Consider the following 144,179-nt stretch of genomic DNA (forward strand, 5'->3'; position numbering starts at 1 on the left):
CAGCAGAATCAGTGCCCTATCCTCCCATCCCAGGGATGCTCCACACAGGCCTGCATGCGCCCTCCGCTACCTCTCTCATCTGCTCTGTCCACCGTAATGAAAAACCAGGGCCGTGCAAAATGCCTTTCTTCTCACTATGGCTCGGTGCGGTGTGTGTGTGTGTGTGTTATGGCTTGGTGCGGTGATCTCATCCTCCACTTTTTTAATCAATGTGAAACAGAGCGTTGCATGTCTTGGTTCAGAGAATTGTTGTAGTTTTGTGAATTATGTTAATTCTGATCAAACATATTTAGAATATTTGTACTACTCTCACTTTGAATTCAGTTATTAGAATGCTGCAATAATTTGAAATATCTCAAAGTGTGTTGCACCTGAGAGGACCTGCTTTTCTCTTGTGTTATGCATTTATACGCTTCAATACCAGCATTTAAATATCTTATCCTCTTGTGGATGACACGCATCAAGCCATGAAGCTCAGAAAACATGGAATGATTATATAATGATATGTATGTGTTGGGTGTTTCTCTACTGTGACTGTGTTCTGTCTGGGTGTTTTTCTACTGTGACTGTGTTGTGTCCTGGTGTTTTTCTACCGTGACTGTGTTGTGTGGGTGTTTCTCTGCTGTGACTGTGTTGTGTCCTGGTGTTTTTCTACCGTGACTGTGTTGTGTGTGAGTGTTTCTCTATTTTGTTGTATTTTTCCCCAGTGCCCTTAATAGCTGTAATAACCCCCTTTTCACCAATATGGCATGTTGTTGATTCCCAATTACAGCAGGGAAAATCAGTGGATTGACGGACAATATAATCCCTCAATGGAGATTTATTTGCATCTTAATTCCGGAAAGGAGATGGATGGTGGCCCGTTGCCAATGGAGAAGAGGGAATGACCTAATAAGACTACCAGCAATCTTGGTTGTGTCACGTTCTGACCTTTGTTTCCTTTGTTTTGTATTTATTTAGTATGGTCGGGGCGTGAGTTGGGGTGGGCAGTCTATGTTTGTTTTTCTATGATTTGGGGATTTGTATGTTTCGACCTGCTATGGTTCTCAACCAGAGACAGGTGTCATTAGTTGTCTCTGATTGAGAATCATACTTAGGTAGCCTGGGTTGCACTGTTTGTTTGTGGGTGATTGTCTATGTTAGTTGCTTGTGTCAGCACAGGTCTCATTTATAGCTTCACGGCCGTTATTTGTTTATTGTTTTTGTATAGTTTGTATTCAGTGTTCAGTGCTTTCTTTTATTAAATACTCATCATGAACACATACCACAAACAAACAGGTCCTCCGATCCTTCTCGCCTCTCCTCTTCAGATGAAGAGGAGTTCGACCGTGACAGAATCACCCACCACAACAGGACCAAGCAGCGTGGTAACGGGCAACAGCAACAGCGGCGCAAAGAGGAATGGACATGGGACGATGTATTGGACGGCAAGGGTTGCTACACATGGGAGGAGATCCTGGCGGGAAAGGATCGCCTTCCATGGGAACAGGTGGAGGCAGCTAGGAGAGCAGAGGCAGCCGGAGAGAGGAGCCGGCGATATGAGGGAACACGGCTGGCAAGGAAGCCCGAGAGGCAGCCCCAAAAATGTATTGGGGGGGCACACAGGAAGTATGGCGAAGCCAGGTAGGAGACCTGAGCCAACTTACTGTGCTTACCGGAGGGCGAGAGAGACCGGGCAGGCAGCGTGTTATGCTGTGGAGCGCACGGTGTCCCCAGTGCGGTGCATAGCCCGGTGCGGTACATACCAGCTCCGCGTATCGGCCGGGCTAGAGTGGGCATCGATCCAAGTGCCATGAAGCTGGCTCTACGCATCTGGTCTCCAGTGCGTCTCCTTGGGCCGGCTTACATGGCACCTGCCTTGCACATGGTGTCCCCGGTTTGCCTGCATAGCCCAGTACGGGCTATTCCACCTCGCCGCACTGGCAGGGTGACCGGGAGCATTCAACCAGGTAAGGTTGGGCAGGCTCGGTGCTCAAGAGCTCCAGTGCGCCTGCACGGTCCGGTGGCAGCCCCCCGCACCAGGCTGTCTCTCCGTCTCATCCTTACAGGTGCTCCCGCCTGTCCAGCGCTGCCGGAGCCTTCCTCCTCTCCAGCGCTGCTGGAGTCTCCCGCCTCTCCAGCGTGCCAGAGCTTTCCTCCTCTCCAGCGCTGCTGGAGTCTCCAGTCTGCCCAGCGCCGCCTGAGCTACCCGTCTGCCCAGCGCCATCAGAGTCGCCAGTCTGCCCAGTGCCGCTTGAGCTACCCGTCTGCCCAGCGCCATCAGAGTCGCCAGTCTGCCCAGCGCCGCCTGAGCCACCCGTCTGCCCAGCGCCGCCAGTCTGCAAGGAGCCGCCAGTGCCGCCAGTCAGCCAGGAGCCGCCAGTCAGCCAGGAGCCGCCAGTGCCGCCAGTCAGCCAGGAGCCGCCAGTGCCGCCAGTCAGCCAGGATCCGCCAGAGCCGCCCGTCAGCCAGGATCCGCCAGAGCCGCCAGTCAGCCAGGATCCGCCAGAGCCGCCAGTCAGCCAGGATCTGCCAGAGCCGCCAGTCAGCCAGGATCTGCCAGAGCCGCCAGTCAGCCAGGTTCTGCCAGGATCTGCCAGAGTCGTCAGCCAGTACAGAGCTGCCCCTCTGTCCCGAGCTGCCCCTCTGTCCCGAGCTGCCCCTCTGTCCCGAGCTGCCCCTCTGTCCCGAGCTGCCGCTTTGTCCCAAGCTGCCCCTCAGTCCAGTGAGTTAATTTAGAAGGGTCACCGTGGTTAGGAGGCCACGGAAGCGGACAATGGGGCGGACTAAGACTATGGTGAAGTGGGGGCCACGTCCAGCACCAGAGCCGCCACCGCGGACAGATGCCCACCCAGACCCTCCCCAATAGGTTCAGGTTTTGCGGCCGGAGTCCGCACCTTGGGGGGGGGGGGGGGGGGGGGGGGGGGGGGGGGTACTGTCACACCCTGACCATAGTTTGCTTTGTATGATTCTATGTTTTGTTTGGTCAGGGTGTGATCTGAGTGGGCATTCTATGTTGGATGTCTTGTTTGTCTGTTTCTGTGTTTGGGCCTGATATGGTTCTCAATCAGAGGCAGGTGTTAGTCATTGTCTCTGATTGGGAACCATATTTAGGTAGCCTGTTTGGTGTTGGGTTTCGTGGGTGATTGTTCCTGTCTTTGTGTTTGTTACACCAGATAGGGCTGTTTTCGGTTTTTCACGTTTCTTGTTTTTGTATATTGTTCATTTATCATCTTCATTAAAGATGTATCAAAATAACCACGCTGCGTTTTGGTCCGCCTCTCCTTCAACAGAAGAAAGCCGTGACAGGTTGGGACTGGGAAAGCTACAATGAGTGGGTGGTGTTTTCCATTTCCAACAGGGTTGGGGAACCACAATGCAATGCTTCAAGACAATTCTCATTCTAATCATCATTATTCTCTGAACATCAATGGAATGTGGAGTGAGTGACTGTTTCTGCTTGACAGGACTGAGCTCTAAGTATGTTGGAGGATCAGTGGGGGCTTTTCTCTCTCCCCTAGTCCCCTACAACAGGCTCCTCAACTTTGTGTTGTGTATGTGAGCGCAGAGCGCTGCTTGTTCTGTTTGTCTGCTGCGGCCCCCTGGGGCCTTGGTATGATTGGAGTGTAGGCAGCTGTTGGTCACAGGAAGCCAAGTAATTTATCAGTGGGTAAGAGCCCAGACAGTTCTGTCCTGGGCCCCTCCCCAGAGGCCAGTAGGGCTAAGGGATGAGGCTGAGGTGCCGTTATCTGCTCATGGCTGTGGCCACATCCCAAATGGCACCCTATTTACTGTATAGTGCACTACGCTTGATCAAGGCCCATAGGGATCTGTTCAAAAGTAGTGCACTATGTAGGGAATAGGGTAACATTTGGGATTGAACCAGGGTGTAATTTGCCTGGAAGAGAGGATCCTCAGGTCTTCTGTGCTGGGAGGGAGTAGATAAGCATTGTAATGGCGCTACGATGGGACCCTCTGCCAGAACAGCCATCTTCCCATCCGGGTGACTGCCTCCAAACAATCCTCCTGTCTGCCTTCTCCACAGTCCACAGTGTTGGGGTTCTGATTCACCCCTCTGCATATTTCATTGGGTTTTGAGTGCCACTTTAATTGTGCACTTTCAAAGCTGTTAGAAATCATGAGCTTCATATGTAAAAAGGGAATTAATACATGACTTCAAGACTTGTCTGTCCTGTCTGTCCTCTGGTCTGTAGGTAGTGATGAGAAGGGATGGTATATTGTCTGTCCTAGTGTTACTGTAAGTGCGGGTTGATGGATGGATGTTACTGCTGTCCTGATTGAAAGGTGGTGGATTAAGGAGGTTTTGACCTCGGTTGTTTGAGGTTCAGCTTCCCTTGCTGCTGGGATCCATAGCTCTATGGGGGCCCTCACTCACCACAGCAGTCATCACCACAGCCATCTCCTGGCACAGATCAATCTCCACAATCACCACCAACCCCACAGCAGGAGCCTCCGCCTGGGGCTTTTAGCTGGAATTATGGGGTGGCAGCAGTGGTGGTAGAGAGATAACTAGACACAGTCCTCAGCCGGAGAGAGAAGTAATGCACTGTGCACTTCAGGGCTTTCTCGTAGTGTTGAAATGTTGTTGGTATTGATGGTGCTGCTGCAAGGCCATCACTCCTCCAGGCAGAGGGCAAGGCTTTTACCATCACCATCAAAGCCCTGTCTGTGGCCATGGCGGATCAGGATGGGTCTCACTAAGTGAGATTGGTTGTGATAATAGCCTCATAGAGAGAGAGAGTGGGTTTTACCATTCTGGTGTTGGGAGGACCATTAAGTCCCAATGTGTTTGAACCACCTCTACTGTAGGAGTGCACTGTCTTTAATTTACGGTAGGGGAAAAGAGGGGAGGGGTGTGTAGGACATTCATGGGCTGTGTCGTAGTGCATTATGTAGGGAATAGGGTACCATTTGGGATGCTGCCTGAATAACAGCACAGAACAACATCTCTATTATGTTTGTAGCTGGATCATTAGGGATTGGGGGAGAGCAGGCACAGGCTCTGAGTCTTAGTGTAACCACCTCCCAGAGGTTTAGCATCCCAATACAACAGCACAACAGTTCTTCCAAGGTGCTGCTTCTACCCAAGTCATCCAATGATCACATGGAGGACCTGTGGTGACTAGGTAATTGAGCCTTGGACATTCTCTCACTCTACATCAGCATTCGCTCTTTACTAAGCTACATGTTTAATGGCATGTCATTTCAGACAATATTTGCATTGAGATTTTCCAATGACATTTTATTCCTATTGTCTGTATTCACATTTAGATTATTCTTTCAAAGTGATTCTATTACCATACAAGAGCTGCTCTTTCTAGTAAAAAGTATCAAGAACAGTATATTGTCTCCTTCTGTTTGTGCTATAAAGCAATGCTCAGCACATGTCATGGCTGCAGAACCTATTTGGGGCATTAGACAGACACAAAGATCAAGGGCCTTGAAGAGTGCTGTGACCAACCAACCCACTGTCCTCTCTTGGATGGGTATGATGCTATCACAACCTGGCACTGCCTAAGAGAGACAACCAGGGGGAATCGCCCATGTCTGCCACCCAGACGGCCCACCCTGCTCCCTCCGGTGGCTAGGCTAATTGGCCCTGGTCTCTACTAGCCTCAACGGAGATCCATGCCATGCCAATGTGCCCCCTTTGCCACCCTTGCTCCTGGCACGGGGCAACACTAACTCACTCATCTCATCTGACTGGTTTCGTAAATAAATAACAACAACAAACAGCAACAAGAGAGGCAACACCCGGCAGACTATGTCTGCCATATGGGACCTGCTAGTTTTCAGGCATCCCATTATGATAAACAGGCGCCAGATGACGACACAGTGCCCTGCCCTAATTTGCAGGGCTATCAAAGAGCTGCTGTGGCTGTGTATTCAAATGAGCCCACTCCCCATGTTACAAGACCTCTCCTTTCAATTTCCATTGAGTCGTTGACGGCTGACACGGGCTCAGATGTGTAAAACACAATGGCCGACAATTAACCAAACTAGTGTTAGCAAAAAGGGCTGAATTAAGGAAAAAAGGTTGTGGATGACTCAGCCTACATTCTGCTTTGAAGGCGTCCCTGGACAGTGGCTGGCAGTGGGTTGGTTTAACATTAAAAGCCTGACCTCACAGAGAAAAGCAGTGGTTTGATCCCTACTGCATTAGTGCTAAGCCTTTGTTCTCCTAAGTATGGGCAAACGGACTGACAGACCACTTCCTGAAAAATGTAATGTGCGTTCCAAATGCCACCGTCTTCCCTATATCGAGCCCTATGGGCCCTGGTCAAAAGTAGTGCACTATATAGGGAATAGCTTCACCTCCGAACCTTCACCTCCGATACAGCAAGGCTGAAGACTGGACAGCTAGATATGGGCTGACAGACAAGCCTTTCATAACTCAATACTGAGCCTTAATACATTCAATCACTAACTTATTGTGAACGTAAATTAATGGATTTCATTTTCTCTTTCTCTTGGAATGCCGAAAGCAGACATGGCTCTCAAGAGAAGACAGGCTATGTGCACACTGCCCACAAAATGAGGTGGAAACTAAGCTGCACGTCCTAACCTCCTGCCCAATGTAGGACCAAATTAGAGGAACATATTTCCCTCAGATTACACAGACCCACAAAGAATTCAAAAACAAATCTAATTTTTATAAACTCCCATATCTATTGGGTGAAATACCACAGTGTGCCATCACTGCAGCACAATTTGTGATCTGTTGCCACAAGAAAAGGGCAACCATTGAAGAACAAACACCATTGTAAATGCAACCTATATTTATGTTTATTTATTTTCCCTTTTGTACTTCAACTATCTGCACATCATTACAACACTTGCAAAACTATTCACCCCCCTTGATGTTTTTCCTATTTTGTTGCATTACAACCTGTAATTTAAATAGATTTTTATTTGGATTTTATGTAATGGATTTACACAAAATAGTCCAAATTGGTAAAAAATAAAAAGTGGTGCGTGCATATGTATTCACCCCCTTTGCTATGAAGCAAATAAGATATGGTGCAAAGAATTACCTTCAGAAGTCACATAATTAATCTAAGTGTCACATGATCTGTCACATGATCTCAGTACATATACACCTGTTCTGTAAGGCCCCAGAATCTGCAACAGCAAGGGGCACCACCAAGCAAGCGGCATCATGAAAGACCAAGGATCTCTCCAAATAGGTCAGGGACAAAGTTGTGGAGAAGTACAGATCAGGGTTGGATTATAAACAAATATCCAAAACTTTGAACATCCCACAGAGCACCATTAAATCCATTATTAAAAATGGAACGAATATGGCAACACAACAAACCTGCCAAAAGAGGGCGCCCACCAAAACTCATGGACCAGGCAAGGAGGGCATTAATCAGAGAGGCAACAAAGAGACCAAAGATAACCCTGAAGGAGTTGCAAACCTCCAAAGTGGAGATTGGAGTATCTGTCCATAGGACCACATTAAGCCATACCCTCCACAGAGCTGGGCTTTACGGAAGAGTGGCCAGAAGAAAAGCCATTGCTTAAAGACAAAAATAAGCAAACACATTTGGTGTTCACCAAAAGGCATGTTGGAGACTCTCCAAACATATGGAAGAGGTACTCTGGTCAGATGAGACTCAAATTTAGCTTTTTGGCCATCAAGGAATGTCTAGCGCAAACCCAACACCTCTCATCACCCCGAGAATACCATCCCCACAGTGAAGCATGGTGGCGGCAGCATCATGCTGTGGGTGTGTTTTCCATCGGCAGGGACTGGGAAACTGGTCAGAATTTAAGGAATGATGGATGGTGCTAAATACAGGGAAATTATTGAGGGAAACCTGTTTCAGTCTTCTAGAGATTTGAGACTGGGAGGGAGGTTCGCCTTCCAGCAGGACAATGACCTTAAGCATACTGCTAAAGCAACACACACGTGGTTTAAGGGGAAACATTAAATGTCTTGGAATGGCCTAGTCAAAGCCCAGACCTCAATCCAATTGAGAATCTGTGTTATGACCTAAAGATTGCTGTACACCAGCGGAACCCATCCAACTTGAAGGAGCTGGAGCAGTTTGGCCTTGAAGAATATGCAAAAATCTCAGTGGTTAGATTTGCCAAGCTTATAGAGACATACCCCAAGAGACTTGCAGCTGTAATTGGTGCAAAAGGTGGCTATACGGCCTCCCGGGTGGCGCAGTGGTTAAGGGCGCTGTACTGCAGTGCCAGCTGTGCCACCAGAGACTCTGGGTTCACGCCCAGGGACTGTCGTAACCGGCCGCGACTCCTGCGGCGGGCCGGGCGCAGTGCGCGCTAACCAAGGTTGCACTGTGTTTCCTCCGACACATTGGTGTGGCTGGCTTCCGGGTTGGATGGTGCTGTGTTAAGAAACAGTGCGGTTGGTTGGGTTGTGTATCGGAGGATGCATGACTTTCAACCTTCATCTCTCCCAAGACCGTACGGGAGTTATAGCGATGAGACAAGATAGTAGCTACTAAACAATTGGATACCACGAAATTGGGGAGATAAAGGGGTCAAATTCAAAAAAGAAAAATTGGTGGCTATACAAAGTATTGGCTTTGGGGTGGTGAATAGTTATGCACGCTCAGATTCTCTGTTTTGTCTTATTTCTTGTTTGTTTCACAAGAAAAAATATTTTGCATCTTCAAAGTGGTATGTTGTGTAAATCAAATGATACAACCCCCCCCCCCCCCCCCCCCCCCCCCCCAAATCCATTTTCATTCCAGGTTGTAAGGCAACAAAATAGTAAAAATGTCAAGGGAGGTGAATACTTTCACAAGCCACTGTATATAGACATAATATGACATTTCAAATGTCTTTATTCTTTTGGAACTTTTGTAAGTGTAATGTTTACCGCAAATATTGTATTGTTTATTTCACTTTTGTTTATTGTCTATTTCACTTGCTTTGGCTATATAAACATATGTTTCCCATGCCAATGAAGTCCCTTAAATTGAATTGAATTGAGAGAGAGAGACCACAAAAATGACCACCTCAATCTACAATAAAAAAACACTACTTCCAGGCTTCTTTCTTTCGCTCCTTTCCTTCCTCTTAATTTCATCATCACTGGGAGAGGGGAGAGGCTATAGGGCTAGGAACTGAGAGAGAAAAGAAAATGGCCTCCTGTGTGTTAGCAACAGCGTTTTTAATCCTAGCCCCAAGCCGCACTGTGCAGTCAAGCGACCTATTACATGGCAACAATTTAGAGGGCTGGAGCCCAGCACCTGGTCTCTCCCCATTTGTTGATTTCAGTGGCAGCTGACTGTGCACTGTCCCCTGCCAGGTGGTTCCACTTCAATCACATTAGCTAGTCACTCTAGGGTTAATAAAGAGGTTGTCCCGGCCCAATCTGCCTGCCTGCCTGCTCACAGCCCCACAACACACCCAGCCTTCCCACCCACAGCAGACACACTAGGTCTTTTTTATGGGCTCTGTAGACAATACATTTTAAAACTCGTTAAAATGAAGATCCCTCCATAGAGCTGGATAATTAAACTAGTGGGGTGGGGCTCCTTGGAATCCGAGGGGATAATGTTTTTCGGGGGGCCCGGCCCTATCCGCATAGCCAGTCCATTTGTACTGAGAGCAGAGGATCATAATAGACCTTTTCATAGACACACAAAACAGATGGAGGCCAATTGAAATGAGACAGCGGGGCACTGTACATATTTGCTTGGATGCGGACAATGTGGAGAGATGTGCAAAAACAAGTGGGAATAGCAAGGACAGCCACTGTGGCATTTTAGTAATTCAACAGATGCTCTTATCCAGAGCGACTATGGCTAAGTGCCTTGCTCAAGGGCATATTGAAGAATCTGTCGCAAAAGTTGGCTCAGCTCAGATTCAAACCAGCGACTTTTTGGTTACTGGCTCAGCACTCTTAACCGCTAGGCTATCTCCCGGCAGAGTGCTGTTGATGTTTGTTTCATAGTTTGTTCACACTGTTTCATAGTTCCACAGTCTTTTATTTTAGTAAATAGCTCAAAAAACAATGAAAATACATCAATAATTCTGGACAAATCTGTCAGGATTCCAATAAATAGTCATTAGTAACCACAAATTCTATGACAAATAATGACATATGTCCTGCAAGCTAATGCATTGTTTTCCTTTTACAAAACCATTTAGTACATACGTTTTCCAACCTGTTATGATGCCTGTTGCCCTCCGCATTTACATTGTGGTTGTTGGGGGTTTTGATGGTAGGTGTTGTGTGTTTATCCATTTTTATCAAATCATGAAATGTGGCTAGTGTACAATGCTTGGTTATGAAAAGCCCACTGACATTTACTCTTGAGGTGCTAACCTGTTGCACCCTCTACAACCACTGTGATTATTATTATTTGAACCTGCTGGTCATCTATGAACGTTTGAACATCTTTGCCATGTACTGTTATAATCTCAACCTGGCACAGCCAGAAGAGGACTGGCCACCCTTCAGAGCCTGGATCCTCTCTAGGTTTCTTTCTAAGATCCTGCCTTTCTATGTAGTTTTTCCAAGCCACAGTGCTTCTACATCTGTATTGTTTGTTGCTGTTTAGGGTTTTAGGCTTTTGATTGATTTGATTGGTTGATTAATTGGTGTGATCCACATGTGATGACTTTCAAGCTTCATTCATATTTTCACATGGCCCCATTTTTCATTCCTTCCACAGGTAAAACTAAAGTAATTCATGCCTCCCTGCTTTAGAAGCACCATTAAGCTCAACACATCAATCACCAAAGGCTGGATTCCAGATCGTAGAGAAAAGAGAAGAAAGGAAAGTCAAGAGTGGAGAGAGAAGAGAAGGGAGGAGAGAAGAGCGAGGAGAGCAAATCAAATCCAATTTTATTTGTCACAGGCGCCGAATACCACAGGTGTAGACCTTACAGTGAAATGCTTACTTACAAGCCCTTAACCAACATTGCAGTTTTAAGAAAATACCCATAAAAAATAACATGTCTTTTTTTTTAAACAAAAAATTGACCAAAAAATTTTAAGAAATAAAGTAACAAATAATTAAAGAGAAGCAGTAAAATAACAATAGCTAGGCTATATGCAGCGGGCACAGGAGGCACCGGTGTCGAGGTAATACAGGTAATACAGTTGAAGTTGAAGTTTGCATACACCTTAGCCAAATACATTTAAATTCAGTTTTTCACAATTCCTGACATTTAATCCTAGTAAAAATTCCCTGTTTTAGGTCAGTTAAGATCACCACTTTAATGTAAGACTGTGAAACGCCAGAATAATAATAGAGAGTGATTTATTTCAGCTTTTGTTTCATTCATCACATTCCCAGTGGGTCAGAGGTTTACATACACTCAATTAGTATTTGGTAGCTTTGCATTTAAATTGTTTAACTTAGGTCAAATGTTTTAGGTAGCCTTCCACAAGCTTCCCACAATAGGTTGGCTGAATTTTGTCCAATTCCTCCTGACAGAGCTGGTGTACCTGAGTCAGGTTTGTAGGCTTCCTTGCTCGCACAAGCTTTCTCAGTTCTGCCCACAAATTTTCTATAGGATTGAGGTCAGGGCTTTGTGATGGCCACTCCAATACATTGACTTTGTTGTCCTTAAGCCATTTTGCCACAACTTTGGAAGTATGCTTGGGGTCATTGTCCATTTGGAAGACCAATTTGCAACCAAGCTTTACCTTCCTGACTGATGTCTTGAGATGTTGCTTCAATATATCAACATAATTTTCCTACCTCGTGATGCCATCTATTTTGTGAAGTGCACCAGTCGCTTCCGCAAGAAAGCACCCCCACAACATGATGCTGCCACACCCGTGCTTCACGGTTGGGATGGTGTTCTTCGGCTTGCAAGCCTCCGCCTTTTTCCTCCAAACATAACGATGGTCATTATGGCCAAACAGTTCTATTTGTGTTTCATCAGACCAGAGGACATTTCTCCAAAAAGTATGATCTTTGTCCCCATGTGCAGTTGCAGACCGTAGTCTGGCTTTTTATGGCAGTTTTGGAGCAGTGGCTTCTTATTTGCTCAGCGGCCTTTCAGGTTATGTCGATAGAGGACTTGTTTTACTGTGGATATAGATACTTTTGTACCTGTTTCCTCCAGCATCTTCACAAGGTCCTTTGCTGTTGTTCAGGGATTGATTTGCACTTTTTGCACCAAAGTACGTTCATCTCTCGGAGACAGAACGAGAGATTTCCGCTCCTTCCTGAGTGGTAAAACGGCTGCGTGATCCCATGGTGTTTATACTTGCGTACTATTGTTTATACAGATGAACGTGGTACCTTCAAGAATTTGGAAATGGATGCTCCCAAGGATAAACCAGACTTGTGGAGGTCTACAATTTCTTTCTGAGGTCTTGGCTGATTTCTTTTGATTTTCCAATCATGTCAAGCAAAGAGGCACTGAGTTTGAAGGTAGGCCTTGAAATACATCCACAGGTACACATCCAATTGACTCAAATGATGTCAATTAGCCTATCAGAAGCTTCTAAAGCCATCACATACTTTTCTGGAATTTTCCAAGCTGTTTAAAAGGCACAGTTATCTTAGTGTATGTAAAATTCTGACCCACTGGAATTGTGATACAGTGAATTATAAGTGAAATAATCTGTCTGTAAACAATTGTTGAAAAAAATGACTTGTGTCATCTACAAAGTAGATGGCCTGACCCACTTGCCAAAACTATAGTTTGTTAACAAGAAATTTGTGGAGTGGTTGAAAAGCGGGTTTTAATGACTCCAACCTAAGTGTATGTAAACTTCTGACTTCAACTGTATACATGTAGGTAGAGTAATTAAAGTGACTATGCATAAATAATAACTGAGAGTCGTAGCAGCGTAGAAGAGTGGGTGGGGGGGGGGGGGCATTTGATTAGATGGCCAGGAGTCTTATGGCTTGGGGGTAGAAGCTGTTTAGAAGCCTCTTGGACCTAGACTTGGCGTGCGGTAGCAGAGAGAACAGTCTATGACTAGGGTGGCTGGAATCATTGACAATTTTTAGGGCCTTCCTCTGACACCGCCTGGTATAGAGGTCATGGATGGCAGGAAGCTTGGCCCCGGGTGATGTACTGGGCTGTATACACTACCCTCTGAAGTGCCTTGTTGTTGGAGGCTGAGCAGTTGCCATACCAGGCAGTGACGCAATCCGTCAGGATGCTCTCGATGCAGCTGTACAACCTTCTGAGAATCTGAGGACCCGTTTCAAATATTTTCAGTCTCCTGACGGGGAATAGGTTTTGTTGTGCCCTCTTTATGACTGTCTTGGTGTGCTTGGAACATGTTAATTTGTTGGGGATGTGGACGACAAGGAACTTGAAGCTCTAAACCCGATCCACTACAGCCCCGTCGATGAGAATGGGGGCGTGCTCTGTCCTCCTTTTCCTGTAGTCCACGAACATCTCCTTTGTCTTGATCATGTTGAGGGAGAGATTGTTGTCCTTGCACCACACGGTCATGTCTCTGACCTCCCCCCTATAGGCTGTCACACCGTTGTCGGTGATCAGGGCTACCACTGTTGTTTCATTAGCAAACTTAATGATGGTGTTGGAATCGTGCCACGCCGTGCAGTCATGAGTGAACAGGGAGTACAGGAGGGGACTGAGCACGCACCCCTGAGGGGCCCCCGTGTTGAGGATCAGTGTAGCGGATGTGTTGCTACCTACCCTTACCACCTGGGGATGACCCGTCGGGAAGTTCAGGATCCAGTTGCAGAGGGAGGTCTTTAGTCCCAGGGTCCTTAGCTTAGTGATGAGCTGTGAGGGCACTATGGTGTTGAACGTTGAGCTGTAGTCAATGAATAGCATTCTCACATAGGTGTTCCTTATGTCCAAGTGTGAAAGGGCAATGTGGAGTGCAATAGAGATTGCATAATCTGGGGATCTGTTGGTGCGGTATGCAAATTGGAGTGGGTCTAGTGTTTCTGGTATAATGGTGTTGATGTGAGCCATGACCAGCCTTCCAAAGCATTTCATGGCTACAGACGTGAGTGCTACGGGTCTGTAGTCATTTAGGCAGGATACCTTTGTGTTATTGGGCACAGGGACTATGGTAGTCTACTTGAAACATGTTGGTATTACAGACTCAGACAGGGAGAGATTGAAAATGTCAGTGAAGACACTTGCCAGTTGATCAGCGCATGCTCGCAGTACAAGTCCTGGTAATCCGTAAGGCCCTGTGGCCTTGTGAATGTTGACCTGTTTAAAGGTCTTACTCACATCGTCTTTGGAGAGCGTGATCACACAGTCGTCCGGAACAGCTGATACTCTCATGCATGTTTTAGTGTTATTTTCCTCGAAGCGAGCATAGATGTTATTTTGCTAGTCTGGTAGGCTTGTATCACCGGGCAGCTCTCAGCTGTGCTGTCTGTAGTAGTTTGCAAGCCCTGCCGCTCCATTGAGCGTCGGGGGGCCGGTGTTGTACGATTCGATCTTAGTCCTGTGTTGATGGTTTGTTAGAGGGGATAGCAGGATTTCTTATAAGCTTCCGGGTTAGAGTCCTGTTCCTTGAAAGCTGCAGCTCTACTCTTTAGGTCAGTGCGAATGTTGCCTGTAATCCATGGCTTCTGGTTGGAGTATGTACAGGCTTGCGAAAGTATTCAGCCCCTTGCCATTTTTACTATTTTGTTGCCTTACAATCTCAAATTAAATTAGATTTTTTGGGGGGTTCGTATCATTTGATTTAACAAAATGCCTACCACTTTGAAGAAGCAAAATATTTTTTATTTTGAAACAAACAAGAAATAAGACAAATAAACGTAAATCTTAAGCGTGCATAACTATTCAACCCCCCCAAAGTCAATACTTTGTAGAGCCACCTTTGCAGCAATTACAGCTGCAAGTCTCTTGGGGTATGTCTCTATAAGCTTGGCACATCAAGTCACTGGGATTTTTGCCCATTCTTCAAGGCAAACTGCTCCATCTCCTTCAAGTTGGATGAGTTCCGCTGGTGTACAGCAATCTTTAGGTCATTCCACAGATTCTCAATTGGATTGAGGTCTGGGCTTTGACAAGGCATTTAAATGTATCCCCTTAAACCACTCAAGTGTTGCTTTAGCAGTATGCTTAGGGTCATTGTCGTGCTGGAAGGTGAACCTCCGTCCCAGTCTCAAATTTCTGGAAGACTGAAACTGGTTTCCTTCAAGAATTTCCTTATATTTTGCAATATCATTCCTTCAATTCTGACCAGTTTCCCAGTCCCTGCCGATGGAAAAACATCCCCACAGCATGATGCTGCCATGGTGTTCTCGGGGTGATGAGAGTTGTTGGGTTTGCGCCAGACACAGGGTTTTCCTTGATGGCCAAAAAGCTCTCAGTATCCCGAGTACCTTCTTCCATATGTTTGGAGAGTCTCCCACATGCCTTTTAGCTTATTTTTTCTTTAAGCAATGGCTTTTTTTCTGGCCACACTTCCATAAAGCCCAGCTGTGTGGAGTGTATGGCTTAAATTGGTCCTGTGGACAGATACTCCAATCTCCGCTGTGGAGGTTTGCAGCTCCTTCAGGGTTATCTTTGGTCTCTTTGTTGCCTCTCTGATTAATGCCATCCTTGCCTGGTCTGTGAGTTTTGGTGGGCGGCCCTCTCTTGGTAGGTTTGTTGTCGTGCCATTTTTTTATAACCCAACCCTGATATGTACTTTTACACAACTTTGTCCCTGACCTGTTTGGAGAGCTCCTTGGTCTTCATGGTTCCGCTTGCTTGGTGGTACCCCTTGTTTAGTGGTGTTGAAGACTCTGGGGCCTTACAGAACAGGTGTATATATACTGAGATCATGTGACAGATCATGTGACACTTAGATTGCCCACAGGTGTACTTTATTTAACTAATTATGTGACTTCTGAAGGTAATTGGTTACACCAGATCTTATTTAGGGGATTCCTAGCAAAGGGGATGAATACATATGCACGCACCACTTTTCTGTTTTTATTTTTTAGAATTCTTTGAAACAAGTAAATTATTTAATTTCACTCTACCAATTTGGACATTTCTGTGTATGTCCATTGCATGAAATCCAAATAAAAATCTATTTAAATTACAGGTTGTAATGCAACAAAGTAGGAAAAACACAAAGGGGATGAATACTTTTGCAAGGCACTGTACGAACAGATATAGCCAGTGACTGATGTGGTGTACTCCTCAATGCCATCGGAAGAATCCCGGAACATATTCCGGTTTGTGATAGCAAAACAGTCCTGTATCTGACCACTTCATCTGACCACTTTTTTATAGACCGAGTCACTGGTGCTTCCTGCTTGAAATTTAGCTTGTAAGAAGGAATCAGGAGGATAGAATTATGGTGAGATTTGCCAAATGGAGGGCGAGGGAGAGCTTTGTATGCGTCTCTGTGTGCGGAGTAAAGGTGGTCTAGAACTCTTTTTCCTCTGGTTGCACATTTAACATTTTGATAGAAATGAAGTAAAACTGATTTAAGTTTCCCTGCATTAAAGTCCCTGGCCACTAGGAGCGCCACCTCTGGATGAGCCTTTTCCTGTTTGCTTATGGTGGTATACCGCTCATTGAGTGCCAGCATTGGTCTGTGTTGGTATGTAGATAGCTACGAAAAATACAGATGAAAACTCTCTAGGTAGATAGTGTGGTCTACAGCTTACCATGAGATACTCTACCTCAGGCAAGCAACGCCTTGAGACTTCCTTAGATATCGTGCACCAGCTGTTGTTTACATATATACATAGGCCCCCGCCCCGTGTCTTACCAGAGGCTGCTGTCCTGTCCTGCAGATAGAAGAGTGTTTACCCCGCCAGCTGTATGTTCTTAATGTCGTCTTTCAGCCACGACTTGGGGAAACATAAGATATTACAGTTTTTAATGTCCCGTTGATAGGATATACACGCTTCAGTTTGTCCCATTTATTTTCCAGCAATTGAACGTTCGCTAGCAGGATGGCAAGGGCAGATTAGCCACTCGTTGCCTGATCCTCACAGGGCATCCTGATCTTTTTCAGAGAAATCTCAGTTTCCTTCTCCAGCTAATGACAGGGATCTAAGCCTGGTCGGGTGTCAGTAGTATATCCCTCTCGTCCGACTCATTGAAGAAAAACTCTTCATCTAAGGTGAGTAATCGCAGTTCTAATGTTCAAAATCTCTTTCCGGTCACAAGAGACGGTAGCAGCAACATTATGTACAAAACAAGTTACGAATATAGCAAAAAAACAAACAAAATAGCATGGTTGGTTAAGAGCCGATAAGACGCCGAGAGGATTGAGGAGAGAGGAGAGAGAAGAGATAAGAGAGAGGAGAGGAGAGATTTAGATGAGAGAGGGGGAAAGAGGAGTCGAGAGGCGAGAAAGAGGAGTCAACTGTAGAGGAGAAGAGAGGGAACTGTAGAGGAGAAGAGAGGGAACTGTAGAGGAGAAGAGAGGGAACTGTAGAGGAGAAGAGAGGGAACTGTAGAGGAGAAGAGAGGGAACTGTAGAGGAGAAGAGACGGAACTGTAGAGGAGAAGAGAGGGAACTGTAGAGGAGGGAAAGGGAGGAAAGGGGAATGCAGGATGCTCACATTTAATCTTCATTATTCACTGATGTGAGGTGGTGGAGACTCCATGTAAAACCAACATGCTAATTCAGATTCAGATCAAAAGCCCCTGAACAGTGTAAAGTGGCATAATGCACTAACTCATCAAATATGAATTATTCCTTCCTGCTGCAAAATAAACAGAGCAGATGGATGATATCATCAGGAGAGACATTTTAACATGGAGAATTGTTGTTGTAACTGATGGAGGCGAAATATGGCCTCCGTCCCAAATGGTACCCTATTCCCTATGTGGTGCACAACTTTTGACCACGGCTCTGTTACCATAGGTTAGCCCTTGCGATGTAATGCAGTCACTGAGGATAAAGACTGTACACTTGTAGAGATCTGACATTTTGCTGACGTTCTCTATGGGCTGGAGTAATACTGAACCCATACTGCAACACTCAATGGAAGACATGGATTTATTGATGGAGAGCCTAATGGTCTTTTCCTGGTTACACGCTCCATGACATTATTCCACAAATAATCACTGTTGTACTTTTCATCATAGATGATTGATTGGTTGCTCCCTATAGAGGTTACAGGATTGTGTCAATGAGCTCAATAATGTCGACCATTATTACTTTGGGGAAAATAGGATGTTTTCACAGAGGCAACACACATCTTAAACAACTATGAATAATAAAGCAATGCATTTTCAAGTTGCCTTCATTACAGCATTGTTGGTTCCCTTGCTCTCTGCTTTAATCTTTAAGACAAATATTTAAGTGCCTTTGAACGGGGTATGGCAGTAGGTGCCAGGCCCCATTTGAGTGTATCAAGAACTGCAACACTGTTGGGTTTTTCACGCTCAACAACTTCCTGTGTTTATCAAGAATGGCCCACCACCCAAAGGGCATCCAGACAACTTGACACAACTGTGGGAAGCATTGGAGTCGACATGGGCCAGCATCCCTGTGGAACGCTTTGGACACCTTGTTAATTAATTGAGGCTGTTCTGAGGTCAGAAGTGGGTGCAACTCAATATTAGGATGGTATTCTTAATGTTTTGTACACTCAGAGTATATGCGTATAGATAGATGCCTTTGTTTAGGACACTGGATTAATGATGCTCTGAGTGACTCAGTGTCATGGAGGGCCGTTATGGAACTCTGAGGCAGTTTGCATGAGGAGGTTCCGATTCCAAACCAATGCCATCCCAGGACTAGAAGACTGGAGCCCCCACTGCCAAGGCAGATAGGCGTGGACAGACACACACACACACACACACACACACACACACACACACACACACACACACACATACACACACATACACACACACACACTAAGAAGGCCCAGGCTATGGGGTTTTGAAGTTACAGTGTCTCTCCAATGCAGGCCAGACTCAGGGGCAGCTGGTCAGTTAGCAGGCCACATCAGCGTCAGGCCGCTTGACTGGTAATGGGATTAGTTTAAGCCATGCAGTGGAGAAAGCAGAATCAGGGGGACAGACAGTGAGTGGACAGGGAGGACAAACCCCTCATCTACCCATCCCTTTCCTCTTGTTCCATCCCCCTTTGGAAACCCATCCCATAACAATACCACCCTGGATCGTATGTCAATCATCACCAAGCCTTTAGTGGGGGTTCTGGGGTTCAGTCATGTAGGGGTGTCAGCATTAGAAGGTGAGCCAAAAGGAATTGGTCATGCAAGATCAGCCTAATGGCATTTTCACTCATCTCAGATTTTCTGGCAGAGAGCTGAGAATAGCTGCCATTTGAACTTCTATTCTGCTGTATTGTGATTTTAGAACCTTTTATCTATATGAAACCATTAATATCTCGAACATTTTAGTGTCAGGTTTCTAGTGACTCCCTTGATTATTAACGAAGTCCCTATTTGACCATACCATGGGCTATTTAGACACAAATGGATTATTCTTGAGGTCTTAAAGTGCAAGGGTTGTGTTTATAGGGTGAAAGGTTAGAGCCATCCCAAACAAAAAGGTCAGCAGACAGACCAGCACCTAACAAAACCATTCCCCCCGACTGCCTTCTGTTCTCCCTCTGATTACTACAGCACCTTCTACAGGTCAATCTGTTGCTTTCATAGTCAGGAAAGGGGTTCTTATGCAATTCAATGAAGTTTCAACAGACAGATTAGACTATTATGTGCTTCCTTTGTGGCCCAAATGGCATCCTATTCCCTTTTTAGTGCAATAAAAGTTCTGAATTAAATAGGGAGTAAGGTTCCATTTGAGACACAAGCTCAGTTCTACAGCCGGGAGGTGCTTGCTCGTCAGACCCTCCCTCTTCCTGCTTGCACAGCATGTGGTGTCTCACTGCCGGCCCCAGCAGGGAGCTAGCCAGCTAACAAGACGCCTGGGCCTTGGCGTGTACAGACAAGGTCAGAACTGAACAGACCAATCAAGGCTGGGTGTTCATACTAAACGGCACCCTATCCCTTTATAGTGCACTACTTTTGACCAGGGTCCATAGGGGTCTGGTTAAAAATAGTGCACAATTTAGGGAATATAGTGCCATTTGGGTTGCATTCTGGATTTTCTGTGGCTATGGGACTATTTCTCACCTCATTTTCATCCTTTTGTCAATGCATTGCAATTATTTGGGGATATGATTACCAAAAATGAATTGTGTGGTGTATACGCACAACAGAGGAATTACACTGATGATGCAACTAGTACTGAAACTGATTTTCAGCAGTGATCAAGCCTTTTCTCAGTTACAGCACCATCTTAACTCCCACATCTCAAAATGCATATGAAAATGTAATCAGCTCACTTACGTATTTAGGTAATGGTGATGAAATTGGATTATGCTTTTCTCTCCTGGCCTGGCTGTCTCCAGTAGTCTCCATGGTGACAGGCTGACGCAGGCTGACGCCTCGCTAACCAAGTTCCTTTTGGCACCTCGTTAGTTGCCGGGAGTTGATGAGGTTAATTGGATGCTTTCAGCCTTCTTAATGATATTCAGTGGTTTCTCTCAGGAGGGGCTTGTGTGCTCCATGGCTGACTGTGTCTGCGCCCCAAAGGGCACCCTATTCTCTACATAGCACACTACCATGTGCACTGGTCAAAAGTAGTGCACTATATAGGGTATAGGGTGCAATTTGGGGCGCAGCCTGTGTTGGTGTGCAGCCTGTGTCGGTTTGCAGCCTGTGTCAGTGTGCCTCTAGCTCGCTAGATGCCGTTTCTGGCCCCTGTTTCTGGCTGGACTTTTACAAGCCAATTATCCCTCTCGGTGAGGGTCGGCGTAGTTGTGGGCCTCTTGAGCACGTCGTGGGGAAGGTCAATGCGATTGACGGGGGTTAATTAACCAACCGTAGCTCAAAAGGCGGTCAGGTGTGAGCAGCCTCTGTCCTCAACCCCAGCCCCACTGCCATCAGGGGAATTTCACATTTCTGCCATTCAAGGAAAAGACTGCTTCTTACAGAAATAAATGGTTTCCTTGGATCATGTTTGGCATTTTTGGTCAATCTTGAGTTTTTACCTGGTAGAAGTGATCAACTAGACATTGAATTGCACGTTGACTGAGGACAACCTTGAGGTGTAATAAGGTAGTGAGTGAATTTCCAGACATTTTCTTGAAATAATTTTAAAAAATGACCAAGGATGAACCTCGAGTCACCTTGAGTGAACTGGGTTAGAACCAAGAATTAATCCCAGTAATTCTAACATTACCTGAATTGAAGGATTGTGTTTCTTTCTTTCTTTCTTTCTTTCTTTCTTTCTTTCTTTCTTTCTTTCTTTCTTTCTTTCTTTCTTTCTTTCTTTCTTTCTTTCTTTCTTTCTTTCTTTCTGTCTGTCTGTCTGTCTGTCTGTCTGTCTGTCTGTCTGTCTGTCTGTCCTGATGCAGTCCACCCTCAGTGACTCCATTAGGCAATGAAAAGCTGTCGTCCCACTGTGGGGTTGAAGGGGGTTGAGCCATCAGCGTCTCTTTAAAAAGCATCAGCTGCCACCACCCCGGTCCTTTGACAACCTGTCAGTTTATGGAGATTCCAGACGACCCCCTCCCATGACCTTTATTGATTGTGGTCTGCACCAAACAGCCCCCTGCAGTCACCAAAGAGCCCTGCCCCTCCAGCTACAACACTGGGGTGCCGTAATGTTTCAATTACTGACCCCTTTCATTGTCTAGCCGTGACAGGGGAGGTCCATCTCTAATTGCTGAGTGGAACCTTTTGTGGTCCATCCGGCATCCGGCCGAAGTAGGATTTGACATACAGCTAGGACATGGTGTCTTAGGACCTGAAGGCCAGAGGAGAGGAACCAGTATTGATACATACGGAGTGATTTTGTTATTTTTTAAATATATTTAATTGTATGTGACTTGAAAGACTGTCTGTCTGGGATCAATATTTGCCAAAGGGAGCGTAATTAAAGTCTGATGGAGTCCTTCATACTCCAGGTAATGGACAGGAAGCCTGCTTGTCAGAGATAAGATCCAATTTATGTTGAGCTGAATCTTCCCTTTACATGATGAAGACTTACTTATACCCTACAATATCAAATTACAAATAATGAGCAACGCAGTTCATTTTTAGAAGACCATTTCATTTCATCAGCAAATATTTAGCAGAATGAAACCTGCTGTTGTGATATGGCCCTGGTTGCCATGGCAGCTAAACCTTTGATGCTCCTCTGGTGTCCTAACTCATCCTGTGAAATCCAGAGTGGCCAGATTATGAGTCCACTTAGGACTGGACCCAACCCTGCACATAAGCATCAACATAAAAAGCCTCTGTTGTTCATTACTGCCAAATTGTGCTTTTTAAATCTCTCCTGTATTTCATATCATGATAGCTCAATACACTGTCTGCTTTTGGATTTCTCTACTGCTCTATCACCTGGATCAGTTATGTAAACAAAACAGTTTGTTTGTATCTTATTTACAGTACACAAAGCCCATTACTTCTAATGCAAAGTGTAGACTGTGCAGGGAACCGGTTTGTCTCTCGGATGGTAGTATGTGCCATGCACCTGAGGGATTCTCTTGAACAGCAGGAGGGTCGTTCTGGAGGTGGACTGTGAAAGGCTTGTTCTCTAGTGGACCAGCTTCATCTGATAGACCACAGGGCCCCCTCTGTGGCCCCCTCTGTGGCGGTCCAGGCTCAGGTGCTCCTCGGCTCAGAGTTGCAGCAACCTCTTTCAGCGATTTGTCATGCCTTGGACCAGGCCTGCTGCGCCGGCACGTGCCAGGCTTTAGCCCGGCTGCGTCTGTTTGCCGGACGGCCACTCAGGCCTGACAGCCTGCTGCTGTCACCCAGGGGCTGAGGAGGAATGAGGAGTCACACACAGGGACCCTGGCAACCGCCCAGCCCGGCAGCCCCACCACCACCTCTACCTTAACCCAGCCCCAGCCCAAGACAAAAACACACAGAGCCCCGAAGGGCATGGAGGGTTTAACTGTGGGGATTAACAGCCAGCCCTGTCAGAAAGGTCACGGTTACATTCACAGGTCACTCTCCTGAGGTGATTAACACAGCCATCTGAATAGAACACTGAGGTGATTAACACAGCCATCTGAATAGAACACTGAGGTGATTAACACAGCCATCTGAGTAGAACACTGAGGTGATTAACACAGCCATCTGAATAGAACACTGAGGTGATTAACACAGCCATCTGAGTAGAACACTGAGGTGATTAAACACAGCCATCTGAGTAGAACACTGAGGTGATTAACACAGCCATCTGAATAGAACACTGAGGTGATTAACACAGCCATCTGAATATAACACTGAGGTGATTAACACAGCCATCTGAATAGAACCCTGAGGTGATTAACACAGCCATCTGAATAGAACACTGAGGTGTTTAACACAGCCATCTGAATAGAACACTGAGGTGATTAACACAGCCATCTGAGTAGAACACTGAGGTGATTAAACACAGCCATCTGAGTAGAACACTGAGGTGATTAAACACAGCCATCTGAGTAGAACACTGAGGTGATTAAACACAGCCATCTGAATAGAACACTGAGGTGATTAACACAGCCATCTGAGTAGAACACTGAGGTGATTAACACAGCCATCTGAATAGAACACTGAGGTGATTAACAAGCCCTCTGAATATAACACTGAGGTGATTAACACAAGCCATCTGAATAGCACACTGAGGTGATTAACACAGCCATCTGAATAGAACACTGAGGTGATTAACACAGCCATCTGAGTAGAACACTGAGGTGATTAACACAGCCATCTGAGTAGAACACTGAGGTGATTAACACAGCCATCTGAATAGAACACTGAGGTGATTAACACAGCCAGCTGAATAGAACACTGAGGTGATTAACACAGCCATCTGAATAGAACACTGAGGTGATTAACACAGCCATCTGAGTAGAACACTGAGGTGATTAACACAGCCATCTGAATAGAACACTGAGGTGATTAACACAGCCAGCTGAATAGAACACTGAGGTGATTAACACAGCCATCTGAATAGAACACTGAGGTGATTAACACAGCCATCTGAATAGAACACTGAGGTGATTAACACAGCCATCTGAATAGAACACTGAGGTGATTAACACAGCCATCTGAATAGAACACTGAGGTGATTAACACAGCCATCTGAGTAGAACACTAAGGTGGATCGGTCACAGCATCAGAGTCTTTCAAATCCTGTCTCTTATCATATCAGTTGGATTAGAGCTTTTCTTTTGGAGGAGGAAATATACAGTGCTTTCAGAGAGTATTCATACCCCTTCACTTATTCCACATTTTGTTGTGTTACAGCCTGAATTCAAAATTGATTACATTGATTTTTTTCCCTCACCCATCTACACACAATACCCCACAATGACAAAGTGAAAACATGTTTTTAGAAATGGTTGCAAATGAATTGAAAATGAAATATAGAAATATCTCATTTAAATAAGTATTCCCACTCTTGAGTCAATACATGTTAGAATCACCTTGGGAAGCGATTACAGTGGTGAGTCTTTCTGGGTAAGGCTCTAAGAGCTTTGCACATCTGGATTGTACAACATTTGCACATTCATATTTGTTTTAAATTTTTCAAGCTCTGTCAAATTGGTTGTTGATCATTACTAGACAGCCATTTTCAAGTCTTGCCATATATTTAAAATCAAATCAAAGTTGATTTGTCACGCGCGCCGAATACAACTGTTTTAGTCCTTACAGTGAAATGCTTACTTACAAGCTCTAACCAATAGTGCAAAAAATGTATTAGGTGAACAATAGGAAAGAAAGAGAGAAAATCAACAGTAAAAAGAGAGTGAAAAACAGTAGCAAGGCTACATACAGACACCGGTTAGTCAGGCTGATTGAGGTAGTATGTACATGTAGATATGGTTGAAGTGACTATGCATATTTTCAAGACGATTTAAGTCAAAACTGTAACTAGGCCACTAAGGAACATTCAATGTTGTCTTGGTAAGCAACACCAGTGTGTATTTGACCTTGTGTTTTAGGTTATTGCCCTGCTGAAATTTGTCTCCCAGTGTCTGTTGGAAAGCAGGCTGAAACAGACTGAGGGACCATACAGATAATTGTGTATGGGGTACAGAGACGGGGTATTAAAAAATCATGTTAAACATAATTATTGCACACGGAGTGAGTCCCTGCAGCTTATTATGTGACAGGTAACCAAATGTTTACTCCTGAACTTATGCTTGAAATAGGGGTTGAATGCTTAATGACTCAAGACATTTCAGCTTTTAATTTTTTATTAATTTGTAAACATTTCTAAGAACATAATTCCACTTTGACATTATGGGGTATTGTGTGTAGGCTAGTGACACAACATCTCAATTGAATCCATTTTAAATGTAAGCTGTAACACAACAACATGTGGACCAAGTCTAGGCGTGTGAATACTAAACTTTCTGAAGGCACTAAGGATTTTACTAGGTCTGACTGTGTTCTTCATCTATTTAGTCCAATCAAAACAATACATGTATTGCATATTTTTTTCAAGATAGCAAATTCGAAACACAAACAACCTCAACAATATAAAAATAATTAAATTAACTAATGCATTTATTTACAGTTTATAGAGAGTAGTAATTTGACTCTTGGCTGAACTGGGTATGGTGTCAGCCTGCGGCATGAGGTGGCATGACGCCCAGCTGGTCTCCTTGTGGTGTACATGCCCGTCCCCCTGTCCGTCTGGCTCTGTGCATAACATCATCATACCCTCCATCGGCTGCCTCCCAAATGGCACCATATTCGTTATGTAGTGCACGACTTTTGATCAGGGCTTGGTCAAAACTAGGGCACTAAATAGGGAATAGGGTAACATTTGGTACTAATCATGGTCTTTGTTCTGCTCTGGTCTAGTCCATTCCACACTGATGTCTGCACCCTTACATAAAAAAACACATGTCAAATTTGTAGTTAAACATGGACAAATCGCATTTTCACATGTTAAATAGCTGTTTTCGCATGTTGAGCTTAAACCATATTTTCACATGCATTAAATGTATAGTTAACACGTTAACACCACCTTTCCACATGTGAAAAGAATAACATGTTTTCACCTCACCTTCGCCTTACAGTTGCACAAGTGAAATTTGATGTTTCACATGTTAAAAACTTTCACATGTGAAATTGGATATGCAGTTTCACATGTGAACTAAGTTCTCTTGTGAAAATCTTACGTTCACATGTGGAATTGCAAGTTCATGTGAAAATCAATCACTTGAAAATCTAATTTGCAGTTTCACATGTAAGAAAACTCCACAAATGAAAATCTAACTTTCAAGTATGGAATTGCATTTTCACATGTGGTGGTAACAAATATCAAATCCACATGTGGTGGTGAAATAGTGTTATTCTCCTCACATGTGAAATGTGGTGTTAACATGTTACATATGGAATTTCAAATTCTGTGATGCCATCTGTAAAAAGGTAACTTAGCCTACATGAGTATAATAAGCCAACTGTGTTAAAAAAGAATATATTTGTTATTTCGGAACCATACATAGGGAAGGTTACTGCTGCCTTTCAGTGTCTCATTATTTGTCCTGTTTAACATGTTCAAATGAACGGAGTAAATCAGCTAACTCAAGTTCAGTTTTTGTCATTTTAGCGCAATTTTTTAAAACACTGTCGGAAAGTACATTTCGTTTTGTTCAAAACACTCTAAATACATAATCTAATACAGGTAAAAACAACAATGCAATGTCAAAATAAGTTGACATTGAGTTTAAAGAAAGTGTGTTAGATTTTGCTAATCATTACTTTGGTCAAAATCAAGATGCCAATATTCTTGTAATTCTTTTTGTATTAATAATCTTAGATTACAGTTCAATAAGAGCGAATTCTGAATTTGTGATTAATTGTGATTAGTGATTTATCCTTTGATAAATTCAATACAATTTTGGAATCGTTTGACAGCCCTAGTTAAAATGTACATTAAAATGTGAAAATGCACATGTGAAAGTGTAGTCGACATGAGTCGGCCATGGTTGCTCTTGGTCACGTGATGAGGGAGCCCTGCCTGGGACTTCAAAATTGGCGTTGGTCTAATGGTCAAGAAATCGGCTTCTCCCATTGGAGAAATGTTGGGAATCCAAGTGTCTGAGTAATGTGAGAAATCCATGTGAAACTCACGTGTCTATTTTTCACATAATTTGTTCACATACAAAAAAATCATGTGAAATGTCACACTTGTCCAATAACCACGTGTCTGACTCGTGAAAAAATAATGTATATATTATAGTTATTTTTCATGTGAAATTTTCACGTGTCAGTCACGTGGTTATTGGACAAGTGTGACATTTCACATTATTTTTTCACATGTGAACAAATATATATATATATATATATATATATATATATATATATATATATACATGATAAAAGTTTAAAATGTGATTCTTTCATGTGATTCTTTGTAAGGGTATCCTGACATTGGACATTGTCCGTCCCCATGTACTCTCACATCACATGACCAAAAAACTGACATCAAAGCCATGAACACTATTAGATTTGTTATTGAGTTATTGAATTTGCACAGATTCAATCAACCAATAATAACATCAGTATTGGTACTGTTGGGTGCTTTGTCATATGATTTGAAATGTTTGTATCGGTAAGTGTTTGTGTGCATGTGCCTTGTCTGTGTGTGTGTACGTATATGTGGGTACTGTATAACTGTGTTCTGTATGCATGTGCCTTGTCTGTGTGTGTGTACGTATATGTGGGTACTGTATAACTGTGTTCTCTATGTGTGTGTGTGTATGAGTGTGAGTACGTATATGTGGGTACTGTATAACTGTGTTCTGTATGCATGTGCCTTGTCTGTGTGTGTGTACGTATATGTGGGTACTGTATAACTGTGTTCTGTATGTGTGTGTGTGTGTGTGTGTGTGTGTGTGTGTGTGTGTGTGTGTGTGTGTGTGTGTGTGTGTGTGTGTGTGTGTGTGTGTACGTATATGTGGGTACTGTATAACTGTGTTCTGTATGCATGTGCCTTGTCTGTGTGTGTGTACGTATATATGTGGGTACTGTATAACTGTGTTCTGTATGTGTGTGTGTGTGTACGTATATGTGGGTACTGTATAACTGTGTTCTGTATTTGTGTGTGTGTATGCATGTGCCTTGTCTGTGTGTGTGTACGTATATGTGGGTACTGTATAACTGTGTTCTGTATGCATGTGCCTTGTCTGTGTGTGTGTACGTATATGTGGGTACTGTATAACTGTGTTCTCTATGTGTGTGTGTGTGTATGAGTGTGTGTACGTATATGTGGGTACTGTATAACTGTGTTCTGTATTTGTGTGTGTGTATGCATGTGCCTTGTCTGTGTGTGTGTACGTATATGTGGGTACTGTATAACTGTGTTCTGTATGTGTGTGTGTGTGTACGTATATGTGGGTACTGTATAACTGTGTTCTGTATTTGTGTGTGTGTATGCATGTGCCTTGTCTGTGTGTGTGTACGTATATGTGGGTACTGTATAACTGTGTTCTGTATGCATGTGCTGTGTATGAGTGTGTGTACGTATATGTGGGTACTGTATAACTGTGTTCTGTATGCATGTGCTGTGTATGAGTGTGTGTACGTATATGTGGGTACTGTATAACTGTGTTCTGTATGCATGTGCCGTGTCTGTGTGTGTGTATGTATACGTGGGTACTGTATAACTGTGTTCTGTATTTGTGTGTGTGTATGCATGTGCCTTGTCTGTGTGTGTGTACGTATACGTGGGTACTGTATAACTGTGTTCTGTATTTGTGTGTGTGTATGAGTGTGTACTGTTTGTATATGAGTGTGTGCTGTGTGTGTGTGCCTGAGAGCGTGTTTGTGCTTGAGTGCGTATTAATGTGTGTGTGTGTGTGTGTGTGTGTGTGTGTGTGTGTGTGTGTGTGTGTGTGTGTGTGTGTGTGTGTGTGTGTGTGTGTGTGTGTGTGTGTGTGTGTGTGTGTGTCAGTGGATCGTCTTCACAGGCTCACAGAGCAGAGGGCCGGCCAGACCAGCAGACCGGCTAGAACCGAGGGGAGCCAGGGACATCTGCATGATTATGCCGCTGCTTCCTGGAGAGGCATTGAGAAACCCTGTTCTAACCTCTATCAGCCTTTCATGAACTGGAATACTAAACAGCACAGAGACAGAGGGAGAACGAGGGGTTACTAAAAACCTCTAGTATTCAGTTGTAATTTGCAAAGTTGTGTGTGTGTGTGTGTGTGTGCGTGTGCATGTGTGTATAGTTGCGGGAAGTAGGGATGCTGAGGGTGCAGCATCCCATGATAAATCGAAATCAAATACAACTTTATTTAAAAATAAATGCAGATATATTGGTCCGCTAATACAGGACAAGCAAAGGCCTAGTGAACTACTTTTGTGAGATTTATTTTCTTAATTTTTTCTGACTTGATGGCTACTACCCAGCCTTCTATTAGTACAAGAATAAACATTTCTCTGCATTGATTCAAAACGGAGGATTGGTCTCCCTCATCTGTCTATAAAGCAGGAACATGTCTTCAACATAATTAGGTTCTAATGTGAGAGGCCTCTTTTGCCACTCTTGGAAATGAATTCTGAACAGCTTGTTATTATCTTGGCCTTTGGATGTGTGAATAGTAGATTTACAAGCATTAGGGCCGGGGTATTGTGAGGGGCAGCATTAGAGGCATGTGTGGGGGAGGTCCAGGGACTTTTGTGTGGGCTGTGGTTGGAATCAGCTGTACCCTACACAAAAGCCTTCTGGTTGGAAGAACACAACAGATAAATGTGTTGCAGTGTTTTCAAGAATCACCAAATAGACATGAGCCAGCTTTAGACCACGGCTCTCTCTGAACAGGCCAGCTGTTAACACGTAGCCTACAGACTCACATACAGTATGTACATGTACATGCTTGAGATTGGGAGGGTTCATATCTGTAGTGAATGGAGGGTTTATATCTGTTGTGAATGGAGGGTTCATATCTGTTGTGAATGGAGGGTTCATATCTGTTGTGAATGGAGGGTTCATATCTGTTGTGAATGGAGGGTTCATATCTGTTGTGAATGGAGGGTTCATATCTGTTGTGAATGGAGGGTTCATATCTGTAGTGAACGGAGGTTTCATATCTGTAGTGAACGGAGGGTTCATATCTGTAGTGAATGGAGGGTTCATATCTGTAGTGAACAGAGGGTTCATATCTGTTGTGAATGGAGGGTTCATATCTGTTGTGAATGGAGGGTTCATATCTGTTGTGAATGGAGGGTTCATATCTGTAGTGAATGGAGGGTTCATATCTGTAGTGAATGGAGGGTTCATATCTGTTGTGAACGGAGGGTTCATATCTGTAGTGAATGGAGGGTTCATATCTGTAGTGAATGGAGGGTTCATATCTGTAGTGAATGGAGGCTTCATATCTGTTGTGAACGGAGGGTTCATATCTGTAGTGAATGGAGGGTTCATATCTGTAGTGAATGGAGGGTTCATATCTGTTGTGAACGGAGGGTTCATATCTGTAGTGAATGGAGGGTTCATATCTGTTGTGAACGGAGGGTTCATATCTGTAGTGAATGGAGGGTTCATATCTGTAGTGAATGGAGGGTTCATATCTGTTGTGAATGGAGGGTTCATATCTGTAGTGAATGGAGGGTTCATATCTGTAGTGAATGGAGGGTTCATATCTGTTGTGAATGGAGGGTTCATATCTGTTGTGAATGGAGGTTTCATATCTGTAGTGAATGGAGGGTTCATATCTGTAGTGAATGGAGGGTTCATATCTGTAGTGAATGGAGGATTCATATCTGTTGTGAATGGAGGGTTCATATCTGTAGTGAATGGAGGGTTCATATCTGTAGTGAATGGAGGGTTCATATCTGTAGTGAATGGAGGTTGAAGGAGGATGTCACAGTTTCTACATTTATGCAAATGTTTTAAAAAATAAGAGTATGTACAAATGTTCCTAAAATGCTATGTGTTGATTACATTAAGTAGATACATTAAAATCGCATAATGGCGGAGTGATGTCACTGAAATGTCCTGGAGGCATTTCTTGTCATTAGGTTCTTGACACCAAATTGTCTCCTCTTTGGTCTGTTGGTTGAAATAATTAGCCTTTGACTTTCAGTGTCAGGTCAACCGAGTGATTAGAGCTTAGAGTGTTGAGCGTGCTAATCACAGAGAGATATGGATATCAGAGGCACCTGTATCCTGTATGCTGCATAGGATCAGTAGCCATCTGCAAGACTAGACTCCAACACCCTAGAGATGTGCCAGGGATCTTTAGCTAGGCTGGAGAAGGGGAGAAGGGAGATGGGCATAGATGTGGTCCTTGAAGTGAACTGAAATAGGTGTTGGTACTCATTTTGTGTGCTGGAACCGTTTATATGTAGGTGCTGGAATGCCACAATATTCTTAAACCAATATTCTACGAGGTGCTGGTGCTCAGCAGGGTCAGAACATGCTGCAGGCTGTTAGTGACACACTAAATACCAGCTTCAAAACAAACGGGGCTCTTATGAGTACACTGTTGTACTCATAACAATGTTTCACTGCGTGGTGGTTTCTTCCTCTGCTTTTATTCCAGCATCCATACTTGTTGACTCTTCGTGGTTGTCTGGCCCTGACACCAACACCTGCTGTAATGGAAAATTCCTGGAGGCTTGTTTGTCTTGCCATGTGTAGCCCAGGGGGAGAGAGCCCAGGGGGAGAGAGCTCAGGGGGAGAGAGCCCATGGGGAGAGAGCCCAGGGGAAGAGAGCCCAGGGGGAGAGAGCCCAGGGGAAAAGAGCCCAGGGGGAGAGAGCCCAGGGGAATAGAGCCCAGGGGGAGAGAGCCCAGGGGGAGAGAGCCCAGTCGGAGAGAGCCCAGTCGGAGAGAGCCCAGGGGAAGAGAGCCCAGGGGGAGAGAGCCCAGGGGGAGAGAGCCCAGGGGAAGAGAGCCCAGGGGGAGAGAGCTCAGTGGGAGAGAGCCCAGGGGGAGAGAGCCCAGGGGGAGAGAGCTCAGTGGGAGAGAGCCCAGGGGGAGAGAGCCCAGGGGAAGAGAGCCCAGGGGAAAAGAGCCCAGGGGGAGAGAGCCCAGGGGGAGAGAGCCCAGGGGGAGAGAGCCCAGGGGGAGTGAGCCCAGGGGGAGAGAGCCCAGTCGGAGAGAGCCCAGGGGAAGAGAGCCCAGGGGGAGAGAGCCCAGGGGAAGAGAGCCCAGGGGGAGAGAGCCCAGGGGAAGAGAGCCCAGGGGGAGAGAGCTCAGTGGGAGAGAGCCCAGGGGGAGAGAGCCCAGGGGGAGAGAGCTCAGTGGGAGAGAGCCCAGGGGGAGAGAGCCCAGGGGAAGAGAGCCCAGGGGGAGAGAGCCCAGGGGGAGAGAGCCCAGGGGGAGTGAGCTCAGGGGGGAGAACCCAAGGGGGGAGAGTTTACTTTTCTTATTTTTTTCTTTGTCTCTGAGTGGTACAGATAAGAGAAGGCATGGGCTGTACTGAACTCTGCTGTGGACTAAGCTGAAAGACTGCCTGTTGACTTGTCTTTTTTTTAAAGAGGGATGGATGGATGGCAGAGTTGATAAGTAGAGGGAGGATGTGAATAGAAAAGAGAAGAGAGGAAATTGGGGTTGTGGGTGTGGCTGACAAGCAAAGGGCAGGTGTAACTTCCACCATCTGTGTGTGTGCACACGTACACCCTCACACAGAGGACAACACGTCCAACCACGTAACATTACTCCCAAGGTCTGGTTAACTGCATTAGACTCTGCTGAATGTCTGATTACATCAGGCAAATTGAATAACTCTGTGTTGCTTTAATGTGAGATATCAAGTCAGCTCACAGGATAAAATGAAGGTGTCTTTGAACCAGACCAGAGAGTAGAACTGCCTTGGGATACTGACTGTGAAGCCTCTGTTATGAACACTTACAGACAACACACACAATGTTATGGCAACCAGACTGCACTATCAGCTCTGTGGCACTGAACCATTCCTAGTTAATTATAGAGTCAGTAGTGCCAAGTTACACTATATATATATATATGAAAGAATGTGGACACCCCTTCAAATGAGTGGATTTGGCTATTTCAGCCACACCCATTGCTGACAGGTGTATAAAATCAAGCACACCACTATGCAATCTCCATAGACAAACATTGGCAGAAGAATGGCCTTATTGAAGAGCTCAGTGACTTTCAACGTGGCACCGTCATAGGATGCCACCTTTCCAACAAGTCAATTCGTAACATTTCTGCCCTGCTGGAGCTGCCACGGTCAACTGTAAGTGCTGTTATTGTGAGGTGGAAACATCTAGGAGCAACAATGGCTCAGCCGCAAAGTTATAGGCCACACAAGCTCACAGAACGGGACCGCCGATTGCTGAAGCGAATATTGCGTAAAATCGTCTGTCCTTGGTTGCAACACTCACTGCTGAGTTCCAAACTGCCTCTGGAAGCAATGTCAGCACAAGAGTTGTTTGTCTGGAGCTTCATGAAATGGGTGTCCAAGCCTAAGATCCCCATGCGCAATGCCAAGTGTTGGCTGGAGTGGTGTTAAGCTCACCGCCATTGGACTCTGGAGCAGTGGAAATGCGTTCTCTGGAGTGATGAATCACACTTCACCATCTGGCAGTCCGACGGACTAATCTGGGTTTGGCGGATGCCAGGAGAACGCTACCTGCCCAAATGCATAGTGCCAACTGTAAAGTTTGGTGGAGCAGGAAAAATGGTCTGGGGCTGTTTTGAATAGTTTGGTCTAGGCCCCTTAGTTCCGGTGAAGATACATCTTAACACTACAGCATACAATGACATTCTTGATGATTCTGTGCTTCCAACTTTGTGACAACAGTTTGGGTAATGCCCTTTCCTGTTTCAGCATGACAATGCCCCCGTGCACAAATCGAGGTCCATACAGAAATGGTTTGTTGAGATCGTTGTGGAAGAACTTGACTGACCTGCACAGAGCCCTGACCTCAACCCCATCGAACACCTTTGGGATGAATTGGAACACTGACTGCGAACCAGGCCTAATCGCCCAACATCAGTGCACGACCTTACTAATGCTCTTGTGGCTGAATGGCTCAAGTGGGAAAGTCTTCCCAGAAGAGTGGAGGCTGTTATAGCAGCAAAGGGGGGACCAACTCCATATTTATGCCCATGAATGAGATGTTCGACAAGCAGGTGTCTGCATACTTTTGGTCATGTAGTGTATATACAGTATACTTTCTATCATATTACCACCCTGCACACTCCCTGCTCTCTCCTTCGATGGAGTTCAGATTGGCTGTCATATTAACACATACTCCCTGCTCTCTCCTTCGATGGAGTTCAGATTGGCTGTCATATTAACACATACTCCCTGCTCTCTCCTTCCATGGAGTTCAGATTGGCTGTCATATTAACACAGACTCCCTGCTCTCTCCTTCCATGGAGTTCAGATTGGCTGTCATATTTGAATGGTACACTATTAAAGCTTCTACCTACTTGCCAACGCTATGCATTTCCCTTTCCCACATTTTTCTTTCTCATTGTGGTGTAGAACTAGACTGCCATAAGCAGCTCCATTATTTTTTATTTATTTTTATTTCACCTTTATTTAACCAGGTAGGCTAGTTGAGAACAAGTTCTCATTTGCAACTGCGACCTGGCCAAGATAAAGCATAGCAGTGTAAGCAGACAACAAAGAGTTACACATGGAGTAAACAATTAACAAGTCAATAACACAGTAGAAAACAAAGGGGGGAGTCTATATACAATGTGTGCAAAAGGCATGAGGAGGTAGGCAAATAATTACAATTTTGCAGATTAACACTGGAGTGAAGAATGATCAGATTATAGTGCAGCAGCGGTCGGTACTGTTGGTGTGAAAGGCTTTATCTGAAACTCTTATCTTTGGCCTGCTCCCCAGCGGCCTGTCTGCCGCACACCTGTCTGGGATACCCGCCGAGAGGAGGTGTGTGTGTCAGGTTTTAATGTCACATGAACAAGTACAGTAAAAGGCCTTTTTTGCAAGCTCCAAACCCAACAATACAGTGATCAATATCAAAGTAGTACTAGAAATAACAAGGTAGAACGGAAACAAATGAGAAATAAAAGACATATACAGGATCAGTTCCAATACCATATTTACAATGTGCAATGTGGATAAGGTGACTAGGCATCAGGGTATTTGATCAACAGAGTAGCAGCAGCGTATACGATGAGTGTATGTGAGTGTGAGTGTGAGTGTGAGTGTGTGTGTGTGTGTGTGTGTGTGCGTGCGCTTTTGTGTAGAGTCAGAATAAATGTGTCTGCATGTTGTGTGTGTTGGAGTGTCAGTGTGTATGAGTTTGTAGATTCCTGTGAGTGTGCATGGAGATAAAACATGAAATACAACGGTAAACTCAGACAGTCCGTGTAGCCATTCTGTTAGCTACTGTATTTATCAGACTTATGGCTTGGGGATAGATGCTGTTCAGGAGCCTGTTAGTGTCAGATTGAGGCACCGGTACCGCCTGCCGTGTGAAAGCGTGATGTGTGTGGTGGTGTGGGCTGGAGGTGCATGAGGACTGTTAGTGTCAGATTGAGGCACCTGCCGTGCGGAAGCGTGATGTGTGTGGTGGTGTGGGCTGGAGGTGCATGAGGACTGTTAGTGTCAGATTGAGGCACCGGTACCGCCTGCCGTGCGGAAGCGTGATGTGCATGGTGGTGTGGGCTGGAGGTGCATGAGGACTGTTAGCCAGGCCATCACCATGTGAGGAGAGGGGTCTGGGGTTCAGGGGAACTGAAGGAATGTGTTGAGGTTAGTGAGGACATGTTTTGTGGTCACCGCAGAGCGTTTGTGAAGTGCAGTTGAGGACACTTCCTCTTCCGTGTAAAATAAAAGTCCAATACAGTCCAAGAATTTCCAACATGTTTTACCATGACTTTCCTCTCTCTAAACCTCTGAATTTTAGGTGCCTTTTTTAAAAACAGAAATCCACCATGTAACATCGGTACAATTTTTTTTGTAAAAGTCAATTGAAAATTCCTAGCGGCCCACCAACGAACTCACATACATCTACCCATTCCAGTTTAGAAACCTTTTCCATTTTCAGTGGTATATCCATACTCATTTCTTACTGTATTCATTTTCTGTTTTTATCATCCAGCTCAATCTGATTATTTACAAGCTTATAGGGCCATGCCTTAGGTTTCTGACCATGTCACTCTTAGTGACAGTGAGCATAATATGTGCAATTGACAGCTTATAGTCCTCTACCACCAGCAGCAGTTACTGTGTAAGGGTGTGGCTGGCACGGCCGTCACATCTTTCTACTCCTCCAGAGATCTGGTTGCCATGGGGAACCAGGTGGAGCCCAGGTGGCTATGAGAGCTTACCCTTAGTAGTAAAAAAAAATCCCTTCATTACTTTATAGCATTATACTCAGCATTGTCACTAAGCCAGTTCCAGTGTAATTAAACACTTAATATTATGTGGATTCTCATTATAGTTGCATGGACTGAAGGATTATTACAACAAACAAAATGTCTTAAACATGTATGTGACTTCAATTGAGCCCTAGAGTGACAGGAACCAGTATTCCCTCCAACTATACTCTGCCCTGTGCTGCACTATGAGATGGGATGCAGTCAGTGGAGGCTGCTGAGGGGAGGACGGCTAATAATAATAACTGGAATGGTGTGGAAAACATGTGTCCATTTCAGCCATTATTATGAGCCATCCTCGCCTCAGCAGCCTCCACTGGATGCAGTGAGAAATAAACACTCTCTGGTGCAGTAGTGCCATCTCTGCTTCTTGTTGGTCTGCTCTGTGCTGCTGAACTATGGGATGTTGCTAATGGAGGCTGCCTCCGGTGTGAGGATGATAGCCTGAGTCAAAGAGTCAATGTGTTGAGGGGGAGCCTTTTAGGAAGACAGACAAAACAAACTCAACCTGCTGAACACCTGCACTACCCTGTACTCCCTCACTGACTGACCATTCAGGGCCAAGACCAGGCCATGTCCACTTACTTTCTGACAATAGTGAAATGCACTATAATAACACCACCACTGTGGCTGAATGATCCTGAAGCTACAAGCTCAGAAAACAGAATTTTCTTGGATCCAAGTTAGTCAAACAATATAGATTTTTTTGCTTTTATTATTTAGACATATAGCTAATAGTTATAAAACAATCAGAGCAAAAAAACAGGATTGCATTTAAGAGCATTGAAGAGAATGTTTTATAAGCTCAGGGTCGATCGATTACTTATACACCATCCTCGGTATCTATGTAAACTTGAAATAAATAAGTCAAAAGGATCATTTGGCTATGGCATGAAAAAATACATGAATAAGTCTCACATAAATCACACAAAACATAATTTACATAAGATCAATTCAATAAATAAATAAATAGAAAATAACCATGATGGTTTTATGTGTAGTATATTGGCAATACACGTGTAAAATAACAATAATGATACAATATCTGGCCAATGATAAATAAGACATTAAAAACAATCATTATTCGACATTTAAATTAAGGCAGTTTTACAGCAGGTGTGTACATGAGCTCTAATCCAAGGCATTGATGGCTACACTAGGGCAAACCTTTCAAATTGTATTATGTTCAGAGACAAAGCTAAAGTTGAATGTCCACAGATTCACAAGCTAATAAAGTGATAGATACATTTCCAGCCTGTGAATTAAAAGACGATTGTATGACAACAGTACAGCTAGGATATGCCTTTCTTAGGTCTAGAAGCTAATGCAAAAGCACTTGTGCAGAGATCCTAGAAAAATAAAGTTAACAGTCTAATGCTTTACGTACTTTAGATAAACTAAGATGAGTCTGAAAAATATATAATTCAAGCTCCAAACGGGATTTGAAATCCCCATTATTAAATGCAGTGGTCGAGGACGGAGACAAACTTCACGCATACTGTATGACGTCCACGCGTAAAGGCACAGGTATCTCTTCAGTTTAACAGGCTGGTCGCACAGGCATCTGAAGGAGTATAACCTGCCTGTTTTCTGAGGGATGACATTTGTTGATGTGCCGTGTAAGTCCCGGAGAACTGTAGAACATGGCAGGGCAGTATTTGCATGGGTAGACCTGCGAGGAGTGGAGGAGACGGATGTGCCTCTCCTGGTTGACTCTGTTGGGAAAGTCCTCTCCACAAACAGGGCACAGGTGGCACCCTGAGGAACTCAGATTCAATGGTGCGTGGCTTGGAGCTTTGTCACTCGGTTTTCCTTCGTTTTGGGATAAGGGATAGGCATCGTGGACCTCACTGCTGGTATTGTGGGAAGCTGTGGCATGTTGAGATATGATGTGCTTTCTTAGGTATGCCTGGCGTTTAAACTTTTTCCCACAGTGATGACAATCATAGAGACCCTCCTCTGATCCAACTGATCCCGACTCTGACAGCCCGGGGCTGGGTGTGTCTCTATCACTCCGGCCCTTTATTTCATCAGACACAGCCTTGTCGAGCGCGCACATCTTATCACTCTCTGATTTAATATGTTGTGCACCAGACATTGACGCGTTACTTTGAGGTTTTGGTTTGTGCCAGCGCCTGTGGGAGGCTAGGTTTGCCGGGCAGCTGAAAACCTTATCACATTCAGGACATCTGTACTCAATCCTCACTATCCTGGAACACTTATGCTGGGCCAACGCGAAGGGGTCGCCATATGCTTCTCTGCACAGTTGACAGACGAACTCACCGAGAGGCTTGTCACCTGCTGCCGGCTGTGGTCTGGGTTTTTGGTCGACGGGAGCCTCTTTAATTTTGAGCCCAAGCACGGGTGATGTGGTCATCTCGTCTTCGAAATGTAGTTTCTTGATAGCTTTGTTTTTTTTTGATGGAGGCTTGTTTTTACGCTCGTTGTCGCTTGAAGGCCTTTTGGTGCCATTCCCGGGGACCGCGGGTAGATTTGGGTTCGTGGTTGTCCCGGTCCGATTGCAGTTACTAGTACCGATTTTTAGGTCCACAGGGGCAAAGAGGGGATCTAAAGTGGTAAGCGATGCGGGTGTGGGAAAGGATTCAGCAGACACCGGTGAGCCGAGATTGAAATGTCTCTCTAAATATCCTTGTTCATGGTCTTTACTGACGGGCCGGGTGGGGCTGTAGAGAACCTGGTACAATGCCTCCGGGTTCCCAAACTGAACAGGTTTAGCATCTTGTCCGGGGGCTGCTGCTGTTGCTGATGCCTCGCAGAACAGGGATGCTGCATCTGCGCGCTCAGGGAAGGATGCGAAAGCTTGTATTTGTTGTCCCTGCTCCACCTCATCAGAGCGGACCCTGTAAGACATAGGGTTTGGTTTCTTGTTCCTTTTCACTAAAAATCCTCTTGGCATTTTTGCGATGGACGGAACAGATTAAGGCACTGTTGACGCACAGATTATGTTGAAATAAAATCCAGGTTCAGGTTATTATTACAGAAACATCGGACACTTTGATTGTTCACCGTTCCCCTGGCTGCTATTGATTCGTTCTCCTCCCGAGATGCTTTCATCACGACATAGCTGCACTCGTTTTAAGGGGAAATTATGATATTGTTCTCGCCCCTTGTTGCCTCATCCCCAACCAATCAGATGGAACTAAGATCCCTATGGATTTGCGGAGTTGGTTTGGGAGGGTGGAGAGAAGGGCTTGGTTTCGGGTGGAAATAAAGGAGGATTTGCAGCTTGCTAAGCAGATGTACCTGAGTTTAAAAAAAACAAATATTACTATGCACGCATTGCCCCCTCATAACCTCGTCCCATCGAAGGCACACGCCGGGACCCTCCTCTTTTTACGGTCTGATGAGTTTGCATAGAAATGCACACGTGCCTCGGCTTTGTGTCCCTCCTTTATGCGGGAGGGGGGGGGGGGGGGGGGGGGGGGCACACAAAGATCTGCCAAAAAGGAGATGTCCATTACTACACAACAACCATTAGAATCTAAAATAAAAATTAGGGAGGGGTGCCTGATTTATCGGACAATGACAAAGATGGTTGGGGTTGGTGTTATTTATTAGTTGGCCTACCCAAAATATTATCTTCTGTGCAGACACACACACACACACACATTGCTGAGTTGCATGTTTTCATCTGCTTCAATTTCATAATTATTAAGCTTTATTCAAGGCTAAAGAAAATCGACAAATTGTTCAACCAATACAAAGTTTAAACTATAGCCTATTCCTTTAAAACACCACATTTAAAAACCCCAAACAAGCAAATATTTATATTGGAGAGAAAGAAAAAAAAGCAAGAAAGAAACATTTCAAGGCATCCATAGCGACATGTGTTGGATACGACAGTTGAACTCTGGACATATGAATCAGTCATTTTACGCATACATAATTAATGAAACAGGGTTCCCTGCTTTGCATTACAATGGCAGCGCTTTTGCAAGCTGTATCCCGCTTGTGATTGAAAAGGAAATTGCACGGTAAAATGTGCAACAAAGCAATCTGGCCAATAGATACTTTCGGCGCGTGCTGTGCGTGATCAGTGTGGTTTGAACAAAGCCGACCGTCTCCAAACGGGCCCTACCATGATTATCTCTCCGTTAAAAACAGTCAAACCCAATTCCTTTAGGGTCATATCCCATCTCTAAAATATAGCCTAAAGGCTATCCACCACCATGGCGAGGAACGAGAAAACTTGTCTAGTTTGGCTAATGCGTCAATATTTCATTCCATAATAATTTGTGCGATAAACCACATGCCAGATGTCTGACCAAGTCTTTTTGTTTCTTTTGACAGAATTTCACCAAATATGAGATTTGAATGGCATAGGCCTCTCCGGTTATTAATAGGTAAATAACTATAAAGTTGTTCAAACTAATCTGAAATAGGGCTACGTGAAATTATTGTAATTAAAGTAATTATCCAAGGCCCAAACAATGATGCAAATAATAATTTAAGATATTTTTCAGTAGGTAAAATCTTTAAAAAGTGTTTGAAAACATGGTATTCTAACATGACCTACAGTATAAGCCTATAATATAGGCCTATAGGTCATGTTAGAATACCATGTTTTCAAACACTTTTTAAATTGCCTTCCTCTGGGAAATTGTTTGCATTAAAATGGCTAATTATTCAATAGCCAGGGTATGACACAATTCATTGGGTGTCATTGAGCCATGTAATTTCATAGATTCATATATTGTACCAATTAACGTTATCTTACCGAGCTATTTGATAATCGCTTGAACGATCCCATACCTTGAGGCGCGTGTGCGGCTATTTGTTCATTGGCGTGTGCTGCGCAAAGAGAGGCAGTGAAGATTTGAGCCTCATTACCATACAGCTGTAGAATATAGAACCCCTCCTCGCACTCACTAAATCCACTTTCATCTAGGCCTAGGTCGTATCAGTCATCCCAATAACCTTTGCAGTTACAATTACAAGTGACCTTTAATGCGAATTTGAGCAAAAACTGTTATGTGAGAAAGCAGAATTTGACAATTCGTTGTGACTTTATTATAACACTTCATGAGGATTGTTTTGTTTTCTCTGTTTTCTCAAATCAGTCAACTTTAACTTCTCATAAAATTAAGACAACTACAAGTTAGTGTTCTTGTTCATGCTAAAAGTGTGTACATAGACAAGAATATTAGGCTATCTAAAATCACAAGTACATTTATTAAAGACATTGGCTACTGTATTTTCTGTTCAAATGAACTCAATTGAATGTCAATGTTTTTACTACAGTTGGATGATTCTACAACGTTTTAATTAAATCAAAACAATGGAATATTTCTTTGTGATGAATATGTCATTTAAAATGTGGGTTGAGGTAAAATAAGATGTCGGAGCAGTTACAGTAGTCCAGGCTGGGCATACATAGTCAGGTGGTACCTGTTGTACCTCAGGTAATTCAGTGTGCTGGTCTTCAGGGAAGCCAATCCCCCACTTGTTTCAAACACCTTCTTGAGAAACACGTTCGGTTCCTCAATAATGTCCAGCTTCTCATCTACCATTCTCTGAACGAGCTCTGAAATGGACACATCATTGTGGTCCTGGAGAAAGAGAGAAGGCCTTCGTTAAAAGCCCCCCCCCTCAAAAAAGACCATAGCAATGACAAATAGTATCGGTAGACAAACATGTGAATGGAGAAAGATGAGACAAATCCAACCTGCACTTTAGTTGATTCCATTATCTGGTGCATTTCCTGCTCAAAGTCTGCAAAGCGATCATGATATATCGCCAGGCACCATTTCTCCCTGAAATAACTACCAACACCCCCCCCCCACACACACACGCAAACACACACACACACGCACACACACGCACGCACATGCACACACATTTAGTGCATTCACCTAAGAACCCCCAACAGAACAGCAACAGCATGGACAATTCATTATTTTAACAGTTGATGATGTGTTCAGTCAGCTCCAATAATGACATTGAGAGTGGCCTCATTCAGAGCCATGACAAGGGCCAGTGATGAATCCAGATGTAGTAAGTGTTAGACAGCTTTATGAACACGGCAGGGTGGCTATGCTTCTCCACAGAGCAGAAGAAGCAGATTGGGGACCTGCATTAATAGATTAGACCCAGGGACAATGGCTCCTATATATGGCGTGTTGAAACATCAGAAACGAGGTCACTCAAACACCAATCTCCAACCGCTGGCCTACCTGCAAACACTGACAGGGAACAGTATCTTGAATACATACTTCTTCTGAGAGAGCTGCCTACTCAAAATGCAGATTTACATAAAGACAGTGTGTTGATTTACTTTTTTCCTTGACCATACTTGTATTGTCTGTAAACATTTGAAATGTAACTATATATTACATGGTCAAGAGTGTGTGGACACCTGCTCGTCAAACATTGTTTCAAAATCATGGGCATTAATATGGAGTTGGTCCCCCCTTTGCTGCTATAACAGCCTCCACTCTTCTGGGAAGGCTTTCCACTAGATGTTGGAACATTGCTGCAGGGACTGGCTTCCATTCAGCCATAAGAGTATTAGTTAGTTTGGGCACTGATGTTGGGCGATTAGGCCTGGCTCGCAGTCGGTGTTCCAATTCATCCCAAAGATGTTTGATGAGGTTGAGTTCAGGGCTCTGTGCAGGCCAGTCAAGTTCTTACGCACCGATCTCGACTAACCATTTATGTATGGACCTCGCTTGTGCACGGGGGCATTATCATGCTGAAACAGTCCAATGTTGGCAAGCTTTATACCACTCCAGCCAACGCTTGTCAATGTGCATGACAATCTTAGGCTTGTGTGCGGCTGCTTGGCCATGGAAACCCATTTCATGAAGCTCCCGACGAACAGTTAATGTGCTGACATGGATTCCAAAGAGTGTTGCAATCGAGGATAGATAATTTTTTACACGCAACGCGCTTCAGCACTAGTCAGTCCTGTTCTGTGAGCTTGTGTGGCCTACCACTTCACAGTTGAGCCATTGTTGCTCCTAGACATTTCCACTTCACAATAACAGCCCTTACAGTTGACCGGGGCAGCTCTAGCAGGTCAGAAATTTGACGAACTGACTTGTTGGAAAGGTGGCATCCTATCCTGGTGCCAAGTTGAAAGTCACTGAGCTCTTCAGTACGGGCCATTCTACTGGCAATGTTTGTCTATGGAGATTGCATGGCTGTGTGCTCGATTTTATACAAGGTGTGGCTGAAATAGCAGAATCCACTAATTTGAAGGTGTGTCCACATGCTTTTGGCCATCTAGTGTATCTTTCCAGAGACCTGAATCTCCCCACTCCCTCCTCTCTGTGGTGTACTGTAATGTAAACCACCCCAGCAGCTACCTACCTGTAGAGGTCGTGAACCAGCCCTTCATCATAACGGGAACACAGGCGGTTGAGCAGCAGCTCATGTTTCCCATAGAGACACAGGTAGTTGGAGACTGGGAAGGGCTTCAGTGACAGACAGGTGATTGTCTCCACCATGCCGTACTGGTTCAGGTGCAGGTGGAAATAGTTGCCAGTCTCAATGCGGCCAGTCAGGATCTCTCTTCCCTGGGGAGAATAGGACAAATCAGACAGGGATTTCAGTATTGTTAACATCACAACTTGTATGAGAAATTGGAAAAATAATCTCTATCTTTTTCAGAACTTGCTTTTCAAAATGAGCAGTCACAAAGAGAAATGCATACTTATGTGACAAAATAATCAAGCCATGCACTTTCTAGTGAGGATTTCAAATGGTACCTACCTCTACAGGGTGAACTGCAGATGGTCTTTGCTCTGGTTTGGTAGCATGGAGATAACTGTATCCTCCTGGCAGTCTACCACCTTGGTAAAAACCGTGTGTACAGATAGAACAGCTGAACTGGGTTTTATGGGTCTACTGATGCCAATAAACAATGAAAACCCAGGCATGACTCCCAAGTCACAGACATGTCTTGCTTACAGTGTCTGAAAATAATGTTTCCAACTGTGGGATGCTTTGAAATACCTAATTAGTGTAATATTTATAAAAACACATGGTAACTTGATGAGCAATAAATAGTTACAGTACTATATTTATGTTCAAATGAACAGAATTGTATATGTGTGGATAACTACCACAGTTTAACAGACAATGCTGTAGAATAATGCCGGGTGATAAGGTATTTCTACCACTAGGAGAAACGTTCAAGGCTTTTCAATTTGTTTGAAACGGACAAAAATAAGTGGTTGTTTTGTGAGCACAGCTCTTCACCTGACCTTGTTTACCCTGTGACTAAACAAATACAGAATCGGCCATTGTTATGGTTCATTGTTGTTTGATGATCAAACAGTAAAATGAGAAAGAAGTGAGTAGCTCAGAGATTCCATTACTAGGGAACAATGTAGCATTACATAAAAATGTGAGATGGAGTACATTGTCCTGAACAGAGAGGATAACAGGACATACAAGGTGCGAACCTTTGGGTTTTGAATAAATCAACAATGATAGAAAAAAATGGCAATTAGTTATAATTAGAATTATGACTCAATCAGTATTATAAACTGGGTGTTTCGGGCCCCGAATGCCAAGGCTAAAGGCTGTATCCATGCACTCCGCGCTGCATCTTCATTAAGAACAGCCCTTAGCCGTGGTATACTGGCCATATTCCACATCCCCTCAGGCCTTATTGCTTAACTATAACACATGGATGAAGATCATTTCTCTGGCTATTTCTGTGTTGGACGGCAGCAGACCTTGGATCTTGGCTTGTGTGTAGATGGGAATGAGGCGGTCCAGGTCGGCTGGAGAGTTGACGGCCGGCTCCAGCGTGGGGTCGAAGAAGGGCAGCAGAGCAGCAGCCAGCTCCTGGCCTACCTCCCTAGAGTTGAAGCTGGAGTGGGACCACTGGTCTGCGAGATAGCGCCGGGCAAACTTGGTGAGGGGCCCGGCTGCGCGGATGGTGGAGTCGTTCGTATGGAATGTGGTGTCTATGACCAGTCGGCCGTCGTACACCAGACAGGCGTCGTTGATGGTCTTAAAGGCATCGTAGTCCACACCTTTGGAGGAGAGGTTCATAAAGACCTACAGAGAAATCAAGGATGGTTAGGCAGTTTTACTACATTAAATGATCCTGCTACCAACTATTTTACTCTGCTCATACGATCATGAAATCCACAATTAAAATGGACAATAAGAGACCAAAAATGATTGAAGCCCACAACACCTCTGATATACATTCCATTTTAGAGACCTGTTACAAATTCACTGAATCAAGTATGAAGCTACTGCACCCTAGTAAGAGTGCCTCTTTTCTCTCAGAGATGGTGATTTGGACTTACAGAGCACTCCAGCCGGAGAGGCTGACTGTCACTGGTGAAGGACAAGGAGGTGATTGGCTCAGGGTTCTGTCCGTCATTCATCTGGGCCAGCAAGCAGTTGTGGTGAACATGGACCCCACTCTTCTCCAAGGCCTTCTTCATGGCCTTCTCCACTGTGGGGTTGCTGAAGCACGATCTGGGGCTGCAGCTGGAGCCCTCTGTGGTGGGCAGATGGACCAGGTGGATGCGATAGCCTTGGACATCCAGGCATAACAGAGTCTCCACACAGGTGTACACGTCAATGGTGTTGCCATACACTATGGCATTACCTGTAGTGCCACAAAAACAAGACATTCCAACAAAAAACAGATTGAGTGAATAGCGAGCTTGATGCAATTTACAATCACAAGAGGATTGGTTGAAATGTATTACAGCCAGCCTTCTCAAATTACTCAGATGCTATGTGGATGGAGAAGATCGGGTCACTTGGCAACAAGGGGGCATGGCAACCACACAAAGACTGCCTAATCTTCTCTTTGTCAGTGAAGAGCTGTGGAGGAGGGATGAGATGAGAGCAGCTATTTGAGTGACCTCTGAATTCTTACAGCTCAGCCTCTCCTGATGATGAAAACTCACTGATGTTAATAATGACGGTAATAGGAGGATCTAAATTAGTTTAGCCTCAGTGAATGTGTCCTTTGATGCACACGTTTCAGAAGTGGCCCTTTTCTCCTCGATCTAGCCATCCCTAACCTTGGGCTTATTATCCTAAATGGGAAGAACAACCATGGCTGCCGCATTCCAGTTGATTTGAGACAGTAATGTAGATATTTTCCCTGAATAAAATAATTTCTAAGGCCTGTATAAAAAAGTATCGTACTCTTTTTTGGGGGATAAAAGGAGAAGAATTGTATAATAGTATACATTCAAGTAAGCATCATTCTGGTCGAAAAACTAGAGATCATCCCAAATTTTGTAATCATCATTTATAAGGACTGCAAGCATGAAGTTGATGCATTTATGTAGAATGAAAGCTGTTCAATGAAGCACCCCACTTTTAGTCAGGGTTTTGCTTTTCTGTCTCTGTCCATGGTGCTGAAGTGGACGGCTACAGCAGTGCCACTACAGAGGACAATGCTGCCAGTACACTTTAAATGCTTTTTATATTTCTATGAAGTATATCATTATTATTCCTCCTTTCTATAATTATTTTGCTGAAATTATAAGGAATAAGGAACAAGATGGCGCCGGAGAGGATGGCAGACGTTTTACGTACCCCCAGCCGATTGTGTTGTTTTGTTTGTTTATTTGCGTTGTTTGTAACTTATTTTTATACTTATTTTGTACATAATGTTGCCGCTACTGTCTCTTATGACCGGAAATAACTTCTAGACATGATTACTTACCACGGACGAGCAGAATCCTCTTTTCCTTTCACAACTCTGACAAGGCCGACGCGAACGATACACTACTTCCTCGGAAACAAGCCCTGATTCCCGTGATCTGCGTGAAGAGGAGGCAGAGAAAGAGGGGGCGAAGGTCGGGCTGCCTTCTGAGAATTCGAAGGCGATCGAATATATCCCTACTACCCTCCTTTCTGCTAGCAAATGTGCAATCTTTGGACAATAAAATCGACAAGTTACGCGGAGGATTAAGCTACCAACGGGACATTAAAAACTGTAACATCCTATGCTTCACGGAGTCGTGGCTGAATGATGACATCATCAACGTACAGCTGGCTGGTTATACGATGTACCGGCAGGATAGAACAGTGGCATCTGGTAAGACAAGGGGCGACGGCCTATTTATTTTTGTAAACAACAGCTGGTACACGATATCTAAGGAAGTCTCGAGCTATTGCTCGCCAGAGGTAGAATATCTCATGATAAGCTGTAGACCACGCTACCTACCGAGAGTTTACATCTGTATTCTTTGTAGCTGTTTACATACCACCAGAGTCAGAGGCAGCATTGAATGAGCTGCATTCTGCCATAAGCAAACAAGAAAATGCTTACCCAGAGACAGCGCTCCTAGTAGCTGGGGACTTTAATGCAGGGAAACTTTAATTTGTTTTACCAAATTTCTATCAGCATGTTAAATGTGCAACCAGAGGGAAAATAACTCTGGACCACCTTTACTCTACACATAGAGACGCATACAAAACTCTCCCTCGCCCTCCATTTGGAAAATCTGACCATGATTCTATCCTCCTGATTCTAGCACCAGTGACTAGATCAATAAAAAAGTGGTCAGAGGAAGCAAATGCTAAGCTACAGGACTGTTTTGCTAGCACAGACTGGAATATGGATTTCAACAATGGCATTGAGGAGTACACCACATTAGTCATTGGATTCATCAATAAGTCAATTGATGACATCGTCCCCACAATGACTGTACGTACATACCCCAAACAAAAGCCATGGATTACAGGCAGCATCCGCACTGAGCTAAAGGCTAGAGCTGCCGCTTTCAAGGAGCGGGACTCTAACACGGAAGCTTATAAGAAATCCCGCTATGCCCTCTGACGAACCATCAAACAGGCAAAGCGTCAATACAGGACTAAGATCGAATCGTACTACACTGGCTCTGACGCTCGTCGGATGTGCCAGGGCATGCAAACCATTACATACTACAAAGGGAAGCACAGCCGCGAGCTGCCCAGTGACACGAGCCTACCAGACAAGCTAAACCACTTCTATGCTCGCTTCAAGGAAAATAACACTGAAACATGCATGACAGTTCCGAAAGACTGTGTGATCACTCTCTCCACAGCCGATGTGATCCTCAACACAGGGGCCCCTCAGGGGTACGTGCTCAGTCCCCTCCTGTACTGCCTGTTCACTCATGACTGCACGGCCAGGCACGACTCCAACACCATCATTACATTTGCCAATGACACAACAGTGGTAGGCCTGATCACCGACAACGACGAGACAGTCTATAGGGAGGAGGTCAGAGACCTGGCCATGAGATGCCAGGACAACAACCTCTCCCTCAACGTGATCAAGACAAAGGAGATGATTGTGGACTACAGTAAAAAGAGGAACGAGCATGCCCCCATTCTCATCGACGGGGCTGCAGTGGAGCAGGTTGAGGGCTTCAAGTTCCTTGGTGTCCACATCAACAACAAACTAACATGGTCCAAGCGCACCAAGACAGTCGTGAAGAGGGCACGACAAAACCTAGGAGACTGAAAAGATTTGGCATGAGTCCTCAGATCCTCAAAAGGTTCCACAGCTGCACTCTCGAGAGCACTGGTTGCATCATTGCCTGGTATGGCAACTGCTCGGCCTCCGACCGCAAGGCACTACAGAGGGTAGTGCGAACAGCGCAGTACATCACTGGGGCCAAGCTTCCTGCCATCCAGGACCTCTTCAAGAGGTGGTGTCAGAGGAAGGCCCTACAAATTGTCAAAGACTCCAGCCACCCTAGTCATAGACTGTTTTCTCTGCTACTGCACGGCAAGCGGAACCGGAGCGCCAAGTCTACCTCAAATAACCGGTGCCCCCGCACATTGACTCTGTATTGGTACCCCCCTGTTTATAGCCTGCTGCTCTTTAATTACTTGTTACTTTTATCTCTTATTCGTATCTGTATTTTTTCAGCGCATGTGACTAATACAATTTGATTAGATATGATTTGAATCAATATGTCTTCAACTTATTTTTTTTGGTCTACATTAGATTCATAGTAGAAGTAATTTGCATTTAGTAAATGATTTCCTCCATAATGAACAGATGCCCTAATTAATAGGCTTAATCTGAATCACTGCACATCTCATATTTCTTCAGATGAAAAATATGAATTCTACTTAAGCACATCAGTCTTTTCATCAGCAGAAAACCTTACATTCCAAATAGCACCCAATTCCCTTTATAGTGCACTACTTTTGACCAGGGCCCTAAGTAGGGAATAGGGTACCATTAGGGAGCTGACCTCTCAGAAATTAGTATCACCCTGTAAATGGAGGGAGATGGAGGAGGCAGACCTGGTTGAGAGAAATGAAAGATTTCCCTCTCACTAATTAGACCCTAATTATTCAGACTTTTGAATAATGTTACATCCGTGGAAATTAATGTAAGGGCGCTATCATGCCTTTAGCACTTCCTACATACAGTAGTATACCAAACATAAAGAACACCTTCCTAATATTGAGTTGCACCCCCCTTTGCCCTCAGAACAGCCTCAATTCATCGGCGGATGGACTCTACAAGGTGTCGAAAGCGTTCCACAGGGATGCCGTCCCATGTTGACTCCACAGTTGTGTTAAGTTGGCTGGATGTCCTTTGGGTGGTGGACCATTATATATATTTTTATACTTTCTTTTTTATTGAAGAACACATAGACAAAAAACGGTCTGGCAGGTACAGTATACATCATGCGTACAACAGTAACACCATCTTTGAATTAGACAATGTACAAAACCCATTTTTCCCAGTATTCCTGGTCTCTCTCTTCATGTGTTCTTAAAGGTCATAGTGTATTTCTTTAACAATGTCTACCCATTGGGTCACGGGGTCTTTTGTAGCCATTTCCTAGTGACAGCCTTTTTACTGGCTGCCAGTAGGACCTTCAACAGGTACTTTTCTCTATTGTGTAAGTTATCAGGTATTTCATCCAAGGACAAAGAAATTAATGTTTGATGAATGCTTGTTCTATGTCAAAACCAGTTAATTTTTTTCTTATTTCTCCGCAGTAGGATTAAACAGCAGGGCAGGAACAAAATATATGAGTGTGATCCGCCCTTGATAGCCCACATTCTCTCCAATAGTCTATTTGATTTCAGTTTAGGTGTTGTGAAGAAACGCATAACATCCTTCCAACAGAATTCTTTCCCATACCTCAAGTTAGTAGAGCTTAATTGAGTCGGAAATCAAATCAAAACTTGATATCCGTTTGTCCCATTCCCTAAACTGTTGGTGGGATTTCTATCGGCAGTGATTGGAACAAATACAGTCATCTCGGCAGGATGTTCATTTGGATTGTTTCGATTCTACTACTAAGATCCAAAGGAAGTGAATTCCACCTGTCCAGGTCATCATATATTTTCTTGTTGATGGGAACGTAATTCATGTCATAAAGTTTGGGTGTATCTTTTGGTAGGTTTACTTTAAGATATTTAATGGATGAAGTGGTCCACTGGAAGTTATACCTGCTCTTCAGTGCTTCCTGTGGGGTATGATTATATACTAGGGCTTGGGTCTTGTGTACGTTAAGCACACACCCTGAATATCTTCCAGATGTTTGTAAAACATCCATCAATCTACTGCCTGGGTCTTTAAAGAACAAGAGAACATCATCAGCATACATGCAGATCTTATGTCCACTGCCTCTTACTGTTACTCCCTCTAAATATGGGTCCTGTCTTATTGCCTGGGCTAATGGCTCGATGTTCAAGGAGAAGAGCCTGGGTGAAAGATTACAGCCTTGTCTTGCCCCACATTCTAAAATGATCATTAGTGACAAATGTCCATTCATCTTTATTCTGGCAGTCGGACATGAATAGTGTTCTGACGCAGTGTATCACTTCTTTGTTGAAACCAAATCGATACATAACTTGGAATAGATAATCCCAACCCACTGAATCAAATGCTTTTTCTGCATCTAGACTGATTAATATAGCACTTATCTTCTCCTGACTGACGTGGTCCATGACATGTAATGTTCTCCTTATGTTGTCTGTCTATTCTGTATGAACCCAGTTTAATCCCCATCAATAAATTTTGGGATTATGTCCTCCATTCTTTTGGCTGTTAATGATGCATAGTTTATAATCCATGTTAAAAATTGTGATAGGTCTATAGGAACTGCATTCCTGCTTATTTTTACCCTCTTTTGGAATGACAGATATTATGGCTTCTCTCCACAGTGGTGGTAGATCCCCCTCCTGCAGAGTCCAGTTAAAACAGGCCTGAAGTAGAGGTGTTAGTTGTTCTCTGAAGGCTTTGAACCATTCTGAAGGGAAGCCATCAGAGCCTGGAGACTTGTTCACTTTTAGATTAGACATTGCATTATTCATTTCTTCAGTAGTTATTTCTGAAGGAAGTCTATAATTTTACTCTATCTCAATGAGGGGAGATCAAGTGAGCTAAAAACAATACTATTGTCTGTGCATCTACCTTCTCTGGTTGCTTGTACCGATTTGTATAGTATGATTCAAATGCATTCTGTATTGCATCCAAACATTCTGTATTTCACCCACAAATTGTATTATGTGTTGTTGTTTTCTGACATGCTAGAAATTGTGTTGCCTTTGAGCCTGATTCATAATATCATTGTTTCCGGAACCTGAGCTTTTTCTCAACTTCTTCACTATAAATCTGGTCAATTTCCTGTTTTACCTTTTGAATCTCACGTAATATAAGAGGGTCTTTGAGATGACTATGAGATTGTTCTAAGCTTCCTAAAGTTTCCTGTAATTTCAGCAGTTTCTTTGCTTGTATCTTTTTCTTGAGAGATGATGTGGATATGATCTTTGCTCTAATAACCGCCTTAGCTGCATCCCACAATGTAGGAGATACTTCCCTGTTATCATTATTCTCCAGATAGACATTCAATTCTGTCTTTATTGATTCCTTGAATGCTGGATTATTCAGATTGCTTGAATTAAGCCTCCATAGAGTATTTCTTGGTTTGCTATTAAGGTGTAGAGTTAGGTTAACTCCATTATGATCCTTCTGCCCGATCCTACATCTTTAGACTTGTGCCTATCTGCTCTGTACATGAAAAAGTAAAAAGTATATTCTCTTCCTGACATATGGAAGTTGTGCAATACATAATTCCTGTAATATCCTATTGATATTTTAGCAACCAGACTTATTTACCTATCTTGATGTGTGCTGTCCAATTTTGAGTTTGAAATACTGTTAAAATCCCCTCCACAGATATGAGTGCCAGACGTTTCCTTCCTAAAGAAGACCATGTCACTCCCCGGGGACACGTATAATGTACATTCAATAATGTATCTTCCTTGTGATCTAGTTTACATTTAACAAGGATACATCTACCCTCCTTGTCTTTTATATATGACATAAACAAAACATTAATGCAATAAAAATTGCAACACCCCTTCTACCCGTTTAATAAGAGAAAAAGCTATCCCTATAGCCAATTTTCTCGAGTTTCTCGTGTTCAGGATGGGATAAATGAGTTTCCTGTCAGAATAGTATGTCAACTCTCTCCCGTTTCATCTTTGCTATTATCTTACTTCTCTTGATGTCACTCCCCAGTCCGTTTACAATGAGACTTAGGACCTTACTTCTCTTGATGTCACTCCCCAGTCCGTTTACAATGAGACTTAGGACCTTACTTCTCTTGATGTCACTCCCCAGTCCGTTTACAATGAGACTTAGGACCTTACTTCTCTTGATGTCACTCCCCAGTCCGTTTACAATGAGACTTAGGACCTTACTTCTCTTGATGTCACTCCCCAGTCCGTTTACAATGAGACTTAGGACCTTACTTCTCTTGATGTCACTCCCCAGTCCGTTTACAATGAGACTTAGGACCTTACTTCTCTTGATGTCACTCCCCAGTCCGTTTACAATGAGACTTAGGACCTTACTTCTCTTGATGTCACTCCCCAGTCCGTTTACAATGAGACTTAGGACCTTACTTCTCTTGATGTCACTCCCCAGTCCATTTACAATGAGACTTAGGACCTTACTTCTCTTGATGTCACTCCCCAGTCCGTTTACAATGAGACTTAGGACCTTACTTCTCTTGATGTCACTCCCCAGTCCGTTTACAATGAGACTTAGGACCTTAGTTCTCTTGATGTCACTCTCCAGTCCGTTTACAATGAGACTTAGGACCTTACTTCTCTTGATGTCACTCCCCAGTCCGTTTAAAATGAGACTTAGGACCTTACTTCTCTTGATGTCACTCCCCAGTCCGTTTACAATGAGACTTAGGACCTTAGTTCTCTTGATGTCACTCCCCAGTCCGTTTACAATGAGACTTAGGACCTTACTTCTCTTGATGTCACTCCCCAGTCCGTTTACAATGAGACTTAGGATATTACTTCTCTTGATGTCACTCACCAGTCCGTTTACAATGAGACTTAGGACCTTAAATCCAGATGATGCATCAATATAAACCCAAAAACCTGTGTACCATAACAGCCTGCTTAACATGAACCTAAAAAAACAATGAAAGATCAAGAACAACAGAAAAGTAAACCAAAGTGGGAAGAGACTTTGCTATAAGGACTCTCATGTCAGAGGATTGTCCCTTGCCTCTGGAGTTTGAGGGAATGAGCCTGACCGCTGGAAAGCCTCTTGCTCAAGTATCAAAATGCGTAAAGCAGTCTGACTCAAAACCTGTTGGAACCAAAAATAAAAAGGCCACCTTTTTGTCGCCGACACACATCGGATAATTACAAGAGCAAAATAGGAGTGCAATGTAACAGAGGATAAATAATAGAACAGTAGCAGTCTGGTCTATAGCTTATATCCTAGAATAGCCTATATAAGCCATCAACCATATGCAGTTCATTCATTGAATCTTCCCCATGATACAATATGTCCTTCTGTCGCCTCGTTGTCGGTGTCATCAAATCAAATCAAATTGTATTAGTCACATGCGCCGAATACACCTGTAGACCTGAAATGCTTACTTACAAGCCCCTAACCAACAATGCAGTTTAAAAAATATGAATAAGAAATAAAAGTAACAAGTAATTAAAGAGCAGTAGTAAACTAACAATAGCGAGACTATATACAGGGGGTACCAGTACAGAGTCAATGTGCGGGAGCACCGGTTAGTTGAGGTAATTGAGGTAATAGGTACATGTAGGTAGAGTTATTAAAGTGACTATGCATAGATAATAACACAGAGTAGCAGCGGTGTAAAAGAGGGGGGGATAAATGAGAAAAGTGTTCAGGACACTTAGTCCACAATCATCTCCATTGTCTTGATCACGTTGAGGGAGAGGTTGTTGTCCTGGCACCACACGGCCAGAATAACATTAGCTAATAGATCTGTTAATAACGTGACCATATGTAATGTGTCCATATAGGCGACATACTTCAGGCTTCTCACTCTTACAAAGCAGCGGGGAAAATATAGGAGCTGTTTTACCTCTTGCAATGTCAACCATAACGGTCCAATAAGCCTAACATCTCGCCGTGACTATTAAGTCCGTAAAATCCGATTCGTTAGTTCCTATCTTCGTTGGAAATGCCTGAGTCTCTCTCGAATGTGAACGTCCTCTCGCCAAGGTGACTTCCCTCTTTCTCCATGACTCTGCCCGCCGACCACGGTCCATGGGAGGAGCTGCTCGAGTCTTTCAGCCAATGAAGATGCCTGTCTCCTGATGGTATACTCCACTGGGACACCCCTTGGCTTCAGGTCTTCAGCAGCCTGCATGCTAGGCAGGCTGCTGAATAGGGGAGTATTCTTTCCTTCTTTTCAGCATCTCTCCCGCATAGTCATGATCAAAGAACACTCGTTGGCCTTGGAAGTTAACAGGCTTTTTCCAGGCTACACGGAGGACTTTCTCTTTGACTAAGAATTGTAGGAAGTGCACAACTATGGATCTTGGTAGGTCACCACTGAGGGGTTTTGAGGCCAAAGCTCGGTGTGCTCTCTTAATTCCCAAGTCAGTTTCGTCTTAAAGTTTTTATTTGAATACACCCTCCACGAATTTGGGCATTGAGTATTTTTCTGTTCCGTCGACCACAGAATAAAGTTGAATGCTATTACGACGTGAAAAACCTTTGAGTTCTGTCACCTTTGCCTGTAGTGCGTGCTGGCTTTTCAAAGACTGCACAAGCGCGTCCTTTATTGCTGTGTTCTATGTATCCGTTTCCCCAATGTGCTGTTCTGCATCTCCCATTTTTGTAGATATGCGGTGAAGTTCTTCTTTGTTTTCTTCAAGTTTCTGGTTAATGTCCTTCTCGAACTCATGTAGTTATTTTCGTACATCTTCTCGGAGTTCCTCTCGAAAGGGGAATTCCTCCTTTATCACCTCACGGAATGAGGGATATTTTGCTGCTGTTAGCTCGTTTGTGCTAGCATTAGCCATCTCTGTTTCATCGACAATTTTAGTTTCTTCTACCTTGTTACGGACTATCGTTGTAGCTCCACAACCTATTCCTGCTTCCCCCTTTTCTATTGTAGCATAAGTTACTATAATACTCAGAGTAAATACTTGAATTTATGGGCGAAATACCCAACAGATGTGCAGTACGAAAAATCAGGCAGCCATTTCCTCAATTGCGTCACCAAAAGTCTGTGGTGGCCCATTCTTGATACACAGGAAACTGTTGAGCGTGAAAAACTCAGCAGTGTTGCAGTTCTTGACACAAATCGGTGCACCTGGCACCTCCTACCATAGCTGTTCAAAGGCACTTCAATCTTTTGTCTCGCCCATTCACGCTCTGATGGCCCACATACACAATCCTTTTCTTAATTGTCTCAATGCTTAAAAATCCTTCTTTAACCGGTCTCCTTCCCTTCATCTACACTGATTGAAGTGGATTTAACAGGTGACATTAATAAGGGTTCCTAGCTTTCACCTGGATTCACCTGGTCAGTCTGTCATGGAAAGAGCATAATGTTTTGTACACGCAGTGTACATACTCACTTGGTTAGCAGCCAGTATGTGTCAATCCTCATGACAAGGAGTGGCATGATGGCAGAAACAGATTGGTATCCAGGCCACATACATACCCTTCAGCTCCACAAAGTTGTTGAGCAGCCACTGGTAAGCTGTCACACAGTCGTGGTGGTCGTTGAGGGTGAAGAGGTTGGATGGGACGGGCCCGGTGTATCTACGGCGGGGCTGGGCTGGGAGCTGGCTTTTGGGGGGAAGATGGCTGCCGTCCACACCAGTGGGACAGGAAACCTAGCAGGGACGAACCCAGAAATCCTCACAGCAATCATTCAAGTTTTAGAACATCAATACAGAATCATGTGATTATGAAATGATGACTATTATGACAAAATAAAATAAATAAATGACACTATAGAACTCGTGCTTTAATTTCCCCCAACACTATGACATAAAACATATTATACATATACTACTACTAATTATAATCTTATATGCAGGATGTCCCTCCAACCTGGTACTGCTGGCCTGTACAGAGGATGAGATGATCATAAGGCACTTTCCTGCCCCCAGACACCAGTACGTGCTTGGCTGCCCTGTCGATGCCCACCATCTTGCCTGTCACCACGTTGATCCAGGAGCGCAGAGACATCTGGGCATGGTCCCTGTCGCTGGAGCTATGACTGTGGGCAGCGGACAGGGGCACAGAGGTAAAATGTTTTGTATGCTAGCGTATTATGGAGCCCGTTGAAAGACATCCTCGAACTCGAAAGATTAAATAATGCACAAGCGTTAATGAGTTTTCCATTGACGACTACAGTCCACCACGTAGGACAAATGACAACAAGAGAAGCTGGAGGTGTCTCACCTCATGGACAAGAATCTCATCTTTTCATTGGTGTAGTAGCCTGGGAAGCCATGCGTGGAGATCAGAGTCATGTTATTGAACCTCAGGTGTGGGCTGGAGAAGGAAAGGAACATACTGTTTACTGGGAAGATAACCCTGACTCATGAGTGCAGCTACTGTGCATTGCAGAATAGGAGAACGTTTATTTTCTCAGAAATGATGACCTCATCCTACCTAAACACAGATGCTCTTGACCTGATGATCAAAACGTTGTATTTCGCCAATAATTATCTTTCAGCGTTCCTGTTCCATTTTGTAGTAGTGGGGAAAATCTAATACCTAACATATAGTACATGGGTTCCAGGAAGAATAGAGGACATCACAGAGAAATGAGCACAGGCTCTCTCTGTCTGCAGTGTTCTGTTATTCTCTGAGAGCTGAGTGAGGGGGCGCAGATGCAGCTGAATGGTTCCATCTAATACCCCTATTGCATTTCATCTACATCGGTATGCATTAAAAATCCTTTATTTTCTAAACCTCATAGTAAAAGCCCTTCCTTTTGTTTTGTCTGGTTTTGTCCCCAGTCTGTAGTGTTCCTCTTATGCGTTTACTATCAGGAGTGTAAAAGGTCTCTTGTGATGTAAATGTCCTCCTTTGTTCTGTGCCAAATGGACATTATCCCTATTGGTGATACAACAGAGAAAGCCTCAATGGTGTTGTGTGAAAAGGAGATGTACACTGAGCTGAGCCATGTCATGTCAAGCTTTAGATCGCCTGCAAGTCTGCTGCCTCTCTCTGGGAGGGAAAGTGATTGATTGATTTTGGCTAATGAATGCACTGCATCTAAGTCACAAATGTGTGTAGGAAGTGAACAAATACCTTTTAAGGCAACACAAACTTGTTTTTTCAACACATAATAGTTAGAACAACCCTTTAATGTTGACACTTGGCTTGCTGTATAGAGAAACTACTTCAACTACAGTCTTTGTTAAAAATGGTAGCCTAATCCAGTGTGTTTTCTGGTGAACAGAGAATAATCAGAGCTCATTTTAATCCAACTTTCCGTGTTAATCTGAGCCAGAAGGTGGGTTTAATGCCCAGCACTGAGGCATTAAGGCCTGTTATTGGGTTCTGGACGTGACCTCCTGGCTTTCTGTCTGTCTATTATCAGGCGCTGACAGACAACTGCTGTGACCCCGATGCTCCACTCCCCCCATCCCACTGACCACCAGGCAGAGAGGCAGAGCCACCGCACCAGCTCTGTCTTTTCTGCTCCCCCTGATCTGACCCTGTCCCACTGAGGAGTGGGGGTGGGCTGGATGGAGGGGGATGGAAAGCTGGAGGCCAGCCGTTTGAGTTGGCCTGATAAGGGGGCCCAGCAGGGCCCAAGCTGACCCATCACTCAACCGGCCCACTGCTAGTACCGCCTCACCATTAGTTTAGTGGACACTAACTGCCTCATTAGTCAAGTGATTAGTGACAGCAAACACAGATCGCTGCAGAAGATCCCTGACAGGAGAACAGTGGAGTGTCTAATTAAAGGGCCAGCTCCGGGCCCTCCTGAATGCCAGCCCCAGGCAGCTGTGTGCCCATTGCATCGCCGCCCCTGCCTGCCAACCCCCTCACTGAGTTATGCACGCTCCCTCCCTCCACGCTGCTTTCACATCCACACACAATGACGCGGTTGCTTGGTAGTTATCGGCTGGCGGCGAATGAGCAGAACCTAGACGCCATATTGTTTGGAGGAACAGTTCATCTCAAAGACGGAAAGAATACAAACATGTAGCAGTGCCTCCTTTTTATAGCCAACCAAAAGTCTGTCAACATTTCCAGATATTGGATGCCTGGAATAAAAGACAAATTCAGGAGAAAAGTCATTCTGAAAGTGAATGCTGTTGACATACACTTTAGACAAGTGTTTTTACTCGTGGTCAAGGAGGGTTGTCATGTTTGCAGGCTTTCATCCAAGCCTACAGCTATAATGACTCATTCATCAAATCAACTAAACATCAAGACTTTGATAAGCAAGAATCTACACACCGCATGTGTAGATAGTCATAAATAAGCTTTCTTAACCTATGCAAAACATACTGTAATAACAAAAGGTGTGGTATTGGTGTTTGTTTGAAGGTAACCATGAATTCAGGCCAATACTAAGCTGTAAGATTGCCTTGGTGGGAGAAGGGATGGTTGTGCATTCACACATGTTGCTCTGGGTGGGTATACTCATATTACTACTAATCACTGCTGCTAAAGCTGCACACACTGCTGCTCTAATACCTACCAGTCTCTACCACTAATTACAATCATCTAGAGGAGGATGTCATTGAGCTTCCTCTAATACACATAATTTTAAATGCAATTTATGAATGCCATGTATACAATTTCTCAATACCAGAAAGCAAGCACCTCCAGAAATGCTAAGCCAGTGTCTGATGCCCCCACTACCACGATCCTGGCATTGATGGTGACTTTTGGTTCCATGGTTAGCTTTCGGTTGATGTGGTTGAGAGCATACGAGACCTGAGGAGAAGAGAGACAGCGTGTGTAAAAGTCACAGATTCATCCATTTGATTACTTCAGAAGAGTTCTCCAGCAATCTAACCAATATACAGTACCTGTCACGCCTGCTCCCGCTCCCCCTCTCTGGCTCTCGAGGGCACTAGGCTGCCCATCATAATGTCACCAGCATTACGCGCATCAGAGCTTCATTGGACTCACCTGGACTCCTTTACTTTGTTGATTGCTCCCTCTATATCTGTCTGTTCCTCAGTTTGTTCCCCGGATCAGCATTAATGTAATTTTGTTTCCCATCCAGACACTGTCCGTGTTTTGCTTCTTGTCCGTTATTCATTAAATGTACACTCCCTGTACTTGCTTCTCGTCTCCCAGTGTCTGTCCTCGCAGTACCAGTCAAACATTTTGGACACACCTACTCATTCAAAGGTTTTTCTTTATTTTCTACATTGTAGAATAATAGTGAATACATCATAACTATGAAATAACACATGTAGTAACCAAAAAAGTGTTAAAGAAATCAAATATATTTTATATTTAAGATCAACCCTTTACCTTGATGACAGCTTTGCACACTCTTGGCATTCTCTGAACCAGCTTCATGAGGTAGTCACCTGGAATGCATTTCAATTAACAGGTCTGCTTTGTTAAAAGTTAATTTGTGGAATTTCTTTCCTTCTTAATGCATTTGAGTCAATCAGTTGTGCTGTGACAAGGTAGGGGTGGGTATGCAGAAAATAGTCCTATTTGGAAAAAGACCAATTATGGTAAGAACAGTTTAAATAAGCAACGAGAAACAACAGTCCATCATTACTTTAAGACATGAAGGTCAGTCATTGTGGAAAATTTGAAGAACTTTGAAAGTTTCTAAAATTGCAGTCGCAAAAACCATCAAGTGCTTTGATGAAACTGGTTCTCATGAGGACCGCCACAGGAAAGGAAGACCCAGAGTTACCTCTGCTGCAGAGGATAAGTTCATTAGAGTTTCGAGCCACAGAAATTGCAGCCCAAATATATGCTTCACTGAGTTCAAGTAACAGATACATCTCAACATCAACTGATCAGAGGAGACTGTGTGAATCAGGCCTTCATGGTCGAATTGCTGCAAAGAAACCACTCGTGTTTCTTGGGCCAAGAAACACGAGCAATGGACATTAAACCGGTGGAAATCTGTCCTTTGGTCTGATGAGTCCAAATTTGAGATTTTTGGTTCAAACCGTCATGTCTTTGTGAGACGCAGAGTAGGTGAATGGATGATCTCCGCATGTTTGGTTCCCTCCATGAAGCATGGAGGAGGTGTGATGGTGTGGGGGTGCTTTGCTGCTGATACTGTCTGTGATTTATTATAGAATTCAAGGCACACTTAACCAGCATGGCTACCACAGCATTCTGCAGCGATACGCCATCCCATCTGGTTTGGGCTCAGTGGGACTATAATTTGTTTTTCAACAGGACAATGACCCAACACACCTCCAGGCTGTGTAAGTCATGGAGTGCTGCATCAGAAAACCTGGCCTCCACAATCACCCGACCTCAACCCAATTGAGATGGTTTGGGATGAGTTGGACCGCAGAGCGAAGGAAAAGCAGCCAACAAGTGCTCAGCATATGTGGGAACTCCAGGTGAAGCTCATTGAGAGAATGCCAAGAGTGTGAAAAGCTGTCCTCAAGGCAATTGGTGGCTACTTTGAAGAATCTAAAACATAAAATATATTTAGATTTATTTAACACTTTTTTGGTTACTACATGATTCAAATCAAATCAAAGTTTATTTGTCAAGTGCGCCGAATACAACCTTACAGTGAAATGCACATGATTCCATGTGTTATTTCATAGTTTTGATGTCTTTTTTTACTTTATTCTGTAATGTAGAAAATAGTAAAACTAAAGAAAAACCTTTGAATGAGTAGGTGTGTCCAAACCTTTGACTGGTACTGTAGATGACAAACATAATTATTGCGTTCCTAAAAGGTGTATTAATGTGCACACCATTTTCCCATTTGGGTTTATTTGAATGACAATGGCCTAAAACCCAGAGACTGGCATTTATCAGAGCACTTAACTACAGAAAAGAGAGTACCAGTTTTCAGAAAAAAAATCATAATATTATTTTAGCAGCGTTTATACAAAAAAATATGGAAATGTCTTAAAGTTTGATGTTCCACTGGAAACGCTGAGTGAAACGTAATAAGTGCCAATGCTCCTACTTAAATACTAACTATTTTATTATGAGTACTGGCCCTATTGAAAATAAATGTCCAAATGTCAGAGCATTCAATGCAAGGTATAGACTCAGAATGAACACAGAGAACATTGTGTTATCCACAGAATCTCCTCACCAATAATCAAACTGTGATTTTAGTGCGCTAATTGGTCCTAGAGCACTCATAATTAGTTACATTGGTTCCCTGTTGGATGGAAAATGGCAGCACACCCCAAAGGAAGGGGAAACCTGCGGTTGGAATTAATCTTCAAGTAATATTTAAGCTATTCTCAGTAGTGCCTGCTCTGTTCTTAAAAGAACACATATAAGTTCAAACTCTGACTTCATGTGAAAATGACCAAATGTAACCAAACCTATGTAATTAAAGTGCAAGAACATTCTCCGTTCAGTTAATTACATATTTTTTCTGCTTTGTAACGAACCCCCTAAATAATAATCACCTGAAATACTCCAGCTAACCAAACAACACGATGCAGGTCTGATTCATGCTCTGTCTTGTGCAGGTAGGTATAGGCTAGTGTGGGCAAGTGCAGCTGTCTTTATTCCCTATCCTTGTGGAAATGGTGCCTAACCTTTTCTCTAACATAATGGCCGGGTGCTGTGACCATGGCACTGGGTAATACGATCTGTTATTGACAGAGAGGGAACAGGTGCTTTAAATCTGATTAATACATCTGTGCTGGACACCAGGCTTAGATTACGAGGCTGAGACTGTGTCACAAATGGCACCAAATGGGATCTGGTCAAAAGTAATGCACTATATAGGGAATAGGGTGCTATTTTGGATGTACACTAAGAGACAAAGCTGTGAGGCATCGCTCTGCTATCCTCTTATCTACATGGCAGCCTGGATATGATGGTTGCCGTGTTACTAAATGGAGGTTTTAAATTGGATGGCCTGGAACAGGCGAATGCAGGTGTATCTGTTAATACACTGGGGGAGAGGGGAGTGCCACGCGGTACACGTGACACATATAGGAACATGTACTCTCAGATTGATTCTATGATCTAAGATTAGAAAGCATGAATAACTGTGCTTATATCGTATGGTTCAGAAAATGCTGTGTGCTATAGCTGTATTGATATTATTAATTTTATAAATAAAATATTAAAGCTGCAATATGTAACATTTTGTGTGACCCGACCAAATTCACATAGACATGTCAATTATAGATCTGTCATTCTCATTGAAAGCAAGTCTAAGAAGCTGTAGATCTGTTCTATGAGCACTATTTCTATGCTTCCTGTTCTTAAATTTTGTTTAACATATTTTACTTTAATTTTGTACATCAGCTTAATTTTTGTTATGGAAAAGATATTTCACAACGTTTAGATGGTACAATGATTCTCTACACTATACTTGCTTGTTTTATCACATAAACTGAAATTAGGCTATTAGAATTTTAGCAACCAGGAAATGGTGGAGCGATTTCTGCATAGTGCATCTTTAAGAATATATGCTGTGATTAGTGACACTCATATGGTGAAAGTCTTACCTAATAAAGTTCTGATTTAGTATAATATTACATTTGCTGCATATCCAAAATGAGTGTCTGATTAAGTCTGAAATGCCTTCCTTTCCTTGTCTCCTTTCCTTGTCTCCCATCACCCACATCAGTGATCATGGAGAAAGAGGACACAAGGAGATGAAGCTAGTTACAACTATTGAGACGCAGACCAGGTGCGGCAGACAGTGGCTTATGACTGACTGTGTGGTAAGTGGTCTGTGCTCCTTTACCTGTTAAACAGCAGAAGCAAACATTCCTAACCATCTGTCAGAGCAACCATCTGCTGCCCTCATCTACACCAATACAAGCACATTAAAAATAGCCTGAGGAGTTGGGTGTGGAAAGACTAATAAAGAAAAGTTGTGCATTTACAATACCACTGAAAAAGCTCTACAACTAATTAAAAGCAATGTTCAAGACTGCAGTGCTATTTGTCCATGGAGTGCCGTACCCCTGATGGAATAATTATTACCTTTAACATAAAATGACTTTCCAATTGTATCCATCACAATATTTTACTGTTTGAAACAAATATCTATGTTATCTACACTCCATGCTAAGAGGGGAATGCGTTCACTTTAAAGCAGCACCCCCTTGTGGGCATGTAAATTACACACAAAATATATTTCTCTTCTTTCTCATATCATCCCTCTGCCTCTCATTGTGTTAACCTGGAGACAGTGGGTACTTGCCCAACTGCATTCCCAGGCATGTTAAACCACCAACCAGCCTGTTCATCAGCTGCTGCTGTGCCCACCTGGTCCTTAGTGATCTGCTTGGATGGCGCGTTGATGCCCAGCTCCTCCAGAGGGTAGACAATCTGGCGTCGCGGGCGCACCGGAACCATGCAGTTAAGAACAGAGGTCAGGTAATGGGCACATGAGTTCTGAGGGGAGCAGAAAAGGGGCAGGGTCAGGGGAGGTGATGCCTATCAGCTATACCATTGATGGAGGCAAAGGAAGGGGTGACTAACAGGTTCAAAATATTCCCTAAATAGGGCACTACTTTTGACCAAGGCCCATAAGAGCTCTGTAGGGGATGCCACTTGGGATGCAGACATAACTAGCTCTGATAAAGAGGTTGTTTTATACGATTTACACGACCATCAACATGCTCCTGAATAGAAACCACTTCTACTGAATATAACTTCCACTGCCTCGGTCATGGCTGGCCAACCCTATGCCCCAGCATCCACTGCCCAAATGATGATTCCCTCTCCCATTAGATTTTCCATAATTCCATTATTCTATTTACACCTCACCATCTGGTGCATGTTTGTAGAAGTTAATTAGCAGAGGGGAAGGAGGAGGATGAGGACAAGGAGAAGGCCTCTACACAGTGAGGAAATGTTTTCTAAAAGTCCAGAGAGGTGGACCTGGTAGTCCTATATCAGCACCTGCTTCTCCAACCCCAGAGAAAGTTGGTGAAGAGTGGCTGGGCAAGGACTGAGGAACACTGCACTTATGAATATCTGGTACTGAACACAATGTGCACGCACGCACGAACACATGCACAGACACACACAGTGGAATGGGCAAGGTGAGAAGTCAATATGAGCTTTACAGGCTGTTTCTCTCACCTTCTGGTTGTGGTAGGAGGGGTAGATTGGGTAGTAGAGGCAGGATTTGTGGGCCAGCCGCAGGACCTCCTTTAGGAAGTGTTTGGCATAGTGCTGGAAGATGGGGTTGAGGGCAAAGTGACACAGCTGGCCGTGCTCCTCATAGCGGTGGTGGCTGAAGTAGATGAAGTTCTCAATGTTGTAGTTGGCTCGGATGTAATCTATATCCTGAGAGAGAGAGAGAGAGAGAGAGAGAGAGAGAGAGAGAGAGAGAGAGAGAGATTAAGTAGTACTGAATCTATGAAAGCAAAATACCATTGAAGTCTGTAAACGAGAAAACTACCTCCTCATTTCTGATAATTACAATCCCGACTAGTTGGTTCTGAACTTGGGCTACAAATGCCTGCAAGGGTGTTCCATCCTGGAAGACAGACACAGAGAAAGAGATGAGATATTACACTTGAGGATTCCATTTTCATATCCAAAGTAATTATCTGTGTTGGAGCTCTGTCATAGTTATGCTTGACTGCTCCTTGCAAAAACCATCAATCAATCAGAGATACTCCAAGTCTTCCAACATAATAATTTGAATCAATCTGGTTCGGTTTTTGTGTAATTGATTGATAAACTTGAGACTAGCTATATAAGAACAAGATAAATGGAACTAGTGGGTGTACTATTCCTTGTCCTATTGGCAGTAGTATGTCCTGTGTGTGTCTGTGACTGACCTTGTCTCTATGGGCCTGGTAGAACATGTCCAGGTCCTCCAGCAGGCTCTCATGCAGGCTGAGTCTCTTCACCATGTCACAGACTGCAGGCCTGTCTGCAGACACTGCCAGACTCACCACAAATGTCCTGATGAGACAACAAGACCATGATTGACATTACACAAGCAACTTCCATTGTATATACACATCCAGGGATTTCTCGCCCCAAAAACATGTCTCTCTTCAAATCTCCAATAACATCCATCTCAATTTAATCGTTGTAAGTTAAATAAGGAGATGCATTCATGCTAAACTCTTAGATGTATGTCAATGGCTAAAACTACTGAAATGTTCTGTTGGGGACTATACTAATACCCACTTGAGCAGGCCAGAGCGGTGGAAGATGTAGAGCTCCTGGGGCAGGCTGCTGGTGTGGTGTGGTACTACCCTGAGGAAGCTCTGGAGGAGGGGGAACTCAGGGGCCAGCTTGGGCACAGAGATGATGCAGAAATCACGGTCCTGTGGAAGAAACAAGGAGATTGGCTTCATGCTTATCACATGCAGTAACCTCAGTTTCAAAGAGCCTTCACAATGTGGAAATCAATGAGTATGTCAGTCAAAAATGGTTAAGTAATAAGATTTGTTAGCGGGTACTTACAGGGAAAAGTTTAAATATATTGGGCAGGAAGTCCACTGATCTGTAGGAGATGAATGAGGGAAGTTAAGTGAAACTGTGTCTCTGCCAAGGCTCTAATCAGAGCCAACATGGAAATCACAGCAGTGGAACAACTGGCCAAGCAATCTGGCCAAGCAATCTGCACATCTCAGTACTTCTCTCCTTCAAGTTGCTGTCACTTTATGCACCATACTCATTAATTACATGCTCATTCTCGGTGGGGAGTAACTGGCTTCCATATTCCAGGACAGCTGGGCAGTAAGGCGATAGAGAGAGAGACGCAGCGGGAGCCAGCTAACAATCACACAGCTAAAGACAGATACATACTGGAGGGCTGCCATGACTAGTGAAAGGTTGTTTCCACAGATTCATGAAGTGGTGAAATTGGAGAAAGCAAAACTACATTTGATCACCTTCAATTAACAGGAATGTATTTCCTCTTTATTTATCCAAAACAGAATCGTTTTTTCAAATGGGTTAGTTAAACTCTCATCCAAACAATGCCAGTATAATTACTAGGTAATTACTTAATCAATTAATGACTTAGTAATCAAATTATTGTTGCTGTTTTTCTTAAAACAGAAACATTGAAGATTTTTTTCTTTTTTTAACATCTTTTCCCATTAATGAACCAACAATTATGAAACTTCAGAAGGTATTTTGAATACCTTTTATTAGTCCTAGAGTAATGAAATGTTCAGAGTACATTGAGGGGACTTATTGCTTTCAATAAATACATACAAATATTGGCAAATATTGAGTTACAAGGTTTTCATCAGACAGCAACGTTATGCTTGTGACTTTCTCCTGAACTTACCTCATTTCAAAATTCTTGTAGATGACAAATAATTGAATACAGAATGCATTGGGTGTTACTGAGACTCTTGGTTTCAGAGTCAATTCTGAACCCTGAGGCTTTGCCGCACAAGCCTGGCTGTCCCCTGGCTGCAATGACATCAATACAGTGTTAATATATCAATAGGAGATGAATGAGAGCCCATAGCTAGGTGGACATGAAGGAAATACCATAAGGAATTCATAATTGGTTTACCTCTGATACTTCACTGGGTATTTCTGTAATGCCACCTTGATCAAAATCCTTTGTCTGGTCCACATCCTGTGATGATACCTTGCAATTCATTTAATCAAACCAATATGTCACATTTTGCCTAACAATTGCATATCTGTTATAGCCTTACAGTATCGTTGATTTTGGATTTTGGACATGGGTCTTTCTGGGTAAGATTCATCTCATACTGCACCTCTCCAGTGCTACCCTGTGGGCTGATGGTGTTGGTGTCCCCTGGAGTCCCCTCTCCCTCTGGCTCAGGGGCAGTCTCAGTTAGGTCCTCTGGACTGGGCTTATACAGACCGTTGAAGGGCCCAAGCTCAAAGCATTCATTGAGCAGCTTCAAGTTGATGTCACCACTCACACTGATGAAACCCACAGCAGTTCCCTCATTCTGTGAAGACAGAACACAGACAGACACGGTAATTTTACTGTAAAGCCATTTCTAATTAAATCAAGTGTATCAACACTAGTAATATACATGTGCATACTATCAAACTTGACCAATTACAGTATTTCGTTCTAGGATATGACTTAAAAAAAGTAAATAATTGGCAATGCTGTTAAAATAGAGTGCAGAATAGTACAACCCTCTTGGGAAGTGTTGTGCTGTTTGTTCTCTGAATGGAGAACACATACAGGCAAAAAAAACTAAATGCTACAGATGTCTGGACACAATATGTTCAGTGAGAGCCTGTCTTGGCAGTGTCAACTCCCATCTACCATATGCTGCCATGAACACGTGTCAGCTTGAGTTGCAGGGAGGGGAGGAAAGATCTGTCATATTCTAAGTCCTGGGGGAATTCACCCTAGCAGGATTTCTGTGAACCAGGAAAAAGCATCTGCACCGCTGCTATTACATTTTAAATGGACTGAACTCTCTGACAGTGGATCAGAGATTACTGATGCCAATGATAAAACAAAGAGACAGATAATATCAGAAAGAACAAAATGGCTGACTTGATCCAAAGCTTGATAATCAGAAGGGCTAACATTTTTTCCTTTCCCGTGGTTTTGGCTGAAGTTGGAATGCATTAAGGAGAAATAAATATATTCTCATGACAACAAAGAAATAGAACTGTAAACATAGCTGACCTCACAAACAGCTGCATGATTTTCGTCGTCCTGAGCCTCAATGAGTTCAGCCAGAAAGTAAGTCCCATAGGATCCTGTGAGGGCCTTTGTCTGCTCCGCAAAGATGTGTGTGAGGTCATCATGATCCTCCACCCTGTAACAGAAGCGCCAATCACTTGATGAAAGCCATGAGCAACCCAAGGATCATCCCTCACTAAAATTAGAATAGAAATACATGTGAACGTATTGAAATAACAGCCTGGTCTCATAGACTAGACGTAACATGGTAAATGTAAATCTGGGATTCTGAAATGAGTATGATATGTTACATTTGGTATGGTTACATAAGAAAGATGGCTACTTAAAGCAAAAACGAAAGTAGGGTGGTTGGTCGGGGTGGATGGGTGGGCGTATTACGCCCCCAAAGGTTGTTCGAATCTCATCATTGACAACTTTTGCATTAGAGCTAATTAGCAACTTTTGAACTACTTACTACCTTTTAATTACTTAGAATGTTGGCTAACCCTTCCCTTAACCCTTTTAGCTAACCCTGGCCCTTGTATCGCTTCCGTAACTACAGACGGTGGGAGATGGGAAGCAAGTACAGGTGAAGATTTAATAATAAATAAACATTAAACTAAACAAGAACAGCATCTGGACAAGCGAAACAAAACTACATCAATGCAGACAATGAAACTCAGGAAGTGACAGATATAGGGGAGGCAATCAATGACGTGATTGAGTCCGATGAAGCACTGGTGTGCATAATGATGGTGACAGTTGTGTGTAATGATGAACAGCCTGGCGACCCCTAACCTTAACCCTGTTAGCTAACCCTTCTGCTAACCCTAACCTTAACCCTTTAACCTATCCTCTAAACTTAACCCTAACCTTAACCCGCTAGCTAACGTTAGCCACCTAGACGCCTAGCTAGAATTCGTAACATATCACACATTTAGAAAATTCGTAACATATTGTACATTTTGCAAATTCGTAACTAATAATACGAATTGTAATTTCTAACATATCTTACGAAATGGGTGATGGACATCCACAAATAAAAACCTAACATATACTAAATTGCGTTTCTTCGGATTTACGTACAGAATAATATGATATGCTCCGAGACCATGTTGGAATTAAACAATGAATTCCTTAATTCCAAAAAGTAATTTATCATACAGTGAACTGCAAAATCAAATTTGAGAGTATAAAGCAAAAGTGCTATGGTACAGAACGCAGGTGTGTTAAAATGACTATGAGGACCTGGCTCGGCGGACATGCAGCCTTGGGCAATAACTGTGTCTGTGGCACACAAATGCTGAACACTGGGGCCCTGGATCCTTCAGACTCTTCATGGGCTCAAAGATCTTTTCCAGTGCACGCTCTGAAAACACACAGTGGGAGTGGGCATACTGTGAATCCTTCACAATCATATATTTTTGAATACATGATGAAGAAATTTAACTAATATGATTACACATGTTGTAATACATATTCTATAAAAAAGGACTACACACTTACCTAGACATCGACTAGTTGGGGTGACCAAGCAGATGTATTGCAGCTCTGTGATAGCATTGAACACAGTTCTGTAAGAAGATGTTTACTTTTCTTATTGCACAATCCATCACCCTGTCAAGAACCTACAGTGCATGCCATATCACATCATGAGAATCTAATTTCTCATGCTGAAATTTTATGGAATGGCTGTGGAATCAAATTGGAAAAGCATATGTGGTATAGGAATGGCAGACTGCTGTATCACTAGTTGCCACAAACAGGATTCAAACCTGGTCTTATTATATTATGGAAAAGTTGAACATGTTATATTTTTGAGCCTACGTTATGAAAGGGGTTGTTACGTGATTATGAGCAATGCCATGCCATAACTTGTTAGTGCTGCTCACTTTGACACTCACTCGCTTTTTGCTGATTGCATACAAAGAAAACATTGATAATCTCCCTACCAAGGGTGGCTGGTGGCACCTTAATTTGGGAGGACGGGCTCATAGTAATGGTTGGAATGGAATAAATGGAATGGTATCAAACACATGGTTTCCATGTTTGATACCATTCCATTCACTTCATTCCAGACATTATTGTGAGCCATCCTACCCTCACCAGCCTCCTGTGCTTCCTACCTTACAATCTCTTTGGCACTCCCAATGGAGAAGATCGGCTGTGCCACGAAGAGGTGCAGGAAAAGTGTGTTCAGAGGCTGTTGTGACGAGAAAATATGGTTAAACCCAGAGAAGAGAAGAGGAAAGGAAACAAGAACAAGTCTCTCTAGTTGATACAAACCGTGTATTTTTCAGCACTGTAATTGTCATGCAGGAATGGTTCCCAACAAGCTTGATCCACAATGTCTCCAATGGGGTGATCAGAGAAGGCAGCATGGGCCAAGACCTCATTCTTCGCATTGCTCAGGGTCACTGCCAGATTGGCCTTCTCTCTGAGGATACCAACATACAGAAAAGCCAGGATAAATTATTGTGGTCCATCTAAAATGGATTGACGCTTGCATGTTCATGCATTCTGACATGTAACAAAAAATATTATTCCACCTTGAGTGGGAATATCTGTTTCATGCATTTGGCAGACATGATTAAGGCTATACATACTCACAGTAGATGAATTACATTTACTCTTCCAAATACTGCTACTGTGGCAGGACTGATCAGGCTATTGATCGCATGTGCATCCGATGACTCTGTTCTCCTCACAGTCACAGTCTCAACTTTGCCACCCGAGGAAGTTATGGTCCTCATCTTTCTCTGATTTTGGAAGAGAAAAGCAAATGAGAAGCGAATAAACGTAAATGGCTTTCCAATACAAATTTGACCAAAACACAACAAATGCATTCTTGTAATGATGAAATTACTAGCTAGGGGGTATCACATCAAGTATTTAACGTCACACATTGGAATCCACTCCGGTAGCATTCTTCTTGTCAAATTAGCCTATCATGCTAACTCACCTGGTGGATGCAAGAACTTTTCCAGTTCTGATATATATTTTTCCGAATTTGCAAAAAGGATTCAAATCAGGGTTTCTATTTCATGCTTAGCTAGCTCATTATCGACACATACCGTGTCAATAACAGTTTGTTCTCCTGCATTCAACCTAAAGTTAGAAATCAAGTAAAACGAGTACTAGCTCCAGCTAATGGGGAGGTATGTTACCATAGAAACATAACGCTCGGTGACGTCTTGGGGTGAAGAGTCACAGTTCACATGTTACGTTCAACGCGCGCACGTTTGAAAGTGTCATGGCGGAGTCCACAGGCGCGCTGTGAAAATATTATAAACGGATCGATTCTGTTGTAATAGTTGATTCTAATTGACTCTACCATACAATCCAGTAAAATGGCATCTACTGCGGCAGGGAAACAGAGGATACCGAAAGTAGCGAAGGTAGCGAACAGTTTAAAAACAGCTAACGTTAGCTAGGGAACTTATAATATGGCCTAGCCAGGTAGCGTTAGCTAGCTAACCATAACAAGACAAGTGCTTTGTTTTGGTACGAATGTAGATTACTTCTAGCTACATTAAACGAACGAAAAGGTAGCATGCTATGTAAGAAGTGCTATTTTGCATTTATTTAACTAATGTAGATTACTCTATCGAGAAATCTGACCCAACTGTGTGCGAGGAAGGGCTAGCTAGCTAATTATTTAAAGTTTATGCCAGCTAACTAAACGAACTGTTTACATTTGGAACATGTACTACCTATGTAGCCAACTAGTATTGTCTTCAATCAACTAGTTTCATCCAATTCCAAAATAACGTCTTAATTTGTGCTGTGAAGGTGAAAAACAAAGCTCCTGCAGAGGTACAAATCACAGCTGAGCAGTTGCTCAGGGAGGCAAAGGAGAGGGAGCTCGAGCTTCTGCCACCGCCACCCAAGCAAAAGATCACTGATGAAGAGGAGTTGAACGATTACAAGTTGAAGAAGAGGAAGGTAAGACCCCAAGTGACACATGTATTACACTTCAGACTTCAGTCTTACTGTTGGTATTCTGTTGGTGTGCCAACCAGACAGTTTCAACATTCTCAGTTGTCTGCAAATCTTGTGTAGTGCACAGTAGTAAATACATTGATCTAATCAGATACAAACTGGACTTGACTCCTTCTCTTAGGGATTTGAAGACAACATCAGAAAGAACCGTACTGTTATCAGCAACTGGATAAAATACGCTCAATGGGAGGAGAGTCTGAAAGAAGTCCAGAGGTAAGTTAATGCTTGTCAATGTCTCTGTGAAGCTGATTCTTGTGATTCATACGTATATGGGGTCTAATGTGAATGTAGATGGATTTTGACAGGGATAATTGTTGTATTTGGAATCCGATGTGAATGTTATAGATGGAGTTTGACTGGGATACTTGTTATCTGAGCCTTTTTTTTTTTTACACCCCCCCAGGGCTCGCTCTATTTACGAGCGTGCTCTGGATGTAGACCACCGAAATATAGCTCTGTGGCTGAAGTATGCCGAGATGGAGATGAAGAACCGGCAGGTGAACCACGCCCGCAACATCTGGGACAGAGCCATCACCATCTTGCCCCGTGTCAACCAGTTCTGGTACTTAACAACTTTACCTCTCCTAAACTGAGCATATCTGGTTAAAAAAGTTTAGGTATAAAAAAAAAGCACGATTTTGTCGCTCATCTGTTCTTTTGCTGCTTTCCCCCTTTCAGGTACAAGTACAGTTACATGGAAGAGATGCTGGGCAACATCGCTGGCTGCAGACAGGTGTTTGAGCGCTGGACAGAGTGGGAACCAGAGGAACAAGCCTGGCACTCCTACATCAACTTTGAGCTGCGCTACAAGGAAGTCGACAAGGCCCGCTCCATCTATGAGAGATATATCCTTTTGATGGGAAGTGCGTAAAGCAATGACTTACTACAATGTATTAGCAAATGAGTTGTGGTTGCTGACTGTTGATATGCATTATTCATTAACAGGTGTTTTATTCTAACAGATGATTACATTTGTAATGATGCATTGCCTTTGGTAGTGGTATTACCTTCATGCCTGTAGAGTGCATCTCTCTCATTTTTTATTTTTTTAAAGCTCCTTAACTCCAGTGCACTTGTGATTGTCCACCCTGATGTGAAGAATTGGATTAAGTACGCCCGTTTTGAAGAGAAGCATGGCTACATCGCCCATGGAAGGAAGGTGTTTGAAAGATCAGTGGAGTTCTTTGGCGAGGAGCATGTTGATGAGAACCTCTTTGTGGCCTTCGCCAGATTTGAAGAGAAACAGAAAGAGGTTTGTAAATCTGACACTTTGAACCATGTCAGTGTTATTCCCACACGTTTATAGTGTTCTCCAACTGTGGTCATTTAATTTTTTTTAAATTTGACCTTTATTTAACCAGGCAAGTCAGTTAAGAACACATTCTTATTTTCAATGACGGCCTGGGAACAGTGGGTTAACTGCCTGTTCAGGGACAGAACAGCAGATTTGTACCTTGTCAGCTCGGGGGTTTGAACTCGCAACCTTCCGGTTACTAGTCCAACGCTCTAACCACTAGGCTACGCTGCCGCCCCCAGAACAACACAACTTTTCTCCCCCTTGTGTCTTAGTTTGAGAGAGTTCGAGTCATCTACAAATACGCCTTGGACAGAATTCCCAAGCAGCAGGCTCAGGAGCTTTTCAAGTTCTACACCGTGTTTGAGAAGAAGTTTGGAGACCGGAGGGGAATCGAGGACGTCATCGTCAGCAAGAGGAGATTTCAGTATGAAGAGGAAGTCAAGGTAAATTAAACCTATGAAGATTCGCAAAGATTTCATCCCAAAATAATCCATTAAAACAATATTCTATCCACTAATGGCTTGTTATTGGATTGGGTTTTTCTTCCTGTATAGGCAAGCCCACACAATTATGACGCATGGTTTGATTACCTACGCCTGGTGGAGAGTGACGCAGATCCTGACACTGCCAGGGAGGTCTATGAGAGGGCCATCGCCAATATCCCTCCTATACAGGAGAAGAGGCACTGGAGAAGATACATTTACCTGTGGATAAACTACGCTCTATATGAAGAACTGGAGGTCAAGGTAGGCCTACATTGCATCCTCTGTGTTTAAATAATGGCTTTTAGGGATGTAACGATTCACCAGTATGCATCGGTCCCCGATTCAAATGTTTAAGATACGACTGCATTGGTCCGCGGACCCCAAACCGATCCAAATGTAGCATGCATCGGTCAGAAAATCAATCTAAAAGTTACGAATCACTGATTCATTAACATTTTTTTCTCTCATATTACTTTCTTTCTACCTTCCAAAAATACACATGACTAAAAGTATGTGGACACCTGCTCATCGAACATCTCATTCCAAGATCATGGGCATTAATATGGAGAGGTCCCCCATTGCTGCTATAACAGCCTCCACTTTTCTGGGAAGGCTTTCCACTAGATGTTGGAACATTGCTGCAGGGACTGGCTTCCATTCAGCCATAAGAGTATTAGTTAGTTTGGGCACTGATGTTGGGCGATTAGGCCTGGCTCGCAGTCGGTGTTCCAATTCATCCCAAAGATGTTTGATGAGGTTGAGTTCAGGGCTCTGTGCAGGCCAGTCAAGTTCTTACGCACCGATCTCGACTAACCATTTATGTATGGACCTCGCTTGTGCACGGGGGCATTATCATGCTGAAACAGTTTGCTGAAACAAACAATTTGCTTACATTCAACGACAAGAGTATTAGTGAGGTCGGGCACTGATGTTGGGCGATTAGGCCTGGCTCACAGTCGGCATTCCAATTCATCCCAACTGTATTTTTTAGGGTTGAGGTCAGAGTCAAGTTCTTCCAAACTGATCTCGACATACCATATTTGTATGGACCTCTCTTTGTGCACGAGGGCATTGTCATGCTGAAAAAGGAAAGGGCCTTCTCCAAACTATTGCCACAAAGTTGGAAGCACAGAATCGTCTAGAATGTCATTGTGTGCTGCAGCGTTAAGATTTCCCGTCCTATCATCCGCCAAACGCAGATTTGTCTGTCAAACTGCCAGATGGTGAAGCGTGATTCACCACTCCAGAGAACGTTTGGCATTGACCCTAATCTGATACGTGGTAGATGTCTAGTCTCTTATATGACCCTAATCTGATACGTGGTAGATGTCTAGTCTCTTTTATGACCCTAATCTGATATGTGGTAGATACATGCCTCTCTCCTCTTTTTAAGTGGGAGAACTTGCACAATTGGTGGCTGACTAAATACTTTTTTGCTCCACTGTACATCATTTACACACACAGAGAAGTCAGCTCAGATATGCCCAGCTCATGAGCTTCATCAGCAGCAGATATGAATTTAGAATGGAAAAGGAATGTTTTATGCAACAAATGATAGTGCATCCAACCGAATCACATCAATTCGTTCTCTAATCAAACCAAATCGTTTCAAACTAAAACGTATCATTCCTGTATCTAGATACGTATCGAATCCTCTTGAAAGGGAAAGATGCACATCCCTATTGGCTGTGATTCTCACATTGCTAAGTGTGACATTGTGCATATGCCTGTGGATTTCAGTGCTTATTGTGTTGATTGGCAGGACCCAGAGAGAACAAGGCAGGTGTACCTGGCATGTCTTGATCTCATCCCTCACAAAAAGGTATCGGTAGTTTTCAATGTTTACAATCAATGGCACCTCTGTTTCTGAAATGGGGTTTAATAAAACATTTGATATGCAACAAAAAAACATTCATCAACAAATCATCAAACTTATTACTTTGTTTCTTTCCTCATAGTTCACGTTTGCCAAGATGTGGCTACTCTACGGACAGTTTGAAATCCGCCAGAAGAACCTCCAAGCTGCTAGACAAGGCTTGGTAAGGTTCCTACTGTTGATGATTTATGTTTTTCATTGTGATACTTCAAACTTGAAATGTTCTGTCATTTGGCCTTCTCCCTCTCCCCAGGGCACAGCCATTGGTAAATGTCCAAAGAACAAGCTGTTTAAGGGCTACATTGAACTGGAGCTGCAGCTCAGAGAGTTTGACCGATGTAGGAAGCTTTATGAGAAGTACCTGGAGTTTGCCTCCGAGAACTGCACCACCTGGATCAAGTTCTCTGAGCTGGAGACCATCCTGGGAGACACAGAGAGAGCCCGGGCCATCTTCGAGTTGGCCATCGGACAGCCACGACTGGACATGCCAGAGGTCAGGCTCAAAAACGTTCACCCTGGGCATTTATTTACGCACTGTGTTGGCTTTCCACTTTCAGCATGTCTGAAGACACCCTTCACGTGAAAAGTATTGTAGTGAAAAGTAATTGAAATACCACTGAACAGTATTTTACTTTCAAATGTTTTATTTTAAAATCTTAGGTGTTGTGGAAGTCCTACATCGACTTTGAAATTGAGCAGGAAGAGTATGACAACACCAGAGGTCTCTACAAGAGACTGTTGCAGCGCACACAGCACGTAAAGGTGAGAGCTGTCCCTTTAACCTTAATGACTGTCTTGCTACCAATAGTCCCATACTACATTACTCACCTGCCTAATACTCACTGTGGCGCAGTAACTCATCAAACAATATTTGATCATTTTGTAATTTTGCCAAATGTGTTACCTGCAGGTCTGGATCAGCTATGCCCAGTATGAGCTGTCCATAGATACCTCTGACCGGCTGCAGAGGTGTAGGGGGATCTTTGAGGAGGCCAACAAGGGCCTGAGGAGCTGTGAGGAGAAGGAGGAGCGCCTGATGCTGCTGGAGTCTTGGAAGGAGTTTGAGCAGGAGTTTGGCTCAGACACAACCAGGGAAAGGGTGAAGAAACTGCTGCCGGAGAAGGTGAAGAAGAGGAGAAAGCTCACGGCAGAGGACGGGGTAAGTAGTGTTTCTCTTAGTCTTATCATACCAATCCAACATCAATTCATTACCCTTATTTATGTGTTGTGGTTCGGCTGATCACTAATTTACTTTTCATTTTGATCCATCAGTCAGATGCAGGGTGGGAGGAGTACTACGACTACATCTTCCCTGAGGATGCAGCGAACCAGCCCAACCTCAAGCTGCTCGCCATGGCCAAGATGTGGAAGAGGCAGCAACAAGAAGAAGACGATGAAGAAGACGATGAAGAGGATGAGGAAGAAAACAATGGAGAAGTGGATAGGGGTAAAGTGGAGGAAGTTAGGGGCAAAGAAATGGAGGGAGAAGAAAACGGAAGAGCGGAGAGAGGAATAGACAAAGAAATGACAGAAGATTTAGCATCACCATCATCAGAAAAGCCTATAGTCAGTGAGCCTGTGCCTGAAAAAGTCCCCAAGGAGAGCACATATGATGACCGAGATGATTCTGATGAAAGCAGTAGTGGAAGCAGCAGCAGCAGCAGTAGTAGTGACAATGATGGTGGTGAGAAACAGCCAAGGAAGAGCAATAAGGACTCAGTGAAAGATTAGCTTGTCTGGAGAGAAAAAATGTTTTACTCATTACAGATAGGGACAAGTTGGGGACCTCATCGGGTAATTTCTATTGCTTAAAAAAAGTGATTATTTTTCCATGTCTTTGTTTTATTCATTTACTGTGGTGCAATGACAGTGTAAATAAAAAAAACACTGATCCAACTTTTAATTTATTTGAACCATAGAACTGACTGTTGTAACAAAGCAGCAGATACAGTATCATTACCCAGGTAAGTAATCATTTATTGAATTTGGATTAAAGTCCTTTCAAATCTATATTGCATTTCAAATTTCACACCAAACAGTGACTGACTCATTGTCATCAAATCATAGTTTCACAAAGGATAACTTATTAGATCTGCCAATATTATGTACAATGATATTCTCTAAGCTTTCACACATCACACCCTAAAAATAAAACTAGTCCTAATAACACTTTTCTCACTTAATTTTCTAATGTAGACTGTGTGGAAATATCGTAAACCCTACTGATTTTTACCATTTCTTAACCCTGCCTAACCATAACCTAAAATTAAGACCAAAAAGCAAATGTATGTTGTCATTAATTTTTACCATAGCCAATTTTTACTTTGTGGCTGTGGTAACTAGTGATAACCGAGAAATATAAATGCATTTGTTTTCAAAAGTGTCAGAGCCACAGTCTACTGTTATTCTATATCTTCTGGTCTGACAGGATGTGGTATAGGAATGATGGACTTCCTCTCGGTGTCTCTCGACAAGGCTTTCCTCATATCTGCAGAAAAGGACAAAGAGTGAGTACATATCCACATAATGATTGTCTGAGTTACAGTAATGTTTACATTGATTTGAAGGGGTTCATATTACCATAGGCGTCTTCATCCGGTTCTCCATTGCTAGCAGAATAGTACTCTATCACGGTCCTGTAAACGCTGTAGCCTAGCTGTTTGTACATGTTCACCGCCACTTGATTGGAGACTCGCACAAACAGATCAACAAAGAACCCACCCTTCCTAAACAACAGTGAGGCAAAGAAGTAGATCTTTGCTGGTACGACAAACTGAAAATGATCAACACCGATCACTTATCGCAGGCATTTTGTCGATATCGTTCATTACGAGAAGTAGTCTATACGAGAGAAATGTGAAGCTTTAAATTAAATAAGTTTGCTAATATGGGGGATTGTTAATGGGACAATTGATGGCTACAACCATCAAATTATTATTAGTAGTTTAAAGGATAATAATTAAAAAAGCGGTGCACATTAGTGTTATAAAACTATCATTCTATTTATCGTCATCACATCGATTCAGGCAATTTAGCACAATATGGATTTTTGTCCATATCGCCCAGCTCTACTCTAACATCTACTCTAACATGGTTATTGTTCAGTAGGGTACAATAACTCAAAGGGTTTCTTATTGGACCAGGTAGTCCAGTGTTTCCCCAACTCCGTCCTGGGGACCCCAAGGGGTGCACATTTTGTTTTTTGCTCTGGTACGACACAGCTGATTCAAATGACAAACTCATCATCAAGCTTTGATTAGTGGAATCAGCTGTGTAGTACTAGTGCAAAACCCAAAAAGTGCACCGAGTCGGAGCCCCAAGACAGAGTTTGGGAAATGCTGAAGTACTACCTCCATTTCAGTTTAAAAAATAAAAAATTGCCAAATGAACACGACCCTGATCTCAGTAACCTGAAGCATTAGAAGTCAGCCCCACCTTTCTGAGATCTCCTCCAGCATCTCCATAAGCTTGGCTGCCAGTCCAAGTCGTCTGAACTCTGGGGCCACAGAGAGAGCTGTGACGTGGCCATGCCACTCTTCTCGCGCCACTGATCCCTCTGCCTTTCCCATGACTGAGGATAGTCAGAAGTGTCATTTTGATGGAAGCTACACAGAATGTATGCCTTTGCTATTGCAATTATGTTTGCTATTGCATTTTCTCTAAAGCAATCATCATATTGCTAGGTGTGTATGACATGTAGGCCTACTCACTGTAACCCATCAATTCACCACCAGGGGCCTCTGCAACAATGAAGTACTCTGGCCAGTGGGCCAGGTACTGTAGGTAAAATGGGATTCCGTACTGTGAAAGAAAGTTAAGGAAAGCTTGTCTTCTCCTGATAACAAGACAAAGGCTAACGTTGAACTATCTGGGGTGTCTGTGCATGACGGTGGTATGTTATTACAATGCTGGGGAACAATTTGTACTGAAAGGATACAGTCTCTGTCAATGGATCCAGGTTGCTGTGAAGAGAGAAACAAATACTGAGATGTTTCGTGCATTCAATGCAATCCCCCGATGAGGTGCAGCAGACTTCACAGTTTAATCAAATGTCGTTACGCCCAACGTTTTCGATCTAACTGTTAGCTAGCTGGCTCTAATTAGCCAGCTAATCTTGGAAAGCTTGCGTAGCTAGCTAGTGAGCTATTATGGTCCATGAAATATACCAAATAATGTATCTTATAATCAAGAGTTGACTAGTGTAAACTAGCTAACGTTAGCAGATAGTCTCAAACTATGCATCGCACTGTATGATAATTAACTTCTGGCTAGCTAGCTATACTTGCAACTAGCCAACAAGCAATTGCTATTGTTCATTAAAAACATAATGACGGTGTAGCTAGATGGGTTACCTATTCAACATTATTATTTAAAAAAAATCGACATTAACTCACATGTTGTTGAATTTGAACAAATCATCGCATGTGAAAGCTCGTAATGTTGTCATTTTGCCTGTACAGTTGCTGCGTTCAATCCTAGTTGGAACAAGGACTCTCGGAAATATTGCAATTCCGTCACGTGTATAACTATATTACAAACACTTATAGCTAGTCTGAAATGTCTGAGTTCCAACTAGTACACGAACATGGCAAAAGTGTCTGCGACCCTTCAACTTTAGCATCAACAAGAACAATGACACCCTCCTTCGGCAGGGAGGTGTCATTGACTGTTTACTGCCATCTGCTGTTTGACTGAGAAAATAGCAGACTAACTTTAGTAGAACACAATATGTATATTTTTTTTACCTTTATTTAACTAGGCCGGTGTAGGCTGTCATTGTAAATAAGAATAAAAGTACAATTATTATTTGTATTTTTTTTTTAAAGATCAATATTATCATTAAGGTGTATGTTACAAGGTAACATACCAAGGGGGTATTGCATGAACATTCAGTGTGGAAGTGATAGCAGCCAGATGAATGAACCTTGGGAAATGGAACTGTGATGGACAGTTGATAATTCTAATTTCCTTTTAAAATTGCGTGAGCCAGGATCCCAAGGCAAAAATAATCTGGCAGTGGATGTCATTGGGCAGAGTTCTGGGGATTTTGTCCAAAGAGTTTCAGCAGCTGTCTGAATATCCACCCCTTGGCAAGTGGACCATTGTGACTTCCATCAATGTGACTCCTATTAAATTTGAAAGGACCATGCCAACATATTTCTGCTTAAAAACACATTGAGTTGCTATTATATCTTCATTAAAGTTTTTCAGGATGATGCTGGCTACATTTCATCTGGACAATTCTACAAACCATTGTTCACAGATAGCCTTGGGGTTTGAATGTGTTTTTTGTCTGGAAATGTTTTCATCATTAGGAAGAATTTACACTAATACTAACTATGAGTTAGTGTTATTTAAAATTGTCTACTGTGAAGCGTGTCTTCTGTGAACTATAACACAAAGCCCTCCTTTGTTGTTTTAATCATTATAGAGTAGATAACTACAACCAAACACAAACTGTCCAGCAGTTTTAAGTCTTACTGTCGAAGGGGCAGAAAAAAAACAATAACCAGAGTTAATTTGTCAGTGTGCTGAAACCCTCGCATTGTCTCTCTGTGTTACGGGAACTTGTGAGTGTAAAGCAATTCAATGTGGATCACAATGGTAAGGGGGCTTTCATCAATGTTAAATGATAGTTAAGTTAAGGCGCCTTGACCTTCTGATCAGTTCTGATTCCTCCCTATATTCTTCATAAGATACAGTTGAAGTCTGAAGTTTACATAAATCAAATTTATTTATATTGCCCTTCGTACATCAGCTGATATCTCAAAGTGCTGTACAGAAACCCAGCCTAAAACCCCAAACAGCAAGCAATGCAGGTGTAGAAGCACGGTGGCTAGGAAAAACTCCCTAGAAAGACCAAAACCTAGGAAGAAACCTAGAGAGGAACCAGGCAATGTGGGGTGGCCAGCCCTCTTCTGGCTGTGCCGGGTGGAGATTATAACAGAACATGGCCAAGATGTTCAAATGTTCATAAATGACCAGCATGGTCAAATAATAATAATCACAGGCAGAACAGTTGAAACTGGAGCAGCAGCACGGCCAGGTGGATTGGGGACAGCAAGGAGTCATCATGCCAGGTAGTCCTGAGGCATGGTCCTAGGGCTCAGGTCCTCCGAGAGAGAGAAAGAAAGAGAGAGAGAAAGAAAGAGAGAATTAGAGAGAGCATACTTAAATTCACACAGGACACTGGATAGGACAGGAAAAGTACTCCAGATATAACAAACTGACCCTAGCCCCCCGACACAAACTACTGCAGCATAAATACTGGAGGCTGAGACAGGAGGGGTCAGGAGACACTGTGGCCCCATCCGATGATACCCCCGGACAGGGCCAAACAGGAAGGATATAACCCCACCCACTTTGCCAAAGCACAGCCCCCACACCACTAGAGGGATATCGTCAACCACCAGCTTACCATCCTGAGACAAGGCCGAGTATAGCCCACAAAGATCTCCACCACGGCACAACCCAAGGGGGGGCATGATCACATCAGTGACTCAACCCACTCAAGTGACGCACCCCTCCTAGGGACAGTATGAAAGAGCACCAGTAAGCCAGTGACTCAGCCCCTGTAATAGGATTAGAGGCAGAGAATCCCAGTGGAGAGAGGGGAACCGGCCAGGCAGATACAGCAAGGACGGTTCGTTGCTCCAGAGCCTTTCTGTTCACCTTCACACTCCTGGGCCAGACTACACTCAATCATATGACCCACTGAAGAGATGAGTCTTCAGTAAAGACTTAAAGGTTGAGACCGAGTTTGCGTCTCTCACATGGGTAGGCAGACCATTCCATAAAAATGGAGCTCTATAGGAGAAAGCCCTGCCTCCAGCTGTTTGCTTAGAAAATTAGGAGGCCTGCGTCTTGTGACCGTAGCGTACGTGTAGGTATGTACGGCAGGACCAAATCAGAGAGATAGGTAGGAGGTGTATCATCAATGAAGCTCTGCATGTTCCTATTGCCCAAGTTCTAAAAACACAAGGTAATTGTCATATGTTATTTTACTTTAAACATTTGTAGTCCTGCACCAGGTCAAGGAGCAGATAAAAACATCATCATATCTCTAAATTTAATCATTAGAATAGGTTACATTCAGTTCAGTTGGTCAGCCTAGCAGCATAGTCATTCATTATCCTTACTTTGCTATCCTGTCCCAGTATGTTGAGGTGTGATAGTATGACCTGTGACCTCTGTCTGTCAGGTGTCTCTGAGCTGGAGTGAAGAGAGGGCCTGCTGATGAGGTGTCACTCAAGGTTTCTGTGGCTGAGCTCGGGTCGCTGATGGGGATCTTGGTGGTGAATAAGGCCACACTCACACCATGACATCACCAAAAAAACAGCATTAAAAACAGGAGTGAAAGTGACTGTCACATACACTACCGTTCAAAAGTTTGGCAACTTCATTAAATAGTACCCGCAAAACACCAGTCTCAACGTCAACAGTGAAGATGTGAGTCCGGGATGCTGGCCTTCTAGGCAGAGTTGCAAAGAAAAAGCCATATCTCAGACTGGCCAATAAAAAGAAAAGATTAAGAGGGGCCAAATAACACACACACTGGACAGAGGAGTCTCCATCTTCACTGTTGACGTTGAGACTGGTGTTTTGCGGGTGCTACTTAATGAAGCTGCCAGTTGAGGACTTGTGAGGCATCTGTTTCTCAAACTAGACACTCTAATGTACTTGTCCTCTTGCTCAGTATTGCACCGGGGCCTCCCACTCCTCTTTCTATTCTGGTTAGGGCCAGTTTGCGCTGTTTTGTGAAGGGAGTAGTACACAGCATTGTATGACAAGTTTCTTGGCAATTTCTCGCATGGAATAGCCTTCATTTCTCAGAACATGAATAGACTGACGAGTTTCAGCAGAAAGTTCTTTGTTTCTGGTCATTTTGAGCCTGTAATCGAACCCACAAATGCTGATGCTCCAGATACTAAGGTAGACCTCCACAAGTCTGGTTCATCAGTTTCATTGCTTCTTTAATCAGAACAATAGTTTTCAGCTGTGCTAACATAATTGCAAAAGGGTTTTCTAATGATCAATTAGCCTTTTAAAATTATAAACTTGGATTAGCTAACACAATGTGCCATTGGACCACAGGAGTGATGGTTGCTGATAATGGGCCTCTGTACGCCTATGTAGATATTCCATTAAAAAATCTGCCGATCCCAGCTACAATAGTCATTTACAACATTAACAATGTCTACACTGTATTTCTGATCAATTTGATGTTATTTTAATGGACAAAAAATAGCTTTTCTTTCAAAAACAAGGAAACGTATAGGTGACCCCAAACTTTTGAATGGTAGTGTAAATCAGTAATATACTGTTTGCTTCTTGTTTTAATACAGTACTTAGTGGATTTCACTAACTCCTTGGTGGTGAGGTTGATGATATGGACCAGGAGCCTCGGGAATGCAGGGACTTCCCCGAGACATGACTGGCTAGACAGCAACACAAGGTGATGGACAGGAGCCATGTTCTATAACACATACACCCGGGGTGGACACACTCCTGGAGCAAGGGGACAAAGAGACATGTGAATGAGTCATTTTAATATACTGTACATGCATTAATCCTACGTTTACTGACTACATGCCTCACTTTGTCTTTTCAACAGAGATTCTGCCACGGCTGAGTTCCCTCTAACTGTTCCAGACTGCATCACTTCCTGTGTAGCCACTGCCTTCATCATGTCTGCTGACCTGGGCATGGGCATCACTGCGATCCCTGCTGAGGTCATCACATGCATCTGCATCATTGGCACCCTGTAAGTCACTGTTTCTACTCTACTCTACTCTATGTACACTTTTGTGTTTTCAGCTCAACATGTTCCAGGACATCTTCCTGTCCTTGAATCTACCTGCTTTCATAATCCGAGGCAAGCTGCTGCTTGTGGAGGTCACTCTCTTCAACTACCTGGAAGAGGAGCTTGAGGTTGCTGCCCTCACTGTAGTCAGTGTCGCTCTCAGATGTCTGTCTGGCATAGCCAATTTGATATTATTTACTGTAACATATTCACAAATGTTATCCTCCTGTAGTGGAGAAGCATTCAGAACTAGAATGAACCTGTTTTGGTCAGTTTGTATTATCTTTATAATGATCACCGGCACTAAACACCTCTAGAGTCGTGCTAGAGGTATCAAAGCATTGAGCCCATTAATCCAACATGGATTTATCCCAGCACTATCACCACTATGTGGAGCAGGACACGAGACAGTCATTTTATCATAGTTCTAATCTGTAATATTGTTGCGACACGTCATGTTGTTTTTATCATATGGGGTAAAGAACAATTACATTTGTCTGTCCATACATTCCATATATTTTAATCTGGGTGACTTCCCTCTCGTCTCTTTATTTTTCTCCTTGCTTTTTCTTATGTTCTGCTCGGTCATGGTGATATTTGCTCAGAGTCACTCATTTGAGTTTGTCTTACCGGACAATAAGGATCTCTCTAAAGCCAGTACACACACAGTGTCTGTGGGGAGTCAGAACGGAACATCTGCCCTATTTCCCATCAAGCCACTGGTCCTGGGGGAGATCCCCATCTCCTCTGTGGCCTCAGACGCCGTCCGCAAGATGGTTCTGGTCAATGTACAGAACAGATGAAAAGTTTCACTTTACTTCAATAAACTTAGAGGTCAGCGAAAGCAATTTCTCTTTTCTCCTAATTGGAGTATCAATTGAAGTTGTTAGTTATTTCAGCTGATACATCTGTGACTCTAACACACAAATCTTGTTCTTGTTAAACTTCTTCAAAGGACCTCTCTCCGTCTCGCCTGGGTTGTATTACACGTCAATGTTTGTTTGTGTGTAATCATTTTTCATCCTTGTTGTTTTGGTAGGCTGAAGGACTTGAGCAATACTTTTCAAATACCATGTTTCTGGAGCCAGTTAGGTCAGAGGAAAGCCTTTCCAGAGACATGGCATTCACCTTCCCTGCAGCTGTTGTTGAGGGCAGTCAGAGAGCTCAAGTGACTGCAGTCCATATGTAAACACATCAAGCTTGGCCTCTTCCACTCCACTCACAAGCTGGTGAACCCAAACTACATTCCTATGGTCTTATAACAAGCATATTTATAACATATTTGACTTTTTATGATCATTTTATTTGTGCCTTCCCTCCATAACATGGCTAAAAGTGAACATTCATTAGAAAAGCTGACACAGAATGACAAGCAAAGCGTCAAACAAGTTCGATCATAGATTTCTTGTGAAAATAACGAAATTTGGAAACACTTCTTTGTCTTTTTATGGTCAGCAGCCGTGTGGTTATTTTTTTACCCTTCTAGAAATGGAACACTCTTTCACTCTAGTCAACCTATCAAAGAGCCGGCTGAGGTGTCGGAGCCCGACGAGCCATCTGAGGCATGACGTGGGATGGGAGCCAACCGAGGCAAGGAAACCTCTCGAGCCAGCTAAGGCGTGGAAGCCTGATGAGCCAGCTGAGGAACCCCCGGTTCCATCCGTGGCGACACCCGGACACCACAGTCACCACCGAGAACACAAACTCCCTGATGTTTCAAATAGTGGTGTCAGCATTCTGTAAGGACTGACGCTGGAGACGAGAAGCAAGTACAGGGAGTGAACATTTAATGAAACAACGGACATATAACAAAACAAGAACAGCATCTAGACAGGGGGAACACAACGACATGACGACAACAATGCTGACACGGGGAACCAACTGGGAAATAGACAGATATAGAGGGGCAATCAACAAAGTGAAGGAGTCCAGGTGAGACCATTTTTTATGGTGGCAGGTGTGCGTAATGATGGGCAGCCTGGTGCCCTCAAGCGCCAGAGAGGGGGAGCGGGAGCAAGCGTGACAGCTTTATTGGCATGGGAAACATATGTTTACATTGCCAAAGCAAGTGAAATAAACAATAAAAAAATGTACATTAAACATTACACACACAAAAGTTTCAAAAGAATAAAGACATTTCAAATGTCATATTATGTGCAAATAGTTCAAATGCAAAAGGGAAAATAAATATAAATATGGGTTGTATTTACAATGGCGTTTGTTCTTCACTGGTTGCCCTTTTCTTGTGGCAACAGGTCACAAATCTTGCTGCTGTGATGGCACACTGTGGTATTTCACCCAATAGATATGGGAGTTTATCAAAATTGGGTTTGTTTTCAAATTCTTTGTGGGTCTGTGTAATCTGAGAGAAATATGTGTCTCTAATATGGGCATCCATTTGGAAGGAGGTTAGGAAGTGCATCTCAGTTTCCACACCATTTTGTGGGCACTGTGCACATAGCCCGTCTTATCTTGAGAGCCAGGTCTGCCTATTGCGGCCTTTCTCAATAGCAAGGCTATGCTCACTGAGTCTATACACAATCAAAGCTTTCCTTAAGTTTGGGTCAGTCACAATGGTCAGGTATTCTGCAACTGTGTACTCTCTGTTTAGGACCAAAGGAGAAGTTTATTTGTATTTCCATGTATAACACTTGTATTTTCATCAACATTTATAATGAGTATTTCTGTAAATTGATGTGGCTGTCTGCAAAATCACCGGATGTTTTTGGAACGACTGAACATAACGCGCCAATGTATACTGAGATTTTTAAAATATAAATATGAACTTTATTGAACAAAACATACATGTATTGTGTAACATGAAGTCCTATGAGCGTCATCTGATGAAGATAATCAAAGGATAGTGATTAATTAACCTCTATTTCAGATTTTTGTGACTCCACTCTTTGGCTGGAAAAATGGCTCTGTTTTTCTGCACTGTCCTCAGATAATTGCATGGTGTACTTTCGCCGTAAAGCCTTTTTGAAATCTGACAACGCAGCTGGATTAACAAGAAGTTAAGCTTTTAAATGATGTATGACACTTGTATTTTCGTGAATGTTTAATATTACGATTTCTGTAATTTGAATACGGCGCTCTGCAATTTCACCAGATGTTGGCCAGGTGGGACGGTAGCGTCCCAATGATCCATAAGAAGTTAAACAGGTCAACATTCACAAAGCCATGGGGCCAGACAGATCACCAGGACGTATACTCAAAGCATGCGCGGACCAATTGGGAAGTATCTTCACTGACATTTTCAACCTCTCCCTGACTGAGTCTGTAATACCTACATGTTTCAAGCAGACCACCATAGTCCATGTGCCAAAGGAAGTAAAGGTAACCTGCCTAAATGATTACCAACCCGTAGCACTCACGTGCTCACATGGCTCACATCACATCAACAGAATCCTCCCGGATACCCTAGAGCCACTCCAATTCGCATACCGCGCCGACAGGTCCACAGATGACTACAGCTCAGCGTTCAACACCATAGTGTGCACGAAGCTCATCACTAAGCTAAGGACCCTGGGACTAAACACTTCCCTCTGCAACTGGATCCTGGTCTCCCTGATGGGCCTCCCCCAGGTGGTAATGGTAGGCAACAACACGTCTGCCATGCTGATCCTCAACACAGGGGCCACTCAGAGTTATGTACTTAGTCCACTTCCGTACTCCCTGTTCACCCACGACTGTGTGGCCAAACACGACTCCAACACCATCATTAAGTTTGTTGAAGGACACAACAGTGGTAGGCTTGATCACCGACAACGATGAGACAGCCTATAGGGAGGAGGTCAGAGAACTGGTAGTATGGTGCCAGGACAACACCCACACCCTCAGTGTGAGCATGACAAAGGAGCTGATTGTGGACTACAGGAAAAGGCGGGCCGAACAGGCCCCCATTCTCATCGATGGGGCTGTAGTGGAGTGGGTCGAGAGTTTCAAGTTCATTGGTGTCCACATCATCAACAAACTATCATGGTCCAAACACACACAAGGCAGTTGTGAAGAGGGCAGGACAAATCATTTCCCCCCTCCGTAAACAGAAAGATTTGGCATGGAACCCCAGATCCTCAAAGTTCTACATCTGCACCGTAGAGAGCATTCTGGCCAGTTGCCTCACCGCCTGGTATGGCAACTGCTCGGCATCTGACCGTAAGGCGCTACAGAGGGTAGTGAGTATGGTCCATTACATCACTGGGGGAAAGCTTTCCAGAACATGTATAATAGGTGGTGTCAGAGGAAAGCCCATAGAATTGTCAGAGACTCTAGTCACCCTAGTCAAAGACTGTTTTCTCTGCTACCGCATGGCAAGCGGTACCGGAGCGTCAAGTCTAGGACCAAAAGGCTCCTTAACAGCTTCTACCCACAAGTCATAAGACTCCTGAACAATTCATTGACTATTTACATTGACCCCACCTCTCCATTTGTTTTGTACACTGCTGCTACTCGCTGTTCATGATCTATGCATAGGCACTTCACCCCTACCTACATGTACAAATTATCTCAACTAGCCTGTACCCCCGAACACTGACTGTACCGGTACCCCCTGTATATAGCCTCGTTACTGTTTAAAAAAAAAAAAAACTTTTTACTTTAGTTTATTCGTTAAATATTTTCTTAACTCTTCTTGAACTACACTGTTGTTTAAGGGCTTGTAAGTAAGCATTTCATGGTAAGGTCTACACTTGTTGTATTTGAAAGTTTGATTTCTTTGTCACATGGGGCGGTGGAGGAGGGTGTCAAGCATAAGAGGAAAAAGGGGGAGAAGAAAGGAGGTGGGAGGGGATAGGCTGGTGTGGTCAAAGGCACTAAGGAACCTTTGCCTGATGCTAGGGGCGAAGCCCCAACTAGAGAGAAAGGGCAGGTTGTCAGGATTGGAGATGGAGAAGAGGAAGGTGAGTCTGAGGACTCACAGGCAGAGGTCAAAGTACACGGTGAGGGAACTGTCAAGGTTTCTGAATGAGACTAAAGGGAAAAAGGTTCATCTTGAAGTTTTTTTGCGATCCTGGAAAGTTTGGAAGATCAGTACCACACACTATGGAGAATTGCGGGCATGATGTCCTCTCACCCAGGAAATATTTAGGTTGAGGAAGTGGGTCACAACAGTGCGAAACGGTCTACCTTCAGATGCTGTTTAGATTAATCATTTTTTTTCTGACATTGGGGCTTTTTGAGCTTTGCTATTGGTCTCTTTCTTTGCTGGCTCTTTGCTCACTTCTTATGGAGACTCTTCGGGTAGGCTCACCAGAGATGTGGGAAAGAGTAGTCTGTTGGGTGAATATGTAAAACCAAAAAAAGTACAGGTGTTGTTTCTGCAGGACATGTTTTGAATGAAGTTGATTTGGGGCTCTGGTGGAAAGTGGCAAGTGTGCTGGAACAAATGTCAGTGCAGTCCTTTTTGCTCCGGGTCTGAACATAAAAATGTGCTCTTCAAAGGAGTTGTATAGGGGTAGACAGCAAAAAAGCAGTAAAGCATTAATAAAAGCAGAAATTAACAACAGGGGTTTTGTCCTTAGACGTGTATGTGTTTAATACAGGGAGAGAGAGGGCGTGTCTGATTGGGTGTCTTAGACAGGAACTCTCACAGGTAGTGCATGAGGAGATGATGGTGGCTGGGGGGGAACTGGAACTGTAAGAAATATGGAAATGCGGAGGAGCCTCATTCAGGCTCAGTGGGGGTGTTGAGGGACATCTATCACGGCTCAGGAGAAGACCCAGATGCAAACAGTTTGAAGTAACAAAAGTTTATTACAAGAAACAGGGAGTAGGCAAAGGACAGGTCAAGCGCAGGCAGAGGTCAGTAATCCAGAGCAGAATCCGAAAGGTACAGAACGGCAGTCAGGGTCAGGGCAGGCAAATGGTCAACACCGGGAAACATAGAAAACAGGGACTAGAGTACGGGGAAAAAACACTGGAAGCCTTGACAAGACGAACTGGCAAAAGACAGAGAATACAGGTATAAATACACTGGGGATAATGGGGAAGATGGGCAACACCTGGAGGGGGTGGAGACAAGCACAAAGACGTGAAACAGATCAGGGTTTGACAACATCTTGAAGCTGTTTGATCTAGTGGTTGTTTGGAGAACTAGACATCCTAACACAAGACAGTATTCATAGGTGAAGGTCTTTGGGGCTGGGGTGAGTGCAGCCCGACTCAATCAGTTTTACATGTCCAGGTGGGTTTTTCGGATCACAACCATGGCTCGGCTGTGTATTTCACCAGGGCCTTGGCAGGCATCTTATTGGAAGATTAATGTAAAGCTCTTACAAGATGCCACTTTTTGCTGAGGTTTCCAGACCTTTTGGGAAAGGTGGGGGCAGTGAAGAGATGTATTATTTTCTGAGTCAATGGTGGGATGTGGGAAAAGTCCAAATTTGGCTTTTCTGTCAACAGTACACAGCTCTCTCATCCTCAGAGGCTAGGAGGGTATTGGGGGAACTCGAGCGTAATATTAGTGAAGTGGTGGAGGTATAGCTGGTGGGGCAAGGCAATGTAGGTCTCCAGGCTTATTTAACTGAATTCTGTAGGGACCTGGACAGTTTCTTTCAGGTTAAAGCAAAGGGAACACTTGTAAGAGCTAGGTGCTCCGTGCTCAAGGAGATCAAATTTATTTATATAGCCCTTCGTACATCAGCTGATATCTCAAAGTGCTGTACAGAAACCCAGCCTAAAACCCCAAACAGCAAGCAATGCAGGTGTAGAAGCACGTTGGCTAGGAAAAACTCCCTAGAAAGGCCAAAACCTAGGAAGAAACCTAGAGAGGAACCAGGCTATGAGGGGTGGCCAGTCCTCTTCTGGCTGTGCCGGGTGGAGATTATAACAGAACTTGGCCAAGATGTTCAAATGTTCATAAATGACCAGCATGGTCAAATAATAGGTCTGGGACAGGTAGCACGTCCTGTGAACAGGTCAGGATTCCATAACCGCAGGCAGAACAGTTGAAATTGGAGCAGCAGCATGGCCAGGTGAACTGGGGACAGCAAGGAGTCATCATGCCAGGTAGTATTGAGGCATGGTCCTAGGGCTCAGGTCCTCCAAGAGAGGGAGAGAGAGAGAATTAGAGAGAGCACACTTAAATTCACACAGGACACCGGATAAAACAGGAGAAGTACTCCAGATATAACAAACTGACCCTAGCCCCCCGACACACAAACTACTGCAGCATAAATACTGGAGACTGAGACAGGAGGGGTCAGGAGACACTGTGGCCCCATCCGATGATACCCCTGGACAGGGCCAAACAGGAAGGATATAACCCCACCCACTTTTCCAAAGCCCAGCCCCCACACCACTAGAGGGATATCTTCAACCACCAACTTACCATCCTGAGACAAGGCCGAGTATAAATCAAATCAAATGTATTTATATAGCCCTTCGTACATCAGCTGATATCTCAAAGTGCTGTACAGAAACCCAGCCTAAAACCCCAAACAGCAAGCAATGCAGGTGTAGAAGCACGGTGGCTAGGAAAAACTCCCTAGAAAGGCCAGAACCTAAAGAGAAACCAGGCTATGTGGGGTGGCCAGTCCTCTTCTGGCTGTGCCGGGTGGAGATTATAACAGAACATGGCCAAGATGTTCAAATGTTCATAAATGACCAGCATGGTCCAATAATAATAAGGCAGAACAGTTGAAGCTGGAGCAGCAGCACGGCCAGGTGAACTGGGGACAGCAAGGAGTCATCATGCCAGGTAGTATTGAGGCATGGTCCTAGGGCTCAGGTCCTCCGAGAGAGGGAGAGAGAGAGAATTAGAGAGAGCACACTTAAATTCACACAGGACACCGGATAAAACAGGAGAAGTACTCCAGATATAACAAACTGACCCTAGCACCCCGACACACAAACTACTGCAGCATAAATACTGGAGACTGAGACAGGAGGGGTCAGGAGACACTGTGGCCCCATCCGATGATACCCCCGGACAGGGCCAAACAGGAAGGATATAACCCCACCCACTTTTCCAAAGCCCAGCCCCCACACCACTAGAGGGATATCTTCAACCACCAACTTACCATCCTGAGACAAGGCCGAGTATAAATCAAATCAAATGTATTTATATAGCCCTTCGTACATCAGCTGATATCTCAAAGTGCTGTACAGAAACCCAGCCTAAAACCCCAAACAGCAAGCAATGCAGGTGTAGAAGCACGGTGGCTAGGAAAAACTCCCTAGAAAGGCCAGAACCTAAAGAGAAACCAGGCTATGTGGGGTGGCCAGTCCTCTTCTGGCTGTGCCGGTTGGAGATTATAACAGAACATGGCCAAGATGTTCAAATGTTCATAAATGACCAGCATGGTCCAATAATAATAAGGCAGAACAGTTGAAGCTGGAGCAGCAGCACGGCCAGGTGAACTGGGGACAGCAAGGAGTCATCATGCCAGGTAGTATTGAGGCATGGTCCTAGGGCTCAGGTCCTCCGAGAGAGGGAGAGAGAGAGAATTAGAGAGAGCACACTTAAATTCACACAGGACACCGGATAAAACAGGAGAAGTACTCCAGATATAACAAACTGACCCTAGCCCCCCGACACACAAACTACTGCAGCATAAATACTGGAGACTGAGACAGGAGGGGTCAGGAGACACTGTGGCCCCATCCGATGATACCCCCGGACAGGGCCAAACAGGAAGGATATAACCCCACCCACTTTTCCAAAGCCCAGCCCCCACACCACTAGAGGGATATTTTCAACCACCAACTTACCATCCTGAGACAAGGCCGAGTATAAATCAAATCAAATGTATTTATATAGCCCTTCGTACATCAGCTGATATCTCAAAGTGCTGTACAGAAACCCAGCCTAAAACCCCAAACAGCAAGCAATGCAGGTGTAGAAGCACGGTGGCTAGGAAAAACTCCCTAGAAAGGCCAGAACCTAAAGAGAAACCAGGCTATGTGGGGTGGCCAGTCCTCTTCTGGCTGTGCCGGGTGGAGATTATAACAGAACATGGCCAAGATGTTCAAATGTTCATAAATGACCAGCATGGTCCAATAATAATAAGGCAGAACAGTTGAAGCTGGAGCAGCAGCACGGCCAGGTGGACTGGGGACAGCAAGGAGTCATCATGTCAGGTAGTCCTGAGGCATGGTCCTAGGGCTCAGGTCCTCCGAGAGAGAGAAAGAAAGAGAGAATTAGAGAGAGCACACTTAAATTCACACAGGACACCGAATAGGACAGGAGAAGTACTCCAGATATAACAAACTGACCCTATCCCCCTGACACATAAACTACTGCAGCATAAATACTGGAGGCTGAGACAGAAGGGGTCTGGAGACACTGTGGCCCCATCCGAGGACACCCCCGGACAGGGCCAAACAGGAAGGATATAACCCCACCCACTTTGCCAAAGCACAGCCCCCACACCACTAGAGGGATATCTTCAACCACCAACTTACCATCCTGAGACAAGGCCGAGTATAGCCCACAAAGATCTCCACCACGGCACAACCCAAGGGGGTCGCCAACCCAGACAGGAAGATCACATCAGTGACTCAACCCACTCACGTGACACACCCCTCCTAGGGACGGTATGAAAGAGCCCCAGTAAGCCAGGGACTCAGCCCCTGTAATCGGGTTAGAGGCAGAGAATCCCAGTGGAAAGAGGGGAACCGCCAGGCAGAGACAGCAAGGGCGGTTCGTTGCTCCAGAGCCTTTCCGTTCACCTTCCCACGCCAGACTACACTCAATCATATGACCCACTGAAGAGATGAGTCTTCAGTAAAGACTTAAAGGTTGAGGCCGAGTTTGCGTCTCTTACATGGGTAGGCAGGCCATTCCATAAAAATGGAGCTCTATAGGAGAAAGCCCTGCCTCCAGCTGTTAGAAACTCTAGGGACAATTAGGAGGCCTGCGTCTTGTGACCGTAGCGTACATGTAGGTATGTACTGCAGGACCAAATCAGAGAGATAGGTAGGAGCAAGCCCATGTAATGCTTTGTAGGTTAGCAGTAAAACCTTGAAATCAGCCCTTGCCTTGACAGGAAGTCAGTTTAGGGAGGCTAGCACTGGAGTAATATGATCACATTTGTTGATCAGGAATCTAGCAGCCGTATTTAGCACTAACTGAAGTTTATTTAGTGCTTTATCTGGGTAGCCGGAAAGTAGAGCATTTTAGTAGTCTAACCGAGATGTAACCAAAGCATGGATGAATTTTTCTGCATCATTTTTGGACAGAAAGTTTCTGATTTTTACAATGTTACGTAGATGGAAATAAGCTGTACTTAAAACAGAGAGATCAGGGTCCAGAGTAACACCGAGGTCCTTCACAGTTTTATTTGAGACGACTGTACAACCATCAATATTAATTGTCAGATTCAACAGAAAATCTCTTTGTTTCTTGGGACCTAGCACAAGCATCTCTGTTTAGTCCGAGTTTAAAAGTAGAACGTTTGCAGCCATCCACTTCCTTATGTCTGAAACACAGGCTTCTAGCGAGGGCAATTTTGGGGCTTCACCATGTTTCATTTGAATGTACAGCTGTGTGTCATCCGCATAGCAGTGAAAGTTAGCATTATGTTATCGAATGACATCCCCAAGAGGTAAAAAATATAGTGAAAACAATAGGGGTCCTTAAACGGAACATTGAGGTACACTGAAATTTACAGTTGATTTGTCAGAGGACAAACCATTCACAGAGACAAACTGATATCTTTCCAACAGATAAGATCTAAACCAGGCCAGAACTTGTCCGTGTAGACCAATTTGGGTTTCCAATCTCTACAAAAGAATGTGGTGATCGATGGTATCAAAAGCAGCACTAAGGTCTAGGAGCACGAGGACAAATGCAGAGCCTCGGTCTGACGCCATTAAAAGGTAATTTACCACCTTCACAAGGGCAGTCTCAGTGCTATGATGGGGTCTAAAACCAGACTGAAGCATTTCGTATACATTGTTTGTCTTCAGGAAGGCAGTGAGTTGCAACAGCCTTTTCTAAAAATGTTGAGAGGAATGGAAGATTCGATATAGGCCGATAGTTTTTTATATTTTCTGGGTCAAGGTTTGGCTTTTTCAAGAGAGGATTTATTACTGCCACTTTTAGTGAGTTTGGTACACATCCGGTGGATAGAGAGCCATTTATTATGTTCAACATAGGAGGGCCAAGCACAGGAAGCAGCTCTTTCAGTAGTTTAGTTGGAATAGGGTCCAGTATGCAGCTTGCAGGTTTAGAGGCCATGATTATTTTCATCATTGTGTCAAGAGATATAGTACTAAAACACTTGAGTGTCTCTCTTGATCCTAGGTCCTGGCAGAGTTTGCGCAAGGTTAAATTGAGTTCCTCAGTTAGGTGGTTAACTGATTTTTGCTCTCTGACGTCCTTGGGTAGGGAGAGGGAGTCTGGAAGGGCATCAAGGAATCTTTGTGTTGTCTGTGAATTTATAGCACAACTTTTGATGCTCCTTGGTTAGGGTCTGAGCAGATTATTTGCTGCAATTGCAAACATTAAAAAAAGGTGGTCCAATAGTCCAGGATTATGAGGAAAAACATTAAGATCCACAACATTTATTCCATGGGACAAAACTAGGTCCAGAGTATGACTGTGACAGTGAGTAGGTCCAGAGACATGTTTAACAAAACCCACTGAGTCGATGATGGTTCCGAAAGCCTTTTGGAGTGGGTCTGTGGCCTTTTCCATGTGAATATTAAAGTCACCAAAAATATGAATATTATCTGCTATGACTACAAGGTCCGATAGGAATTCAAGGAACTCAGTGAGGAACGCTGTATATGGCCCAGGAGGCCTGTAAACAGTAGCTATAAAAAGTGATTGAGTATCCTGCATAGATTTCATGACTAGAAGCTCAAAAGACGAACATGTCGGGGTGTTTTTTGTAAATTGAAATTTGCTATCGTAAATGTTAGCAACACCTCCGTCTTTGCGGGATGCACGGGGGATGTGGTCACTCGTGTAACCAGGAGGTGAGGCCTCATTTAACACAGTAAATTCATCAGGCTTAAGCCATGTTTCAGTCAGGGCAATCACATCAAGATTATGATCAGTGATTAGTTCATTGACTATAACTGCCTTTGAAGTAAGGGATCTAACATTAAGTAGCCTGTTTTGAGATGTGAGGTATCATGATCTCTTTCAATAATGACAGGAATGGAGGAGGTCTTTATCCCAGTCAGATTGCTAAGGCGATGGATGGGATGGATGTTCCCAGCTCCTCCTCCTTTGGTTGGGAAAGACAGAGCAGTGAAGCCAAGTCTGCGGCTGTCGGATAGGCGGGTGACCTCTGTGGTGGGGAGATGCGGGAGCGGACAAGTTTTAAGTTCCTCGGCATACACATCACAGACAAACTGAATTGGTCCACTCACACAGACAGCATCGTGAGGAAGGCGCAGCAGCGCCTCTTCAACCTCAGGAGGCTGAAGAAATTCGGCTTGTCACCAAAAGCACTCACAAACTTCTACAGATGCACAATCGAGAGCATCCTGGCGGGCTGTATCACCGCCTGGTATGGCAACTGCACCGCCCTCAACCGTAAGGCTCTCCAGAGGGTAGTGAGGTCTGCACAACGCATCACCGGGGGCAAACTACCTGCCCTCCAGGACACCTACACCACCCGATGCTACAGGAAGGCCATAAAGATCATCAAGGACATCAACCACCCGAGCCACTGCCTGTTCACCCCGCTGTCATCCAGAAGGCGAGGTCAGTACAGGTGCATCAAAGCTGGGACCGAGAGACTGAAAAACAGCTTCTATCTCAAGGCCATCAGACTGTTAAACAGCCACCACTAACATTGAGTGGCTACTGCCAACACACTGTCAATGCCACTGACTCTACTCCAGCCACTTTAATCATGGGAATTGATGGGAAATGATGTAAATATATCACTAGCCACTTTAAACAATGCTACCTTATATAATGTTACTTACCCTACATTATTCATCTCATATGCATACGTAGATACTGTACTCTATATCATCGACTGCATCCTTATGTAATACATGTATCACTAGCCACTTTAACTATGCCACTTTGATTACATACTCATCTCATTTGTATATACTGTACTCGATACCATCTACTGTATCTTGCCTATGCTCCTCTGTACCATCACTCATTCATATATCCTTATGTACATATTCTTTATCCCCTTACACTGTGTATAAGACAGTAGTTTTGGAATTGTTAGTTAGATTACTTGTTGGTTATTACTGCATTGTCGGAACTAGAAGCACAAGCATTTCGCTACAATCGCATTAACATCTGCTAACCATGTGTATGTGACAAATAAAATTTGATTTGATTTGATTTGAGTTGTGTAGGGCAAAACTGTGTGATCCTATGTGTTATTTAGGTTTTGTTTGCAGAACTCCCTAAACTCTCTCTGGCACAGAGGGATGAAATGGACATTCCCCTGTTGTCCCATGAAGTGGCAGAAGCCATAACCCAGATGTCCCCGGCCATGCACTGGGGGTCGATGGACTTTCATTTAAAAAAATTGGGGAATAATTGAACTGGACTTTGTTTGTGTGTTGCGTCGGGGTAGGAGAGTTGCCAATGAGCTGAATTGGTCCGGCATCTCTGACTCTCCTGCCAAAAAGGGGACTTGTGTGAACTTAAGAACTGGAGGCCTGTGACATTGCTCTGTGAGGGCTATAAGATATTTGCCAAGTTCCTTGCTAACAGACTGAAGTCCCATCTGGACTCTGTAGTGCACAAGGACCAGACATATTGTGTACCGGGACGCTCAATTACAGACAACTTGTTCTTAGGGACATGTTGGGCTTGTAAAGGTTTTCTAATGTGAACTTTGGTCTAGTCTCTTAAACCAAGAGAAGGCTTTTGATAGAGTGGACCATAAGCATCTGTTTTAATGTGATGTTTGGGTTTGGGGAAAGGTTTTTGGCTTGTGTGAAGATGTATGCCTGGGTGTTATGTATGGTAAAGGTGGGAGGGGGTCTCAGTAGGCCAGTCTGGGTGAGGTGGGGCATTAGACAAGGATTCCCTCTGTCGGGGCAGTTATACACTAGCCATTGAGCCTTTTCTGGTCCTCCGATGCAGGAAACTGCAGGGAGTGTGCTGGACATGTATGGGCGTGTTGATAGTGTCGGCGTATGCAGATGACATTTCTGTGATGGGCAGGATATGCAGGAACTTGAGACGCGTCTGAAGGTGTATGAGGGAGCTTCGTCAGCTAAGGTATTCTGGGGCAAGAGCAAAGCTTTTATGTGGGGTATGGAGAGATAGGTCCCCCCTCTGCTTCCAGGGGGTTTTCAGTGGGGTTGTGAAGGGCTTAATATAATTTTTGGTGTATCTGGGCTTGGAGAGGTGGGTCAGGAAGAACTGGGAGGGGATGTCAGCTGTTCCTCATGAAGCTGGAGACGCTGAGGACAGCAGGTCTCTGATTTTTACTCTGCGGTGCTAAGGGCCTGGCAGCTGCTCACACTAGAAGGGGGTGTGGAGCCTCGGCTGGGTCTTCCACAATCCAGCCATCCTTTTGAGATCAGTTTAGTTAGCCACCCTGCAGAACCAACTGATGGCAGCAGGTTTACTAAGGCTGGGTGACCTGTGGCTACTTGGGGAGGAGGGTGGAAATGTCCTGGCACAACAAACAGGACTAACATCCCTTAGGCTGCTGGAGAGATTCCTGGGGGAGGTCCAGGAGACTCTTTCTGAGCCGGTAAGGGGGGTGTTTGAGTGACCAAAGGGGAGGGGCCACCAATGTTTCCGCCACTGAAGGTGACAGCAGAGACTGGGGACTGGTAAGGGGGTATTGGAGGTCTTGTTTGACTTCAACACTCCGAGCCTGGAGGAGTTTGAGGGGGTGGGAGCTAAAGCCCACTACAACCTCTGCATTAAGGTGTGGAACATTAGGAGCCTAACAGGAGTGAAGGCACATCAGTGGTTATTGTGATGTGTGATGTTGTTTTGTATTGTGGGGTAGAGGGCAAGGGGAGTATGCAGCAGAGGGGATGTTTGTTTTTAAAGGGGGTGGTGGTGGTGAGGTTTTAATGAAGTGAGGATGTATCATAGTCTCTCCCTCTCGCTCTCTGTCGTTCTCTTTCTATTCTGTCTTTAGTTTTCTCTGTACAAAGGTGACATCCCTTGGACCATCCATCACTGGCCTGGGGTCCCTTATCGATATGCCTTATGGCGGTGAGGAGCAGAACATGATCCACTTGTTCCCCAACATCTGTTATTCAGTATCTGACTGTGTCTGGACAAGTCGACTATAATATCAAGCAACATCTTACATGATGAAAGGTGTGCTGCTCATATTCATACCAACATAGCGGAAATTCTGTATTATATAGCCTAATAGTTAATTAAATTATACATATTACATATACAGTGGACAAAGTATTGAGATAAACTTTTGTTATTGACCAAATACTTATTTTCCACCATAATTTGCAAATTAATTAATTAAAAATCCTAAAATGTGATTTTCTGGATTTTTTTCCCTCATTTTGTCTGTCATAGTTAGTGTACCAATGATGAAAATTACAGGCCTCTCATCTTTTTAAGTGTGAGAACTTGCACAATTGGTGGCTGACTAAATACTTTTTTTGCCCCACTGTATTAATAAATAAAATATATGTATGATATAGCCTAATAGTTAATCCTTTAGTTTCTTGCCCATCTAGGTTATGAGAGTGAACTGGCCTACTAGATGACGGTTCATTCAGTGTCTTTCAAAATAGTCACTCCTCTGGAAGCACATTGTGAGTATCTCAGCCTGTTTGTGTGTCTGTCTGTCTGTTCATGTCTGTGTATCTGTAACCCTGTATCCATATCTCCTCTCTGAAAGGCTCTCTGTGTTCGTACTGAAGTGCTTCCTGCAGGCAAGTCCCTTCAGCAACAGCAGAGTACTCTCCAGTACTGCAAGCCTGGTTGCGGGCCCAGCAGGGAGATGATGGGGCCTTCATGGAGCATGGTCGGATCATCCACACTGAGCTTCAGGGAGGCCTGGATGGTCCCATATCTCTCACAACCTACGTCCTCATGGCGCTGTTGGAGGATGACAGTTACAAGGTGGAAGTAATGCTACAATACAGTATGTGCTTTGGCCTTTGGTTTTCCAAGTCTGTTAAATCTCTGTGGTTAACCTTTATTTTGTTTCTATTATTCAGAACATGTATACGAGCCAAGTTTCCATAGATACAGCATGTGCCTGGCCACTTACACTCTGGCCCTGGCCAACAGTGAGACCGCAGACCAAGCACTGACACAGCTGATGGGATGAGCAGAGATGAGGGGTAAACACTTGGATGGAGATGGGGATGGATGAGACACCTCTTTTCTAAGGGGCTGCATATCTAAAAGCATTTAGGGGCAGCATTTGGAATTTTGGATGAAAAGCATGCCCAAATTCAACTGCCTGCTACTCATCCCCAGAAGATAAGATATGCATATTATTAGTTGATTTGGATAGAAAACACTCTGAAGTTTCTAAAACTGTTTGAATCATGTCTGTGAGTATAACAGAACTGGCGAAACCCAGAGGAAAAAAAATTCAGAATTTGTTTTCTGAAGTCACTCTCTTTTCAATGTTTTTTCATTGGGAATCCAGATTTATGAGGGACTTGCTTGCAGTGCCTACTGCTTCCACTGGATGTCACCAGTCTTTAGAAATTGGTTGAGGTTATTCCTTTGTGTAATGAAGAAGTAAGGCCGTCTTGAATGAGGGTCACTTCATGTGTACTGTTTGATAGAGGCGCATGACCAGAAAGCATGCTTCAGTTTGTTTTCTTCCTGTATTGAACACAGATCATCCCGTCTTCAATTGTATCGATTATTTACTTTAGAAAATACCTATAGTTGTATTACAAAAGTAGTTTGAAATGTTTTGGTAAAGTTTACAGGTAACTTTTGAGATATTTTGTAGTCACGTTACGCAAGTTGGAACCGGTGTTTTTCTGGATCAATCGTGCCAAATAAATTGACATTTTGGATATATATGGACGGAATTAATCGAACAAAAGGACCATTTGTGATGTTTATGGGACATATTGGAGTGCCAACAGAAGAAGCTCATCAAAGGTAAGGCATGATTTATATTTTTATTTCTGCGTTTTGTGTTGCGCCTGCAGGGTTGAAATATGTTTTCTGTCTTTTGTTTATGGAGGTGCTATCCTCAGATAATAGCATTGTTTGCTTTCGCCGAAAAGCATTTTTGAAATCTGACATGTTGGCTGGATTCACAACATGTGTAGCTTTAACTTGGTATCTTACATGTGTGATTTCATGAAAGTTTGATTTTTATAGGAATTTATTTGAATTTGGCGCTCTGCATTTTCTCTGGCTTTTGGCCAGGTGGGACGCTATCGTCCCACATATCCCAGAGAGGTTTTAAAGAGGACTCACTAGAAAACACTAAATTGTTATTTGTTGATGAAACTTTCTTGATTTCTGCATGTCAGTCTGTTACAAAAATAACAGCCTCATGAAGTGGCTCAGCCAGCAGAGGAACCACCTGGGAGGATACGGCTCCACACAGGGTCATCTCTGATCCCAGATCATCAGGCTGGGTCAGAACATATGCATTTCAAGGGTCAGTGTGGAGCAGTGTCTGAACCCAGATCATTTAGGCTGGGTCAGAATAGAAGCATTTCAAGGGTCAATCTCTGATTCCAGATCAGATAGGTTGGCTCAGAACATACTGCTTTCCAGTTTCACTGAATAGAATCAAAAGGAACATTCACAAAGCCCAAAAGAACAAGCCTCTAGTCTAGAGTCTATGGAGCCTGTTGTGTCAGTAACACGGAATGAAATTAAGTACTGTGAATCAAGTTGATCAAATGTACGGATTAACCTGAAATCCCACCACGGATAGAGTTAGGGTATAAAAACATTGTAGGGACCCAAGGGCTTACAAGAGAGGCTCAGTGAAGGTAGGATTTAGGATCAACAGCCTGTATTGAGCTGGCTCGCAGCAGCCTCAAAAGCTGGATAGAGTAAAACAACCAAGAGGGAGGAGGAACAGCTGCTTTGTCTGTGGCACATTGTAAGGGGACTGACTGTATGTGGCTGGCTGGGCATATGCAGAACAGCAGACTAAAATCCCAAAAATTCTGAGCAGTCCCAGTCTGCACTCAGACACACAAACAACATCCAAAGCAAAACCATATATTGGTTTCATTCTGTGGGAATTGGCATTTATTAAAACATTTTGAAATGGAGTCGAGCTGCTTTATCCTTTATCTCCGCAGGACATAGTGAAGGCTCTGCAGGCCTTGTCTGAGTATGCAGTCTACAAAGGGTCTCACCTCATAAATCCCCACATTACAGTCAACAGTGGACCTTCAACCATAGTGGCCAACTTCCACTCTAGCTACATCAACTCTTTGCTATACCAGAGCCAAGAGGTCAAATTAAAAGATCCCCATTCAAATAAAATGATCAAGCAATAAAGAACAAAGCAGTGCATGATTCTTCAGGTTTGGCTTCATCTCAGTGATGATGTTGCAACTGATTGTTGTGGTTTTAGATCGAGACAGGCAGAGAGGAACGCATACAGGTTATTCTGTCCAGGGCCAAGGATTCGACCTGTTTCAGAATCCAGTATGTGTTGAGGGACTTAAATCACAGTCCTCATGTCTGCCTGCCAAAGATTTCCATCAATCTCAATAATGAAAGCATGTCAAACACAGCCCCTTACGTCATACCAATGACTAACCTCATATCAAAAGGATGAGAAATCACCATAACAGTAGAAATGGTGGCTTTGGAGTGTTGTTTAAGTAATCCTATCTCATCGTTAACACTTCTGATTGTGTCCCAGGGAGTTATTAATGGTGGAGCCTCCTGCTGTAAAGCGTTAATCGGCCTGTCTCGGTCTCATTCTTTGATGAAACGTTCACATCTTGAGTTGTTTTCATCCCTGTAAATGGGCTGCAACAAATCAGTCCCTTTGAAGAAAGCGTACTGTCTGTCAGTTAAACATTGAAAATAAACTTGGCAGTAAATTGTTTTGATCTTTCTCCTTTATTTGTATTGCTCAATCTCTCTCTCTCTTTACAATTCAGAGGGCAGAAGGTTGTCACCGAGAGACACCACACAGGAGGTGTTTGATTTGCATGTATAGTTGTTTGACACTGACATGTGTTACGTCCACCTTTATCTGCATCAGGTAAGGCTTAGGGTCTGGCTTGGCAACACACATTTACAGCTTCAAAATGAAAAACCAAAAAAGAAAACTTGGCTTTTCAACAGTCTGCTGTTTAAATAAGATAGATATTGGAAAGGCCACAAGGTCTGGCATGTCAGGATGAAATAAAAGGTTTAGTACCTACTGTGTTTTATATAGCTATTCCCATATTGCTCTCTTGCAGTCTGTTGGAGGGCCAGGTCATCAACTAGACTGGCATGGCCATTCTGGAGGTGGGCATTCTCAATGGCTTCATCCTGGCTCAGGCTGGGATCGAGACCAACAACGTGGTTAGGTGAGTGGGGACAACTCCGGGGAATGTCATCCTCTACCTGGACTCTAAAAGTGTAACTATACAGATGTAGGATCTTAATTTGATCACTCTGTGGTCACTGATAATTATGCATAATGCAGAAATGCAGAAATTCACAATGAAACAACACTAACACATGGTTATATTATATTAACAATATTACACTTTTCCTCTGTGTGGTACTGGATGTCTCTGTGTGGTCGTGGATGTCTCTGTGTGGTCGTGGATGTCTCTGTGTGGTCCTGGATGTCTCTGTGTGCTACTGGATGTCTCTGGATGTCTCTGGGTGGTCCTGGATGTCTCTGTGTGATGTGTAACGTGCGACCGTCAACAAGATTTACCCTATGGCATCTCTCTTTCAGACAATGGTGAGGAGGAAACGTATCCCATCTAAGATAGATCTTGAAACACGCTACTCAATTATTGTTAGGTATGGACACATTGGAAGCATTGCTCAGAAGTCAAAACTTGTGTTATATTACATCAAGCTCACTGTTTAGCAGCGTAATCACCTCTCGTTTTATTCTTATGTTGACTCCCTCCTAATGTGACGTCAGAGGAGATGTGTGTGGAAATCTCTGTAGTCGTGGACTTCTACAATGGCGTCGACAGAGATGGTTGCCTCACTTCAGGTCCCTAGGAAACTATGCAGTAATGAGTTTTTATGTGTTCTTTCTTGCGTTGTTAGCCCAGATAATCTCAAGTGTTATTACATACAGTCAGGAAGAACTATTGGATATCAAAGCGACGTCAACTTACCAACATTACGACGAGGAATACAACTTTCCCGAAGCGTATCCTTTGTTCGGACCTCAACTAGAGGTCAACCGATTCATCGGAATGGCCGATTGATTTGGGCTGATTTCAAGTTTTCATAACAATCGGAAATCGGTATATTTGGGCGCTGATTTATTTATTTATTTTTATACCTTTTATTTAACTAGGCAAGTCAGTTAAGAACACATTGTTATTTTCAATGACAGCCTAAGAACAGTGGGTTAACTGCCTTGTTCAGGGGCAGAACAACAGATTTTCACCTTGTCAGCTCAGTACAGTTAACTAGTCCAACGCTCTAACCATTGCACTCCATGAGGAGCCTGCCTGTTACGCAAATGCAGTAGAAGCCAAGGTAAATTGCTAGCTAGCATTAAACTTATCTTATAAAAAACAACCAATCATAATCACTAGTTATAACTACTAATCCAGTTTAGCAGGCAATATTAACCAGGTGAAATTGTGTAATTTCTCTTGCGTTCATTGCACGCAGAGTCAGGGTATATGCAACAGTTTGGGCTGCCTGGCTCATTGCGAACTAATTTTCCCAAATGTTATGTAATTATGACATAACATTGAAGGTTGTGCAATGTAACAAGAATATTTAGACTTAGGGATGCCACCCGTTAGATAAAATACCGAACGGTTCCGTATTTCACTGAAATAATAAACATTTTGTTTTCGAAATGATAGTTTTCGGATTCGACCATATTAATGACCAAAGGCTCGTATTTCTGTGTGTTATTATGTTATAATTAAGTCTGATTTGATAGAGCAGTCTGACTGAGCAGCAGCAGCCTTGTAATCATTCATTCAAACAGCACTTTTGTGCGTTTTGCCAGCAGCTCTTCGCAAGCACAGCGCTGTTTATGACTTCAAGCCTATCAGCCTAATGGCTGGTGTAACCAATGTGAAATGGCTAGCTAGTTAGCTGGGTGTGCACTAATACTGTTTCAAACGTCCCTCGCTTTTAGATTTGGAGTAGTTCTTCCCCTTGCGCTTCAAGGGCCTCGGCTTTTGTGGAGCGATGGGTAACGCTGCTTCGAGTGTGGCTGTTGTCAATGTGTTCCTTGTTCGAGCCCAGGTAGAAGCGAGGAGAGGGACAGAAGCTATACTGTTACACTGGCAATACTATAGTGCCTATAAGAACATCCAATTGTCAAAGGTATATGAAATAGAAATGGTATAGAGAGAAATAGTCCTATAAATACTATATTAACTACAACCTAAAACCTCTTACCTTGGAATATTGAAGTCTCATGTTAAAAGGAACCACCAACTTTCATATGTTCTGAGCAAAGAACTTAAAGGTTAGCTTTTTTACATGGCACACATTTTTACATGGTACATACATGGCACATAATTGCATATTGGCATATATTACTTTCTTTTCCAACACTTTGTTTTTGCATTATTTAAACCAAATTGAACAGGTTTCATAATTTATTTGAGGCAAATTGATTTTATTGATGTATTATATTAAGTTAAAATAAGTGTTCATTCAGTATTGTTGTAATTGTCATTATTACAAATAAAACTGTTTTTTATTTTTAGCGTCCGATTAATCGGTATCGGCTTTTTGGTCCTCCAATAATCGGTATCGGTACCGGCGGTGAAAAATTATAACCGGTCGACCTCTAACCTCAACCCTGGACATGGGATCTTATCCCAGAGGCCGACCCAAACTAACGAGGTCACTGGAGGAGAGGCAGACGGAGGGGCCTACTGGTCAGACTTAGAAGGTGAGCACACCATCCACCGCTTCCGAGCATATTACTCGCCAATGTTCAATCGCCAGACAATGGTGGATGAAATTAGGGCACGAGTTGCCTTCCAGAGAGACATCAGAGATTGTAACATTCTCTGTTTCATGGAAACATGACACGAGCTGGTAGCATTCTGGACAATTGCTACTCTAACTTCTGTGATGCATTCAAACCCTCAACCGCCCTTCCTTCAGCAAATCTGACCATGGCTCCATTTTGTTGCTCTCAGCCTAAAGACAAAAGCTAAAACAAGAAACGCCCATGCTCAGGTCTAGCCAAAGCCGGTCTGACCAATCCGATTACACATTTCAAGATTGCTCTGATCACATGGACTGGGATATGTTCAGACAACAACATTGATGTATACGCTGACTCTGTGAGTGAGTTTATTAGCATGTGCATCGGTGATGTTGTACCGACTGTGACTATTAAAACCTTCCCTAACCAGAAACCGTAGATTGATGGCAGCATTCGCTCAAAACTGAAAGCGCAAACCACCGCTTTTAATCATGGCAAGGCAACTGGAAACATGACGGAATACAAACAGTGTAGCTATTCCCTCCGCAAGGCAATCAAACAAGCAAAGCGTCAGTATAGAGACAAAGTAGAGTCGCAAATCAATGGCTCAAACACAAGACGTATGTGGCAGGGTCTACAGTCAATCACGGGTTACAAAAAGAAAACCAGCCCCATCACGGACATCGACGTCTTTCTCCCAGACAAATTAAACAACTTCTTTGCTCACTTTGAGGACAATACAGTGCCACTAACACGGCCCGCTACCAAAGTCTGTGGGCTCTCCTTCACCGTGGCTAATGTGAGTAAAACATTTAAATGTGTTAATCCCCGCAAGGCTACAGGCCCAGATGGCATCCCTAGCCACGTCCTCAGAGCATGCGCAGACCAGCTGGCTGGTTTGTTTACGGACATATTCAATCAATCCCTATCCCAGTCTGCTGTGCCCACATGCTTCAAGATGTCCACCACTATCGCCCATAGCACTCAATTCTGTCATCATGAAGTGCTTTGAGAGACTAGTCAAGGATCATATCACCTCCACCCTACTTGATACCCCAGACCCACTCCAATTTGCTTACTGCCCAAATAGGTCCACAGACGACGCAATTGCCAGCACAATTGTGTTTTGTATTTAGTTAGTATGGTCAGGGCGTGAGTTGGGTGGGCAGTCTATGTTTGATTTTCTATGATTTGGGGTTTTCTATGTTTCGGCCTAGTATGGTTCTCAATCAGAGGCAGGTGTCATTAGTTGTCTCTGATTGAGAATCATACTTAGGTAGCCTGGGTTTCACTGTGTGTTTGTGGGTGATTGTTCCTGTCTTTGTGTTTTGCACCAGATAGGGCTGTTTAGGGTTTCACACGTTTCTTGTTTTGTTGTATCAGTTGTTCATGAGTAAGTTTACATATTAAAAGAACCATGGACACTTACCACGCCGCATATTGGTCCTCTGATCCTTTTCGCCTCTCCTCTTCGGAAGAAGAGGAGGAAATCCCTTACACCTATCCCATCTGGACAAGAGGAATACCTATGTAAGAATGCTGTTCATTGACTACAGCTCAGCATTTAACAGCATCCTCCAAACTCATCATTAAGCTCGAGACCCTAGGTCTCGATCCCGTCTCTGCAACTGGGTCCTGGACATTCTGACGGGTCGCCCCCAGGTGGTGAGGGTAGGAAACATCTTCACCCCGCTGATCCTCAACACTCGGGCCCCACAAGGGTGCGTTCTCAGCCCTCTCCTGTACTCCATGTTCACCCATGACCGCATGGACATTGCACGCCTCCAACTCAATCATCAAGTTTGCAGACGACACTACAGTAGTAGGCTTAATTACCAACAACAACGAGATGGCCTATAAGGAGGAGGTGAGGGACCTCGAAGTGTACTGTCAGAATAATAACCTCTCACTCAACGTCAACAAAACAAAGGAGATGATCGTGGACTTCAGGAAACAGCAGAGGGAGCACCACCCCACCCACATCGATGGGACCGCAGTGGAGAAGGTGGAAAGTTTTAAGTTCCTCGGCATACACATCACGGACAAACTGAAATGGTCCACCCACACAGGCAGCATGGTGAAGAAGGCTAAAGAAATTTGGCTTGTCACCTCGAACACTCACAAACTTTTACAGATGCACAATCGAGAGCATCCTGTCGGGCTTTATCACCGCCTGGTACAGCAACTGCTCCCCCCACAACCGCAAGGCTCTCCAAAGGGTATTGCGGTCTGCACAACACATCACCGGGGGCAAACTACCTGCCCTCAGGAGACCTACAGCACCCGATGTCACAGGAAGGCCAAAAAGAGGACAACAACCACCTGAGCCACTGCCTGTTCATCCAGAAGGCGAAGTAATTTAAAGTGACTAGTGATACCTTTATTAAAACCATTTAATAAATGTATTTAAGTGGCCAGAGATTTGAGGCTGTATGTTGGCAGCAGCCACTCTGTCACTGATGGCTGTTTAACAGTCTGATGGCCTTGAGATAGAATGTGTCTCTCGGTCCCAGCTTTGATGCACCTGTACTAACGCCACTTTAATAGTCTACATATCCTACATTACTCATCTCATATGTTTATACTGTATTCTATACCATCTACTGCATCTTGCCTATGCCGTACAGCCATTGCTCATCCATTTATATGTACATATTCTTATTCATCCCTTTGCATTTGTGTGTATAAGGTAGTCATTGTGAATTTGTTAGATTACTTGTTAGATATTACTGCACGGAACTAGAGGCACAAGCATTTTGCTATATTCACATTAACATCTGCTAACCATGTGTATGTGACCAATGAAATTGTATTTGTTTAAGGTTGCAAACGTCAAGGATGCAACGGTTCTCCTCTGACTACTTCAAGACCCGTAAAACAATACTTAAGTTTCAACACACATTCAAAAGGAGGCATGAAAGTACTTGGTGGACTTGATTCGGTAAACAAATGGTTTACTTTCTTGAGCGGAAGACGGTGAGGACATGCCAGTCCTATTGGAGGTATGACATGGACGCCTGGTCATTCTGTGCGGAAGACGGTGAGGACATACCAGTCCTATTGGAGGTATGACATGGACGCCTGGTCATTCTGTGCGGAAGACGGTGAGGACATACCAGTCCTATTGGAGGTATGACATGGACACCTGGTCATTCTGTGCGGAAGACGGTGAGGACATACCAGTCCTATTGGAGGTATGACATGGACGCCTGGTCATTCTGAGCGGAAGACGGTGAGGACATACCAGTCCTATTGGAGGTATGACATGGACGCCTGGTCATTCTGTGCGGAAGACGGTGAGGACATACCAGTCCTATTGGAGGTATGACATGGACGCCTGGTCATTCTGTGCGGAAGACGGTGAGGACATACCAGTCCTATTGGAGGTATGACATGGACGCCTGGTCATTCTGTGCGGAAGACGGTGAGGACATACCAGTCCTATTGGAGGTATGACATGGACGCCTGGTCATTCTGAGCGGAAGACTGCCGCCAGTGTGGGGGACAGGGGGCCTATATGTCTGGCAGTGTGTCAGTCTCCCACCATCATTACCATGTGGCCACTCTCACCTATGCTCTCTTGGTCCTCCTGGCCTGCAGCTTTTAAAAGATATCTGTATAGACTTGTTGTGCCATTCTGTTGTGTAATAATAAGGAAGTGTAAACTGTGATTTTACTGAAAAGGTTGGGAAGTGTGGGGTATTGAATAGGTTGGGGAAGTGAGGAGTATTGAATAGGCTGGGGAAGTGTGGGGTATTGAATAGGTTGGGGAAGTGTTGGGTATTGAATTGGTTGGGGAAGTGTGGGGTATTGAATAGGTTGGGGAAGTGAGGGGGGAGAAGTGATGGGTATTGGATAGGTTGGGGAAGTGAGGGGTATTGGATAGGTTGGGGGAGTGAGGGGTATTGGATAGGTTGGGGGAGTGAGGGGTATTGGATAGGTTGGGGAAGTGAGGGGTATTGGGTATTGGATAGGTTGGGGTATTGAATAGGTTGGGGAAGTGAGGGGGAGAAGTGATGGGTATTGGATAGGTTGGGGGAGTGCAGGGTATTGAATAGGTTGGGGGAGTGAGGGGTATTGAATAGGTTGGTGGAGTGAGGGGTATTGGATAGGTTGGGGGAGTGAGGGGTATTGGATAGGTTGTGGAAGTGCGGGGTATTGAATCGGTTGGGGGAGTGAGGGGTATTGAATAGGTTGGGGGAGTGAGGGGTATTGGATAGGTTGGGGGAGTGAGGGGTATTGGATAGGTTGGGGGAGTGAGGGGTAATGGATAGGTTGGGGGAGTGAGGGGTATTGGATAGGTTGGGGGAGTGAGGGGTATTGGATAGGTTGGGGAAGTGAGGTGTATTGAATAGGTTGGAGAAGTGATGGGTATTGGATAGGTTGGGGGAGTGAGGGGTATTGGATAGGTTGGGGGAGTGAGGGGTATTGGATAGGTTGGGGGAGTGAGGGGTATTGAATAGGTTGGGGGAGTGAGGGGTATTGGATAGGTTGTGGAAGTGCGGGGTATTGAATAGGTTGGGGGAGTGAGGGGTATTGGATAGGTTGTGGAAGTGCGGGGTATTGAATAGGTTGGGGGAGTGAGGGGTATTTGATAGGTTGTGGAAGTGCGGGGTATTGAATAGGTTGGGGGAGTGAGGGGTATTGGATAGGTTGGAGAAGTGATGGGTATTGGATAGGTTGGGGAAGTGTGTGTTTTATTCAATCTTGCTCTGCCGAATGTTTTTTTCACAGTCATGTACTGGAATGTTTGAAGATTATTCGTGTCATCACTTTTAAGTAATTAATGAGAAGTACGATATACTGTATCACAATCAATATAATGACTCAATCTAATGTCTTCATATGTTTGGTATGAGAGTACACTACATTGCACAAAGTGTTGAATAAAGAGAAAGACACGTTTCTATGAGAGCAGACTGACTGACCTGAGAGGAGTTGACAGCACAATAGGAACACACACTCAAGCAACTGGCAATGGCACAACACACCAGACATCACATAGTTCACAACCCCTCCAGGCTCTAATGCAGACCTGTTTGAAGTAAGTGACAGACAGTATGCATTGGGGCAGTAAATAAACCAATAGGAGATTTACTCTCCGGGCTCTTGACTTGACTCCTTGAATTAATCACTTTAATGTCCAGCATGTTTTAATTCAGTGTGATTAATGGGTTTTGTTGCAGCTCATCTGGCAGTAGCATGTGTAAAAGTAGGTTGTGTCTAGAGTAGTGCACTATAAAGGGAATAGGATTGCATTTGGGATGTATTCAGAGAGTGATCCAACAGCGAGCAACCTCATGAGCGGCACTTTTAAGGATCCTTCATAAATCTAGGCACTCTCCTTTGGTCCTCCTGTGCGTGGAACTGCAGAAAAAAAGTGATTGAGACGAGAGAAACTCATAACTTCAAAGCATCTCTATGATGAGAAGAGGGTTGAACTTTTCAAATCCTCTCCATGTTAACTGCCTGTATGAAAAGGTAGTAGCCCTGCAGCTTACAGGCAGTCTGTTGGCTGACGTCGAAAACGTTTGCCCCATATGCTGGAGTGACCGAGGTAGAACTCCTATCCTATTTTACAGATGTGTCATATAGATATCACAGAAATGCCTGTATCCTCCATTACAGAAGGTGCTACATTATGTTGTGTTCGCTAGACATTTTCTGTTGAAATGAATTGTATTTCATGTGTTCACTTAGATATAATTACTGAGACTCCTTGTAGTTCACCAAGTCTCAAATGGTGGGACACTGGAGATCAGAGGTCATGTCTCATATTTACAGTGGAGATTTAATACAACCTATTTGCATATTTTGCATCCTTTGTATTATTCTTATTAGCTTTGAGGTTTTGTTTGGTCGATCTATGCCCTCTGGTCCTTGGCATGTAGTTTCACACTGCTGTTTTTATTTATTGACATTCCTTCTGACAGCTGGGGAAGGAGAACTTCCATCACAACATACTACTCCTTAGCTGATAGTGTACTTGCATGGCAGATATTGATACAACAATTTTGTTATGATTCTTCAACGTATTACTCAACAAGCATCGTAACGCAAATTACTCAGACTCTAATATACGTTGTGTAATTATAGTTCTGCAGGGTTGACATTCCCTGTTGATCGTGTAGGATTATTTTTGTCACTGTTAGTAGTTCTAAAATATGGGGAATCGGTCGTTTAGAATAGAAATGGTAATTGATTATCTACTTAGCTTCTACGAGCTCTATTCTATATTGACCAGATTTATTTATTCATTGTTGGAAGAGAGATGATTTGTAAACACTTTGCCTCTTCGGTTGTGTTTACACAGGCAGCAGCTCAATGCTTTTTTCACGTTTTTGTAATAAACTTTTGTTACTTTGAACTGTCTGCATCTGGGGCTTCTCCTGAGCCATGATAGTATGAACTGGCCATGACGGACCCAGCAGACTCGGACCAGCTCCGCAACGCCGTCTCCTCCCAAGGAGCCACCATTGGAAGGCACGAGGAGTTGCTTCGTTGTCTTATGGAAGGGTTCCAGACCTTGGCCGAATGCCATGACCGAGCGTTGAACACTTTGCTGGAGCAATTCCGCTGGTTGTTTGTCAGGCAGCCTCCCCGACGGGAACCTCCCAGCCCCTCAGTAACACCGCTATTAGCAGCGCGGCTCACCCAGCCACCCCGGTTTCCAGAGAACCCCACTTACCTCCCCAGAACGCTTTGCTGGAGAGTTGGAAACATGTTGGGTGTTTCTCACTCAGTGTTCTCTCATCTTCGAGCTGTAGCCCTCCTCCTTCCCCTCAGACTGCTCGAAGATGGCATACCTCATCACGCTGATGTCCGGGAGGGCTCTTACCTGGGCTACGGCAGAATTGGAACAGCAGTCGGCCGTACGCTTAAGTCTGGAGGAGTTTGTTGCGGAGGTGAAGAAGGTTTTTGATTCTCCATTGTCCGGGAGAGAGGCTGCCTGGAAGGTACTCCAGCTTTGGCAAGACTCCCGCATTGTGGCAGACTATGCGGTGGATTTCCGCACATTGGCATCTGAGAGTGCCTGGAACCCGGAATCGCTGTTCGACAAGTTCCTGCACGGATTATTTTAGGAAGTTAAGGACGAGCTAGCAGCCTGGGAACTACTGACGGATCTCGACTCACTCATCACCTTGACCACGTAGGAAGGAGAGGAGGTCCGATTTCACTCGCCCGCCCAAGGATTCCACCTCGCCTCCGAGGCATCCCAGAAGTCCCCAACGTCTCTGTTGCTGAGAGAACCCGAGGCTACCTGAGTTCCTCAGAGTATCCGAAGTCTGCCGATTCCCCTCTTCTCGAGCCGATGCAACTTGGCAGAGCTAGGCTGTCTCCAGCTGAACGTTTACACAGGCTTCACACGAAGAGTAGCCTGTACTGCGGGACTACTTGTCATTTTGTGTCCTCCTGTCCACTAAAAGACCAGGCTCACCAGTAGGGGTGAGTACTCTGATGGGCCATACTTTTCCTCTCCCCTTACTTGCACCTCTCTCCATGCCATCCTGCTGTAGGGAAACCAGTCGAAATCTCTTCAGGTGGGAGTTTTCAACTACGATGGGAGTTTTATGGACTCTACCCTGGCGTCCGAGCTAGGAATCCCCACTCAGCCCCACTCCATTCCCATGGACGTTAGAGCACTGGACGGGTGCTCTATAGGCCGGGTTACCCACAATACCACTCCCATCAACCTACGAGTGTCATGGAACCACAGCGAGGCTATCCAATTCATGCTAAATAAGTCTCCTCAGGTTCCTGTGATATTGGGATTATCTTGGCTCCAGCAACACACTCCCCTCATTGACTTGACTGCTGGTGCCATCATGGGCTGGAGCCCATTTTGCCATGCCTATTGCCTGAAGTCAGCGCAGCGTGCCATGGGACGTCTGCCTGTGGGCTCGGATGTTGCCCCACTTTTTGTGAAAGTGGAGTTGTGCGAATTCCATCACTCCACCATCCCCTTCCTTGGTTACATCATTGTTGCCGGGAATGTACAGATGGATCCCGGAAAAGCATAAGTAGTGGTGGATTGGCCGCAGCCTATGTCCAGAGCGCAGCTGCAATGTTTCCTGGGATTTGCCAACTTTTATCTCCACTTTATCCGGGGCTACAGCACCCTGGCTTCCCCCCTGTCTGCACTCACCTCTCCCAAGGTCCTGTTCACGTGGTACCCAGCTGCTGACCGGGCGTTCTGGGACCTCAAGCACCGCTTCACCACAGCTCCCATATTAGTGTATCCTGACCCGTCCCATCAGGTTGTGGTGGATGCTGATGCTTCAGATGTTGGGTTGGGGGCTGTCCTGTCCCAGCGTTCTGCTCTGGACCTCAAGTTACATCGTTGCACCTTCTTCTCCCATCGTCTTAACACCACAGAGAGGAATTACGATGTGGGGAATTGTGAGCTTCTCACAATGAAGATGGTGTTGGAGGAGTAGAGGCACTGGTTGGAGGGGGAGGAACATCCTTTCATTGTGTGGATAGAAGACAAGACACTGGAATATTTCCGCACCGCCAAGCGTATCAATTCCAGTCAAGCTAGGTGGGCCCTGCTTTTCACCCGGTTTAACTTCTCCCTCTCCTACCGACCGGGATCCAAGAATGTCAAGCCGGATGCGTTCTCACGCCTCTATAGCCCTGCAGCTACACCCTCGTGCCTGAGGATGGGGATAGAGAATCAGGTCTGCGAGGCGCAGCGTTCCCAGCCGGACCCCGGGTGGGGGCAGATAACCGGTTGTTTGTCCCTGACGCTGTCCTCCCCTCAGTCCTGGAGTGGGCCCACTGTCTTTTGACCAATCAGATTAGATCTGTTGCTAATAATTGGGCAAAATATCAGAATTGGGCTGCCTGTGTAAACGCAGCCTTTTCTTCTTTTCCCCTGAAAACCGGAAGCTTCTGCTTCCTCCGACCCTACTGAGAGTAGGAGAGAACTTGCCTGGCTACCCATCCACATCACTCCGGCTAAACTAAGCGTTTCTTCTCCACGACGAGTCTGGATTTGCCTTTCTCCCCTACAACTTTTAAAGAGAGAATACATTTTGTCCATTCTGATTGGTCCCAGAAACTGGTGGGTTGGGCCAATCTGCATGATGATGTTTTCAACTTTGATACTCTAGATTAGTTAGAGACAATCCAATCGCTGATAAAAAAAATGGTACAATGTCCCTAATTTTGAAGTCAGACAAAGAACTTCTAGGATGGCAGTTTCAGACTGAATGTATGTAGCAATCGATAGAGCAGCGGAATTAAATTCAGAGTGAGTCGTCAGGTAAGGAGAGAATCAGAAGTATTTGAGTTGATGGCTGTGAATGTGGTCGGCTCGAGAGAGAGTCATCTATCCACAATCTAAAGAACCCTCAAACTACAATAAATATCCATGAGCTTGAATGGTATTTCTTCCAGAGTAAGGGAATCCTGTCTATGCTTAACCGTAACTGAGGTCTGGGTTTGGACTGTACACTTTCTGTGCTCTGCTCAGCAGTACACGGCACAGACAGGGCTGAGTATCAAAAAGCACCCTATTATTCCCTATATAGTGCAACTACCTGGTGAAAAGTAGTGCATAGAGCATTGAGGTCCATTTTGGACATCACAACGGTTTTACGCTGTTGCTCCCCATTCTCTGGATCTGCCCAACATGTTAGGAGGTGCTTCAGGGTTTACTAACCGTAGGCAATGAGTCTACATGTCGTCTTCCACTGGTAACAGAACAAATTTGGACTCCGTCAGAGATAATGTACCAGAGATGGAGGTCATGCTCAAGAGTGATCTCTTCTGAGATTACTCAGGAAACCAGGGAGACCTTAGTAGCCAAACCAGGAAGTGGTGCAGTCAGACCAGGAAGTTGTGCAGTCAGACCAGGAAGCGGGGTAGTCAGACCAGAAAGCGGGGCAGTCAGACCAGGAAGCGAGGCAGTCAGACCAGCAATTATTGCAGTCAGACCAGATAAGGAATATAAGGAATAGGGTGTCATTTGGGACGCACCTATAGTAATTACACTGGCTTTAATAGCAACCTGCCTGGTTTTCCCAGCTTTATCATGCACATTGTACAGTACTTGTGCAGTATGGAAATATACAGTGAGGTTCACATTTATAGCCGCAATAAGGAAACAAGATGAAGGGTTGTTTACTAGTTAGTGTATCTGGTCGTAAGAGACAGACCTCTGGTTCCAACGAGGATTAAACAAATCAGACATGTCCCTTTAAATAAACATGTTGCTGACTCTCCCAGCCAGAAAAGTGTGTGCCTAGAGCTGGTGAGAACATAAACACAACCACAAAGTCAAAATATTTCCTCCGCGGAGCTTCTTACTCCATTCTGATACATCATTATTCATTCTAAACAGGCCAGAGCCTTGTGTATGGGCCTACATCCATCCACACCCACCCAACACATGTAGCACAGACCACGTCGGTCACTCCCATGGACATCAAACACACACAGACAGGAATGCTGCAGCATATTTCAAAAATATGTTTTCGTAGACAAAGCAGATGAGTAATTAATGTACGATAGTTGCAACAACCTGGCTCTAGTTATCCAACCACATCCAGTTCTACTAATTTATTGGTAAAGGACAAGGTCTATCAACAGATCCAACAAGACATCCAGCATTTTTAATCAAGCCATTCACCAAGGACACCCATCACAGCAAGTTCAGTTTATGCTGTAAGTAACAGGACATAATTGATTGTTAGAACAGTTGTTGGAATGAAAACCAATGTAAATTGGGCTACTCTGGGACTAGAGATTGGCGAAGTTAACAAAGTGATGCTGAGACTCAGATTTTTCAGAGGGAGAGAAAGACAAAGACAGATAAAAATACAGACAGAGACGGAGAGAGAGAGACAGATACAGAGGCAGAGAAAGATACAGAGAGACAGAGAAAGAGAGAGACAGAGAGATAGACACCGAGAGCAAGACAGAGACAGAGAAAGAGAAGAGACGGAGACAGAGAAAGATAGAGACAGGGACATAGAAAGAGAAGAGATAGAGACAGGGACATAGAAAGAGAAGAGATAGAGACAGGGACATAGAAAGAGGCAGAGAGCGAGAGAAAGACTAAGACAGAGAAAGAGGGAGAGAGAGAGCACGACAGAGACAGACTGCCCTTCTTGCCTTGTCTCTCAGATCGTTCACAGCTTTGTGGAAGTTACCTGTGGCGCTGATGTTTAGGCCAAGGTATGTATCGTTTTTTTGTGTGCTCCAGGGCAACAGTGTCTAGATGGAATTTGTATTTGTGGTCCTGGTGACTGGAACACCATTATTTTGGTCTTACTGAGATTTACTGTCAGGGCCCAGGTCTGACAGAATCTGTGCATAAGATCTAGGTGCTGCTGTAGGTCCTCCTTGGTTGGTGACAGAAGCACCAGATCATCAGCAAACAGCAGACATTTGACTTCGGATTCTAGTAGGGTGAGGCCGGGTGCTGCAGACTTTTCTAGTGCCCGCGCCAATTCGTTGATATATATGTTGAAGAGGGTGGGGCTTAAGCTGCATCCCTGTCTCACCCCACTACCCTGTGTGAAGAAATGTGTGTGTTTTTGCCAATTTTAACCGCACACTTGTTGTTTGTGTCCATGGATTTTATAATGTCGTATGTTTTACTCCCAACACCACTTTCCATCAGTTTGTATAGCAGACCCTCATGCCAAATTGAGTCAAAGGCTTTTTGAAATCTACAAAGCATGAGAAGACTTTGCCTTTGTTTTGGTTTGTTTGGTTGTCGATTAGAGTGTGCAGGGTGAATACATGGTCTGTTGTACGGTAATTTGGTAAAAAGCCAATTTGACATTTGCTCAGTACATTGTTTTCATTGAGAAAATGTACGAGTCTGCTGTTAATGATAATGCAGAGGATTTTCCCAAGGTTACTGTTGACGCATATTCCACGGTAGTTATTGGGGTCAAATTTGTCTCCACTTTTGTGGATTGGGGTGATCAGTCCTTGGTTCCAAATATTGGGGAAGATGCCAGAGCTAAGGATGATGTTAAACAGTTTCAGTATAGCCAGAGAGAGAGAGAGAGAGTGAGGGAGAGACAGAGAGAAGAAGAGAGAGACAGAGAGAGAGAGAGAGAGAGAGACAGAGAGATGGACTCAGCATCACCATGCAATTACCATGGAATTGCCCATTGGGAAAGATCAGTCTTGTTCACATTAGCATGAGACAGGCAGAGAGAGAGAGAGAGAGAAATACAGAGACAGAGACAGAGAAATAGACAGAGAGAGAGGGAGACGGGCAGAGAGACAGAGAGAGCGAGAGAGAGAGAAATACAGACACAGACAGAGACAGAGAGAGAGAGACAGAAAAAAGAGAAAGAGAGACAGAGAGAGAGACCAAGGCAGAGAAAGAGGGGGGGAGAGAGAGATGCAGAAAGCTGTGGGTTGGCAGCGCACTACATTGCTGCCTGCCATAAGTTGAGGGACAGTGTCTGACAGACCAATCAACCTGCACATGTACTTTACTGTATGCTTATTGTTTTTTGTATAACTATTTTGACCCTTGGTTATTGTTGTTACTGTAGTCCTGTTGACAATTTGGATTCTCATTTTTTTTTCATATTGAAAATATCCTAAATAAGCTTTGGCAATATGTACATTGTTACGTCATGCCAGTAAAGCAAATTGAATTGAGAGAGAGAGACAGACAGACAGAGAAAAAGAAAGATAGAGAGACAGAGACAAAGAGATAAACAGAGAAAGATATAAAGACAGTGAGAGAGACAGAGAGACAGAGACAGAGAGATAGACAGAAAGAGACAGAGAGAGAGAGAAATTCAGCCTCACTTTACCATGGAATTGCCCATTGGGATCAGTCTTACTTGCTCACGTTAGCATGAGAGAAAGAGATAGAGACAGAGAAAACCTGGCTCCCTGTAGAGGAATGGCTGTGCAACCACTGCACCACAGCAGAACCTGAAACAGTGCTGCATTTCCTGACAAAATGTTTAAAAAAATATAAAACAATTATATGACAATTAGTGTCATTTCCCCAAATTTGAAACCCTTATTCAAGGGCTCAAAGAGCTGAGATGAGATGAGAGACAGTGTCTGACAGACCAATCAACCTGCACATGTCCTCTACTGTATGCTTATTGTTATTGTTCAACGTATCGTTGTTTTGACCCTTGGTTATTGTTGTTACTGTTGTGCAGTTGACAATTTTTATTTTTATTATCTTAATATTGTAAATATTGAAAGTAAGCTTTGGCAATATGTACACTGTTACGTCATGCCAATAAAACAAATTGAATTGAATAGAGAGAGAGAGAGAGAGAGAGAGAGAGAGAGAGACAGAGGCAGACAGAGAGAGGGGGAGAGACAGACAGAGAGAGATACAGAGATAGAGACTGAACTGAGACAGAGACAGAGACAGACAGAGAGACAGACAGACAAATACAAAGACAGAAAAAGAGACAGAGAGAGAGAGACAGACAGACAGACAGACAGAAAAAGAGACAGAGAAAGAGGGAGAGAGAGAGTGAGAAACAGAGAGAGAGACAGATACAGAGATAGAAAGAGACAGAGAGAGAGATAGAGGGAGAAAGATACAGAGACAGAGAGAGACACAGAGACAAAGCTGACATCCTCTGAGGCAAAGATTAAATAATCATCAGGATTTCATTCATACATCGTGGATCTTTTGTCCTGAAAGGTCTTTGGTCTGTGCTGACTATCACTGCCATCCACTTCACCACTAGATGGCAAACTTGCTCAAACCAAACTTTTAAGTAAGAAACAAAAAGTATACGTGTACTTTCCATGACAAAAAAATGTAACAACAGGAACCTTTTTATAGATGCTTTCACATCGCCTGTGTAAGTCAAACTGTGTGAGAAGAGTTTTTTTCGACTGCCACTGTTAATTGAAGGCAGATGGGCTGATGGACCGCATGCAACAAAATAATGAGGAAAATATGGAATCAGTGGAAGTATAGCAACACCACTCAGACACACATATGACCTGCCTTGCAGCCACTCATGATAATGTGCTCTTAGGGTGGGTATCCTCACACCATTTTTCATTCTGAGCTTATTCGTTAGCTATCCATCTACAGTGAAAAGTAACATGACTGGCCATAGTGAGGGTAACTACAAATGAAGAGAATACTCTCGATGTGTTCTCACAATTAAAGCATTGGAAGTCATTAGATTCACTAAAAGTCACTGATTTCCAGAAAAAGGATGAGGTAGACTATGTTAAAGCACTGAGGAAGTTATTTTCACATTCTACTAAACAACTGCTTAGCAACAGCTAGTGTTATTGTTTCAACTCCTTCCATTCTTTTATTCATACTAAGCTGTCATGTGAATCTTGGTCAGCTAGGTGCTCCTCAGGACAATGCTTCTTCTTCATGCCTCAGTTCACAGGAATCTGAAGTGAACTGTGGCAGGCAGATATGCAGTGCAGCACTCCAAAACACCAGAGCATAGCAGATCAGCGCTAGACATGGCCATGTTTACGTACATGGCTCACAACTCAAGTGTAAATATATGAATGTAGCACTCATTTTGCTGACTAGGAGTTTGAGATGATTACAGTTTCCCCGGGGCTCTGGTCAAAAGTAGTTAGCTATGTCGGGAATAGGTTGGGAATAGGGTGCCATTTGGGACGCAGAGAATGAGAGCACGATTACAGCACAAGTCCAGCCCACCGCTGGAGAGAGAAAGCAGAGCAGTCCTGGCTGGTGGTGGTGTATACCACTCATTAGTACTGAGCTCAGTTCCCCTCAGGGGCCCTGACTATATACTGGAAGTCAATCCTTTTCCACAGGGGCCTCCAGGGACTATTTAGTCTCAGGATCCTGTTTCAGCACTAGTTGCACTGTGGACCCCTGTCACCCCCCAAGCCCCTGTGATGTCATCCACAGGGGCAGGTCAGGGAAATGAAATGGATGAAATGGATCATTTATTAAACTGTCCAGTTCATCCAGGGGATGTTTGATTGTCCAGAGATTTGAGCTACTGTTGTTGTGATGAAGTATTCTAACACTGGGGGCCCCTGGTTATCTCACACATGACTTACAGTCACAATGAGAGACCCGAGCCCTGAGTATCAGATGACATTATTGTTTTCCATGGTGATGCTATTGTGTTGTGTCTCCCGATACATTTAGTTTACCCTAGTGACACTGAATGCATCAAGCTGAGGTTGCCCTTTTATTGAGACAAGCATGTGTGGTCATGGTTGGAGCTATTGACTTGGTCACGTGTTTGTGCTCCTTACCTTGATGAAATCAGGGAGGTGCTTATGGGACATAGTTCCAAGAAAAAAAATGTTTTAATGAAGAGAACACAAACAATTGAATCTGCTATTAGCTAACCTGATTTTGGATGGAAAAAGCTCACTCCCCCAGGTATTTCGGATTCCGTTATTAACAATTGGCTAGTTGTATTTGGCTCGATGAGCAACACACCGCAGTTCAACAGAACATAATAGAAGGCCTAGGTCAGAGCATATATCCCAATCAAACAACTGCACTAGAGACTCAACCTTTTATTAAGTATCCATGAATGAAGAAAGTAAAAAAAAAACACTTCTAAATTGGTTACCATGAGGATGCAGATGTCAAACAAATACAAGTTCAGAACTTGCCAAGAATCCCTTTCCAGTAATACAGAAATGTGATGACTTATTTGGCTTAGAGGGAGCTAAAATGCACAATCAATTGTGAGTATGCTACTTAAAAACGTGAAAGTATTGCAACTATTTGAGGCCAAGTCAGCCTAAGTCACAAATATTGTCAGGTATATTGACTGCACTCTAATTCTAAAAGAGAACACCACAACATAACCGTTGCAATAGGAATAAGTGTGAAGGTTGAGCTCTCTCAGAGATATTTATAAAAGGAATTGCCGAATCGTCTTCGGCGCTCTCTAACATTGAGCTATATAATTAACATCTCTCTGACACTGAGCTATATAATTAACATCTCTCTGACACTGAGCTATATAATTAATGTCTCTCTAACACTGAGCTATATAATTAATGTCTCTCTAACACTGAGCTATATAATTAATGTCTCTTTGACACTGAGCTATATAATTAATGTCTCTTTGACACTGAGCTATATAATTAATGTCTCTCTAACACTGAGCTATATAATTAATGTCTCTTTGACACTGAGCTATATAATTAATGTCTCTTTGACACTGAGCTATATAATTAATGTCTCTTTGACACTGAGCTATATAATTAATGTCTCTCTAGCACTAAGCTGTATAATAAACGTCTCTGACACTGAGCTGTATAATTAACGTCTCTCTGACACTGAGCTACAGTGAGGGAAAAAGGTATTTGATCCCCTGCGATCAATCCCATAGAAAATGGACCTAATCTCCTAATCTCAGCTCGTTACCTGTATAAAAGACACCTGGGAGCCAGAAATATTTCTGATTGAGAGGGGGTCAAATACTTATTTCCCTCCATTAAAATGCAAATCAATTTATAACATTTTTGACATGCGTTTTTCTGGATTTTTGTTGTTGTTATTCTGTCTCTCACTGTTAAAATAAACCTACCATTAAATGTATAGACTGATAATTTCTTTGTCAGTGGTCAAACGTACAAAATATGCAGGGTATCAAATACTTTTTTCCCTCACTGTATATAATTAACGTCTCTCTGACACTGAGCTATATAATTAACGTCTCTCTGACACTGAGCTATTTTATTAACGTCTCTCTAACACTGAGTTATATAATTAACATCTCTCTGACACTGAGCTATATAATTAACGTCTCTCTGACACTGAGCTATATAATTAACGTCTCTCTGACACTGAGCTATTTTATTAACGTCTCTCTAACACTGAGTTATATAATTAACATCTCTCTGACACTGAGCTATATAATTAACGTCTCTCTGACACTGAGCTATATAATTAACATCTCTCTGACACTGAGCTAAATAATTAACGTCTCTCTGACACTGAGCTATATAATTAATGTCTCTCTGACACTGAGCTATATAATTAACATCTCTCTGACACTGAGCTATATAATTAATGTCTCTCTGACACTGAGCTATATAATTAATATTTATCTGACACTGAGCTATATAATTAATATTTATCTGACACTGTGCTATATAATTCATATTTCTCTGACACTGAGCTATATAATTAATATTTATCTGACACTGTGCTATATAATTCATATTTCTCTGACACTGTGCTATATAATTAACGTCTCTCTGACACTGTGCTATATAATTAACGTCTCTCTGACACTGTGCTATATAATTCATATTTCTCTGACACTGTGCTATATAATTAACGTCTCTCTGACACTGTGCTATATAATTCATATTTCTCTGACACTGTGCTATATAATTAACGTCTCTCTGACACTGTGCTATATAATTAACGTCTCTCTGACACTGAGCTAAATAATTAACGTCTCTCTGACACTGAGCTATATAATTAATGTCTCTCTGACACTGAGCTATATAATTAATATTTCTCTGACACTGAGCTATATAATTCATATTTCTCTGACACTGAGCTATATAATTAATATTTATCTGACACTGTGCTATATAATTCATATTTCTCTGACACTGTGCTATATAATTAACGTCTCTCTGACACTGAGCTATATAATTAATGTCTCTCTGACACTGAGCTATATAATTAATGTCTCTCTGACACTGTGCTATATAATTAACGTCTCTCTGACACTGAGCTATATAATTAATGTCTCTCTGACACTGTGCTATATAATTAACGTCTCTCTGACACTGTGCTATATAATTAACGTCTCTCTGACACTGTGCTATATAATTCATATTTCTCTGACACTGTGCTATATAATTAACGTCTCTCTGACACTGTGCTATATAATTAATGTCTCTCTGACACTGTGCTATATAATTAACGTCTCTCTGACACTGTGCTATATAATTAACGTCTCTCTGACACTGTGCTATATAATTCATATTTCTCTGACACTGTGCTATATAATTAACGTCTCTCTGACACTGTGCTATATAATTAACGTCTCTCTGACACTGTGCTATATAATTCATATTTCTCTGACACTGTGCTATATAATTAACGTCTCTCTGACACTGTGCTATATAATTCAAATCAAATGTATTTATAAAGCTCTTCTTTCATCAGCTGATATCTCAAAGTACTCTACAGAAACCCAGCCTAAAACCCCAAACAGCAAGGAATGCGGGTGTAGAAGCACGGTGGCTAGGAAAAACTCCCTAGAAAGGCCAAAACCTAGGAAGAAACCTAGAGAGGAACCAGGCTACGAGGGGTGGCCAGTCCTCTTCTGGCTGTGCCGGGTGGAGATTATAACAGAACATGGCCAAGATGTTCAAATGTTCATAAATGACCAGCATGGTCAAATAATAGGTCTGGGACAGGTAGCAAGTCCGGTGAACAGGTCAGGATTCTGTAGCCGCAGGCAGAACAGTTGAAACTGGAGCAGCAGCACGGCCAGGTGGACTGGGGACAGCAAGGAGTCATCATGCCAGGTAGTCCTGAGGCATGGTCCTACGGCTCAGGTCCTCCGAGAGAGAGAAAGAAAGAGAGAAAGAGAGAATTAGAGAGAGCATACTTAAATTCACACAGGACACCGGATAAGACAGGAGAAGTACTCCAGATATAACAAACTGACCCTAGCACCCCGACACATAAACTAGCAGTAAAACCTTGAAATCAGCCCTTGCCTTAACAGGAAGCCAGTGTACGGAGGCTAGCACTGGAGTAATATGAACAGATTTCTAATTCTAGTCAGGATTCTAGCAGCCGTATTTAGCACTAACTGAAGTTTATTTACTGCTTTATCCGGGTAGCCGGAAAGTAGAGCATTGCAGTAGTCTAACCTAGAAGTAACAAAAGCATGGATAATTTTTTCTGCATCATTTTTGGACAGAAAGTTTCTGATTTTTACAATGTTACGTAGATGGAAATAAGCTGTACTTAAAACAGTCTTGATATGTTCGTCAAAAGAGAGATCAGAGTCCAGAGTAACACCGAGGTCCTTCACAGTTTTATTTGAAACGACTGTACAACCATCAATATTAATTGTCAGATTCAACAGAAGATCTTTTTGTTTCTTGGGACCTAGAACAAGCATCTCTGTTTTGTCTGAGTTTAAAATTAGAAAGTTTGCAGCCATCCACTTCCTTATGTCTGAAACACAGGCTTCTAGCGAGGGCAATTTTGGGGCTTCACCATGTTTCATTGAAATGTACAGCCGTGTGTCATCCGTATAGCAGTGAAAGTTAACATTCTGTTTTCGAATGACATCATCAAGAGGTAAAATATATAGTGAAAACAATAGTGGTCCTAAAACGGAACCTTGAGGAACACCGAAATTTACAGTTGATTTGTCAGAGAACAAATCATTCACAAAGACGAAGTGATATCTTTCCGACAGATAAGATCTAAACCAGGCCAGAACTTGTCCGTGTAGACCAATTTGGGTTTCCAATCTCTCCAAAAGAATGTGGTGATCGATGGTATCGAAAGCAGCACTAAGGTCTAGGAGCACGAGGACAGATGCAGAGCCTCGGTCTGACGCCATTAAAAGGTTAATTTACCACCTTCACAAATGCAGTCTCAGTGCTATGATGGGGTCTAAAACCAGACTGAAGCATTTCGTAATACATTGTTTGTCTTCAGGAAGGCAGTGAGTTGCTGCGCAACAGCTTTTTCAACATTTTTAGAGAGGAAGTGAAGATTCAATATATTTTCTGGGACTTTTTGGCTTTTTCAAGAGAGGATTTATTACTTCCACTTTTAGTGAGTTCGGTACACATCCAGGGGATAGAGAGACGTTTATTATGTTCAACATAGGAGGGCCAAGCACAGGAAGCAGCTCTTTCACTAGTTTAGTTGGAATAGGGTCCACTATGCAGCTTGAAGGTTTAGAGGGCATGATTATTTTCATCATTGTGTCAAGAGATATAGTACTAAAACACTTGAGTGTCTCACTTGATCCTAGGTCCTGGCAGAGTTGTGCAGACTCAGGACAACTGAGCTTGGGAGGAATATGCAGACTTAAAGAGGAGTCCGTAATTTGCTTTTTAATGATCATGATCTTTTCCTCAAAGAAGTTCATGAATTTATTACTGCTGAAGTGAAAGCCATCCTCACTTGGGGAATGCTGCTTTTTAGTTAGCTTTGCGACAGTATCAAAAATAAATGTAGGATTGTTCTTATTTAAAAATAGGATGATCGAGCAGCAGTGGGGGCTGGTACTGCACGGTACTGTCTTTCCAAGCTAGTCGGAAGACTTCCAGTTTGGTGTGGCACCATTTCCGTTCCAATTTTCTGGAAGCTTGCTTCAGAGCTCGGGTATTTTCTGTATACCAGGGAGATAGTTTTTAGTTTTTAGGGGTGCAACTGCATCTAGGATATTGCGCAAGGTTAAATTGAGTTCCTCAGTTAGATGGTTAACTGATTTTTGTCCTCTGATGTCCTTGGGTAGGCAGAGGGAGTCTGGAAGGGCATCAAGGAATCTTTGTGTTGTCTGAGAATTTATATCACGACTTTTGATTCTCTTTGGTTAGGGTCTGAGCAGATTATTTGTTGCGATTAAAAACGTTATATTATTGTGGTCCGATAGTCCAGGACTAAGAGGAAAAACATTAAGATCCACAACATTTAGTCCATGGGACAAAACTAGGTCCAGAGTATGACTGTGACAGTGAGTAGGTCCAGAGACATGTTGGACAAAACCCACTGAGTTGATGATGGCTCTGAAAGCCTTTTGGAGTGGGTCTGTGGACTTTTCCATGTGAATATTAAAATCACCCAAAATTTGAATATTATCTGCTATGACTACAAGGTCCAATAAGAATTCAGGGAACTCAGTGAGGAACGCTGTATATGGCCCAGGAGGCCTGTAAACAGTAGCTATAAAAAGGGATTGAGTATGCTGCATAGATTTCATGATTAGAAGCTCAAAAGACGAAAATGTCGGTGTTTTTTGTAAATTGAAATTTGCTATCGTAAATGTTAGCAACACCTCCGTCTTTACGGGGGATGTGGTTACTAGTATAACCAGAAGATGAGGCCTCATTTAACACAGTAAATTCATCAGGCTTAAGCCATGTTTCTGTCAGGCCAATCACATCAAGATTATGATCAGTGATTAGTTCATTGACTATAACTGCCTTTGAAGTGAGGGATCTAACATCAAGTAGCCCTGTTTTGAGATGTAAGGTATCACGATCTCTTTCAATAATGGCAGGAATGGAGGAGGTATTTATTATAGTGAGATTGCTAAGGTGAACACAGCCATGTTCAGTTTTGCCCAACCTAGGTCGAGGCACAGACACAGTCTCAATGTGGATAGCTGAGCTGACTACACTGACTGTGCTAGTGGCAGACTCCACTAAACTGGCAGGCTGGCTAACAGCCTGCTGCCTGGCCTGCACCCTAATTCATTGTGGAGCTAGAGGAGTAAGAGCCCTGTCTATGTTGGTAGATAAGATGAGAGCACCCCTCCAGCTAGGATGGAGTCCGTCACTCCTTAACAGGCCAGGCTTGGTCCTGGCATAACCCTGATTTTGCCCCCAAGTCTCATCTCTCAGAATAGCCTGTGGCGGAGCTCTCATTTGTTACTGACAAACAACCAAATATGACCATCACGGCTCGCCAGCCGTGATGATGCATGCATCTGGCAGGACTCCCTCATCTCATCCTGGAGAGTCATGGAAAGTTCTCTTGTCCTCTTCCCACACAGGGCTTTATTTAAACATAACTCAGTCTAGGGTGTCACAGGCATAGTACACAGAGTCAACTAAGGTAGCCTAACTACTAAAGGTTCTAACTAAGGTCCACCAAGAGATCAAAGAGAATGTTGTGATGTGAGTCAACATGATGGGAGTTACACATCACAATTTCACTAAAATCCGTTGATGGAAAGAATGTTGATTGTTTTCTGTTGCTAGGCTAGAAACAGCCATAATTACAATGTGGATTACAGCACTTGTCAAGACAGCGATCCACTTGGGAATCCCAGACCAGACCTGATGGTTTTCTTCATCTAATCATAAATCTAATATGCATTTCAGTCAGTTGGGTTAATTTAGCACCCTCAGCTGGTAGTTACCCTTATTCACTCTGGAACTTCTGCTCTTTGAAAATAAGTGATAACGAAGATAATGAGCACTGTTGGTAAAGACACAACACAACAACTTTCTAGTCTACCGCCACAAGTTACTGCCTGTCCACCACACTTAGCAGTGAAAACAAGATAGTATATAACCGAGTAACTACAGTGTTCTACAACTAGGTATCCATTCCATTCCTTGGATGCTCAGGAAATAACACAGTTCATTGATAACTGACTGTCAGTGAGGTAAAGTAAGTATGGAGTGGAGCTGTGTTTTATTAATGGAACCCATAAAAGGGAGAGTAGAAAACCTTCTACAATAGGGTCAAGAACCCATGTCTTGTGGAAAAAATGTGCCTCTAGACTGAAAGGGCAAAAGAGCAGAACCTGGAGTGCCTGTGGCCTTCCCCCTCAGCCTGGTCTCATAGACTAGACACAGTAAACGTAAATCCAGTACACTAAAATTAGAGTATGATACGTTACGCTTGAAATGGTTACATAAGACAGATGGTTAGTTAAGGCAAAAGTAGGGTGGATGGGTGGGCGCATAACGCAAACGTCTTGGTTGCGAGTTCAAATCTCATTACGGACATCTTTATCTTTTTAGCTAATTAGCAACTTTTCAACTACTTTCTACTTTCCAGCTTCTTTGCAACTACTTGGTATGTTAGCTAGCACTTCCCCTAACCATAACCCTTTTAGCTAAGCCTAACCCTAACTTTAACCCTTTAAACTAACTCCTACACTTAACTCTAACCTTAACCCTAACCATAACCCCTTGCCTAGCTAACATTATCCATCTAGCTAATGTTAGCCACCTAGACATCTAGCTAGAATTCGTAACATATCATACATTTTTCAAATTCGTAACATTTAATATGAATTGTAACATCTTCGTAACAACCAAATGGGTGATGGACTTACAAAAATGAATACATACCATACGAAATGTAACATATCATACTAAATGGAGTGTCTCGGATTTACTTACATAATAATACGAAATGCTCCTTGACCAGGTTGTCTCCCTGCATACACGCCAAAGGAATGGGTGATTGGCAGTGTTCGAAGGCTGTCTGTAGTAAGTCATTCTCCAACATGATAGGAGGAGAGGAGAGGCCAGTTTATGTTCCCTGGAAGCGTGAGTGTTTCTCAGCCGGGGTTTCCAGATGTGTCTCTTCTGCTGGGAAAAGTGCTGTGTCGTGAAAGACTGAGGTCAAAGGAGAGTGGGGGTGTTGGGGGTAGTGGTGGTGGTGGTGGTAGTGGTTATGGGAGTGGTGGTGGTGGTTGTAGGAGTAGTGGTGGTGGTGGTATTGGTGCTGGTCGTGCTAGTAGTGGTAGTGGAGGTGGTGGTGGTGGTAGTAGTAGTAGTAGGGGTGGTGGAGGTGGTAGGGGTGGTAGTGGTAGTGGTAGTGGTGGTAATGATAACAGTAGTGATGGTAGTAGTGGTAACAGTAGTGATGGTGGTAGTACTGATAACAGTAGTGGTGGTAGTAGTAGTAGTGGTGGTAGTAGTAGTGGTGGTGGTATTGGAGGTAGTAGTGGTGGTGGTGGGGGGGGGGCAATTCTTCATGGGTTTGATCTCGTTTATGAATTGGCTCTTAGCTGGCTGTTACCTAGATTTCAGTGAACATTTTACGCCCAACTAAAGACCAATGAATACACTGCTGAGTCACCACTGACTGTAACTGTACCTGACCAACTACTACTTGGCCAAGCATTAGCAAAAGAGAAAGGCTCTATTTTAAACCCAAAGAAAGCTGTGTTAGAGCTTTGAAGAGCCTTAGCTAACTGTTAAGTTCTTAGATGCTGCCAGACAATGGAAGCTGCGGGGATGCAGTTGATTCAGCCGGGCCCTCTCTAATTAGCCGAAGAGCTTTGATTTACTTTGCCCAAGCCCAGCATGAGTTTACTAGTACACATTTAGACATTTTCCATACGTTTTCCTGACCACAATAACCAATTTAGCGTAATGAGAACAGGCCACTGCATTTATCTTCTGTGTCATATGTCACCACTGTACATGTGAATGGATGAATGTGTGGAAAATGTGAGGTCTGCACTCATCATGCCTGATTCACTCAGGAATGCTTAGTTCACCTTTTGTGCAAAAACATTCTCAGAAGTATCAGTCTTCAGTCTTTCTGGATGAGTGCATCACCAAATCTTCATCCTGAATTCAAATGGGCACATATTTTCAACAATTGAAGAAAACAGTAATGGTACTCAGTGAGTAAAAGTAAAAATACCTTCATAGAAATTGGCTTAAGTAAAAGTGAAAGCCACCTAGTAAAATACTACTTGAGTAAAAGTCTAAAAGTATTTGGTTTTAGGTATACTTCAGTGTCAAACGTAAAAGTATAAATCATTTCAAATTCCTTATATTGAGCAAACCAGATGGCACAATTTTCTTGTTTTCTTTTATTATTTACGTATAGCCAGTGGCACACTCCAACATTCAGACATAATTTACAAATATAGCATGTGTGTTTAATGAGTCCTCCAGATCAGAGGCAATAGGGATGACCAGGGATGTTCTCTTAATAAGTACATGAATTTGAGCATTTTCCTGTCCTGCTAAGCATTAAAATGTAACAAGTACCTTTGGGTGTCAGGGAAAATGTATGGAGTAAAAAATATTATTATCTTGAGGAATGTAGTAAAGTAAAAGTAACAGTTGACAAAAATATAAATAGTAAGTAAGTGCAGATAACCCCAAAAATTATTAAGTAATACTTTCAAGTACTTAAATATTTTACACCACTGCTTGTATTTCTAACTACAGAGCTGGATATAACCAATTCTATAAGGACTCAGTGGTATGATGCCAGACTATATTACACTCCCAGAAGCAGCATTTTCCACTTCTGCAGTGCTGGCTGGAAGTATCCGTGGTAAGCTAAGACTTAGTGTCCCAAATGCCACCCTATTCACTACATAGTGCACTACTTTTGACCAGATCCACGTGGACCTTAATCAAAAGCAGTGCACCACAGAGAGAATAGGGTGCCATTTGGGACACAACATTATCTGGCCGAACAGACCTGTGGACTGCCTGTGGTTTTACATTGTAAGCCAGGAGGCTGAAGAAATTCGGCTTGTCACCAAAAGCACTCACAAACTTTTACAGATGCACAATCGAGAGCATCCTGGCGGGGTGTATCACCGCCTGGTACGGCAACTGCTCCGCCCACAACCGTAAGGCTCTCCAGAGGGTAGTGAGGTCTGCACAACGCATCACCGGGGGCAAACTACCTGCCCTCCAGGACACCTACACCACCCGATGTCACAGGAAGGCCATAAAGATCATCAAGGACAACAACCACCCGAGCCACTGCCTGTTCACCCCGCTAACATCCAGAAGGCGAGGTCAGTACAGGTGCATCAAAGCTGGGACCGAGAGACTGAAAAACAGCTTCTATCTCAAGGCCATCAGACTGTTAAACAGCCACCACTAACATTGAGTGGCTGCTGCCAACACACTGACTCAACTCCAGCCACTTTAATAATGGGAATTGATGGGAAATGATGTAAAATATATCACTAGCCACTTTAAACAATGCTACCTAATATAATGTTTACATACCCTACATTATTCATCTCATATGTACATATTCTTTATCCCCTTACACTTGTGTGTATAAGACAGTAGTTTTGGAATTGTTATTTAGATTACTTGTTGGTTATTACTGCATTGTCGGAACTAGAAGCACAAGCATTTCGCTACACTCGCATTAACATCTGCTAACCATGTGAATGTGACAAATAAAATTTGATTTGATTTGATAAAGAAAGTTAACCTGACGAATGGGCAAATCTGCCGCACTATAAGTAGAAATGTTTTTGTGTGAATGTCCAAATCCTCTTCTCCTTTGATGCAGGTATTTTCAGTAAGAAATCTGCTAGGGTAGCTTTATAAGGTCAATAGGATCATCATGGACTGTTATCAATGCTTTAAGTCACAGCTCTTCATCATCTTATGACAGTAATTTATATGTTTTAGCTACAGAGTCTTTACCCTCAAATCTGGGGTAGGAGACATTTGAACAATGTAAGCTCGACGAACAGTTTAATCAATCAATCAATCAAATGTATTTATAAAGCCCTTTTTACATCAGCAGATGTCACAAAGTGCTATACAGAAACGCAGCCTAAAACCTCAAACAGCAAGCAATGTAGAAGCACGGTGGCTCGGAAAAACTCCCTAGAAATGCTAATGCTCCAGATACACAACTAGTCTAAAGAAGGCCAGTTTTATTGCTTCTTTAATCAGAACAACAGTTTTAAGCTGTGCTAACATACTCAATTGCAAAAGGGTTTTCTAATGATCAATTAACCTTTTAAATTGATGAACTTGGATTAGCTAACACAACGTGCCATTGGAACACAGGAGTGATGGTTGCTGATAATGGGACGTTTCCAGCTACAATAGTCATTTACAACATTAACAATGTCTACACTGTATTTCTTATTCATTTGATGTTATTTTAATGGACAAAAAATGTGCTTTTCTTTAACAAGGACATTTCTAAGTGACCCCAAACCTTTGAACGGTAGTGTAGGTAGAGTTATTAAAGTGACTATGCATAGATGATAACAACAGAGAGTAGCAGCGGTGTAAAAGGGGGGGATGCAAATAGTCGGGGTAGCCATTTGATTAGATGTTCAGGAGTCTTATGGCTTGGAAGCTGTTTAGAAGCCTCTTGGACCTAGACTTGTCGCTCCGGTACCGCTTGCCATGTGGTAACAGAGATAACAGTCTCTGTATACTTCCTGTTTGGCCCTGTCCGGGGGTATCATCGGATGGGGCCACAGTGTCTCCTGACCCCTCCTGTCTCAGCCTCCAGTATTTATGCTGCAGTAGTTTAAGTGTCGGGGGACTAGGGTCAGTTTGTTATATCTGGAGTACTTCTCCTGTCTTATCCGCTGTCCTGTGTGAATTTAAGTATTCACACAGGACAGCGGTGTCTAATTCTTTCTTTCTCTCTTTCTTTCTCTCTCTCGGCGGACCTGAGCCCTAGGACCATGCCTCAGGACCACCTGGCATGATGACTCCTTGCTGTCCCCAGTCCACCTGGCCGTGCTGCTGCTCCAGTTTCAACTGTTCTGCCTGCGGCTATGGAATCCTGACCTGTTCACCGAACGTGCTACCTGTCCCACACCTGCTGTTTTCAACTCTCTAGAGAGAGCAGGAGCGGTAGAGATACTCCTAATGATTGGCTATGAAAAGCCAACTGTCATTTATTCCTGAGGTGCTGACTTGCTGCACCCTCGACAACTACTGTGATTATTGTTATTTGACCATGCTGGTCATTTATGAACATTTGAACATCTTGGCCATGTTCTGTTATAATCTCCACCCGGCACAGCCAGAAGAGGACTGGCCACCCCACATAGCCTGGTTTCTCTCTAGGTTTCTTCCTAGGTTTTGGCCTTTCTAGGGAGTTTTTCCTAGCCACCGTGCTTCTACACCTGCATTGCTTGCTGTTTGGGGTTTTAGGCTGGGTTTCTGTACAGCACTTTGAGATATCAGCTGATGTAAGAAGGGCTATATAAATACATTTGATTTGATTTGATTTGAACAGTTTAAGACTAGGGTGGCTGGAGTCTTTGACCATTTTTAGGCCCTTCCTCTGACACCACCTGGTATAGGCGTCCTGGATGGCAGGAAGCTTGGCCCCAGTGATGCACTGGGCCGTTCGCACTATCCTCTGTGGTGCCTTGCGGTCTGAGGAGGAGCAGTTCCCATACCAGGCAGTGGTGCAACCAGTCATTATGCTTTGAATGGTGCTGCTGTAAAACCTTTGAGGATCTGAGGACCCATGCCAAATATTTTCAGTCTCAAATCAAATCAAAGTTTATTAGTCACTTGCACCGAATACAACAGGTGTAAGTAGACCTTACAGTGAAATGCTTACTTACAGGCTCTAACCAATGGTGTAAAAAAAGGTATGTGTGTGTAGGTAAGCAAAGAAATAAAACACCAGTAAAAAGACATTTGAAAAAAGAGTAGCAAGGCTATATACAGACACCTGTTTGTCAAGCTTATTGAGGCAGTATGTACATGTAGGTATCGTTAAAGTGACTATGCATACATGATGAACAGAGAGTAGGAGAAGCGTAAAAAGAGGGGTTGGCGGGTGGTGGGACACAATGCAGATAGCCCGGTTAGCCAATGTGCGGGAGCACTGGTTGGTCGGGCCAATTTAGGTAGTATGTACATGAATGTATAGTTAAAGTGACAATGCATATAAGATAAACAGCGAGTAACAGCAGCGTAAAAGAGGGGTTGAGGGGGGGCATACAATGCAAATAGTCCGGGTAACCATTTGGTTACCTGTTCAGGAGTCTTGGGGGTAAAAACAGTTGAGAAGCCTTTTTGTCCGAGACTTGGCACTCCGATACCGCTAGCCATGCTGTAGTAGAAAGAACAGTCTATGACTGGGGTGGCTGGGGTCTTTGACAATTTGTAGGGCCTTCCTCTGACAGAGGTCCTGGATGGCAGGCAGTTTAGCCCCAGTGATGTACTGGGCCGTACGCACTACCCACTGAAGTGCCTTGCAGTCGGAGGCCGAGCAATGCCATACCAGGCAGTGATGCAACCGGTCAGGATGCTCTCGATGTTGCAGCTGTAGAACCTTTTGAGGATCCCAGGACCCATGCCAAATCTTTTTAGTTTCGGAGGGGGAATAGGCTTTGTCATGCCCTCTTCACGACTGTCTTGGTGTGTTTGGACCAATCTAGTTTGTTGTTGATGTGGACACCAAGGAATTTGAAGCTCTCAACCTGCTCCACTACAGCCCCATCGATGAGAATGGGGACATGCTCGGTGCTCCTTTTCCTGTAGTCCACAATCATCTCCTTAGTCTTGGTTACGTTGAGGGATAGGTTGTTATTCTGGCACCGCCCCGCCAGGTCTCTGTCCTCCTCCCTATAGGCTGTCTTGTCGTTGTCGGTGATCAGGCCTACCACTGTTGTGTCGTCAGCAAACTTAATGATGGTGTTGGAGTCATGCCTGGCCATGCAGTCGTGGGTGGACAGGGAGTACAGGAGGGGACTGAGCACGCACCCCTGAGGAGCTCCAGTGTTGAGGATCAGCGTGGCAGATATGTTGCTACCTACCCTCACCACCTGGGGGTGGCCTGTCAGGAAGTCCAGGATCCAATTGCAGAGGGAGTTGTTTAGTCCCAGGATCCTTAGCTTGGTGATGAGCTTTGAGGATACTATGGTGTTGAATGCTGAGCTGTAGTCAATGAACAGCATTCTCACATAGGTGTTCCTTTTGTCCAGGTGGGAAAGGGCAGTGTGGAATGCAATAGAGATTGCATCATCTGTGGATCTGTTTGGGCGGTATGCAAATTGGAGTGGGTCTAGGGTTTCTGGGATAATGGAGTTGATGTGAGCCATTACCAGCCTTTCAAAGCACTTCATGGCTACGGACGTGAGTGCTACGGGTCGGTAGTCATTTAGGCAGGTTGCCTTTGTGTTCTTGGGCACAGGGACTATGGTGGTCTGCTTGAAGCATGTTGGTATTACAGACTCAATCAGGGACATGATGAAAATGTCAGTGAAGACACCTGCCAGTTGGTCAGCACATGCCCGAAGCACACGTCCTGGTAATCCGTCTGGCCCCACAGCCTTGTGTATGTTGACCTGTTTAAAGGTCTTACTCACGTCGGCTACGGAGAGCATGATCACACAGTCGTCCGGAACAGATGATGCTCTCATGCATGCCTCAGTGTTGCTTGCCTCGAAGCGAGCATAGAAGTGATTTAGCTCGTCTGGTAGGCTCGTGTCACTGGGCAGCTCGCGGCTGTGCTTCCCTTTGTTGTCTGTAATAGTTGCAAGCCCTGCCACATCCGACGAGCGTTGGAGCTGGTGTAGTATGATTCAATCTTAGCCCTGTATTGACGCTTTGCCTGTTTGATGGTTCGTCGCAGGGCATAGCGGGATTTCTTGTAAGCTTCCGGGTTAGAGTCCCGCTCCTTGAAAGCAGCAGCTCTAGCCTTTAACTCAGTGCGAATGTTGCCTGTAATCCATGGCTTCTGGTTGGGGCATGTACGTACAGTCACTGTGGGGATGATATCATCGATGCACTTATTGATGAAGCCAATGACTGATGTGGCGTACTCCTCAATGCCATCGGCAGAATCCGGGAACATATTCCAGTCTGTGAGAGCAAAACAGTCCTGTAGCTTAGCATCTGCTTCATCTGACCACTTTTTTTATTGATCTAGTCACGGGTGCTTCCTGCTGTATTTTTTGCTTGTAAGCAGGAATCAGGAGGATAGAATTATGGTCAGATTTTCCAAATGGAGGGCGAGGGAAAGCTTTGTATGCGTCTCTGTGTGTGGAGTAAAGGTGGTCCAGAGTTTTTTCCCCCTCTGATTGCACAATTAACATGCTGATGGTAAGACAGATTTAAGTTTCCCTGCGTTAAAGTCCTCGGCCACTAGGAGCGCCGCCTCTGGATGAGAATTTTCCTGTTTGCTTATGGCAGAATACAGCTCATTGAGTGCGGTCTTAGTGCCAGCTTCAGTCTGCGATGGTATGTAGACAGCTACAAAAAATACAGATGAAAACTCTCTAGGTAGATAGTGTGGTCTACAGCTAATCATGAGATACTCTACCTCAGGCGAGAAAAACCTCAAGACTTCCTTAGATATCTTGCACCAGCTGTTATTTACAAAAATACATATTCTGCCGCCCCTTGTCTTACTAGACTTCGCTGTTCTATCCTGCTCTATCCTGCCGGTACAGCGTATAATGTTGATAACGTCGTCGTTCAGCCACGACTCCGTGAAGCATAAGATATTACAGTTTGAATGTCCCGTTGGTAGTTTAATCTTCCACGTAGGTCATCGATTTTATTTTCTAAAGGTTCCACGTTTGCTAGCAGAATGGAAGGCAGTGGGGGTTTATTAGATTGCCTACGAATTCTCAGGAGGCAGCCCGCCCTCGGACCCCTTTTTCGGGGTGGGTCGGGGGACTCTGTGGCCCCATCCGACGATACCCCAAGACAGGGGCCAACCTGGGAGAATATAACCCCACCCACTTTGGGATATCAACAGACCACCAATTTACTACCCTGAGACAAGGCTGAGTATAACCCACAAAGAATTCCACCACATGAGCCTGAGGGGGTGCAAAACAGGACAGGAAGATGATTTTTTTTTTTACAGATGTCTCGTCCGCATAGCAGTGAAAGTTGACATTGTGTTTCCGAATGACATCACCAAGAAGTAGAATATATAGTGAAAACAATAGTGGTCCTTGAGGTACGCCGAAACTTACAATTGATTTGTCAGAGGACAAACCAGCCACAGAGACAAACTGATATCTTTCCCGACAGACAAGATCTAAACCAGGCAAGAACTTGTCTTTGTAGACCAATCAGGATTTATAATCTCTGCAAAAGAATGTGGTGATAGATGGTGTCAAAAGCAGCACTAAGGTCTAGGAGCATGAGGACAGATGCAGAGCCTTAGTCTGACGCCATTGAAAGATCATTTAGCACCTTCACGAGTGCACCTACCACCTTCACGAGTGCAGTCTCAGTGTGGTGTTTTGTGGGATTGTTTATGGGTAGTTGCCTGTGAGCACTCCATAGCTTCCCATGTCGTTTGCTCTTTATTGTTTTTTGTGCGTTACACAAATTAAAAGATGTGGAACCCATATCACGCTGCGCTTTGGTCCAAGTGTTCTTACGACGACCGTGACAGTAAGGTTAGATTAAGATCCTCAGTTAGGTGATTAATCGATTTTTGTATTCTGAACATTCTTGGATAGGTGGAGGGAGTCTGGAGGGGCATCTAGTCAGTGGTCAGGTAATTCCCTGTCTAGGTGTTGGTTGTCTTCAACCTCAGTCAGTGGTCAGGTAATGCCCTGTCTAGGAGTTGGTTCTGGTCTACCTCAGTCAGTAGTCAGGTATTCCCTCATCTAGGCATGCCATTCTTTCCCAATCGCTTAATACTGTCGAGGACTCAAAGAATATGTAGAGCACATTGTTTAGAATTCTCCCTTTTTCCAGGGACATGGTAAAGAGCTATCAGAAATGAAAAGCACACCCAAGCTCCATACAGTTGGGCTTTGCATCCAGCACTGCCTGATGTAAATTTTGCAGATGACATGAGTATGGATAGAAAAGGTCAAATGCAAGGCTCCATGTCTGCATCAAGGGTATTTCATTTTCTGCATTTCTTTAAAACACTGGAACCCTTTCAAGTAAGATTTATGTGTAAAGTCTACTGATGTTATTAAGTCAGGCTGTGTGTAGTATGTACTGTATGTCAGTCCTCAGATAACATTATGATGCTTATCGATTATAATCATTTTAAAAAGTTGCTGATTCCCCAAAAATTATATTGAAAAACTGTATTTTTCTACCAGTAACAGTTATACTGCATCTGCTTGATATAAACACATATAATTAGCCAGATCACATATGTCATATTTTGAATGTGATGTATGGTCGTCTTAGCTACCTACCTTACTTGAATGCACTGACTGTAAGTCGCTCTGGATAAGAGTGTCCACAAAATGGCCTAAACAATGTTGAGTTTTAAGGCGATATAACAAACATATCCAGAAGATACATGTCATTGCTTAAATACCAGACGTAATCCTTTCTCATATCACAATGTATTACATATCATGACACACACCATGTGGTAATTTGCCGGGAAGCTTTGCCGGGAAGCTTGGTGCTTCCCACTCCCCAGACAAGAATAGTTTCTACTTAACCTTATGTTAACCCATGCATGCACTGTATCTGTGAGAGATGAGCTGTGAGTAATAACATGCACAGAGTATTTAAGTATGGGATATGATTTGGGACGTCTGGATGGGCTCTGGTCATCCGGTGTCTACACTGGCCTTCCAATGCTTGCGTGTGGAATTCTCACAGATACAGACAGAATGTTGGACGTGTTTTTCTTTCTGATAAATTTGAGCGTCTGATTCCTCTCTGTCCGTCTGTCCGTGAGGTGCCACATACCATGGGTTGCCAGATTCCACAGAATTATGTGCTCTGAGGAATTTCCATTTGATGGCTCACTTTGAACATCTGAACTCCACATGAAGCGAGCTATCTGGTGAGACGGACAGACCCTCAGAATTATTTCATAGTCCATTGTCTTTTCACCAACACCATAGTGATGATACAGTTAAGCTCTGTTGTGAATTGTTATGTGTTTAAACAATCGCACATGTTAGTCAGACAAATTCTATGATACATCTGTTTGAGCTAAAAGAACACAGAAATTCCCATGATGACACCTATAATCACGATCTCTGGAAGAAATTAACACCAAGATCTTAATTCATCTCATGTAACTCATATTGACTTAAATTTGAATGGCCCACACTGATCTTATCCATCTTTTTGACATAATGAAAGGCAGAACCTATAGTTAGTTAGTGACTCAAATTTTGGAACAATGAGATAGATTGTAAAAGAAACATATGCTGAAGAATTTGTTTTAGATGTGTTCACTGTGGAATGAAATGTGAAACACCAGAATTCCAAACTAAACACAGAACTATGGGGTCTAGATCCTGAGAAGCAAATACCAGTAGATATAAATCGGCTTTGCCTAATTTATGAAACGAGCATTGCTCGTGTAGATTTACAGGTAACTGACAAAATAATGGTAACATCAGTAAATGAGGGATATAAAGTATATTTAAAGCAGGTGCTTTCACATAGGTGTGGTTCCTTGCTGAATTAATTAAGAAATTAACATCATGCTTAGGGTCATGAATAGAAATGCCCAGTTGCCCATTATTTTGTCTACCATGGCTAGAAGTAGAGAGCTCAGTAACTTTGAAAAGAGGGGTCTCAAAGGCTGTGTTTAGACTGATTTTTTGCCCCACTAATTTGTCTTTTGACCAATCACATCAGCTCTGAAAAATATTGGATGTGAAAAGATCTGATGTAATTGGTCAAACAACCATTTAGTGTAGAAAATATCCTAATTTGGCTGCCTTTCTAAACGCAGCCAAAGGAGCATATGGGGTTTAAAGTGTGTGTGTGTGGGAGGTTCTCAGACTCATTGCGCAGAAAAAAATCACTAAAACGTCTTAGAGCTAGGCCCCTTTTTTCTCGACTTCCTGTCTGAATGACTTTCCCAAAGTAAAATTCCTGTAGCTCAGGCCCTGAAGCCAGGATAAAGTGGTACCATTGGAAATAAAACACTTTGAAGTTTGTAGAAATCTTAAAATAATGTAGGTGAATACAACACAATAGATATGGTAAGAGAAAATCCAAAGAAAAACCAACCAGAATATTTTGTTTTTTGAGAGACCATCCTCTTAGAAAGGCAAGTAAAAGGTCATACTGAATATTAGCTCCCTGGACGCAATTCATATGGCTTACGCAGGGTGTCAGCAGTCTATGTTCAAGGTTTCAGGCTTGTAACTTCAAAAACGAATAAGAAATATCAGTTTTAGCAGAAGGACACAGTCTTGAGCGCGACCTGAAGAAATTGCGCACCTAATAAAATCAGTTTCCTATTGAACAGTTTTGAATAGTTTGAGGGAATAGTTTGAGGGAATAGTTTGATTACATTCTAGGGTATCTGAGGAGTAAATAGAAACATATTTTGACTTGTTGAAAGAAAGTTTAGGGGTAGATTGTCAGATTCCTTTCTCTACATGTTGAATGAGTGGATTACTCAAATCGATGGCACCAACTAAACAGACTTTTTGGGATATAATGAAGAATTTTATCAAACAAAACGACACTACATGTCATAGCTGGGACCCTTTGGATGACAAATCAGAGGAAGGTTTTCAAAAAGTAAGTGAATATGTAATTGTTATTTGTGAATGTATGAAACCTGTGCCCTTGGAAAAATATTTTGATGTGGGGTGCCATCATCAAACAATCGCATGGCATGTTGTCGCCATGCCATGCGAAATCGGACAGTACAGTTAGATTAACAAGAATTTAAGTTTTCAGCCGATATAAGACACTTATATGTACAAAAATGTTTAAAGGGGGTGAAGGTAGGAAACAACATCTCCACTTCACTGACCCTCAACACTGGGGCCCCACAAGGGTGTGTGCTCAGCCCTCTCCTGTATTCCCTGTTCACCCACGGCTGCGTGGCCATGTACGCCTCCAACTCAATCATTAAGTTGCAGACGACACAACAGTAGTGGGCTTGATCACAAACAACGACGAGACAGCCTACCGGGAGGAGGTGAGGGCCCTCAGAGTGTGGTGTCAGGAAAACAACCTCTCACTCAACGTCAACAAAATGAGATGATCGTGGACTTCAGGAAAAAGCAGAGGGAGCACCCCCTATCCACATCGAAGGGTCAGCAGTGGAGAAGGTGGAAAGTTTTAACTTCCTGGGCGTACACATCACAGGAAAACTGAATTGGTCCACCCACACAGACAATCGAGACCATCCTGTTGGGCTGTATCACAGCCGGGTACAGAAACTGCAACACCTTCAACCGCAAGGCTCTCCAGAGGGTGGTGCGGTCTGCACAACGCAACACCGGGGGCAAACTACCTGCCCTCCATGACACCAACAGCACCCGGTGTCACAGGAAGGCCAAAAAGATCATCAAGGACAACAACCACCCGAGCCACTGCCTGTTCACATCGCTATCATCTTGAAGGTGAGGTCAGTACAGGTGCATCAAAGCTGGGACCGAGAGATTGAGAAACGGCTACTATCTCAAGGCCATCAGACTGCTAAACAGCAATCATTAACTCAGAGAGGCTGCTGCCCACATTGAGACCCAAGTCACTTTAAACAATGCCACTCTAAATAATGCCACTTTAATAATGTCTACATATCTTACATTACTCATATCTTACATTACTCATATCTTACATTACTCATATCACATGTAAATACTGTACTGTTTTGCGACCCAATCAGTGGACACTTTAATAAATGGCTCACTAGTCACTTTAAAGAATGACACTTTAAATAACGCCACTTTAATAAAGTTGACATATTTTACATTACTCATATTACAAGTTTTTCCTTAAATTTAAACCATCTACCTGACCCCCCTTTAGATTTGTGTGTATTAGGTAGTTGTTGCGGAATTGTTAGATTACTTGTTAGATTTGTGTGTATTAGGTGGTTGTTGGGAATTGCTAGATTATTTGTTAGATATTACTACACTGTTGGAACTAGAAGCACAAGCATTTCGCTTGCATTAACATCTGCTAACCATGTGTACGTGACCAATAAAATTTGATTTGATTTGATTTGGGTGCATTGTATCATTGTGTAGCCCTGGCCCAGTCGGCCATCCCTCATGTTTGCTGTCAGCAGTAGCATGCCGTGTCGCTGTTCAGGGAGAGGGGTAATGGTGGGTAATTAGTGTCTGTCTACTGCAGTGTGGAGCAGCCTGCTGTCACACACACAATACCCCATTATGTCAAAGCGGAATTGCGTTTTTACAAATGTTTACTAATTTATAAAAAATGAAAAGCTGGAAAGTCTTGAGTCAATAAGTATACAAACCCTTTGCTATGGCAAGCCTAATACACCTAAATACACTATATATACACCTGTTGCTGACAGGTGTGTAAAATCTAGCACACAGCCAAATCTACTGCCAATAGACAACCATTGGCAGTAGAATGACTTTACTGTTAATGTGAAGTGGAAACGTCTAGGAGCAACAACAAGTGCTGAAGTGCGTAGTGTGTAGAAATCGTCTGTCCTTGGTTGCAACACTGACTGCTGAGTTCCAAACTGCCTCTGGAAGCAACGTCAGCACTTGAGCTGTTCATCAGGAGCTTCATGAAATGGGCTTCCATGGCCGAGCAGCCACACACAAGCCTAAGATCACAATGCGCAATGTAAGGTGATGAGTGATGTAAGGCTTGCCAAAATTGGGCTCTGGAGCAGTGGACACGTTCTCTGGAGTGATGAATCACGCTTCACCATCTGGCAATCCGACGGACAAATCTAGGTTTGACAGATGCCAGGCTACCTGCCCTGTAAAGTTTGGTAGAGGAGAAATAATGGTCTGGGGCTGTTTTTCATAGTTCGGGCTAGGCCCCTTAGTTCCATTACCGAGTACCACTCTCCATATTTTCAAGCATAGTGGTGGTTGCATCATGTTATGGGTATGTTTTAAATTAAAGACTGGGGATTTTTTCAGGATTAAAAAGAAACGGAATGGAGCTAAGCACAGGCAAAATCAGGCAAAATCCTGGTTCAGTCCAGGAAACCTGGTTCAGTCTGCTTTGCAGATACTGGGAGATGAATTCACCTTTCAGCAGGACAATAACCTAAAACAAGGCCAAATCTACACTTACATTGCTTACCAAGAAGACATATGTATACGTGTATACTGTACTCTATATCATCTACTGCATCTTTATGTAATACATGTATCACTAGCCACTTTAAAC

At 43.6% G+C, this 144,179-nt stretch overlaps 3 protein-coding genes and 1 pseudogene across 6 annotated transcripts; 1 reads left to right on the forward strand and 3 right to left on the reverse strand.

Annotated features, from left to right (window-relative positions):
* Positions 1 to 36,936: 36,936 nt before the first annotated feature.
* Positions 36,937 to 39,515, reverse strand: LOC109900232 (insulinoma-associated protein 1a pseudogene; annotated as a pseudogene).
* A 280-nt stretch (positions 39,516 to 39,795) lies between these two features.
* cfap61 (cilia and flagella associated protein 61) lies at positions 39,796 to 71,440 on the reverse strand. Of its 3 annotated transcripts, none has more exons than XM_020496319.2 (26): positions 71,223 to 71,440; positions 70,871 to 71,019; positions 70,547 to 70,697; positions 70,387 to 70,463; positions 69,767 to 69,834; positions 69,509 to 69,629; positions 68,264 to 68,396; positions 67,362 to 67,562; positions 67,151 to 67,216; positions 66,917 to 67,044; positions 66,082 to 66,121; positions 65,803 to 65,942; positions 65,445 to 65,571; positions 65,060 to 65,137; positions 64,738 to 64,944; positions 63,916 to 64,044; positions 59,306 to 59,433; positions 56,932 to 57,024; positions 56,578 to 56,746; positions 56,183 to 56,357; positions 45,530 to 45,837; positions 44,945 to 45,272; positions 43,974 to 44,053; positions 43,572 to 43,777; positions 41,926 to 42,022; positions 39,796 to 41,809 (listed from the first exon to the last, which is right to left on the reverse strand). In XM_020496319.2, exons 2-26 carry the CDS (start codon positions 71,011 to 71,013, stop codon positions 41,609 to 41,611), a joined length of 3,594 nt encoding a protein of 1,197 aa, XP_020351908.1. In that variant the 5' UTR covers positions 71,014 to 71,019; positions 71,223 to 71,440; the 3' UTR covers positions 39,796 to 41,608. The 3 variants fall into 3 exon arrangements, with proteins under 3 accessions (XP_020351908.1, XP_020351907.1, XP_020351906.1); XM_020496318.2 differs by having other exon boundaries at positions 67,151 to 67,228; XM_020496317.2 differs by having other exon boundaries at positions 67,299 to 67,562.
* A 35-nt stretch (positions 71,441 to 71,475) lies between these two features.
* Positions 71,476 to 77,823, forward strand: crnkl1 (crooked neck pre-mRNA splicing factor 1). 2 transcript variants are annotated; one of them, XM_020496321.2, is made up of 14 exons: positions 71,477 to 71,658; positions 72,053 to 72,205; positions 72,384 to 72,475; positions 72,666 to 72,824; positions 72,941 to 73,107; positions 73,336 to 73,514; positions 73,832 to 74,002; positions 74,114 to 74,305; positions 75,807 to 75,866; positions 76,003 to 76,083; positions 76,174 to 76,413; positions 76,581 to 76,682; positions 76,831 to 77,079; positions 77,193 to 77,823. In XM_020496321.2, the coding sequence occupies exons 1-14, from the start codon at positions 71,611 to 71,613 to the stop codon at positions 77,649 to 77,651; spliced, it is 2,352 nt and encodes a 783-aa protein (XP_020351910.1). In that variant the 5' UTR covers positions 71,477 to 71,610; the 3' UTR covers positions 77,652 to 77,823. The 2 variants fall into 2 exon arrangements, with proteins under 2 accessions (XP_031692863.1, XP_020351910.1); XM_031837003.1 differs by having other exon boundaries at positions 71,476 to 71,658; positions 76,003 to 76,413.
* naa20 (N-alpha-acetyltransferase 20, NatB catalytic subunit) lies at positions 77,812 to 80,609 on the reverse strand. Its single transcript, XM_020496322.2, has 6 exons — positions 80,315 to 80,609; positions 79,858 to 79,882; positions 79,631 to 79,721; positions 79,356 to 79,491; positions 78,501 to 78,646; positions 77,812 to 78,408 (listed from the first exon to the last, which is right to left on the reverse strand). The coding sequence occupies exons 1-6, from the start codon at positions 80,365 to 80,367 to the stop codon at positions 78,323 to 78,325; spliced, it is 537 nt and encodes a 178-aa protein (XP_020351911.1). The 5' UTR covers positions 80,368 to 80,609; the 3' UTR covers positions 77,812 to 78,322.
* Positions 80,610 to 144,179: the final 63,570 nt, after the last annotated feature.

This window comes from Oncorhynchus kisutch, linkage group LG12, assembly GCF_002021735.2.
Source record: "Oncorhynchus kisutch isolate 150728-3 linkage group LG12, Okis_V2, whole genome shotgun sequence".
Classification (NCBI taxonomy): domain Eukaryota; kingdom Metazoa; phylum Chordata; class Actinopteri; order Salmoniformes; family Salmonidae; genus Oncorhynchus; species Oncorhynchus kisutch.

Coding starts and splice junctions, on each gene's coding strand:
- crnkl1 (XM_031837003.1), top strand. CDS start 71,611: ATGGCATCTACTGCGGCAGGGAAACAGAGGATACCGAAAGTAGCGAAG. Junction 74,003..74,113: donor AGTATGAAGAGGAAGTCAAG/GTAAATTAAACC, acceptor CTTCCTGTATAG/GCAAGCCCACACAATTATGA. Junction 76,683..76,830: donor AGCGCACACAGCACGTAAAG/GTGAGAGCTGTC, acceptor TGTTACCTGCAG/GTCTGGATCAGCTATGCCCA.
- naa20 (XM_020496322.2), bottom strand. CDS start 80,367: ATGACAACATTACGAGCTTTCACATGCGATGATTTGTTCAAATTCAAC. Junction 79,722..79,857: donor TGGATCCATTGACAGAGACT/GTATCCTTTCAG, acceptor TTTCTTTCACAG/TACGGAATCCCATTTTACCT. Junction 79,492..79,630: donor TGGTGAATTGATGGGTTACA/GTGAGTAGGCCT, acceptor GACTATCCTCAG/TCATGGGAAAGGCAGAGGGA.
- cfap61 (XM_020496317.2), bottom strand. CDS start 71,013: ATGAGGACCATAACTTCCTCGGGTGGCAAAGTTGAGACTGTGACTGTG. Junction 56,747..56,931: donor ATGAGATTCTTGTCCATGAG/GTGAGACACCTC, acceptor CGCTGCCCACAG/TCATAGCTCCAGCGACAGGG. Junction 56,358..56,577: donor GTACAGGCCAGCAGTACCAG/GTTGGAGGGACA, acceptor CGTCCCTGCTAG/GTTTCCTGTCCCACTGGTGT.